Source organism: Akebia trifoliata, chromosome 1, assembly GCF_017979445.1.
Source record: "Akebia trifoliata isolate Shusen 1 chromosome 1, ASM1797944v1, whole genome shotgun sequence".
NCBI lineage: Eukaryota > Viridiplantae > Streptophyta > Magnoliopsida > Ranunculales > Lardizabalaceae > Akebia > Akebia trifoliata.
Window position 1 is genome coordinate 27,049,357 of NC_141375.1, and position 115,874 is coordinate 27,165,230.

At 33.5% G+C, this 115,874-nt stretch overlaps 6 protein-coding genes and 1 pseudogene across 12 annotated transcripts; 5 read left to right on the top strand and 2 right to left on the bottom strand.

Annotated features, from left to right (window-relative positions):
- The first annotated feature begins 1,514 nt into the window (after nt 1-1,514).
- LOC147411341 (uncharacterized) lies at nt 1,515-9,741 on the top strand. Of its 4 annotated transcripts, none has more exons than XM_086447574.1 (10): nt 1,515-1,809; nt 2,728-2,830; nt 4,123-4,235; nt 4,584-4,655; nt 6,016-6,131; nt 7,856-7,910; nt 8,039-8,159; nt 9,172-9,219; nt 9,328-9,422; nt 9,501-9,741. In XM_086447574.1, exons 3-10 carry the CDS (start codon nt 4,131-4,133, stop codon nt 9,600-9,602), a joined length of 714 nt encoding a protein of 237 aa, XP_086303700.1. In that variant the 5' UTR covers nt 1,515-1,809; nt 2,728-2,830; nt 4,123-4,130; the 3' UTR covers nt 9,603-9,741. The 4 variants fall into 4 exon arrangements, with proteins under 4 accessions (XP_086303700.1, XP_086303690.1, XP_086303674.1 ...); XM_086447564.1 differs by having other exon boundaries at nt 1,515-1,805; XM_086447548.1 differs by lacking the exon at nt 1,515-1,809 and adding an exon at nt 2,072-2,269.
- A 9,870-nt stretch (nt 9,742-19,611) lies between these two features.
- On the top strand, nt 19,612-21,203 carry LOC147411342 (NAC domain-containing protein JA2L-like). The gene is made up of 3 exons (XM_086447587.1): nt 19,612-19,927; nt 20,019-20,287; nt 20,399-21,203. The coding sequence occupies exons 1-3, from the start codon at nt 19,750-19,752 to the stop codon at nt 20,972-20,974; spliced, it is 1,023 nt and encodes a 340-aa protein (XP_086303713.1). The 5' UTR covers nt 19,612-19,749; the 3' UTR covers nt 20,975-21,203.
- Nucleotides 21,204-31,759: 10,556 nt separating this feature from the next.
- On the top strand, nt 31,760-33,926 carry LOC147411343 (NAC transcription factor 56-like). 2 transcript variants are annotated; one of them, XM_086447601.1, is made up of 3 exons: nt 31,760-32,051; nt 32,170-32,324; nt 33,010-33,926. In XM_086447601.1, exons 1-3 carry the CDS (start codon nt 31,868-31,870, stop codon nt 33,481-33,483), a joined length of 813 nt encoding a protein of 270 aa, XP_086303727.1. In that variant the 5' UTR covers nt 31,760-31,867; the 3' UTR covers nt 33,484-33,926. The 2 variants fall into 2 exon arrangements, with proteins under 2 accessions (XP_086303727.1, XP_086303719.1); XM_086447593.1 differs by having other exon boundaries at nt 31,764-32,051; nt 32,170-32,477.
- Nucleotides 33,927-44,778: 10,852 nt separating this feature from the next.
- On the top strand, nt 44,779-51,436 carry LOC147411344 (putative protein phosphatase 2C 52). 3 transcript variants are annotated; one of them, XM_086447628.1, is made up of 7 exons: nt 44,779-45,049; nt 46,172-46,206; nt 46,291-46,643; nt 46,739-47,077; nt 47,188-47,305; nt 47,383-47,606; nt 50,716-51,436. In XM_086447628.1, exons 3-7 carry the CDS (start codon nt 46,377-46,379, stop codon nt 51,187-51,189), a joined length of 1,422 nt encoding a protein of 473 aa, XP_086303754.1. In that variant the 5' UTR covers nt 44,779-45,049; nt 46,172-46,206; nt 46,291-46,376; the 3' UTR covers nt 51,190-51,436. The 3 variants fall into 3 exon arrangements, with proteins under 3 accessions (XP_086303754.1, XP_086303738.1, XP_086303746.1); XM_086447612.1 differs by having other exon boundaries at nt 46,172-46,643; XM_086447620.1 differs by lacking the exon at nt 46,172-46,206.
- Nucleotides 51,437-55,523: 4,087 nt separating this feature from the next.
- LOC147411345 (pentatricopeptide repeat-containing protein At1g08070, chloroplastic pseudogene) lies at nt 55,524-57,930 on the top strand (annotated as a pseudogene).
- A 5,477-nt stretch (nt 57,931-63,407) lies between these two features.
- On the bottom strand, nt 63,408-78,101 carry LOC147411346 (S-linalool synthase-like). Its single transcript, XM_086447642.1, has 12 exons — nt 77,752-78,101; nt 77,474-77,666; nt 75,375-75,598; nt 75,151-75,274; nt 74,269-74,384; nt 73,944-74,173; nt 65,400-65,515; nt 64,858-64,956; nt 64,551-64,766; nt 64,339-64,468; nt 63,958-64,200; nt 63,408-63,872 (listed from the first exon to the last, which is right to left on the bottom strand). Exons 1-12 carry the CDS (start codon nt 78,074-78,076, stop codon nt 63,408-63,410), a joined length of 2,481 nt encoding a protein of 826 aa, XP_086303768.1. The 5' UTR covers nt 78,077-78,101.
- Nucleotides 78,102-96,369: 18,268 nt separating this feature from the next.
- Nucleotides 96,370-103,593, bottom strand: LOC147411347 (S-linalool synthase-like). The gene is made up of 12 exons (XM_086451148.1): nt 103,239-103,593; nt 102,956-103,148; nt 100,048-100,271; nt 99,827-99,950; nt 99,131-99,246; nt 98,804-99,036; nt 98,597-98,712; nt 98,076-98,174; nt 97,763-97,978; nt 97,527-97,656; nt 97,135-97,377; nt 96,370-97,049 (listed from the first exon to the last, which is right to left on the bottom strand). Exons 1-12 carry the CDS (start codon nt 103,555-103,557, stop codon nt 96,585-96,587), a joined length of 2,478 nt encoding a protein of 825 aa, XP_086307274.1. The 5' UTR covers nt 103,558-103,593; the 3' UTR covers nt 96,370-96,584.
- Between the last annotated feature and the right edge of the window lie 12,281 nt (nt 103,594-115,874).

A 115,874-nucleotide genomic window follows, 5' to 3' on the forward strand; every position in this document is an offset into this window, starting at 1 on the left:
TGAGGGCCCATTCAAATTTGGGTGTTTACAATGTCCCCATCACAATATCGTAGATCAATTGCATTAGGATACACAAGAAAAAGATTTATGATTATACATATCTCGAGGCAAATGATCTACAAACTCTGTGATGGGGCGTCGGGGGCTTGTGTCAAAATGGGCATTAGAAAATCATTACATTTTTAATTATTGTTTTAAAATTTATTTTTTCTTATAAAAATAACATAAATAAGATGGTAAAATAGTAAAATAACGCCGAAATTTTAACCCTATCACTGGAAAGGGATGTAAGTATTATCAAAATGTTAGGGAGTCAAAATGAAATTATGCCAAGCTATAGGGGGTCAAAGTGTAATTTAACCTATTTGATACTACCTCGTGTTTTGAAATTGATGACATACCACCATTGATTTTAATCTAATTTGGAAAACTTATTGAAAGGAGCCTCGACGCCTTTATCTTCAACATGTAGTCAAAATAATTATTTATTTTCAAAGATATTCACCTTTTAACTTCTAAGCTAATATTTTTTTTTCTTTGTCTTCAATCTAAGGGTTCTCTCACCTTCAACATTTAATTGTCCAAAATAAGATAGGTTTTTTGAATATGAAAGATGATGGATTTTTTATGGAACAATTCAGGATTTTAATTAGAAAAGGTTTAAGACGTCGAACAAAGATGAATTGAATATGTTAAAAATAATATCATCAAAACGTTCAAGAACTTGAAGACGACATATTTTTAAAGATAACGGTTGGAGATGATGAAGGCATTTAACATTTTTTATGTTACATTAACAATGTAGACCAAGGTCAAGGGATGTATTTTGTTATTAGTTTGGAACGCAAAGTACCTCAAATATCCATCACAATTAGTTTACAAATGGTAAAAATTGTTGGCTAACAGTTTCTAAACTTGTAAACTACTTTTTATTAAAATGGGCTGTTTTATTTGGAGAGTGACTATTGTCACACCAGCTTTTTTACTAACACCACACCAACTGCATGCAATATTTTGATGATTTACATAAGAATTGGTGTGGCCTTAGTAAAAGTTGGTGTGACATTACCAGCTCTCTCTCTCTTTATTTTTTATTTTTTCATCCTCTCCACCGTAGATCTCATCTTTACGAAAAAAAAAAAAAATCAATTATTCCAAAAACTGTAGCCTATATAGAGGAGGATGGTCGATAGTTGTCTAGTTTGTCAAAACAAGATTGCCGCCTCATCGGGATGCACATCTCGATGTGCTTTGAAGAGTGTGCCAAGTGGCGTCTGAAAGGACATGAAGTAAAAGTAGCTATCGAACTGCAATGTACACGATCGAAACTATTTCAAAGTTCATGAAACCTCATGTCGCACTTACCTTATTGATGTGAAAGAAGTGCGATATGAGGTCACTTACCTTGCAATTGGCCTCTCAGCCGGGATTAAGGAATTTTTTTTTGGCTCACAAATCAATCAGGAGTCAGAGCCAAGGAGACAAAAGAGCAAAACTTTGCTATCTCCGAGAAAGATCGGTTGAACGTGTCATTATAATCGAGCTCGAAACACGGGTGGATACAGTTGACAACTAAGCGTGTTTTTGGCTTTTATTTAGCGGTCCAAAGAGCGTGACGTCCTCCTCTTCCGACACATCCGATTCTCTCTCTCTCTCTCTCTGTCTCTCTCTCCATTGTTGAAGAGAGCTCAGATGCTCCATCACCATCTTCTCTTTCACAGCACACGCCAAGGGGACCCTCCTTGAATCATATCAACCCCGATTTCTCGTATCGGATCCAATCTAAATCTCAATCTCAATCACAAGTAGGTCGTGTCGTGTCCCCACATTCATAATTGTTTTCTTTTGTTTTTTTCGATCTCTCTGTTTGTTTATCTTTTTATATTTTGTCTTATATTGTTTTTTTTTTTTTTTTTAACTCCCTTTGATTGCGGATGGGTCTTAATTTTATAGTTGCTTTTGATCTACTTTTATCTGACTTTCTTCATGTCGGGAATTTTAGGTACTGAAGATTTACATATATTTTTTTATTAATTAATTAATTCTATTTGTAGAAATATATAAAGAGAGAAAGAATTGGAATGATGGGCGAGGTTGAATTAGGAGCAAAGCATGAGTTGCTGTAATCATTTATGTTGTTTTACTATTTCTTTTTCTCTTTTATGTTAGAGAAATGTAGATTAAGGAATCTCATCTCGAACTTCTTTGCCTTGAGATGAGATTTAGGCGTCGTCGTCGATGCATTCCTTCTTGTTCTTCTATAAACACGGTAGAATCACCCTTTCGAAACATGACTAAATTAATTGATTTTAATCGAATTAGAAATTAAGTGATTCTTTCTTGGCCTAGAAATTATTACTTTTCATTTCAAGTTTCTTGTTTGTTAATTTAATCTTACTGTTTATAGAACCTTGTTTCGAGGATTTTCGATTTCTATCTTTAATGATTTCAAGTTCATTGTCTACTTGGTGAACCCAATTAAACATTTTGATTCTAAGAACCAATGCCCAAAGCTTGGATTCAGCTCTGTGTCAAAAGTCTTGTTATTTCTTAGATTTTCGCATTGGTTGAAGAAACTTGTTGAATTTTGGTTATAAAATTGAGACCTTTATTTTTATTTTTGGGGAATTTTTTCCCCTTATTTTGATTTTGCCATTTCGCCTCAAGTTCTTAGTTGGGCATTCCGTATTGATGATCTTCAGTACTTAACAAAGCTTCTAAATACAGATCGATGAAGATGATGGTTATTGGAAGCGAAAGAGCAGACATGAAGATCTGGCATGGGCACATAATCTTGCTCATGTAATATCGCAGTCAGCTCAATGTTTTAGTGAGTCATCCTTTTCTCACACTTCTTTACTTCAATTTTCTTTCAAGTCTAAATATGAAACATTTGTTTAAGTGTCATGTTTTTTTATTTTTTTTTTCGTTCGAGGTTTGAAATTTATTTGTTTTTTGGGTGACATCCGATGAATAAGATTTTCCCTAGCATCATTGTTTTGGTGTCATGTTCTTTTGGGATCTCAACTTCTAGAATGCCCTGGCCTTATTCACTTCTCGTTCTCTTCTCAAGCTTTTTTGGCAACATTTAATGTCGGGTGTGTATACATGCCACTTGAGATAAAGGATATTATATGGGAGTCGGCCAAAAATATATTGAACCCTTTTAAATAGCGCTCTCAATACTCATTACTAGAAAAGATAAATCCTGGCATTTCAATTCCGATCAGGTTGATGTACACAACATCTAAAAATATTTAGTGTCTTAACGTGTACAATTTGTGAATATCTAGGCTACATTCACTAGTAGCTTGTGTACTTAAGTTGTTTTGATATGAAAATTTCACGGAAGGTTTTCCTTTTAGCAGTTATAGTTCCCTTTTATCTCCATTTCCTTACTTGGAAGACCGAAGGCCAATAAAGACTGATCTAAGCATATCTTTTCTCAAGCTTGGTAAAATGGGTGCCCCTCATAAACCCAAACCGTGAAAAAACAATCTCTTCTGATTCTTATTCATATGAGGAAGGGATAAGGCCCTAAAGATGGAAGAAGAGCAGGTAAAGGCATGAATAAGAGGGATGGGACACTTTCCGCTTTCAAGACTGTTCACTCGTGATTTTTAATTGGGATCCATTAGGATGTGGCATCAAGAACGGCAGGATATGCGACATTTGATGGATTTGATCCACATGGTAAATAGGCCCAGGAAATGTTTCTTAATACTGCAAAATAATAATAATAATAATAATAATAATAATAAAAGTAGCATCCATCGTTAGTTGACAAGGAGCTAGCTAGGAGATCCTGGCCCGTGAGGGGCCCTTTTAAAGATCTCAGCCATGAATACCAAGAATATTTGGGTCACGGAAGGTTTTTTGTAACTAAGAGACAGAACTGTTGTATTTGTGAGCTCCCATCTTATGTCTAATGATGTAGTAGTGGAAAACAATTATAAATTTGTAAACCAGAGACGTTGTACCCACAATACTTATGGGTGTAACAATGTGCCTACTTTCTTATAGAATATAACTCTCAATTGCCTACTATCATGGATAATTACTGAATTGTTCGGTTTTGGAAATATCTTCTCTCAAATCACTTATTAATATTTGTGGTTGCAGCTAATGCTATGGTTGGGTCACGATCATGGATAGGAGGATTTCTATATCGCTCAGGCAATAAACGCCATGGACACAGTGAAAAATTTCTGGACTATTCTTTGAGCTCTCTTCAGGTAAATTTGAAATATTAATCAATTGGTTTTTCTTAGGGTTCAATAAAATATCAATTTTTTTGTGTGTGCTTTAAGCTTTCTTAACCTAATTGTACTGATTCTGGGACTTGACATGCATGGCAACCTCTATTACTCTTTTATAATCCTTAAATGTTCTTTTCTCCATAGTGGATTTAGTAGCCCTTGATTAAGATTTTATCTAGTTTAAGAAGTTTCAGGGAAATTCTTTGCACTTGTGAAATGTTATTCATAGTTTAACTAGGAGTGACTGTTTCTATGTTGCGGTCATACATTATCTATCATACAATTTTTATGCTAAGACTTTATGACATTGTTTTTTTATCTTAGCAGGAACGTAGATTGCAAAGGCTTCAAGAACGACTACAAGTACCTTTTGATGAGACACGACCCGACCATCAGGTATTCTCTCTCTCTCTTCTTTCCTATTATTTTCGGCTCTATAGAATTGAAATTCAAATACCTTTTTATGATCATTCGATATATGACTTTCTATTCTCCTCAGTTGATCAATGTGTCTTCAAACTTTATTCTATTGTCATTTTCTTTTCTGTCATAACAAAATCAGGGATCATATAACCGCGACTCATTTCGTGTGCTTTTTGTAAAAATTATAACTACTAGCATCTTCACCTTCATTGATGTTTTGGTTTGTTTAGTTAATGTTATTATTTCCAGATGTGAAAATGAACATAACCATAGTCAGTAATAAAATCCTTCCGTAACTGATTGACATTTGTTTACAAGGTTTACCTCTTATAAAGATATATACCACCATTGGGTTGATTTTCCTGATAGGTATAAAAATTCCATTGAAAGTGTCCAAAAAAAAAAAAAAACTGATGCAAGGAGGTTGAGAAGATCATCCTAGACAGCTTAAAGCACGACACAAACAAGTAAGAGCAACAAGGCAACACTGACTACATTTCCTCATTGATCACAATCCCACCTAAAAAAAAATCTTCATAAAAGTACATATACCAATAAAACAACAGGTTGATAAATCAAGTAATGACTTCCCTTACCTCACACTTATTACCTTTAAAGACTCATGTTCCTCTTCTTTTAAATGCTTCATCTATAATATTAAATTTAACCAATGTATAAAGTGTACCAGAATGCTCAACAAGGTACTTTTATTAAGATTAACTTGCCCCCGTTTGGTAGATACTGTGTTGTTCAATCATTTTGATCCCTAGCTCCCATGTCAATTTTAACGTATACCCTGCTCCAAGAGGTAGATAGGTTTTATTTGAACAAAATTTGTAATCTAGATATTATTCTGTGTGTGATGATGACTCCAGGTTATGTTGTACGAGTTACTTTGGTCAATCAATTACCCAGTTTATTATTATGTCGATTGGGATACCATCTTTTCTTCCTTCAGTCTCCAAGTCATTTAATATCTTATTCACTTTCCGATATCTCATGGACAGTCTGGGCACATGCCTCATGGTCAATTTGATGAATGCCATGTGTAAGGTCCAGTTTGCGAGACAAACTTAGGTACCCATCAACCATGGGCTTTGAATCTCTTTTTAATGGGAGGTATATATGTATTAAGAAAATTGTTGTTTACACAGTAATGTATATATCATTTCTTTTATTATGAGGTTTCTCCAATCAATATGTCATTTTGTTTTTCCTTTGAGCTATTTTTCTAATCAATTAATCTTCACTTGCCAGCCTTCCAAAAATAAAAGGAATTTTTTTACCCACAATATATCAATACCTTATTTGAGTTATTTATCTTATTTAACAGGAAGCTCTGAGAGCATTATGGCATGCTGCTTTTCCAGACACTGATCTGAAGGGTCTGATCTCCGATCAATGGAAAGATATGGGATGGCAAGGTCCTAATCCGTCAACTGACTTTAGGTTTGATTCTTTCATTCTGAGTGATAGAATATAACTTGATTCTAAGCTATCATTTGACTTGCTTAAAGTTAGACCAGATGTAGAAATGAGTGACCATTATAAAAGTCATATTTTCTGGTACCTTTGTTGGGGTACTGATTTCAGTTGGCAAGAGAGGCAACTGGTATGGTTTGACTGCTTTAGCAAACTATTGCTGATAAGCATCATTGGACCAATTGGAGAAATTGATGTGTCCTATTTCGCCATTTTGCATATTATACGCATATTATATGAATTTGGAGGTTTTTTGGAAAATATGTTTCACACACCCAAATCATTAAAGAGGTCATTTGGAACTTATGCTCTTCCAAACCAAAAGATGTTTTTTATTTCACATTGCTGAACACCTAATACTAGAAAATGATAAACCCTTTATACATGTATTTTTTATCATAAATTTTTAAATCAAAACCGTATTTAATAAAAATGCATCCCTCACCAACTTTTTAGTGTTCCATTTTCTATCGACCAAATTTTGACTTTTGTTGTGTGTGGCAAAAGAAAACTATAGTCAACATTTTCCCTTTTCTTTTGTTGTGTGCCAAATTGCTAACTTTGGTACCTGCAGGGGATTGGCTCAATGGTAAAACTAGCGACAGGGGTTTCCTTCCTATAGTTGTGTGTTTGAAACTGGGTGGCTCCCTGATTTACCCTGTTGCACGTTGGAAAACTTTCATTTGGAGAACTAGCGACATGGGTTTGCTCCCTCTGGTCATGTGTACGAAATTGGGTGATTTCCTAATTTACCCTGTTGCACGTTGGGAGACTTCTATGGGTTGGGACATGCAACCATAGGGACTAGTCCCATCCCAAAAGGGACGTGGGATACCACATTATTTTAAAAAAATGCTAACTTTGGTCGACCTGTGTACTTCGTGGATGAATCTTGTTTTGTTTGAGTTCTGGGCCTTGTGCCCATGGATGCAATCTTGAGTATGTACAACCATAGCATAGCTAACTTCAGCCATTTATGGAGGATTGATCAACTGGAAAGTCTTATGCATTAACGATGGGTTTACTCCATATATACAGGACTTGACTATCAAGTGGCATTTCTCAATTCAATTCAATGAGAGAAGCTTGTCAAGGAGGCTATAGGGAATTTTAGAATTTGAAGTTTCAACAAGTTGTAATCTAGTCACTTATACATCTTATGCATTGACGACAGGTTTACTCCAGATATAGAGGACTTGACTATCAAGTGGCATTTCTCAATTCAGTGAGAGAAGCTTGTCAAAAAGGTTATAGGGCCTTCTAGAATTTAAAGTTTCAACAAGTTGTAATCTAGTCACTTATAGAATCATATTAAAAAAAAAAGTTGTAATCTGGTCTGAGCTCATTTAAAACAGAAGAATCATTCATTTAATGGACTCAAGGAACTGAAGGGTTTTTACTAAGATGACTTTGGGTTCGGCTGGAAATTTATGTAAACTGAGATTAGGGTAAGGATTTTAAGGGACTTCCTAAATACCTTGCTTTGGAAGGAGATGGCTGGGATATTATTTGAATGAAGCTGGCACTACATGTGAATAATTAATAAATGAACTGTGGCAATGGACAACTACAAGCTATTTGCATGAACAACTAAAAAAAAAAATCAAATGGTTAATCTATTGATATTTTATTTTCAGTTAATTTTGCATAAATTTTTTTTTTGCGACATCATGAAGTCTTCTCTTCTGTAGGGGTTGTGGATTTGTTTCGTTGGAGAATTTGCTGTTTTTCGCCAGGACTTATCCAGTATGACTCCAATTTCATCATTTGCTTGGCTTTTGCAGAGTATTATTTGTTTGGTTTTCGCAGAGTATCACTCTAGGGTGGTCATTTCATTCTGATTTATTACTAATTTTACTCAAATTCAAATGAAGGCTTCATTCCATAGGTTACTGTTCAAGCAAGATGGGAAGCGAGCCACGTGGGAATACCCATTTGCTGTCGCAGGCATTAACGTGTCGTTTATGTTGATTCAGATGTTGGATCTATATTCTGGTCAGTTAAGCAAGAAGTATCTTTATCATATTATGCAAAATGTGCTTATTTATATAATCTTATTATTATCATCATTCTCATTAATGAAAATTGATTAAGTCCAATAACTTTAGAGCATCTTTTTTTTTTCGTCAATGAAGAAAATCAATATTGCATATTTAGAAGATAATTGACTTGGTAGAGTTCAATGTACTTGGGAGTTTTATCCCCCTATCACTCGTGTGACTACTTAGGTGGCAAAGAGAATAAGACAAAATATTTTCTTGTCGTAACTAGAAATACAGGAAGATCTCTTCCTATTGTATTTGATTTTTAAAGTATGCTTGATAAGAGATAATGACATAATTTTTAGTAAACCTCTTATTTTGAGCTCCACCGACTCCAAGGAACTCTCCTTGTTGATGAAAATATGATAATTTAAGTGATGCATCAAGTTATAAGCCACGAATGCCTCCTGTAGAAAATTGTTTGCAAGAACTGACAATAGCAATAAAAATAAAGTAAATATCAAAATAGAAAGAGCACAACAAAGAATTTACATGGTTTGGCAAGATAACCTAAAACGGTTTGGCTGTGAATATATAAACCATACAAGATGAAATTTCCCCCATGTCAATAGTTACAAAATTGAATAAAAGCCGCCCCAAATAAGTTCTAATCAGTAACTCTGCCTTCGAAACCCCAACCTTCGGGCATGGGGCATACTGCCCCACGGTATCCATAGCTTGGCATACTGTCACTTCTGCCAATAAAAAGCTACCACCAATAGATACAGCACAGACATAACCCCTCTAATTTCATTTCTTTTATTTCCTTCTATACCTATATTGAATTGCAGAACAGGATTCACATAGCCAATCTTAAATGGTTGGATTATACCTTTCTTTATTGAAATCGATTGATTGGTTCCATCGTATAATTACAATTGCTTTGATTTACTGGGAATGAGACACGTCTTTTTATTAATGTTTATTGCATTTTCCTGATCTTTTGTTTCTCCAATTCATTGCAGAAAAACCAAAATGTCTGCCTGGAATAAATTTCATAAAAATCTTATCAGGTAAAAGTACCAAATCTCCATCATACATTAGATTCAACTTTGCATTTGGTTTTCTATTCGTCACGATGCCAAATTACTGTCTTTACAAATATATTTACCTTATTACAGAAGATGAAGAAGCATTTGATGTATTATATTGCATAGCATTCGAAATGATGGACGCTCAGTGGCTTGCCATGCGTGCTTCCTACATGGAATTCAATGTACTCTCTCCCTCCTTCCCTCATGCATCCAATATCCTAATATTATTGTTTTGATCATTCATTATTGCTTGCCTTCAGGAGGTCTTACAAGTGACACGGAACCAATTAGAACGAGAACTGTCCTTGGAGGATGTTCATCGAATTCAAGACCTACCGGCTTACAACCTCTTGTACCAGTAGTTTAGCTCTTATCTAACCTGTTTAAATCTGTAGAATCTTAACTGAGTCTCACGTTCCATTTTTGCGATGAATGTGTATAGTTCCAATGCTGATGCTATTTGGAGGATCAATTCGAACCGAGGAACATTTAAAGCTTGCACGCTTATAAATGAAAGTATTTTAACACATCAAATAAGGATAGAACACAGCAAAAAACAAAAGAAAAAAAAAAAGAGTTTTAAGACAGCATTTTAGCATTCTCCTGCCCTCATAATCAGTTCTTTGAGTTTGAAGAGCTTGTAAAGAAATGATGGCAAGAAATAACAATATAAATAATAATAATAATAATGACCCCACCATAGAGCGATACACTAAACATTTATGATTAATGATTTAATACATGACATATGCATCAGGTCAAGTAGGCTTGTCTTACAGTTTGGAAATATGGGGATATCTCAAAATAACGCTTTCTGAGCCAACAGAGGAAGGCTTTCTAAAGAGAAAAAAGATTCATTACATTTTGAATTTGAAGCAAAGGAAGCTAGGGAGTCTGCCAAATAGAGGAAGGCTTTCTAAAGAGAAAAAAGATTCATTACATTTTGAATTTGAAGCAAAGGAAGCTAGGGAGTCTGCCAAATAGGTTTTTTTTTTTTTTTTTTTTTAATAACTGGGTATCCCTGTAGACAGCGGACCGTGCTCGTATCTGGGCTTTTTCCAGTCCATAGACCATGGTCTGATCTATGGACAAATCCCGGGGCATGTCCAATGCCCACCAATCACATGCACCAGGTAATTGAGGGTGCACCCTCGAGGGTGGCTCCTAAGGAATTAATGCTAATATTGGGTATCGAACTCATGGCCTAAAGGTATCATGATTTTAAAACTTGTTTTGACGTCTTGAATCATCTATGAATGAGACTGAGTCATCTTGGACTAGTTTTCCAATTTATTCGAGTAGTCTTGTTCAAGAATGATGCAATCCACTGACTTTAAAGAGAAGCGTCAGATTTGAGATAACTTGTTAATCCATCTCGTTGGTGGGCGATACCGAGACAAATCTGACAAGTCATCTCTGTCTTGGATGAGTTTTAAAAGCATGACGGGCATTAATCGCTTATTGGGCCGAAATTGCCATTGAGTCAACTCGTCAGGGTTTAGCCTGGCAAATCGTTAGTTTCTCTGAATACATGCCTAATCTCCTATTGCACATTCCTCAGCATATGAAGATTTTGAATAACTAGGTTTTCCAAACGCCAAGTTTCCACCCTTTAGAGCTTTAGCCAACATGGTTAGATTCCATTTCTTATTATGATTTTCTTCCCCGTCAAAATGTGGAAAAAAAATAAAAAATTGGGAAGTCGCATTGGTTGGTTGAAGAAAAGAGACCTGTAATCCAAAAGAGAGAGTTTTACAAAAATTTTGAATCTGCTTCAAAGTTTATTCCAAAGAAAAAAATATTTCAAAAGCAGAGAGTTCTACCGAAATTTTGAACCCTGCTTCAAAGTTTTTATTTCCAAAGAAAAAAAAAATTCTGGAAATTGAAAAGTCATCATATTGATTGCAGAAATTTTTTGGGAGAATGAAGTGCAAACTTGTTTTTTTGAATATAATTACCAAGAAGTCCCATGATAAAGAATTAGGATCATTTAGACCATACCTTTTAAAAAATACATTTAGAATATTTTTTTTTATTCTGTTTTATATAAAATACCTTAAATGATTCTTCAATCATGCCTTAAAGAAAGAATCGTGATAATTTGATGCCCCCCTCTGACATACGCCATCATCACAGAATCGTAGATCAGTTGCCTCGGGATACACAAGAAAAAGATTTATAATTCTGCATATCCCGAGGCAAATGATATACCACTTTGTGATGGGGGAGTATGTTAGAGGAAGGTGTTAGAAAATCATTATTCTTAAAGAAATCATCTCCCCAAAACTCCATTTCTTTCAAAAAAATAATTATGAAATGTCCCTCCAATTTTGATGAATATATGAGATATCCGAATGTTTTAAAACTAATAAAATGCCCCTTGATCTTGGTCTTATCTTAGAGACCAATAAAAATGTCTTAGATAATCTGAAAATCCATGATTTTTCCCCAAAACCAATCATCTTCAATGATGATAATGACGATAAGATGGTGGTTATCGTGATCACCATCACTTCCACCATAATCACATCATCTAAGAGGATCGAAGACAACTAGTTTTGAAAATAAAAAATAAAGGTTTTTTAGTCATTTAGGTCATTTTTCATTAATCCATCAGAGAAGACTAAGGTCAAGGGGCATGCTGTCAATTTTAAAACATGGGGATGACTCAAATATTCACCAAAATGTGGGAGACCACTTCTCAAAATAAAGGACGTTTTTTTCACAAATCTTAAGAATTGTTAGAATAATAGAATGCGACTGATGTGGCAAGGGCATAGAACCGCACATCATTTTCCTATGTATCCCGATGAAAATGATCTATGGTTCTATGCCCTTGCCATGTTAGCCATGTGCATTCTTCATGACTCTTGTTGAAAAGGGATTTTAAAGAGCCGTGATGAATGCACACAACACACTGTTTTTGTACACGGTTGAGTATGCGGTTGACGTGACAATGACACATAACCATAGATAGTTTTCATCAAGATACACAGGAAAAATGTGTGATTATGTGCCCTTGCCACATCAGTTGTGTGCATTCATCACAACTCATTTTGAAATTAAATTTCAATTAATTTCAAAATGTCGTCATTGGGTTTATATTTTGTAGTCGTGATGAATGCACAAGATCTTGGTACGCAGCTGACATGGCAAGGGCACAGAACCATAGATTGTTTTCATCAGGATACACAAGAAAAAGATGTGTGATTTTGTGCCCTTGCTATGTTAGTCGCGTACAAGGACAACGTGCATTCATCATTATTCTATTTTAAAATTTATCTTAAAGGGTCAGTATTTTGTGTGAGGAAACTTTTTGGTAAATATGTCAAAAAAAAAAAAAAAAAAAAAAAAACTGATCATTAATGTCATTTTCCCATTTTTGATTTGGAAGATGAAAATTAAAGATAGAGATACTTTTGTAAAATCACTCTTGGGTCTAAGTCTATAAAAGGGTAAATGTGGTATGGTTGTTATAAGACTTGAGAAAAGCTCTCCTAAGTCTTTTGTAAAGGGAAGAGTCTAGTTTTTAATTTCTCTTTCTATCTAAAGGACAATTTTTATTTCTCACCATTTTCTTTCCAATTTTTGCTCCCCCCCCTCCCCCCCCCAGCCCTAAATTTTTTTGTTGATGACATATACTAATAAAAAATGACTTAAATATCATTTTCTTCAACTTCTAACCAAAAACCTCCGAATTTCTCCCTAATATCATTCATCTTCAAATTCTTCAACCATACAACAAACCATAGTTTGCCCTCACTACAAGAAAATCCTGGCTCCCCCCCTTGCCACCTTCAGACATCATCCCTATAATAAATTGCCAATCACTTGGTAGTATTTAATTTGCTTTACAAATAATAATCATGAAAAAAATTGAATAAAAATCCATTGTTGCATTATTTATTCAGACAGATGCTTGTTATGCATTTTATATTACAGATTATCCATTATTATTTACGGAAGATTTAATTTATGTAGGACTGGGATGTAATGATTCATGATAAAAGGAAAAATTGAAAATTAATAAAGATAAATTTCAACTGTGTGGATAAAATATGTATGGCGATGACGTATCTTTTATACAATATTTAATATACAATTAGTATTTATATTAATATGATCAAGTCCTTTTATTTATTTTTTTGCTAAGCAAGTTATTCATTAGAAAATACATGGGACACACAGAAAAATTAAAATTGTTGGTGGTTGGAACTTGGAAGATCCAAAAGTCCTTTTATGATTTCCAAAATAACTTGAATATAAACATTTAACAATGATGTATATAAAGTAATTAATTATTTTTACTTAAGAAACTTTTTATTATATAAAATAATGATATTAATCATAAAAGGTAAGCAATATACAATGTTTCCCACCTTCACCTATCCATGGAAAAAACTTTGATGCACCTTTGGTGACTCAAGGGCGGAGCTAGGATTTTCTTGTAATGGGGGCAAATTACTTAGGTTTTCTTGTTAGAAGTTGAAGAAAATTATATTTTCGTCTATGAGAGGAGTCCCGGTCAAGATACTTCAAAATTTTGATGTGGTTTCCCAAAAGTTGGAGGGAGGTGAGGTAGGGGCAAATGGGGATGGAGGTGAGGGAGTGGGGGAAATGAGGCATGTACTTAGTTAAAAATAGAAGGGTATCCCAAAAGTTTTGTGGGGGCAAAAATTTGAGGGAGGTGAGAATGTGGGAGCAACAAGGGAGGGAGGTGAGGGAGTGGGGGAAAATGGGATGTGTAATTAGTGAAAAATACAGGGGTTATCTCAAAGTTTTTTGGTGGCAATTGTCCCCACTAACTCCTTACTAACTCCACCCCTAATTTGTGTGATAGTCTAGTTACACCCAATATTTATGCTCAGTGCACCCACTTTCCCTTGTGCATCTCACCACAAAATGTGTTTTAAGTGAGTGCACAATAGCATAAATGATGGATGCATTATAGTTTGTACCGTGCGAAAGTTTTTTATTTAGCCCATTTTCAAGAAACGTGAATGGAATGATGAGATTGATCCGTCTTCTTTGAGGAGAGAGGTGGATTCTGGTTGTGTTGCATACCTAATAGCGGATTTAGAGTGGGGGGCACTTGTCCCAATAAGAGTTTTTAAATTCTATGGATTAATGTGCTATTGCAACAGATTTTAACGACAGATAAAAAAATTTGACACTATTGCCCCCACAAAAAAAAATTCATTCTTAATCATTCCAACAACTATTTTTTTCACTCTTAACTGTCCCTACAATTTTTTTTCTACTTTGGTTGCCCCCACATGAGAAAAATACTGGCTCCACCCCAGCCTATAGATCTAACGATCAAATTATAATAGGCCAACAAAGCATGAGAGAGAAAGAGAGAACTTTTGCTTTAGTTCTCAAACTTCCATCTCTTTTGGATGGAGGATCACTCTCCTTTCATAGACTTTTTGATTGATAAGCTGGGATGGAAGGGACCGGACCGATAACAAAGATCTAATCTTGAGTGTTGTAATTATGTGAGATCATGTTTTTAAATTTTCACCAACTCCAAGGAAATACAATTTTCATCAATGATGATCGAAAATTTGTCATGAATTGTACCCAAACAAGCGAGGGAATCAACTAACCTATTCGCTTATCTCCAATTGAAGCTGTGCTGCGACCAGAAGGAGAAGGAATTTTTTATGAGACTGGATTAGTGCTTGATTTGGTGATGATTAGCCACACTTCCGGAGGAAGAGAAAGGACCTGAGGTTGAATGGAAGAAGATATTAGATGAAGGAGGTTTCCCTCGCTATAAAGTCATCCAAATCCCAACTCTCCATGCCATCATTGAAGCCTACACAGGCTGAAATATTGGTAGTATTTTGCTTAAAAGTCATCATTAAATAAATATGGATTTTATCTTCATTGCTACATTATTGATTGACAATTGGTTGGTATGCATTTTATATTTATAGATTGCTAAAGAATAAGATTGGATTTATAGAAGCCGATCCTTCAACAGTTCAATCCAATAGGATCAACAAGTGTTATAAAACCATAAAATGTTTTTGACCCAAAAACTTTGATGGATTTACCCACCAAATATCAGCTTTTGATCACATGATACATAAATGGACTATATCATACCCAAGCCTATTGGGCCCCCCAATATGTATTAGTTGTCCACTCTTATGTGCAAACTAGTTGGCCATGGGTCTGCCTTCGGCTAACTAGTTTGTTGGTTTGGCCTATACTAAGGTCGGATTCTAGAATTATAACCATTATATCCGAAAATGTGGAACCTGCATGTGTGAGAAACCTAATTTAATGTTTTTTTTATAATTATTATCAGGTATCCCTATACCCAATGGGACCATGGTCTTGTCCAAAGATTTGTCCCGAGGCACGGGCAACACTCTCGCATCAAGTAAGTGAAGGTGCATCCTTATTGGTGGCCTTGAGGAATTAATACTCATACTAGGTATCAAACTCACAACCTATGAGCATTAACAATTTATCAGTCCGAAATTGCCATTAGGCCAACTACTCGGGTTTACTACAATGGGTTTTACATGGTACATCGCATGTTAACATGCCAATAACAAGCATAATCCCTTTATCAGTCCGCTGTGCTAGAATCTTTTAAAACCTCAAATGAGGATATTAAAATAATTATAGAAACGAATAAGAAAAGTTTTCAATGTCAAATTGTCCTTTTTGATAAAAATGTGAAAAATGAGAGGATTTTTAGTAGGGACGCCAGCTGTTTGTGATTGTTTAACGAATATGGTATGATATTTCAGAAGGCACCTCACGTTATTCTTAAGATCTAGTCCTCAAGTCTATGCCAAACTCTTACAAAGTTGTCATGCCACGACTTTGAAAATCACGAGCCATCACTCCCCTATGACGACTGGGAAAAATGCTGTGGCTTGAAATTTCTGTAATCAACTAACACTTTGAGATCTCCAATCATGACCATTTCTTCATCATTGGAAATTGATAGTGTATCATTCAAATAGCCACCAATGCCTAAGTTGAATAATCAATTTGAACTTCTCCCTACTTTAACTTATCTTTCCCTTATTTTTTTTTTATATAGGGAGCGGTTCAATAGTCCTAAAGTTTGCCAAACATTTTTCAAAACATGGGTTAGAAGCTTTGGAATGAACTGATTTTTTGTGAGGATGATCTCTACGGTGAAGAGATCATCCTCTCCAAAAATCAGCTCATTTTGAAATTTCTAATCCTAATTTACAAATTGAAGAATCATGGACTATCGAATTTTTGTAAATCACTTTTGATGCGGTTAGAAGTTTTGGAATAGGCTGATTTTTGGTGAGGACGATCTCCTCATCATAGAGATCATCCTCACAAAAAATCACCTCATTCCAAAGCTTCTAACCCATGTTTTGAAAAATGTTTGGCAAACTTTAGGGCTGCTGAACCGCTCCCTTATTTATAGGTTAAATCTTGTTAAAACTTAACTTAAATTTTTTTTTTTTCTATATTTTATGATCGGTGTAGATGCATTTTTTTGTACTACCTTGAGATTCTCCTTAAAACTTCGGATCTGGATCTTTTTGCTTTTGGTTGTGCATGTAACAACACCCCTTTGACGTTCAAATCAAATCCAGTACAAAAAATTTCTAGAGTTTCAGTATAAAGTAATAACCTTTATATCTTTGCCTCCCCTATTTATTAAGGTCAAAACCCGAATCTTTCTAGTCGTTGGCTGACGTTATTTTCCTTTCTATTTCAACTTGAAATCTGAATTGAAATGTATCTCCTTTCGGATTATGTCTAAGTTCATTTAACTAATTTTGCAATGGATCCTCTATATCTAGGACAATCCCATGGGTTGCTTTTGACTCGAAGAATGTTGTTCTTTATGGGGTTCAGATTTTTTTGTGCCACATGTTGCTATCTAGTGCGTTAAAAAATAATCATCCACAATTGGTAAGCATGCACTATGTTGTTCTCACCATTTAGTAAAATAATCATCAAAAATCGAGAATATGAAATAGTACAAATTAAGATAAACTTTAAAAAAATATTACTCATTGACAAGCTGATGTGAATTCAATCGAAGCACATACAAAACATGCCATGGTGGCCCATCTTTGAAAAGGAATCAATAGCTAGTTAGCTTCTCACCAAGCAACGCTCAAATCAAATTGTTCTAAATAATCTAGAATCTCTTTTTATCTGTCTCTCCAATTGAATGTATTTCCATCATTTCCTGTATTTCTTTTGACGTAATTTAGGATTCAAACAACATCTTACCTTTTCTCATATGATTCTTGTGGAAGATATTTCTCGAACAAGCAACACATGGCAATTGTCCAAGTTACCAGAGAAGCCGACTTACCAAGCTTCAATGGTGTGGAGTTCATACATTTCTTGTGAAGTATGGAATATGTGGTGTAACTACTTTCATGGAAATTAAGGCAAATCTCTAAACGGGTATAACTACTTGAACGAGAATCATGGAGGAAATTCGGAAAAATCTAAGGGAAAAAATCCTCATAAATACAAAGGTGCAACACGCCAAAAAGGCATGAAAAATCCTCTCTAAAAATACTCTATTCTACTTGTACTAGCAATTTTGATTTAGGCGTCGAAGTGGTATTATTGCAGACCCTCCCAGAACCACAGGAAAATGAGAAATCTTTTGTTAGAGAGGATAACAAGGTAGAGCTAATTTTTGCCTCTACAACTCTCAATTTCAATATAAAGAGCATGATAAGTAGTTTGTAATTCAACCATATTTATATATGTTGTGTTAATTAGTATCGTACGCACTATAAATGAACACCTTTTTCGTCTTTAGCTATCCATTCATACCCGATCGTGTCATCATTCTTTACTCTGTCCATGTTTACTAAAATAAAATTGTACATATGCAATTTTTTATAGAGGAATTGTTATTGTATGTTAATATACACTAAGTTGATATATATATATATATATATATATATGTTTCTTCAAACTAAAAATTAGGACAATCACAACGTAAAATTATGTTTCATTGTTGATTTTTTTATATATGTCAAAATCATCAAATTTATGGACGATGAGAGAAATTCAATAACTCTAAACCATTGAATCTAGGGAAGGTAAAAAAAAAAAAAATTCAATACCTTAACCATCAAAAATCAATTTCTAAAATTTGTGGGACCTTAGCTCATCTAATTTTTCTTTTGAATTATCTAGTTTTCACGTAGTGAATATTTGCAAATGAATTGGTAGAATAGGTACATCCATCAAATCAAAGGGAAAATAAACATTCAAATAAAATCAAAGATATACTAAATCAAAACTCACTAAAATAATTACTAGTATATAAATTAGATTGAAAATAAATTAAAATTAAGAGTCTTATCAACATTTGCCTTAAGGGTACACGTTAAACTATAATAAATACACTTTGGGAATAAGTATCATGTGGTATTTTTATAAAAAAATATTTATTTGAGTGCATTTTAAATACAAAATATTAATTTCTCAGATGTATCTAGTGAACAAAATCAGTTAAAATGTGACATAAAAAAACATTCACCAAAAGATCCACATGAAAATCTATAAATAGAAAGGCGTGCAATCTACACTATCAATCCTAATTATATATATTATTGTGTTGTTACCGACTTGGAAGTAGTGACATGAATCCTCTAGTATCTCAGAATTTCGTGGAATGAATCTTGACGTGTGTGCAGTAATTTTTCTTATATTTAAATATTTTGTGCATAGTCCAAAGTGTAGAACGTGATGATGAACTCTAGTTTTCCTTTCTAATCCTTACACTTTGACTCACCAAATAATTCAATCGAAATGCAAAAATCTAAGACTTGCTCATTCCCTCAAGCAATAAAACAACACTCAAGACCCAAGACTTTGACCCCACCATCATACCGTGTCAAGTAGACCTTTCTATAAACGTCTACATAACATTAGATATCATCGATGAGTGAAAGAAACCCTAAATTCTCACACAACGTGTCACCACTCCGTTACACGGTTACAATACCTCCTTTTGGAAGTGTGTGGTTTTTTCTCTCTTTCACTTTCGAACCGGAGTTTCTCCATCTTTTTCCGAAACGAACTTCAGAATAAAAGTCGACACGTGTCTATCATATCTCGACACGTGTTAACCAATGATCAAATCTTCAAACCTTAGCCGACGTGTTTTAACCACGTGTGAAAACTCCCGCATACGCATTGAAAAGCTTACGCGACGGTTCATGAACCGAGAAGATTAGTCCACGAGATTCGGATAAGGTCGGCAACGTCAGAACCTAAGTAAATACGTACGTGGCAGTTTAATAACAGTGAGTAACACGTGTGGGACCAGTGAAATTTGGTGGATGACCGTACTTATCACCATTATATAAACAAGTTTCAGGCGTGAACTTGAAAAAAGAAAAAGAGAAATAAACTAAAAATTATTTTCTCACTTCTTCTGTTCCTCAGCCGTCGTCTCTCGCTCTAAAGATCGCAAAATAGAACAGAAGATCGCCGATTAATTTCAAAAACTTACTGATGGGAATTGTAGAAACAAATCCCGTTTCGCAGCTATCGTTGCCACCGGGATTCCGATTTTATCCAACCGATGAAGAGCTCTTAGTTCAATATTTGTGCCGGAAAGTGGCCGGACATCACTTCTTACAGATCATCGGTGACGTAGATCTTTACAAGCACGATCCATGGGTTCTTCCAAGTAAGAATTCTGATTTGGATCTTTCCATCTTTGTAGATCTCTGTTTTTTTTTTTTGTTAAAATTTGTTCTAAATCTGTGTTTAATTTACAGGTAAAGCTGTATTTGGGGAAAAAGAGTGGTATTTCTTCAGTCCTAGAGATCGAAAGTATCCGAATGGTTCAAGACCTAATAGAGTTGCTGGATCTGGTTATTGGAAAGCTACTGGAACTGATAAGATTATAACAAGCGAAGGTCGAAAGCTTGGAATTAAGAAAGCTTTAGTTTTTTATATTGGAAAAGCTCCTAAAGGAACTAAAACGAATTGGATCATGCACGAGTATCGTCTATCAGAGTCCACAAGGAAGAGTGGGAGCTCTCGAGTAAGTAAATTATTTAATTTTTTGAATTTAGTTCTGTTTCTATTTATAAAATTTAATCTTTTTTTTTTTTCTTTAATTTGTATTAAAATTTTCATTTTTTGGATAATTCAGTTGGATGAATGGGTTCTGTGCCGGATTTACAAGAAGAACTCGGGAGCTCAAAAGCCTATATTGAGTATTTCAACCAAAGAACACAGCAGCAATGGTTCCTCTTCTTCAACTTCTTCCCAATTTGACGATGTTCTCCACTCGTTTCCAGAGATTGAAGATCGATCTTTCGCTCTACCTCGATTGAATTCGGTCAAAACTTTACCAGATGAGAAATTGAACTTTCAAAATCTAGGTTTTGTTGGATCCGGTAGATTCGATCGGGAAAGTCATGCTGGTATGAGTTCTTTGCCGGAAATCAGATCAAACAGTCAGATTCCGATGCAACACCCGGTAAATGACGTGTATATTCCGTCAGTTCAACCGATGTATCAAATGGACTCTCCGTCGGAGAAATTTGGGAGCTCAATTGAAGAAGAAGTCGAGAGTGGAATTGGGACTCAACGAGTTGAAAATAACTCAGGTTTCTATCAACAGAACTCGAACGGGTTCGCTCGGACCTTTTCGGACTCACTTGACCCGTTTGGGTTTAGATTCCTTACTGATCCAGTTTCAGGGAAGTTCTTGTTTGGGCAGTGAAGAAACGGGAGTAGGTTTACTTGTAAATATATGCAATTCTTTGGGGTGTTTTGGATAGTTGGATTTTGAAGGGAAAAAACGTGCCCTACGTTTTCTAGTTAGGTGTAGATATTTGAAGTAAACCTTCGGATATGGAAATGAAATCTGTGCCGTTGATCTTGTTGTGATTACAATATTTCTTAAGTGGATACTTGGTAACGTGTCCGCCATTGTTGCATTTGGTTCTGAAGTGACGAATTATTAGGTTGAAAATTAGGAAATTGATTTTTGATTAGAAATCTTAATCCATCTCTTTTTTTTTTTTTTTTTTTTTGTTGTTGTTGTAATAGAACGCTTTGGGACGAAATAAAATAATTATTAAATTATAATATTTTCAAACAAAAAATCAATGTGTGGAATTTTAATAAAATTTTTATCAATTTGAACTGTTTAGACGGTAAGATTTAGCAGCAATGGTGATAAATAAAAAGGGTATTTTTTAAAAGAGAGTTCCTATTGTCACACCAATTTTTGCTAACGCCACACCAATAGATTGGTGTGTCGGCTCTGTTTTGTAAAACCAACTTTCCAATCTAAAGTTTCTACGAGTATTCCTTCAACCTTAGCAACATCCCCCTGGTCAAATATACAAACAAGCATGTGATTTTTCAAGTTTTAAAGCCCCTTGGGCTAAACTTGGTCAAAATAAAATGGAACACCAAGGATTTGAATAATTGATTTAAGATTAAGTTGGACTCCAAAATTTTAAAATAAATATGATCAGAATTTAATATGTGGAGTGCAATTATAATTGCAATGCCCTTAAAAAAAATGTTCAGTAAAAATTACCGATAAGAAATTAATATGAAATCACCACTTTTGTTGTCCCAATCATTTTGTACACATATATAGATGATAAGATCGAGAAAGATGTTACCAATAAATTAGAGTCAAAATCTAGTCAGGGTTAACTGAGATGGTAAGAACGATTGGATTTTATTCTCAAGCCGTGTCTTTGAATCTCTATATGCCACTCAATTGAAATTGACGTGCAAGGCTTATAGGAGGTCAATGCACATCCTTAAGGAATAGTCCTACTTCGTAAGGTGTGAGGACGTCCTAAGCCACCTTAAAAAAAAAAAAATAGCATCAAAGATATGCTATGTGTCAGTGCGTTCCAATCACCAAATTATCAAAAATAGTAAGATGACTATGCTTTATGAAAACGCTAATGATTTTGTTGGGAGATGGATATTTATTTTTTTTTTAAAGTGAAAGATGATTTTTAAAATCGTTAATGAATTTTTGACTTGAAAATTTTCACTTGATTTGTACTTAATTGATATGGCAAAGGTACAAAATTGTTGACCATTTTCTTGTGCATCCCAAAGTAAAAGATCTATCGTTCTGTGTCTCTGCTATGTCAATCAAGTATAGATTGAGTGAAAATTTTTGAATAAAAAAATCATGACTGTTATGAAAATAAATATTAGAAGATTAAGAACAAAATGTTATTAGTGAAAAGATAAATAATTTATATATATAAATTTAATGTATACCATGAAAAATATAAATGTATCCCAAAATATAATAAACTTCAATTGCAGGATGGTCTATTATTATATTTTGAACTGTTGAAATTACAATTACAAACATTTTACAAGTTAAATGGTTTTAAAGGCAAAGAAGATAATACAAAAATTTGTAGATTGATATAGTTAGAGATAATGTGAATCTAAATATGATTGAGAAGAACTAAATTTCAAGATTACGATGATGAGAATGATAATCGTTAATTATTTACGAACAACCAATTAACTTTGATGAGTAAGGGAATCATGGATGGAATATTCTGCCCATGTGTACATAATCCATAACCAAACTATCTAGATATTTTGGCAGGAATCTTCTAAATTGTAAGGCCACCACCATCCACCGTTCACATCTAAATCTTTGACAGGTCTTCGTCCAATCCATTTGCACGTTTGGACGTTTTGAAAAAGCTCAATAACCTGATCATGGGCTTGGCCCACTTGTACTAGAGATAAGTTCCAAGCCTCCAAAGCAGTCCACTTCGGTTCACATTGCTTTACGTGGCATCGACATGGATGCTTAGCCGTCACATATGCTTTTGCGGCGCAACTAACGACAAAATTTGTTGACGTTTGCAATGACGTAATTGAATGATGAGCTGGCAACTATGATGTGATGTGATGTGATGTTGATGCCGCATTTTCAAGAATAAACCTCGTTAAACAAACACAATAGAATTTTAAAAGTGACAGGTGAAGCTTCCACGTAATGACGTAAATGAAGGTTCTTAGAACGAAAACGACAATCAAACATTGGTCTTCTTTCAAATCTTTGTCTTTTGTGGTACGTGGCAGCCAAGTACCAAATATTTGAACTTTGGTTTCTAAGACAATCGAACACTCGACCAGATTTGACTCGGTGGAATAAATGGATTATTCATCTCGGAAATTAGTGTAGTTAAGGATGTACATTTTAATTTACCGATTTTTGAAACCGAAATAATCTGAAAATAGATCTGATTCAACCCGAACCGATTCATTTTAGTTTGGGCTCAGTTTCACCTCTTAGAAACCAAATCAAACTGAACCCAAACTGAAACTTAAAACAAAAATCAAACCAAACCCAACTCAAACTCAGAATGTTTAAATAGAATAAATTCCCTCCCCAATTCTCTCTACAATTCATAAAGTTGATGATGAAGAAGAAGAAGAAAAATGAGCGTTCAAAAACATTATTGAATGTGACAAGGAGGTTGATCATACAATTTTAAGAATTTTAAAAATAAAATTTAAAAAAAAGATAACTTTACATCATTTGATTCTATTTTTAACTTTGTGAGTTTGTGACTTTTATTTTTAAAACCTTTGATCATGGAAAATATATATTTAATCTAATCTACGTCATGAAATCTAGAGGGTAAGCTAGGGTCTAGTTAGGCCAACATCACAATCCATGTCGACCCAACAACCTTTTTAACAAACTTCTACTTCAACTAACACTTCGATTTGTTATTATTTTTTCAAAGAGTTCAAACAAAATCACGAAAATCACTTGGTTTAATAGGATTTTTTTTTTAAAATAAAAAGTTAAATTAGTTTTTATATAAATTTGGACATGCATTGAAAAAATCTGAAAATTTTGGATTTGGTTTCATTTTTGGTCGGGGTTCAACACAATGTGAGAAAAGCCCATACTTGACTACCCAAGGCCATTGAATTTTTCAATGTGAAATCTTTTTTTCAATGGATTGAAATTGTCAAATTAATGGAGGATGGGAGAAATTCAATGGTTGTATAAGTTGTCGAATTTGAGATCATCAAAATTTTCATTAGCTCTGGGCCATTGAAATTCAATTTCTAAAATTCATGCCTTGACCCATTAAATTTTCAAGTTTTCACGTAGTGAAATGTTCAATCTAAACCCATAAAAACTAGGGGTGCAACTTGGTTCGGGTTAGAGCAAAATCAGAACCGAACTGACCAAGGTCGGTTCCATGATATAAGAACCAGAACCGAACCGATTTGATCTAAGACCGAACCAACCAAAATCGACCTTAATTCGGTTTGGTTCGGTTCGGTTCCATGGGTTGAAAAAAAAACACAATTAATCAGTAAAATAATGGAAAATGCCTTCGTTAGCAATTGCAGATGGAGATAGTCAATTGAAGAAAGGGAAAAAATAATGGAAAAAATTCTGCCTCTTGTACCCTAAACCGTAAATCACAGCTAGAAATCTCAAATTGGTTGACTCGATTGAACTAAACCGATTCAAAACTAAGTAAAAAGTTAAAACTCGATATTTAAAGAGTCAACTCACAAAGCAATCGTCATCGATGGTGAAAAACTGAAAATATACTTTTTCTTCGAAATAAGAAATTTGAAGCTACGACAAGTCGAATCCTTGAAGGAGATGCAAATGGCATTAGGTCCTAAGATCCGATTCACATCGTCTCAACTGTACAACTCATAATCAAACCCGTCAGGGACTCGGATCGTTCTGGTTGGATCTCCATCTTGAACGATGATCAGGTGGTACGGTTGGAAGAAAGGCCTCCACTACTTCAAGAATTCGAGGCTTCTGATGGTTGGAATGATGATGTCGAATTCATTTGTTAGAGGAGGAGAGATCTGGCTCGAAGGTTGGGCCATGGTTGAGAGAGAGAGAGAAATGAAGAGGCGACCTGTTGGCCATCGGAGTTGAGAGAGTTCACAGCCGCTAGCCCTAGCCACACGCCCACAGTTGCGAGAGAGAGAGAGAGAGAGCGACCGCTCGCCCGCCCGCCGGAGTTGAGTGCAGCTAGCAAAAGGCAGCTTGTAGCTCGCAGCCCGCAGTTGTGAGAGACGACTAAGAGAGAGAGAAGGTAGTGAGGGTAGGGTAGTTCGGGTTTTTTAAATGAAAAAAAAAACTTATATTATATTTAAAAATATTAATGATTCGGTTTTCGGGTTGGTTCGGTTTTTTATTAAGTCTAAACCGAGAATCGAACCGAACCTATCGGTTTTTCATTTTTAAAACCCAAAACTGAACCGTACTCAATAAAAATCGAACCAAACCAATCCAAAACATACGGTTTGGTTCGGTTCTTGGTTTGAACCAAATTAACTTGCACCCCCAATAAAAACAACTAAAATTTCAATTTAGGCAACCCAGATATAAACGCCTAAGTTCTTGTTATTTAATGCCTTAAAAATAGAAACAAAAAGAGGGCTTGTAATATGATTCCATGGAATTCTTTTCTAGGGAATATGAATTTCTTGGTGGTGAGATTAAATAGCATTACAAGGTAGGAAAATCATTTTTTTGTGGGTGAAAAATTATATTCTCACCTAGGGAAAAAATTACTTTTGATAAATAAAGAATTTTCGGAAAAATGTGTAATCATACACCTAAAAATTATAATTTCCAAGGTAAAATATTTTCTCGCTCATTTTGATTTGTAATCACACGGATCCTAAGTATTTTTCACTTAATGCTAATCCTCTTATTTATCGTCATAACCATCATAAATATTTTATTTAAATACATCAATATCCTTATAATTTGAATTTTATAAATATAATTGTCACAAAATAATATAGTTAATTCACTAACCTAGTCACCTTTTTCATGACTTGTTTATTTTTAATGTGCTATTTAAATAATCAAAGTCATTAATATTATTCAACTTATGATAAATCTATTATTTAGAATAAGACCTCATTCAATATAGTATTTAAATATAAATCCTATAAGACTATTATTATTACTTTGAATTTTTTACATATTTTAATTTATTACTTCACCTACCCACTTATCTGTCAGCTAATTTATTATTAATTACTTCATCTACAATCACTATTATAAAGGAAACATAGAGTACTATATCCTTCCATTTAGTAAGAGAAAACATGAAAAACATATTATGAGAATGTGACAGTTTGCTAACTAATTCGTTTCAAGAGAGAGAGAGAGAGAATATTATAATAGAATAGGATTCACGTTTATTAACCCCAGCAATTGAGATAAGGTGTAGATGAGGATTCTACAAAAAAAAAAAAAAAAAATTCTACTTGTCATAAAAGTTAGCAATATGATAAATGTGATAATTAATTGAATATTAACCTATGTATTTATTATAGAGATAATCGATAATGTTGACTTAATTGGAACTTTACATTGATCTAGTGGTCTTTGCCTCTATTTTAGGTACTTTCATAAATTTAATCTTGAACAATGTTTTAAAAATCGAACCAATGGTTGAAGAGGAAAATTTTCAAGCGATTGGACCACATGGTCTTTCATAAGTTTAATATCGAACAATATTTTAAAAATTGAACCAATGATCAAAGAGGAAATTTATCAAATTGATTGGACCAATTTACATAATTATTAAATGAATTAAAAACATCTATACCTTTTTTTTTCTTCTTTAACTTATCTTCCTTTATTTGCATACAATAGTAAAATTCATAAAAGCAAGAGTTCACTAATTGAACTAATTTTGTTAAAAACAAGTCGAATCTGATTTTACTATTGGTTCTGTATGAATTTTAAAATACTGATCTTGAAAACAATTGACTTGGCCATCAAAATATTACCCAAATGTTGGAAATCAACCAAATCACCTTTATGGACTCTTAACTAAGGAAAATTTTGTACAAATGATTACGATAGAAGTTCTCTCAATTTTTTGCTAGACGTTTTTTTTTTTAGGGGTTTTGGATTTTATATGACCCCAATCATAATTGTAAACAAGTTCTAAATTTTATTGAATGAATGTTATAATGTTTTGTATTGTTAAGACCATAATTGAGCAAAACCTTTGTAATGTTTGAAGAGTGTGTTTTAATATTTAATTAGAGTATGATAAATAATTTAAAGAATTGGGATGTAATAAGTAAAAATTAGAGTGCCAATAACAGTTCTTTAGATAGTCATACTGCAATTTCTTCAATTTTTTTTTATACCATATTAAATTTAAATGTAAAAGTGAGGGCATTTATGACCATTCAAATTTTAGCAATGAACCCCATACATCCTCTCATTATAATAATAAAGATAATTGGTGCCAAGCATAGTGGTTGTACCTAAATAAAGATTCTGCATAAGACAGTGAATCCTTGGAGCTAAGATCAAATGTTCTTATCCTTAGTCCCACAAAGTACTTATTTAGAAAGGCAAGCCTAGTGCCGTGATGGCTACAATTCTATTGATGGGTCAATATGGAGATATGGAATTGAAGATTATGTACTCTTTTTATTTCCCTACATCTACATGTGCGTAACATGTATCGTGTACAACGTAAGACCTCAATTATATTGCGATTGATGGTAGTCTCCAGTGACTTTTTTTCGTTTTCCCTTTCCCATTGTGAGCAGTTCCGTTGTGACGAATCTCTCTTGTGGTTCTTACTTTACAATCCATAGAAAATCACATTGAAGAAAAATAACAATACACTCCTCTTGAATTCATGGTTTAAATTTGATTTGAAAAAAAAATATATATATCTTTACTTTAATCAAGTGTTTGAAAATGGACAGTTACTAAACTCTTAAATAATTAGATGTAACTGTCTTGATGACACGTCACACCCTCGATCGTTGATAAGAACTACAAGAGAAACACACTACAAAAGATCTGTTTCCTTGTCTATACCCCTTTTAAGTGGGATAAAGATTTAGTTATGTGAGTTGAAATTCCCCACCTAAACCAAGTTGATAATTGGTCTATAGTTTTTTTTTTTTAAACTCGAAAGAAATGATGAGAGGAGTAAGGACATCTGATCGAGATGGGAGAAATGTTGGACTGGTAGTAGAATACTTGTATGAGATCATAACAGTTGTGTATCCCAAGGAAAATCAATGGTTTTAACCCACGCCACATCAGGGGGCATGTGTCAGAAGGGGTGCCAAAAAATCACGACTCAAATATTAAAGGCCATGATTGAATAGTTAACATCATCGAGAAATATCTACCATATTGATAATAATCATCATCCATATATAAAGTCCATTACTGTGGCATCCCATTTATATATTGGAGGGTGTCACATTGGCATGGAGTTGTACTTTAGAAAAGCATCGTCAAAGACATACCTACTCAATTCCCATTACCCATTAATTGAAAGAGATAGTAAGATCACTTGGTGATGATTATTGAAATTTTAAAAAAGTGATTCGCAAAAAAAGGGATTATTGATGATGAATGAGACATAGGTTTGCTCCTAAAAGTAAGAAATAATAACTTGATTAGACAAATAGAATCTGAGAGGAGTTTTTTAAAAATTAAACAGTTAAAATAAGATGGAAATTAGAACACCTGAAGCAAATCAGGTTCCAACCATAAATGGATTGTTTGGTATTCAAGTAGGATCTTGCTTGGATGCCCAAGTCTGGGCCAATTTATTAGTTGGGCTAGGCCGATGAGTGTAGGCCAGGTCCATTGTGGTCCGAGCCTAGGTTAATTGAATCCTATAGATTAACCTTATTTATATCAACAATTTCACTAAAATACCCTTTTAAAAATGGATGGGCCCCCAAGTTCGTTTTAGAGCACAATTGATGTATTAATGTATCAAACTAACGATACTTTGTCAAGTATTGAAAATAACGTCTAACAAACTAGCGAGCCTCCGTCAAGTGTGAAAGGGTCACGCATTTTGTGATTATGCCAAACCCGTTAAAAGGAAGTAAGCTTTACGTGTGTGTCGTATTTTTCGTTTATTTGTCTCTCAAGTTTTAAAAAGAGATTAGATCTAAAAAACAAAAGTTGTGATAAGTTGATGAGTTAATGACATAACGCCATGTGTATTAAAATTAGAATGATTGGTTAAGGAAAGAGCAAATTGTGGACAACATGATTAAACACGTACACGTGGTATCATGCCATTCATTCAAATTTGATGTCGAAAGAAATAAAGTTTAAAGGCTTATTAAAGCATATATAGTTTTAAAGTTAGTTCAGTCAACATGAAAACCTGATCGAGTTGACTCAATCAGATTCCGAGGTGACTCTGCCCTATAACTCGATAGAGCCAACTTGGCAAGTTAACTTAGAAAATTGACCGAGTCAACTTTAAATGCACAGAATCAAATATAAAAAAAAAAAACTCTATCCTGTTATTTTACTATAAAGATAATATATTTGTGGAGATCAAAAAACTAATTATTTTATTTCTTTTAAAATATTAAAAATTAATTTTTAAATATTTATGAATTAATAAATTTTATTCGGCTCATTCAAGTCAACTTATGAGCGTCTAGCCAAGTTTTAAAATTATGACTTATAGAGGGGTCACGAGTGACAAAGAACAGAAAAATATCTGAGAAGATTTTATCAAAAGAAAAATATCTGAGAAGGTTCTATCTAAAGGAAATGGAGCTCTCATAGTCAAAGGAAGTGTAGGATAAAATACCTGCATTTCCTTATCCATTTGGTAAAAACCGTGGCATAGGTAATTTTAGAGAGATTCTATTCCCACACCAATTTTTGCTAACCTATCCTAATTCCTATATGTAAATCACCAAAGAATTAACACACATCTTGGGGTAACATTAGTAAAAGTTGGTATGACAATAGAATCTCTCTAATTTTATCCAGTTTTTAAAGTGGGATTTGTTGACGCAAATTGATCTTCGCAATCCTTAGGATTAGTCGCATCTTTACTATTATAATGAGAGAAGGTGTTGTGGAATTAAGTGGTTTGGCACCAAAATTTGGGTGGTCATAAATGCCCTCACTTTTATATTCAAATTTAATATAATCGAGGTCCTTTCAATAAAAACCCAAGGAAATAAGACCTAGGTATGACCGTATAATCATGTTGCATAGTTTTCAAAATTAAAAAAAAAAAAAAAAAAAAAACCTTTTTTAACTATCTAATCTTAAAAATCCTTTGATTAATATTTTAAATTCATTACAAATAAACCTTTCTGATACATGTGTGTTTGCACATCGCACCTTCTAGTAAAATATAATTTGAGAATAACACTTCGAAATATCACTCCATTAATCTTCTCAAACTACCTAAAAAAGCAAGGGAACTCATTTTCTTGTTCTGGATATTGTGCCAATTGGAGATTCCGAATGAGACTAATACCTTTTCATCCTCAATTTATCCTTCTTAGGCCTTAATTACATATTTATGGATCTTATTTTGATGTGATTCAAATGCAATATCTCATTCTTCTAACCCTTGAGAACAAGCCATTCCTTTAACCTCACACTTGGATTGTTCCAACGATTATGAACGGTCGAGTACTATAACTACATACTATTATTATTATTATTATTATCATTATTATTATTATTATTATTATTATTATTATTTTATGACGGGGTATCTGAACTTATGTTCGACTAGTGGGACCGGGCGAGCCATAGGTTGGGCCAAGGCAAGTGGGTCTCTTTCGCGGGTACGTGCAATGCCCACACATCACACGCATCAAGTAAGCGAGGGTGTGCCCTTCTGGTGGCCCCGACAAATTATTACTCATACTAGGTATCGAACTCACGATCTACAAATATTCACCGCTTATCGATTTGAAATTACCATTGAGCCAACCCCTCGGGATTAACTACATACTATTATTAAACAAAGGAGTTAGCTAGTCTTTACTGTCATATATATACCATCTATGCATACTTCCACTTGTGAGTTAATATAGATATTTATATATCATGTCAGGTGATTCAATCATATAGTGAATTAGTTTTACCCAGCCGACACATCATTAGTGCAAAGAATTAGTAAATCACAAATAAAAACTTGACACGTCCAATGAAAACCCAATTACTCTTAATAAGATATTTGGAGTGTAGCAATGAGAACACATATATCCTTTTAGTAGACTTTGTTATTGGCTTTCATGTCAAGTAACCTTGAAGAATGCATATATGAACAAGAAATATATGAGGTGGGAGGAGGTTTTCTCATTTCAGTTGGGAAGCACAAATTGGAATCATGATGCCATGAAACTTCTGTTTTTGGAATGATTCTATCCACAATCATGGAATTCGTATTGGATGGTCAAAGTGCAATGGCATAGATGCTACGAATAACCAATGTATTTGTTCCTTCATTTGACTTGAGTCATCAAGTTGATTCGACTCGATAAGCGCCCGAGTGATCGAGTCTAGCCGAGTTTTGTGTTTTGTATTTTGTCGTTTTAAAACAGGATTATAAACCTTCCATGTACCACTGGTCCACAACTTTTAACTAATCAATTTAGAGTCTTTTGACACACGCACACACAGTTAAAAAGCAATGTCACTACCTAACCCCTTTAAAAGAAAGCCTGGGCACCTCTCTGAAACATTTTAATCATCAATTCTAATTCTCACAAAAGCAAAGGTTAGAGAGTTTGAAAAAAGAAAAAAGATACAATATCGGAGTAGTACATCATGGATATCACAGATTCGTCGTCATGCTCGAAACAGCCACAACTACCACCGGGCTTCCGATTCCACCCAACAGATGAAGAGCTCATCATTCACTACCTCAAGAAAAAAGCATCTTCAGATCCCCTACCCCTTAAGATCATCACCGAAATTGATCTATACAAGTTTGATCCATGGGAACTCCCAGGTTGGTAGTTTTATCTAATTAATTAGTCCTTAATTATTCTTTCAAAATTGCAAAATCAGTACTCTCTCAATACATGTATTAAAGATTTATGTTATTCTTGAATTGTGATAATTTTTAGGCAAGGCGAGTTTCGGGGACCAAGAATGGTATTTCTTTAGTCCTAGAGACCGAAAATACCCAAACGGTGCACGGCCTAACCGAGCTTCAACATCTGGGTATTGGAAAGCAACAGGAACTGATAAGCCTATCTTAAGTTCTGGTGGAACTCAAAAGGTAGGGGTGAAGAAAGCGCTCGTCTTCTACCGTGGAAAGCCCCCTAAAGGAATCAAAACAAATTGGATTATGCACGAGTATCGTCTCATCGATAACAATAGTAGCAAGAAGCTTCATGGCAGCAATATAGCAAACAAGAAGAACTCCTTAAGAGTAATTAAATTTTATTTTATATCTTAATTTACAAGATGATCTAATTACTAGACAACTTCAAAATCTCAAGACTCATCCATGTTTTTGAATTGAAACTGTGAGAATTATGATTAATTCTACAGGAAAAACTTCAAAATCTCATGACACACCCATGTTTTTTTAATTTATAGAGAAAATTCCGAAAATGTGCGCAACTTTTGCAAAAATTCCAATTATGACACACTGTTCATTTTAATTCCCAAAACATATTTTCCGACGAGATCGCAGGTAGTTATTCTAATTTAATATGACGATCTCGTTAATAAATTACCAGCGAGATCACAAGTATTTTTTCAGCAAGATCGTTGATTATAAAAGTGACAATCTCGCTGGAAAACATGTTTTGGAATTAAAATGGACAGTGTATCAGAATCAGAATTTTGCTTTCTTCAGCGGACGAAGTGGTAATTTACCCTAATTTAAACATTGTGATTAATGATTAATCAAATAAATTTGATTTAATGATTTTTTTTTTTATATATATTATTCGCAGCTCGATGACTGGGTTTTATGCCGGATTTACAAGAAGAACAATTCCCATATACCAATGGAGATCGACAAGGAAGATTCCATCGGCGATATGCTTTCACCATTGCCAACCACAACAATTAAAGGTGAACAGAATCTGCAAGAGAAGAAGCCGAAGGCTATAAATTATGGTGGGCCACTTGAAAACAACAATGAGAATCCATTTGAAGGGCTCTTAACAGACACTCTCAACTGCACCTCAGTGTCTCCTTATTGGAATGACATAAGGAGCGACACACCTCGATCAGAAAAGAGAATGTTACAGGCCAACCACAACATCAGCAATGGCGACGAAACCAACGGAAACAATTCAATTGCGAATTTTCTTAATCAGATCCCTCAAACATCTCCTTTCCACCACCAGATCCTTCATGGGTCTATGGGTGACGGGTTTTTTCGGTACCCATACCAAATTCCAGATATGAATTGGAATACTTAGTATTGTTTCCAGTGTTGAGAAATTGGTTATAAAATACAACAATGATGAATCAAGACAATCCAAGCCAAAAACTCCCCCTAGTCTGCCACTTGTCAGGATCAGAAACAAATCATATGAGGATCATCAGTAGAAGAAACCATTCTATTTGTCAGATTAACAAGAAAAAGGAAAGGGTAGGCTCCATTATTTTCTCTGTTAATTATATATTTTAAATACAGAAAACAAGGGGATAATACTATGATCTAGAGTCTCCAATCAATTCTGGTATATAAATACCTATTTTAGAATTTTTAAGCTTTTATTGATTTTATGTAAATAAATTGATGCTGAGGGTTATGTCCAAGCTACTAAATATGTTCATGACTTGTTGTTGAGGGGATAATTCTTTTGATTTGTCCATGAAGAAACCCTAGATGATGAAGACATCTTGCTTCTTGATTTCATCCTTTCTTCTTCTTATGAAATAATAAGAAGTCAAGAAGCTAGAAATAATATAATTAGTTGTGTGAAAGAAACCATTCTGAGTGCATTTTCTAATAGAATAATAATATATATGATTCATATGTAAGGTAGTACATCTTATAGATCGAAAAATGGAAAATCGGATTGCGAATGTAAGCATGGTGAGACATGGGTTCCAATCCAAAGCACTTGAATGGTTCATATTGAGATTGATCGCATTAAGTGTTTTTCCACCATTGGCTTTGACAAACAATCACCTTCTCATAATTGGTCTCGATCGAAAGTGTGTTGTTCTATTATTCGTTATGTGTGTTGTTCTATTATTCGTTGTGAGAAATAGTTAACCATAGGCGTCACTTCTTATGTATCTCTATTTTTGGTACTGATTCCATTGTTATGGCCCCCGCCACCGTATTTCTTACAAACAAAATAAATTTGTAATAAGGATAAACTTAAGGATAAAGAAAAGGTGAAAATACATAAATGGATAGAAGTATTCATATTTTCTTATATACGACTTTAAAGTACATACACAAAAGTTAAGATTTAATTATTTAAAAATTATGTAAATGGATAATTGTATCGACCTCAATGTAATTTTACCTTGAGATATTTACAAAAGCATGATCAACTTTTAACCAATTACCGTTCCATTTGCAAAATTTTCACTTCAAACGTGCGAAATAGTCACTTTAAAACCCTCTCAATTTGTTGCCCATTCATGTTTTGGTAATTCAAATGAATAATGAGCCCAAATGGTAGATTGGTCAAAAGTTGATCACGGAATAGTAATTTACCCTTCTACCTCATATACCCCCAAAACAATAAATAAAATTTTCATTTGTAAAGAGTCATGATATTCTAACTTGGTCAGTACTCGGTCGATGTGGCAAGTGCCCAAAACCATAGATCTTTTCCTTTGGGACACACAAGGAAAAAGATCTACAGTTCTATGTACTTGCCATGTCAACTGAGTGAAAATTTTCAAGTCAAATTATCATTAGTCTTTTGTAAAATCAAAAGAGTAATGATCATATTTTCGTTAAAAAAATCAGAACGGTAATGAATTCGATGGTTTTAAAGTGCCTATTTCACGGGTTTTACGTGAAAATTTTGCAGGTTTAAAGTGACTACTTCCAATTAGTCACTTTAAAATCCTCTGAATTCGTTATTGTTCATGTTTTGATAATTAAAAAGAATAGTGAGCAGGAATTGCAAATTCGTTAAAAGTTGATCACTTTTTCATAAATATCCCTAAATGCAAAATTACATTGAGGACAATACAAATTAAGCTTTTGCATAGTTGTACCATTTACATAAATATCTTAAAATGGTATCTAATTACATGATTAAAAAAAAACTTTTCTCCATTATGTAAAACACCCTTAAGAAATTGCAAGAAACTTGCTTTTCCTATTTCATTTTTAGAGTCCTTCAATTGTTGATGCCAGAGGTGAGATACTTGCAGAGAAATCTCATGGGGGTTTTAATTGCAAGTTGTTATTTCCTTACCTGTCATGACAAGAGCCTTGATTTTATCCCCAAATTTTAGATATTTGTTAGTGATGTCGTTCTCAATCTACGACTGATAGGAACTTGCAAGTATATTCCACGATGCAGGTCACACGTGTTGATAGCATGGGCTGCCGCACGTATTAGTGTTGACAATTAATGGGCCCCATCTCTCCAACAAGAGGAATCCCATCTTAAACTATAAAATTTAATCACTTCCCATTTTTGAGAAAGAGAACAAAATTAATTTGCATGATGTCATTTGGGATAGATATCTAAAGGGTCCACTCGCTTGCTTGGCTTGTGCATAGAGCCCTAGATTATTTATTGGGATACACAAGAAAAAAAGATATATGATTCTATAATACATCTACGTCAACGAGTGAATTTTGAGTTAATTTATTATTAGTTACATTGAAAAACTGACACCACCCACGACTATTCCAATCTCATGTGAGGAGTGATTTTTTGTGTAGGGCTCACAAACTCTCCAATGCCTATCACATCAAGCATAACAAGGGCACTTTTGTAACTAACATGGGTAGTTTTGTAAATTGAGGATACCATTCAATACATGTGATTCCTGGATCAAGGATTCTGTGAGCAAAAAACTATTTCCTCGTGCAGGAGATATTTTGTATTTTATTTATATATCCAATGTGTTTTGTAAATTTGAGGGTGGGTGTTAAAAGATTGGAATGGGCCGATTTTTTGTGAGGATGAACTCTATAATAAAGAGATCATCCTCACAAAAAAAAAAAATAGCTCATTCCGAAACTTTTACCACCATTTTACAAAACATGTTTATATATATCGATAAATAAGATTTGGAATGGGCTGATTTTTTGTGAGGATAATCTTTATGATTAGAAGATCATTCTTACAAAAAAAAAAAAAACTCATTCTGAAACTTCTAATCCCATTTTACAAAACATGTTAATAGGTCTTGTTCAGGTGCCAACGTTTTAGCCTACATGGGTTAGAAGTTTCAAAATGCGTTGATTTTTGGTAAGGATAATCTTTTTGTTAGCCTTATGTCTATGAGTTGAGGAATTGTGGATCGTTCATTTTTTGTAAATCACTTTTAATGGGGTTAAAAGTTTTAGAATGGATTGATTTTTTGTGAAGATAATCTTCTCATCATAAAGAACATTTTCACAAAAAATCAGCCTATTCAAAAACTTTTAACCCATGTAAGATAAAACGTTGGTCAAATAGTTCGCACTCAAAGAACTTCTATTAGAGAGACTCTAGCCCACGTTTCTATTCAATGTGGTTTGTAAACTAGGATTAGAAGTTTTGGAATGGGCAGAAAGGATGATCTCTATGAGGGTTTAATTTTTAAAATTTTGAATAAATACAATAATATAATACAAATTAAGGTCAGATTATACAAATTCTAAAGCTTTATTTAATTTATGAAAATTTACTTGTAATGGACTTTTGCATCACTAATCAATTGAAGTTTAAAGTTTATTTCTTAAAATATTTTTTTCTCCAATTTGTCTTATAAATTAAAGGATTTATTATAAGGAAGAAGACGATGATCTTCCTTTCGTTCATTGATCACCTACATGAGAGAGAGAGAGAGAGAGAGAGAGTCAAATCTCATAAACGTATAATCCCATATTACAACTGAAATAAATACGGAAGCAAGTGGAAATTTAAAATGCCCATGTCAACCCAAATTTCATTTCCCATACATTAACAAAATTTCATAAATCTTAATAAATTTTAGGAAATGTACACAATTGATTCTCTATAAAGTTCAAAAGGCAACATTCAAATTGAAACTTTACTGAACTGGTTGACAGACCAGAGATTATTAAAATCAATGGTATCGAAATACCCCTTTGTCATTTGTTTTCAATTTAATCGTGAAGTTTGTGATTGAATCACAAAGTTTGAAAAAGTCACAACTTATTTAAAAAATCATGTGAAGGAAAAAAAAACACAATTTAATGTGATTATCCAGTAATTCGCTGAATTTGTTGACTATGAATGTAATCTATTATTCAAAGCTACAGAGAATGGTAATAGACTATCAGATAGTATTTTATACACCAGATTATTTTCTCATGAAGTTTAAGATAATGATCCGACGAGGATCTACTTTGATAGAAATTAATAATGTTTGCTTCCAGCTAGGATTTATTTCCATAATTTTCATGTGAATCTTATTAGGATTCTCATTAGTTATTTATTATTTTTTATTTTGCTTCGACGGATTACACGTAACATCTCACTCTGTACACGTACATCAATTAAATAATCACCTTTTTAGTGGAGAGGCATATAGAGATTTGAAGTCATGACCTGTAGAGCAAACCCAATTAATCTTGGCATCTCAATTAACCCCTGGTGGATAGATTCTCATAATTGACCTCTCCTAATATTGACAATTTTAATTGCCACCATAGAAAAAGTGTGCTTTAGACATTTCGATCTTCCTAGTCAATGGGCCAGGCTTAGGCGTGATCCAGCTCACATCATAGCCAAAGCTGGGTTTGAATTTGGGAGATAGACCCCTCGGGCAGTCTGGCTCCGGTGACTCATGAAGAATGATTCATGAGAAAACACATGCTCTTAACCATGTGAACATGAAATCCAACGGTTAGGATTTATATGCATCCAGATAACACAAATCTTGATGATACTTATTTCAAGGATAAGTTTCAATCCCACGGATTTTATGTTTACACGGTTGGGATCATATGTTTATTCCATGAGTCATTCTTCATGAGTCAACGGATCTCAACCTTATATATATATATACACATGCGAAGTCTAAAAAATATACTTGGTGCAGTGCTGAGGCTTTGCGTCTAGAAGATTGTGATTTCAAATCGTTAGTTTCCCAACATTGAGAACGAATTTTGACAGGCCGGGCCCGATTTGGATTATGTGTCTAGTTAGTTGGCTTGAGAAAGTTAGAAAGGGCAGAGATTAGTTATGAATTTTTAGGCCGGGCCAAACTTTCATGGGTCAGTGGGTCAAAAGAATGTGCTGGGTTCAATGAAACTTTCTGGCCCATGGTCACCACATCAGTGTTTGCAAGCCATAATTTTCTTTTTCCCAATTATTTGAAGCTTGCACGCCCATGGTCGATCTCTGGGATCATTATATGTGATGTTACTATCAATATGGGCTTTTTCTTTTAAATTATTAACTTTATAAAAGTTCAAGCCATCATTGTATTACTTCAGTTCAATGTACATGTACTTGGAGTACATTAGACTTCTTCTTTAAGTAAGCGTGAAGATCCGGCTATGAGTGTTAGGGTTCCCATGTGGCCCACTAGACTTTCAAGACCATATTTTATTGGTTTGGTTTGGGCCTGATGGGTCATGCTTGTGATGATATTCGGTTGGATTTGTATTTTTTTTAAGGGACTTGGCTTGTCGATGAAGCGGATCAGACTGAAAATCTGATTCATTTTGATCCAATCAACTTTAGATCTAGATCAAGGATTTGGGTTTTTGATAAGGATCCTATTTAATAACTTACTGCATCAATTTTAAATCAATGAAGTAGGAGAAATTATGAAAATTGTATTATATATTTTGTCCAAGTATGAAATTTATTTATATATTGAATTTCAAATCGGATTTCATCTAATTCAGACCTTATTTGATTGTTATTGAATCGGATTTCGATGTTCATATTGAGATTTGATATAATATCCCAATCCAACAATGGTACCAATCTGATTCTTATTGAATTGATTCCATATTCAATCCGACCCTTCTTGGATTGGTCCCAGACCAATCTCGATTACATCTGGACCCGTTCCAGGCCGAGCTTGAACCATTGTCTATTCTTGAGTTGGGCTCATTAGCATGGCTAGGCCTAGGAACTCATGTTTTGGGCGAGACTTATAACTAACTTTAGCTCGAGTCTTCTACTCAAATACTCGTTAAACCCAACTTGATTTGATTGGGAATTAAGTATTTTTTAGACCGAATCCACATTTTTTATGAATCTTTTTGACTCATACATGCTGTAATATTTTTAATATTTAGTCCTTATATTAGAAGTTATTTAGTTATTTATTTTTTTACTCGACTCAACCTTTCTATTTTTAATTTTTTGGCTTTTAAAAGCAATAAATTTGTAAATGGCAATGGGGTTTGCAAGGTACCTTCGTGAAGAATTTTTGATTTATGTGATCAAAATGTCTTTAAAAATCACAAGTAATAGGTAGTGTATTTCAACCTACAACTCATGGAAGGAGTCTTTGCGATCTTCTTTAAGTTCATCATTCTTTGTTGTTATTCTATCGAATAACATTCAAAGGCCTTTTCTCTCAGTGTCGTATTGGATAGAAGAAGAAGATGATGAGTGCTGTTTTTTTGTTTATTTTTATTTTCAATTTTAGCACAGACATGGATGAAAAAGCACAAGGAAGATTTTATGCAATGAAATGCAATTGATATGCAAGTAGTCGGTCTTTTATTAAGATTGTCATTATTGGCTAAAAAATTAAACTTCTCTTCAAAAGCTTACAAAAATATTTCATTTTTGAGCCAATAATGCACAATCATAATAAAAGTTGGCTCTCCAAGTTTTACTTATTGCACTCCAATTAAAAATTAAGTAAATAAATGAATGATTAAGAATAAGTAAAAGTGTGTACCAATAGAAGTTCTCTTCTTTTTTTTTTTTTTTTTCTAAATTTATAATTTTTAGGTTAAAGATTTTATGAGCCATTTATAATTGTAAATAACTATTGAAATTGTTTGAATTGGGCATTATAATGTTTTGTAATGTTGAGATTATAATTTGAGCCAAACCTCGATAATGTTTGAAGAGTGTGTTTTCATCTTTAAGAAATTGAGATGTAATAAGTAAAATTTGGGATGCCAATAGTAACTCTTTAAAAAAATAAAGGAAACTCCAAAGCTAAGAGGCTCGCACTTTGAAGTTAAATTAGTATTTTTTGGAGTTGGAATTAGTAATTGATATCATATTTGAGAAGAACTTCTTGCCAGACACAAAAACTATGGAGAAAAATGAAAAGCTTTTCAAAATAATTTTCTTGCTTCTAGCGTTTTGCATGAAGTCCCCTCAAGTCCCACTTAATAAAACATTAACCTATTAAAGATCTTTTGAATATCGTTTTAAGAAAAATACCTTAAATACCCTTTTAAAAAGTTTAGAAAGTGATTTGATCTAAAAACATGTCAGCCAAATAAAAAAGCTTGAGTAATTTATTTGGTCATTAATATTTCTGTGAAAAATAATAAATAATCTTTTTTTAAATTAAAAACTATTCATAAATTCAGCATAATTTTATTTGACTCATTTAAAGTTGACGGAGCTTCAAAAGTTACTGGATGGTTGAATGATACGTGCTTATTTTATTTATTAACTAAAATAACCTCCATGAGGTTTCTTAGGTATTAAATCAATTAACAACCAATAAAGCTAATATTTGATACAAATATCAAAATCTCCAGGGAAATTGTTTCTCCAAAATCATTTCCTAAACACTCTTAGCAAATGTATCAATCGTGCATAACTTCCACTAAAAGTAGGTCCAATGACAGTGCTAGTATAAAAGCACTTCCCAAGAGCACACCGTCTTCCAAACGAGGCCTTAATATTATGCAACTAAAGAAGCTTAGATTGGAGAAATTTGACAAAAATCAGAATTTTTATATACTTTTAAGTCAGATATCAATTAAGTTTCTGCATTAAAGCATCTGGTATTAGCATTAAATCTTAAAACTATTAAAAAAAAACTTGAAATTACATAAAGGCAGATGAAAATTAAATTATTTATCATCTCTGAATCTGTGATTTACACTTGCTATCATTTAAAGAAAAATCCTGGGGTGACATTGGGATTTACTGCCATTCTCGCATTTTTGAAGTGGAGGTGCACACATGACCATAGACATGTTTCCTCGAGATACAAGTAAAAAACATCTGTCCACCTCCACGTTGGAAATGTGAGAATCACAGTAAATCCCAATGTCAATTCAGCATTAGTCATCGTTAAAACATTTGAAATCGCACTATATAAATGGAGCCGTGCTGGGGTGACACAAAGGTGACAAAAACTCGTGGTAGCGCAAACATTATCATAGATGCTTTTCTGCGAGATACGAGTAAAAAGCATCTACGGTCACCACATCATTTTTGTCACCTTTGTGTCTCCCTTTTGTGTCATTCCAACATTTTTCCATAGAGATTAAAGAAAAATAGAAAGTGAAAATTTTAATTTATTTTTGAAAAAAAAAATTGGTGTGGTAATAGAAGTTTTCTACTTACTTTTTAAATTGATGATTTCCATTCACTTTAGGTGTGAACTTAAGTTGGAGCAAAATGATGGTCTAACGTCAAAAGCTTTTAAAAGTTTTTTCAAATTCAAAATGTAAAGTTATTAAATGGTGAAGTCGAAAGTCAGTCCTTAATTCCCTATAATTAAATGATCTTAGAAGATAGCATAAGTACGATCCAAAGCATGTTTAATATTTATTTATACTTATTCAAGAACATCCTCTAACAACGTACATTATGTGGTCCTAATTCTTGACTTTAATAAATTTTTACTCAATATCCCTTCTCTGATTTTATCGAAGGAAAGTGCCGACGAAACATTGAAAGTGACATCGTTTCACACATTTCTGATGTGAATGTGTGTACAGAAACAGAACCATAGATGTGATTCATTCAGCTACTGAGTGAGAAATATTTATGGTTCTCTGTGTGAAACGATGTCAATTTCAATGTTACACGAAGATGACTTTTTATTAAATTAAGGGACAATGACTGTAAATGACTATTTATTAAGAATATGTACCTAATAGACTCATAATAAACAATAGAGACATTTAAGTCCCACTTAATAAAATATTAACCATCTTTTGAAGATTCTTTTTTGAAATAAAATACCTTAAATACCTTTTTAAAAACTCTAGAAAGTAGTTTGATCTAAAAATAGTTCAAGTCAAATAAAAAACTTGACCAATTTATTTGATCATTAATAATTATGTGAAAAATAATAAATAATTTTATTTTTATTAAAAGTTATTCATAAATCCATTATAATTTTTTTTTGACTCATTTAAGTCGACTTGCTAATTTGTTGAGGTTGAATCAATTCAATGAACATTCAAGTCGAGTTTTAAAATTATGTTTTAATTATTAAAAATTATTTATATAATTAAATAAATCTATACATAGATCAAATCGGTTTGATGGTGATGATGACGTTGCTCATCTCCATCATCATCTATGTGAGTTAAAAATTACTAATTTTGGGAAGAGAAAACAAGAATTTTTTTTCATTTATATCTCATTTTTCATTGTTCCGTAAGAGAAAACCATAATCAGGGGGCATGTCATTAATTTTAAAACATAGGAGTACCAAAAATATTCTCAAATAAACACATTTATTTAAACCTCTAAAATCATTGAAATGGTAGTTACAATATTTTTGCTTCAAAAATCCTTTTTAGACTAATATTTTATAAAAGGAGTACATATTTTTTAGAAGGGATTTTTTGGTACATATTTTCAAAAAATAAGTCCCTATGGTCATAGTCCCTTAAATTAATGGGTGGATGTGTATTTTTCAAATAAGTTAAAAAAATAATATGTATGTAAGTTTATAACTTTCTTTATAGTTAATATGGAAAATTATTTAAAACTTTTAATAAAATGATCAATATACAATGTGTACACTGTCATGAACATGATGAAACATATTTTTATAATTTAAAATTTGACTAATGTGAATTTGGATCAACAATACAAATTCTTCTAGTTATAATAAGCATGTAAGGATATTATCGTTGTGGGCACTTGATCTTCTTTGATTCCTGTTGGGTGACTTTCCTCCCTGTTGGTAATAATAGAAATGTTGGATCATGTGCTTATGTCTACTTTGAATGTATTCTGATGATCAAATCAATCTCAAAATTATTAGGGTATAGGGATAACTTTAATCAAGATTAATGTGTACATTTCGCCTTCTCTTGTTACTTATTTATAAATTCTCAAATCCATGACTTAATTGTATGACATTCTAGTGATAGAACCCTTAAGAATATTGATATGTGTCAACCTTCGAATTTCATGCATCACGCATTCTACATGGTCGCGTGTTAGCATGATGTCATAGTCGACCTATCGATCGAGTCAGCCTATTCAATATCAAGTTGGATGTGCACTCATAATCATTCTGCACGTGAGATTTTGTTTGCTTGAAAGATGTGACAATTACTTTTAAGATCCTATCTTTGCCCTGTGATCACAGACTGACATCTCCGGGACTCATTCCCATTTAAATCTAACCTCAAAGTTGTTTTGCAACGTGTCAAACCAACAAATTAATTGAGTTACAAGTCTTAGCCCAACTTCAATCTTAATTAGAGCGTAATTATTTTATTCAGGTGTTTATTTCAATATTATTATATATGTATTTTTTTTTTTATATATTTAACGAAGATCTATGCTGTATTGTGCTCACTATTCTTATTAGAGAAGAATAAGGATTGATTGAATCTCTTGGACAAACTACATTGAACCCTATTAAGGTAATAGAAAATTAGAGAATAATCTTAATTATCAACAAACTCTAAATAGGAAAATCTAATCTAATCTAATAAATTCATCATTAGCTTATCATAATCTAAATAAAATTGATATGATGTATCATAATACACCTTATTATAATGTTTTATAACCCCATACTTCAACAACATTAAACTATTTATCTAATATGTGCGTTTTATGATGCCTTAATCTTTGTGAGCTCTGCATACTATAAAAGGTTCTTTTGCTCAAATGGTTCACCAGATCAGCAAATCCAACACGACAGCTTCTAAATTTCATCCAAAAATTTATATTAAGAAAAAAAAAAAACCACTTCAAAAAGAAATTCAAAATTTTAAATTTAAAATTGTAAAATATTTTTTCAAAGTTCATAGAATTTTATCCTCTACAACCCTAAACGCCAGAGGTTGGTCCCAAGTAATCTTAATAAGGGTAAATCAGACTCTTGCTGAAAAAATTTCGTGTGAACAGCGACGAGGCAAAATCAAACTGCCCGCAAAAGAAGGAAGACGTTAAAAAGTGGATCATGGATATGAGTAGTCTCTATCCCCCCCAAATCAATCATTTCCGCTTTTTTAGTTCACTCAGGTCCGGGTTATATATATATTTTTCAGTCAAATTTCGTACTATCCGTTACGTATCTCGAAGATATATTGCTAGATAACGCAAAATAACCTAATTTCTAAAATTACATGTGTGTATTTTAGGTCAAATAAATAAATAAATAAATCGAGCAGACGGCTAATTTATTGTTTCTTTTTATTTTATGGCAGAGAGCATGAGTCCTCTCTCTCTCTGTCTCTCTGAAAGTTCTTGCATGTGCAATGGCACGTGACTCAACTCCCTGCTGTCATTCGAATCAGATTTCTAATCTTCAGAGAAAGAGCTTCGTATGAAAGCTAGGAGCAGATTCATGGAGTTTCTGAAGAAAGAGATGGTCATCTTGTACTGAAATCTCATCTGCTTTTACTCTTTTTCTTGCAGTTCTCCTTGTTCCGTACATATTGGAGTTTCTGCAGATCATCTGGTTCTCATTCTCAATCTCTCCCTAAAAAAAAATTGCTGAAATTTTCTCATTTTGTTGTTCAGTTTTTTCCCTTCTCTAAGATGATTTGTAGTTGTCACTAATCTCTGTTTTTTTTTACTGTTGGAGATTGCTAGATTTGTATCCGTAATCTAAATTTTAATGCTCTAATTTTTCATTTTTTTTTTCCAAGTGAAACTTCTCTGTTACTTGTTTTGGTGGAGAACATAAAGTTAGTCACTGTGGAAGATATTTAGCAAGAACAGATTCGGATTCCTTCTGTCTAAGTCATTTCTAATTCACTTTTTTTTGCTTTTGTTTTTGTTTAAGTTTTTTACTAGAACAAAATTTTGTAGATTTTTCGGTTTCTGTGATCGAAGATCGGCAAAATCATTGCATTGTTTCGTCATTTTCTACTATTCTTCTATTTGATTCTCTGATGAAAGAGAGATCCAAGCCTCAGTAGATCCGAATTTTCGGTGCCGATTCGTCTTCCTTTCTCGTTTACTTTGTTTTTCTTCAAAAAATCACTTTAAATACTAAAGCTTTTTCTGATTTTTTTTTTTTTTAAATTTTTTGTCGAGATGCGTTAAGGATCCTGAAAATTGATTCGGTTTTCGTTGCTGATTATTTGATGATTTTTAGAGATCAAATATTAACTTTTTGATTTTTCGTCAATTTCATTGCTACTTTGGGAACTGTTTTTTTTGTTATTATTTTTTAACTTGTACTTTTCGACTTTAAGACTTTGCTTTGCCTCTTGTTCTTTGATCTTGATGCATCATTTTGAGTTTTCATGGCCATCTGTTTTGGAATCAAAGACAGATGTTTCAATTTACTTTTGTATTTCGGATCTTTGAATATATTTCATTGTTTCTCTAATCATCTCATGTTTTTGGAAGATATGCATTAGATTCTCCTGTTCTATTGTATATATAAATTTCCTCATCATTTAATTCACGATGAACAATGAAAGCGAATCAGGACATTTTTCTGAATTTTCTATTCTGTCAACTTATTTGTTGTTAGAGAACCTCAATCCCTTCCATTTGTTTTTCTTTAATTGCTGCTATTTCTATTTTATTCGATATTACTGATTAATTAATTCAATTTCGTTTTATTCAGCTCATTTTGTTGTCGGTGTTCGCGTTTGATGTTCTGTATCCACATTTTACTAAAATAATCAAACCTAGTTGATAAGTTGGATTATCTTTCGACTTGTTGACTATTTGACAAATTTCCAGAATTTCGAGTGCATTCTGCCCTGGTAAAGAAGGAAATTCAGCTTCACTTTTCTTTTGGATGCCTCCATTTTGAGGCTTTTGAGCAGATGGGGAGCTGTGTTTCGGTCAGTAGTGATCAGATTAGTAGGAACAAAAGCAATGGACAGATTATTTCTTCTGCATTTTTTGGGTCCAAAGCACATAGTCAAAAGAGTGGGAGAGATAAGAGGTCATTCTCCGAATATGTCAATACCTTGCAACACTTACCTTACATACCCAATCGGATTTTCACAAATGGAAAGAGCAGAACTTCGTGTATTTTCACCCAACAAGGACGGAAGGGAATAAATCAGGACTCCATGATTGTGTGGGAAGTAAGATCTTTTCATCCAATTCCTACCAAGACTGTATTACCCATTTGTAGACGTTTATTTTTTGTTGAACTTGTGTATATCTCTGTTCAATGTAGGATTTTGACTCGGAAGATGCGATATTTTGCGGTGTCTTTGATGGGCATGGCCCACAAGGCCATCTCGTCTCAAGGAAAGTGAGGGATTTCCTCCCATTGAAATTGCTTTCATACCTGCAATCTTACGAGTCAGGAGGGAATGTATCGAGTGGTAAATGTTTTTGTAAGAAAAATACCCTAGATGCCTTGGAGAAAGGTGGTTCACCTGAGCATCAGCTGAGGTCTTTGTGGAGAGAAGCTTTTCGTAAGTCATACAAGGCTATGGACAAGGAGCTTAGGTCCCATTCTACCTTGGACTGCTTCTGCAGTGGTAGCACTGCTGTCACTATAGTGAAACAGGTGAGCCACAAAACCACCACCACCACCGCCACCACCACCCAGATTTTCCTTTGTATTATTATGATTTTTTTTCTTTTGATTCTTATTATCTGTTAGTTCATGGTTTTTAGGGGTTGAATCTTTTCATGGGAAACATTGGAGATTCTCGGGCGATTTTGGGATCTAAAGACAGCAGCGATGCCATGATTGCAGTACAATTGACAGTTGATCTGAAACCTGACTTGCCGAGTATGTCTTAATATTATATACTTTCATTGTTATAGACATGTTGAAGCTTACACCCTTTTCATCTTGATCAATTGTAGGGGAAGCTGAACGGATTAAAAGCTGTAAAGGAAGGGTCTTTGCACTCCAAGATGAACCTGAAGTGCATAGGGTTTGGTTGCCGTTTGATAATGCACCTGGGTTGGCAATGGCTAGGGCGTTTGGAGATTTCTGTTTGAAGGATTATGGAGTGATATCTATACCTGAGTTTTCTCATAGGGTACTCACAGAAAGGGATCAATTCATTGTGCTTGCATCAGATGGGGTAAGTGTCCTATATATGCTCATGGAATTTAGCCTTTATTTCTCTGCTGCACCTAAATTCGTGGGCCACTAAAACATAGAAACTGTAAACTTTTGGGTTTTTGGCTATGAAAGATGGCTAGTTAGTTACTTTTCTCAGAAGCATCGATGGATTAAACAAATTTATGTACCAAATAGTTTTTTGTTCTGTAAGATATGGTAGAAAAGATGAGTTGAAAATTGGAATCAATAAAAATAAAATTTTACTTTCTTAAATCCGACGTCTATGGCATGTGGATCACTTTATCTAAACTTGTTTCACCAACTTATATGTATAACTATTGATTTGCAATATTGAGTAACTTAGAATTTGTAATAAAATTCTTCTTTTTCCACTGTTGGATTTCAAAGTGTTTGAAAGAACTCTGATACATTGGTTGATCTCAAACATGGCAACCACCCAAGAGTGATGTAGTGTTCTTGATTGTTGTTTGTGCTATATCTGATGCCTCATTGTGGTGGTTTAAGTTTTCTGAAATTCAAGCTTGAAGTATTAGTCGGTGTCAACTTTTGATATTTGTTTCACACCACATGACCAAGACAAGGATACATTGATTTTGGAAAGATATAATTCCTTATAGTTTTTTTGTAATATTAAGTGTAATGACTTCACCTAATAGTTGGTCTATAAGTACTAACAATGGAAGACAGGAACAAAACAAAAGACTGAAGTTAAGTTTTTTATCTTTATATTGACAAACATCTGAATTGTGTATCCCATACTCTTGTAACAAATAGTTTCCTCTCTGTATTTGCCTTTCATGGAGAGGTGTAAGAGTGCATCTCTAAATCCTCATACAGAATATGGATCTAAGAATCTCCGCGATACTCCTTTCCAGCCTTCATAATCTTGTTGGGGGGGGGGGGGGGGGGGATAGGATCCCATACGGTCTGCATACTTCCTGTAGAATCATCCTAGTCGATTACCTGTCAAAGTGAAGATCTATTGGCACAACAGGTAATCATCTTCTTATCCATTCTAAGTTAGCTTTGGGAATTTCAGCTCATTTTTTAACCTTTTCGACATTTATTGGACTGTCTCATTCCATCAGACACCTGCTTTTCCTATGAGTGGAAGGATTTTGTATGGGTTCATATCTATGTTACCTGATTCGTGGGTTTGCTTAGTTTGAATTCGGGTTCACGGTTCATGATTTGCCACTCAAGAATGAACTCGGTTCGCAAGGGTAGACAGAGATGAAGGCATTTGAAACTTCAAGTAATGAGTAGGGTAAAATACACATTGAACATAGCAGATTTTGGGGAAGAAAAAATCAACCTTTTCTTATTTATTTGCTGAAAATGAGGGTATTTAGTCATTTTTCATTATTCTATTAAAAACGACAAAGGTCAAAGGGGAATACTAGTTCAAAGATTTCGGGGGATAGCTCAAATATTATGAAGATGTGGAGGATGATGTAAAAAAGTTAAAAATAAAATGAAATTCAAGTTGGTTTGCTACATTTCATGAACCTACAGCGAACTGGTTCGGTACCAAACTTACGAATTGAGTATCCCTGGTTCATATTGTTCGTGATTTTCTTGGAATCGTTTGACAGAGAGTAGGAGTGTTTTTTATGGAAACAAGAATATAGTGCAGAGCCTAACCGTTGGTGTGAAAGCACTGCAATTTCTATGGTTCAAACTTTAAGGAGTTCCGGGGTCTGTTTTTTGAGGATTTAAGTGTGCATGGGAAGTTATTACTTCATGAGAGCAGCTAGTTTTGCACTTTACTTCTTACCCTTCTGTAGTAAGAGCCTGCTACTCTTAAATAAAGTGTAATACAATTTAACTTGCTTGACTTGCCAGAAAAAAAAAAAAAAACTTGCTTTTTTATAATTATGGTGGAAACCAGAACCCTTATGTTTGGCAGGTTTACTTGTTTCCCCTCTTTTCTTGAAATTAAACTTTTATACTCGTATCAAAATATAATATTTGCCCCTGGTTGTTGCAAATATAATCATTGTGCTTGCTTAGGAACATTTAATGGGGAGAAAACAAATATTTTATGCTTTTCTTGTCCATGATTTATATCCTACATTTTTTTGATAAGCATGTATATCCTACATTGATCCCATCTGGTTTGGATTATCCTAGAAATTCTAGGGATTGATTCCTATTTTAGATGTAAAAAAAACACTAACTAGGGTTCTATGAGTAGTTCTTTGTAAATCTGAATGCTAGGTCTTAAGTGTAATTTAGATCCTTGTCCATGAAAATAATGTGGATTGAGGTAGTGATGGAACACTTGATCAAACATGCCTTGACTGAAGATTAGGCTCTTGGTAGAGTTGGGTGGTGAAATAAACTTCACTTTCCGTCTCAACATTTAGAATATGACAATAGATGATGAATGATGGATCTATACACAAAATATATGAAGGAATCTTGAATATTTTTTTTTTGATAAATATAACTTGTATTAATTAAAAGAAGATAGGGAGGCTGAGATAGCCCCCAAACAACAAGAAAGGAGAAACAACAAAGCGAAGAAAAAGAAAGCAAAAAAACACAAAAACAACAGGGGGCTAAACGCCACACATGATTTCCCAATTAAAAACAAAATCTTCGAAGCTAACTCCCTCGAAATCTTTCTTCAACTTGGACCAAAGAAAGAGTAATCCCAAAATCTCTAAGATCACTGAATGAGACGAGCTCTAGGAATCTTGAATATTTACTAAACTGTAAATGCCCCACCCCCCCACCACGCACACCCCTCCCACCAAACTGGAGAAGCAGTTGGGTCCCACCTCAGAAGATCTACATGGCTGAAGTATTATTGGATGATTTCAACCATTCAATCCTCTTTATTCCTCTAGATGCTGAAAAAATCCCTCTATAAAGGAAAAAACTCTTCCCATCAGTAATTGATCGTGCTCAAGGATGGACACTTTCTTGGTGCTCAGATGCTCTCCATGCACCAAACTATGTATAGATAGTAAAAGGGTAGTATAATTTTTATTCCCTGGTGGCTATCTTACTATTGATGGCTGAGAATCACATTTCATTTACATTAAAGAGTGCCTTCTTTGTGTGTATGAATTTAGTTAAGGTACACTATCATGTTGCAGGTTTGGGACGTATTAAGCAATGAAGACGTGGTTGAGATTGTGGCCTCAGCTCCCACTCGTTCATCAGCTGCACGTATTGTAGTTAAATCTGCTGCTCGTGAGTGGAATCGCAAGTACCCAACTTCGAAAATGGATGATTGTGCTGTAGTTTGCTTGTTCTTGGATGGAAACATAGATTCTGAATCTGAGCCAGAGGAGCAAGGCATCTTTTCAGCCACCAATAACAGCCATCATTCTTGCACCGCAACTGAATCGGATGAAGGCCAGAATCCAGAAGAACCATGTTTGCAGAGGAACTTTACAGTCAGGTCTGCTGTGGACAGTGATCCAAACAGAATGCAAGTTGAAGATGAAGAAAATGGGGTGAAGGTAGTAACAGGTGATGATCAGAACTGGTCAGGTTTGGAAGGTGTAATCCGAGTCAACTCGTTTGTTCAACTTCCTAGATTTTCTGGTGAGAAGCTCCACTCCTGACTTTATTTTTTCTTTCTACTTGAACCTCATAAATCCAACTTGTAGAGGTTTAAGGTTTAGATTTTACACAGTACAGTCAGTCCCACTGATTATGATTGCTTTGAGCCGGGCCAAAACTGAGTCTTACTCGGTCAAGGTCAATATTTTTATCTCATCATGCTTATGAAGGGAATGGTCCCTGTCTGTTTCTCCTTTATGATTCACTGGCAATTTTCTTTATCCAAATACAATGTTGTTTTTAGCTGTACATTTTCTCTCTGATCATCTGATTTTGGGATGAAGCGTGTTTTTACACATCATTCAGTTGGATCGTTCAACATGATACCCTTGTGAGTGCTACGGACGGATTACAAATTGGGAGTAACTATATCTATGAGTTAAGCCTTACTCCTTATTTGTATTCGAGAATCCAATTGGACGGATATAGTTATTGGCCTGATGATTAACATTGCCAATAACGTTACCACCCCCAAAAGATATGAGCTTAACTTTCCACACAACTAACACGTGGGTAGTTTGGTGTGTTGGTCAAGTTCGCATCGTTTGGTACTAGAGCTAACATCAGAAATTTTAGCTTCAAACGTCGGTAGGAGTGAGTTGGGGAAAAATCTTAGCTGAGACTAAAAAAACGGGTGATAAGGTTATAAATGTGAAAATGATGTGTTATGACCCCAAAGAGATGTGGGCTTAAATTCCTGTGCCACTTACACAGGTATTTTTTATGCATTCGTTGGGTTTGTATCAAATAATTTGTCCACCATTCGTATTGGTCTTGATCTGCGTAGAAGTTAGATTATTTTCAATTCAAAGTCAAATTTTCACGAGTTCAAAAAGTCATGATTTGTGTGTGTGTGTGCGTTCACTGGTCAATTCCTACTATACCAAGTCATTCTTCATATATTTTCCTAAAACAATCTGTGATTTTCCAGAAAGGATAATCCAATGGCTTTGATTGAAAACTAAGCAGTCTCCTTAGGAGGTCAAGTAAGCTTTCATTATCACATTCATCCTCAAAACTTTTATCCCATAGCTTTGGGGTTGGTTAAACAAACCCTGATACATCATTGATCTATTCTACCATGTCTAGAACCATGTATTATGCTATTGAAACAAAGTTCATTATTGTGACCAACCTCAAAATGACTTTACAAATCGATAACTCCAATACCTTCTAGAATGTAGAACAATCGTCATCTGAGTACTTTGTAACAACTGAAGAAGATCAATGATCATGGTTAAAGCAGAGTGCCTAATCAGGGGCAGCGATTCCTTTGTTGACACCGCGATCTTGCTTTCATCAATGAAATTTTGCACTTTATGCCTCAAATTATTACACCACTTCCCGTAGGAACTTGTGGATAGAGAAATGTTGGCTCTGCGATCGACACGTGGACTTACAAGGAATTCTTTTCAGAGAAACCCTGATTTGCAATGATGTCTTCTTATTATTGTGCATGATGTCTTCTTATTATTGTGCATGAAACCTTTGGAAAGATACGTGATTTATTCTTTTTTGAACAAATCCTTTCAAGCCTATCTGGACCTTTTAAAAAAAAAAAAAAAAATACAAGCAAAGATTCGCAAAATTCTTAATTGTTCCAATAAATATCCAACCACCCTGCCCCACAACTGGTTCTTGCTCAAAAAGTAACTCTAATTTTATTCAATCACAAAGCCCCAACTTTTGTGATTATGAATAAATCTAGAGAAACTTGATGTTGAATTATGAAAATATATCATTAATTCCACAAAATATGAGTCAAAACTGAATAACAATATTATCTAAGGTTATCTCTTTTAATTTAAAAATAATAATTTGTGGCATGGATCCATTTCAGAAGGATATCAACTGAAAGAAAATCAATCCAAACATACGTGCAACAACAATTCAATCAACATCAAATCCACATTGTCAAAATAGGAAGAGATACAATCACCCATTAGCAGACTTGCAGTAGATCGATACAAATCTCTCTCTCTCTCTCTCTCCCCCTCTCATTTTCTCAAATCCAATCCAATCTCACCATCTTCAATATGAAGAAACAGAGGAATCCGAAGAAGCTGAGAAGGAACAAATAATCAACGAGAAGGAAGAACATCGTGGATCCATGGTTCCTCTTCTTTCGATCCTCTATCGTTTGCAGCTTTGCCATTGACGATTAAACAATCGATTTCAGAGTCGAAGATTTGCAGATCTAGGGTTTTTTCGACCGTTAATTTAGTTTCTTAATTTTTCTAACGGTGAGTGAAATTGTGGTTGGAATTGGATCTTCATTTTCCTTTTCACTTGCTCGAGGACTTTTAACTTGCGTCCCTCAATAATTTAAAATATTTATTTTCCATCCTCTCTCAAAATCTGACAAAAACAGACATGCCCCTCCACCATTTTTGGTGATTATTTGAGATACACTCTTGTATTTTCAAAATGATGACAAAGGCCCCCTTAGTTATAACTCACTCTCCAGTTCAAAAAAAAAAAAAAAAAAACAAAAACAAAAACAAAAAACTAGAATGATTCAAATGCCCTCATCTTCAATCTTTAATAATAAAAAATCCTTAATTTATATTCCCAAAAATTGCAAAATCAGCCTTATTTAAGCTCATAAAGATCAATTCAAGAATTTCAGTTTTAACTTATTTTTTTCCCAAATTTCATCATTTTCTATTTTTTCAAAAAATTTATTTGATTTTTCTCTACCTTGCTCAACCTATCTTTTAACCCTTAGATTTTTTTTTTTTTATAACGCCAAATCCCATCAATTTGTATTTCTCCCAAAATCTTATCTTTTCTCAAGGTTTGAAGATTGAATACAAGAGTAGGGAGTTCCATCCAAAATGGTGAAGATGATCAGTTTTGAAAATAAAAAAATCATGGATTTTTTGCTATGGATTGAAGATAAGGGTACTTGAATTATTTATATTAGTTTAGAGCCCGATAAACTGACATGGTTGATGTGGTAGCATACAAAATCATATATCTTTTTCTTCAAGATACACAAGAAAAAAGATTTATGGTTATGTGCACATGCAAGGTCAACCGCATGCTCACTATGTCCCGTTTTAGCAGGTCAATTTATCACTAGTCATTAATTTATTTATGAAGATTTCGATCAATGGGATATGTCATTTATTGCTCCCCTCACCCACTTAAAGTGGGTAAAAAGCAATAACTTTAATTTTATCGTTTTCACCCATTTCGTTTCCTCCTCCTTCTGATCTCACTTATTCACATTATCCTTTTTATCATTCTTCTTCTTCTGCTTTGAATCTACATAAGTTTCAACTAGAATTATGTGGTACAAGAACAATACCATTAGAGCTTATAAGATAAGTTAGCAATGATCAAGCAAACTTCAACTCCTAATCTAGTAGTTAGCATCTCAATAGTGAAATAAATTCAAACTAAAGCTTCTTTCGATAAGTCAAAATTAAATTTGCCAGCATAGATTCAATAGGAACCTATCAAATCTATCTAAAATGATTCAATAGATATCTATAATGTTCCAATCAAATTCTTTCAGGTGGATTCGATAGGATCCTACCGAGTCACAATGTAAATTTTCAATAACTTCCTATCGAACAAATCTTCCTGTCAAACAAAAAATTAGTCTTATTTTTAAGTGAGTGTGATAAGTAATTTCGCTATTTATTAGAAAATAGTGTTTAGGTGGGTGAACAAGCAAAAAAGCGATTTCATATAGCGTCCCCAAAGAAATATTAAAAAACTTGACTTTTACAAGGGCAATTTTATCATTTTAGTTTAAGTTTTCCATTGAGGAAAGAGAACAACGAGTATCACCTCTATTTTTAAGGAATCATGATAATCTGACTACCCTTCGTGGCAAACTCAATCGACCATCCTGACGTGACAAGTTCAGGAATCGTAGATCTGCACTTCTCAGGATACATAACTACACTTCCCAAAAAAAAGTGTATCTCGAGGACTGTAGATTTATGATTCCTGAACTTGTCATGTCAAGTAGTTGATTGAGTATGCCACGTGAGGTAGTCAGATCATCACGACTCATTTTTAAGTGTAATGATTTTCTAACTCAATCCCTGACATAGTAACTCAAAAACTCACTGACATGGCATGTGTAAAAAACATAGATTTTTTTACCTCTGCATACACAATCGAACACTTCTGATATGCTATATTGGTGAGAGGGTTAATTATATGAGTCGTGATAATTTGATTATTCTACATGGCAAACTCAATCGATTACTTAATGTGACAAGTTCGAGAATCATAGATCTGCATTTCTTGGGATACATGGTTCCCTTTAGATACACTTTTTTTTTTTAAAATGAGAAAGTGCAGCCGTGTATCCCAAGGAGCGCAGATCTACAGATCCTGAACTTGTCACGTTAGGATAATTGATTTAGTTTGCCACGTGGGTTAGTAAGATTAGCACGATTCTAATTATAAAGCACCAATATTTAACATTTTACCTTGCTTGAGTTGAGTTTAGTTCCTTCTTTGAAATCTAGATCAACTGTTTTATGATTTTTCCCGCCATAGCATCCCATGTTTCTCATCTCTAACAACCTCAGTATCCTACGCCACCCAACCCCCACTCCCTCTTTCTTTTATGCCTCTAACCTAAGCCCAACAAGTCTCAGTAATGGCATCCATTCCGCTTCTTCATTTCTTCTCAAAGTTCGATCAAAGCGATACACCATTGAAGAAGCCAAACAACTCCATTCCTATCTCGTTAAATTGGGTTCTGTTTCAAACATCTATTTTTTAAATTCTCTTGTTCATATTTATGCTGTTAATGGTAATTTACATACTGCCCGTAAATTGTTCGACACAATGCCTCATCATGATGTGGTTTCTTGGACCACCTTGGTTGATGGTTACTCTAAATTTGGAAAAATGGTTGATGCTCAAGAGTTGTTTGATTCAATGCCGGAGAGAAATATCGTTTCTTGGAATGTTTTAATATCTGGGTACGGTAAATACGGTGATGTTGAAGCTGCCCGAAGGATTTTTGATAAGATGCCAGAACGCGACATTGTCTCTTGGAATTCCTTGATTTCTTCCTACACACGTAATGGGTTTATGGAGGAAGCATTTGAGGTATTTCGGGATTCATTAATTGAAGGTGTAATAACAGTAAACAAGGTAACTCTTTTGAGCGTTCTTCCCGCAATTGCCGAATCGGGTTGTGCCTTCTGGGGTAGATCTGCCCATTCCTTCGTTCTTAGAGCAGGAATTGAAGTAGATAGTTTGCTATGTTCTGCTCTTATAGATATGTATACTAAGTGTGATTGCATCGATATGGCTTTTCAAGTGTTCGAAAGAAACCCGTTTCGACGGAATGTAGCTTCTTGGAATCCTATGTTAGCCGGATTAGTCCGAAACAATTGTTTCGAAAAGGCCTTGAATTTATTTCGAGCATTGCAATTGGAAAACGTTGAGCCTGACTGTGTTACCATGGTTACTATTCTTCCCGTAATTGCACATTTGGGAGCTCTGAGTCTTGGAAAATGGGTCCATTCATACATACAAAAAAAGAATGTTAGATTGAACGCCACACTTGGATCTGCACTTGTTGATATGTACTCTAAATGTGGGTGCATAGATCTTGCTCTACACGTCTTTGCTGCGGTTGAAGATAAAACTACAGAGCTATGGAATGCTATGATCACAGGGTTGGCGATCCATGGAAGGGGAAGAGATGCCCTCACGTTGTTCTCTCAAATGCAAGAAGAGAATATAGATATTGATGATGTGACATTGTCTGCCGTCCTCAATGCTTGTAGCCATTCAGGCCTAGTTAACGATGGCCTCAGCTTGTTTGTTTCTATAAAAGAAGTATACAAAATGAAACCCAAGATTCAACACTACGGGTGCATGGTTGATCTTCTTGGCCGTGCCGGACGGCTAGAGGAAGCGAAGGAGTTGATATGCAATAACATGTTGACCAAGCCGGATGTTGTAATTTGGAAATCACTACTTGGGGCATGCAAAATACATGGAAATGTAGAGATTGGTGAGTTTGCAGCCAAGCAGCTAATTGAGCGTCAACCAAGTGATAGTAGCTCATATGTGCTCATGTCAAGTTTATATGATGCAGCGGGCCGATCAGATGATGCAGTTGTGATGAGGAAGAAAATGATTGATGGGGGAGTAAGGAAGGGACCCGGTTTCAGTTTGATTGAATCAGGTGGTGTGGTTCATAAGTTCCTTGTTGGAGATAGATCACATTCGAGGTCAGAAGAGATCTATAAGAAGATGGATGAAATGGGAGATAAGTTAAAATCAATTGGGTATGTTCCCAACAAGAAGCTAGTGTTATTTGACATCGATGATGATGAAAAGGAAGATGCGATTTTTCATCACAGTGAGAAGTTGGCCATTGCATTTGGTCTCATTGATAGCGTTCACGGGGCTTCCCTTCGTATAGTTAAGAACCTTCGAATGTGCTGTGATTGTCATGTTTTTATGAAAATGGTTTCGGAAATTTATGAGCGTGACATAGTTGTCAGAGATCATAACCGATTTCATCATTTTAGGAATGGAAAATGCTCGTGCATGGATTATTGGTGATGGATTAATCCTCCCAAAATGCTCGTGCATGGATTATTGGTGATGGATTAATCCTCCCATTGATTTTGAATTTATTCACATCATCCAAGAATGCTGTTTTACAGTCACATTTAAGCTTTTTTTTTTGTGAGAGAAGATTTCACTCTTGGCAGCTGAAGTGACCAAAGGGTGGGGAATGGTGATAGAAGAAAGGTTTAAAATCTAGTCTCGAGGCAATGTTTCAATCAAAAGAAAAACTGGTTCTATCTCAATTGAAACTGTGACGCCCCAAAATTTGGGTCCACGACCCGACTCATAACCCATGAGTTAGGATGTAGATCCGAATATTAAAGGTTAGAAAATTCAAAATTATTTAAGATATATAAAAAATATATATGATTTTGATAAAAGGGATTTCATGGTTAACAATTAAAAACTTTTCATAACAGTCAATACTATAAGTAACCATTAGTAATCCAAAATGTATGATTTTATTTGATTATCGAGACATCTCGATATGGTGTATTTTCTAAACCGTTAAATTTTCAACTTAATTTATTTTTCATAAAAAATACAATAGTTACAAGTTATAGAAGAAAATATGAAAGTAAATTTCAAAAAAAATTAACAAATGTGTGATATTTCATTGTGAGCAAAACAAATCCATTTTAAAGAAATTGTCGCTTCGGATTTCACATTTACTATTTTCGCGAACCGTCGGTGGGGTTAGAAAGTTAACACATAGACTTAAAAGTTTCGTGTTTTCATTATTTTCATAAAAGAATATTTCTTAGAGAAAAATTGGCCGAAACAAAATCTATTTGCAAATATAACATAAATTCAGATTCCCGTGATTTATTTAAAAAAAACATATAAAATTTTATACTTATCGGATTTTAATGATTTAACTCATTTTGAACAGATCTTTTTGTCCCTTATTTAATCACTATGATAGCATGTTCTAAAAATAATATTTTATTAGGTAAAATACAAATAAGATTTTATCTACTCAATTTTTAGAACAAAAGCATAATCAATTATCACTTTAATTCATTATTCAAAGAAATTAATAAAACAAGCCAAACATTCTTCGGAGATAATCCATCACATAGGGTCCAGAAAATAAAAACAAAATAAAAATAAATAAATCTCCACATGACTTATTATTTCGCATAATTTATTTCGAGACAAATTAAGATTGAAATAAGAAAAACATAAAAATGATTTTTTTTTTTTTTAATTCGACGAAGATGCCTGATGCCTCATCGGGATGAGCATCTAAAAATTTCAATAAACATTGTGAGAAAAATCTCCATAAGTACTACTATACTCACATGATTTAATCGAAATAATAATCATATCGAGTAAATGAAGAATATTGTAAATCTTTTATTGTGTAATTGATATAAAAATTAAATAAAAAATTTGCAATAGTAATTTATGCAAATGTCTCACCCACATAACACAGGGTATAGATGTACTAGGTCATACACCTACATAACATGGGCTTTCCGCGAGAAGTTTGGGGCTTTTCACCCTAGAGTACTTTACCTCCTCTTTGTTTAATCAGGATTTTTACCAATCCGTTATGTCAATGCAAATAATATCATTTTTCAAACATCATTATCATTATCCATGCATTATTTATGAATTATTCTACCATATAACTTTTCTTACATAAAAAAAAAGATGCACAAAAAACTTCAGTAAAACAAGATAACGTTATTATAATGAAAATATCAAGAAAAAGTATATGGTTGCACATACTTTATGTTTTGGTCTTGAAATTAAGTTTGTTTTAGAACTTTATTAGATAAAGAACTTTCGTGTTTCATCCGAAAAAAAACAACTTTAGAAGATAGAAGTTCCCAGGGTTTCTCAGATATAGTTTTTCTAATAAATAATGATGTTTCTCTAAAGATCTTGGAATGAAGTGAGATGAGCACGAATTTGAGGCGACCTTTAGGATTTTTAAAACTTCAAAAATTTATTTTTCTCATCCTCCAATAGTAACTGGTTTCCAACAAATTTGTGGCCTTGATCGTATAGTTTGTACCCATTTAGGTTAAACTATTCTTTACCTCATCATGACCATTGATTTTTGAGTTATATAGAAACATCTTGGAATTCAATGTAATCAAACAATAAGCTTAAAACACATGCAACATTTTGGATAAAAAGAAATAGGGTTATGTGCAATAGGACAACTATAAGTGGCATGAAAGAGTTTTACTAATTCAAAATTCTCATATTTATAGGATAAATATAAATTAACTACCCTATTTTTTCTCCCATGATTTAACAACAATTTAAAATTTGAAAAGAATATGTTGAGGCACTCTTTGACTTTTGAAAATTTCAAAAAAACCCTCCTCGTTGGACTTCACATAAAAAACACCAAAATACTTTTTTTTTTTCAAAAATTCCTCAACTTTTAATTAACAAGACCATTAATATCATCATATTGTTTTTAAAATTTTATTATATAATATATCATGATAAAATATAAGATTATCATTAAATAAATTATTTATAAAAAAACATAGAAGTCATGAAAAATATGTGAAGGGTAAAATAGTCCAAAAATCTTTTGTTCTTAAAATTTAGGAAATCTGATATATTTTGTAAAATTATATTTTATGTATATTTTATGTGTTAGTCAAATTTATATTTTGACATTTGGGTGTCCCAAAATACAAATTACTCGAATAAAAATGATGATTACGCTCCTAACATATAGAAATTCTTATTTTTTCATTAAGTTATGATCTTTTGGATTTAAGGGTTTATCAAACTCACGTAAAAGGATAAATTTTTTTTTGATAATGATATTTTTAAATTAATTAAAGTATGATGAGGAGAAATTACCTTTTTACCCCTAAAAAGTAAAATATTACAAGTGCAAAAAATAGTAGAATAAAATTTATATCTATATGTTATTAACTATTTTTTATCAAACATACATTTATACGTATAATATTATATTTATACCCTTAATTATTTATCAGGGTATTACATAAACCTTCCGAAACATTTGATATTTTAGGGTCAATATTTTGTATCTGTATCAATCAATACGGTAAGATATTTCGAACCATAGAAGGATAAGTTTGACAAGGGAAAAATTCACATGGCTTATCTAGATGTCCTATGTCCATGGTCCAAATTCTCTACATCACAAGCAATCCCCACCCTACAACAATGTGAGTCTATTATGACATAAGGTACATTATTCCTCCTTTTTTTTTTTTTTTTTTTTGAGAACATTTAATCAATGAATCTTTGAGAGAGCTGCCATTGGCACCTCAACTTTTACTTATTCTTAATCATTCATGTATTTTCTTTATTATTAATTGGAGTGGAATAAGTAAATGTTGGGGTGCCAATACCAGCTCTCAAGATGAGTTAAACGAGCACCACATTTGTTTTTGGGTGAACAAGGTTTAGTTGTGGAGCAAGGTGGGCTCCATGTTAGATATGTATTGGAAGAACTAAAGCTTCTTGTGACTCCTAGCTTGCTTTCTTTCTTGATTGATTTGGGTCCTGTGTCATTCTTTGCTATGGGGTGCTGCAGCTGTTTATGAAAAAGGTCCAGCTAGACTTGAAAGGCTTTGTTCGAAGATGTGTCTGCACATGTCTTTCCAAAGATTCCATGCCAGGGTCACATAGAAGAATAATAAGTCTTCAATACAGTTCAGGATTTCTCTGGCGAGCAATCAGTCTTGCTGCTTTTTTTGGTAGGTGAATTGGACTTGAACCCACAATCTCAAAGTTGTTTTCAATTATGTCAATCAACTGAGCTATAGATCCTACGCAGTACCCCCAATCGGTCATGTCTCATGTTCCTCAGGAAGAACTAAGCCACAATCTTAGAGCAATTGTGCACTAATAGGTCTTCCAAGGTTTCCACTTCATTGTTACACATGAAACATAGCACATATGATGAATCCATTTGCTTAGCCTATTTTTCCTTATATTAGCATTACATAATGAAAGCATTTCCAATGAAAAAAAATGGATTCTTGGATTCCATTTCAAGCATATGGAAGTTCTCTGTTGTCATGCGCAAACCCATTCATCTTCCCAAATTGTAATCTTATCCTCATTACCAACTCTTCATATCCCAAACTCATTGATGACTTTAGAGCCATAATTATGCTTTTTCAGCACCAAGAGCCTTCCTTGGCTTTCTGGAGCTGATTCTAGTGTATTTGTGTTTTTTTTTTTAACCTCTTCTCAGCAAGGAAGGGTTAGTAGTCAGCAGAGTTGAAGACAGGTTCAAGGGGTCTTGAACCCAGGTTGTGGTATCAACACTTCACAAGCCATCATTGGGGCTGGATCAAATTACAGTTGGAAAAGTGCTCTGTTCTGAGGATCTGGAGCCATTATGACTCAGTCATGGTAAGAGCCACTACTCATCTTCAATATAAGAGCTAGACTTAATTGATGTGCTCTATGCATCTCTCGGCCCCCTATCTCCTTAGGCTTACATTTCATGTTCCAGCTAATTGTCGTTGTCCCCTTGTTAAAGTTGCTCCGCCAAAAATATAAAAAAAAAATGGTATGAATTTGATTTAAAAAAAAGACCCTATTTGGTACAGAACTTAAATTTCCATAACTTGTAAAATAAATATATGCAGGCATCTCAATACTTTATTGATCATTACCGACAAGTTTTTGTTGTTGCCACATGTTCCAGTAAGAAATCCCTAGTAACTTTGCTGAGCTAAGAAAATCAATGCAAATGGCTTATGCCACTTCAATAGAATACCTTGTATGAAATAAACCCCACAATAGTTGTCCTCAACCATGTTGGATTTTGATGGATCAAAACCATAGAGTTTATCTTGAGGCTAGAGATGTCTTCAATTCAAGCACTATTAAAAGTTATGGTTTGAGGAAGAGAATTTTTACTCAATGGGGTCTGGTTGGTGATAACCACAAAAGGAAATTTGCATTGAATGAGTTTTATCTAGAGCTTTCATTTGGGATGAGCAGATTGATGGCTGGAGTTCAAGAGTTATGATGAGATTGGAAACGTCCGTCACTTCATAAAGGCTATTGTTGCCCTGCAAGTGTTGCAGGGATGGTTCTTCTCCAGTCACTGAAATCTTTGTTGATTTTTGTTGTAGTGGATGGGCGATGGTGGCGACTGTGGTAGTGAGAGGTTGGTGATTGAGGGATTTGAATTTTGAGATTGTATAGAGATCTCAAAATGAGTGTTTGAAGAAAGGCCCAAACGAGTAAGGGAAGCCGTGATTTGCTAGCCAGATGAACAGTGACAACACCGTGGGAAATGATTTTGTCCTATACACCTTATAACAGTGCATCAATCAAATACTCCATTATTAAGCATGGTCACTCACCCAACCACAATCAAAATCCCAAATTGAACCCTTCTTTTTAATATTACCACTCATGAAAACTAAACAGCTTGACAACCACGCAACTTTACCATGATTATGCTAAAAACTTATTAGATGTATTACAATCTAAAGTGGTTTACATAGGAAATAAAGGAAGAATAAATTCTAACTAATCGCATCCTAATCAACTATTTATTTTCATCTTCATGAAAAGATGATCTGATGTACATCTTTATAACACAACACTAGGGGAGAGAGATAGATTGGCATGTATGGGAAATACGAGGGTGTGATTTGGATATAAGAATATTCCTTTTTCAAACAAAGAACTTTGGTGCAATAAACTTTGTACGACCACAGAAACCTTTAGAACTAGTCCGAGAAATCCCTCTTGTTTGGAAGCTCGGCCAAGTATGGCACTTGGAGTTTTTAGCAAGACTTGCATAAGGTGTTGATGGAGGCTTTTGAAGCAACCGTTCTTTAATCTTTACCTCTAGGGGATGATAAATCGCCTTGTTTATGCTACTAAGCATCTCAGTATCGGAGTCAAACCCATTGGTAGAATTAAAGAACATTTGAAACACTTTCAAACTGCATAAGTGCAGTTGTCTGCATGATTTGGGTAATTCAGATAAGCCATCCACTAAAATGTGTTCAAGTAATTCTTTTTTCTTGAAGTCTAGTATCTTTCTTATACAAGCGATTGAATCTTCAATGTCTTCATGTGGATTTTCTTTCAGGTATAGTAGAACAAGGTTTATTTTCCCATCCTTCTCTTCTTTCTGAAAGTGTAAATAAATCATTAGAATATGAAGGAGAATAAGATGACACAAATGTACCTAAACATGACTGAAAATGTTTATAAACCTGGTAGCTTTGAATATCATTGAGCAAACGAGATGAAACCATGAGCAACTTAGTAATTGTTTCATATTGAGAGAGCCTCATATACTTTGGTATGCTTGGAGCCATCAAACATGCAGCTGGAAGAAATATGGTATGTACAGCTATAGAGATCATCGCAGTTCCAAGGTATTCATCAATGGATGGAATGTATCCACTTCTGCTCCATTCGGCTTCGGTCAACCATGCCTGAAATGATTGGTACCACTACATACAACACCACAACAATTTTTCAGACCAGAATAATTTTATGTTTCTTGTATAATCTTGATGATTTTTATTTTTCCTACACAAATTTATTTGGTAGTCCAAATACGACCTAATGGGCAAAAGTTGGAAGTTTACTATATCATGAAGAATTTTCGTGATGTTACGCCCTTGTCGATGGAAGTATTTCGTTGCAATATCACCAACAAAATCATCAAGGACATCAAAGATAACTTTACTCTGCCCACTCAAACCATGCCCATCCCATCTATTTTCATCGAAACAACCAATGGAATTAAACATGTTGAAGAATAAAAAGACAACACATTCAATAGTTTATCAACAGATACCTTTTAACTGCTTCAGTGAGGATTTTTAACTCTTCCAATGAACCTTCCTCATCGAAGAAATCATCGGTTACTGTAACAATTATTGCACTCTTTGCAACTAACATTCGAATATCCGAATCATAGGGTAGGGAGGAACTGGAAGCAACAGCAAAGTAACAGTACGTAGTTTTCTCCCTACCAAAGCCCATATCACTGAGACCTGAGTCCTTAGCCCACCTAGTTATATGAGCCAAAAAAATAATTAATCACCCATCGATCAATATTTGAATTTGAATTTGAATGATGAAGATAAAATAAATTTTCATACCTTTTTAATTCGTCCAACTCTTCTTTATAGATTGATTGCCTAAATGTAAAGTTCTCCAAAGCAAGTTGCATAAGCGCGTCGTTACAATGAGATGGTAATCTGATTTTATAGGTATATTTTAAGGTAAAGAAAAAATTACATAAACTTAATGAAGGCTTTTTTACAGGACCTCTGCTTTCAATATAAGTGCTTCTATAGAATAACTTCTCTATAATTCACAACTGTTGTCTTGTTTGGTGAGTATTTTTGGTCTAAAACCTTCTAGAGCTGTGGGTAATTTAGTGAAAATATTATAGAAATTGTGTCCAAAAAGCTCAGTTTTTTTATGCTCCAGATTTCCATAGAAACCTGAATCCAAAATCTCGTGCTAGTCAATTTTGGCTTGTGACCAGTTTTTGGAATCTGGCTTCTGTAGGAATTCCAAATTCGCATTCTTAATAAACCCGATTCTTCTTTCCAAAAGCACTTTGTCGGGGATGGAAGCTAAAATCCACCACCCAAAGCTGTGCAAAATGGTAGCTAAATTCCTTAGATTTCCATACCCATAAAAGGAGGCCTTCCCCAACCATGGACCATCTATTTCATTTTCTTCGATGCACTTCCTGTGCTCTAGATGATCCAATCGACTAAGCCATGGAAGCGCCAACTCATGCTCAATCTATGCAAGCACAAATGTAAACGTCAGTGCATGCCTTATGTTGGAATTTAGAGGGTTGAATTAGAAAACCCTTTAATATTCATTTAATTGCAACCATATGGTAAATCAATCTATTAACCATAGGGTATTTAAATCCCATGTTTGCTTTATGCTTTTTACTTTATGCTTTATGCTTTTTTACTTTATTGCTTTATGTTTAGTTGAATGTTTTGATTTTGCCTTGAATAATTTTAGTCCCACATCGACTAGGAGAAGAATTGATTTGCAATTCTTAAGTAGTTGTGCTTCTAGTAACTTTAAAGTGGATAGAAGTAGTGGGCGGGCTCACGCGCGCACACGGGGGTCCAAGAGGGAAACCCATGGTTCTAATTGGAATTTGGATCCACCGGTCCGAAAACCTTAATGCGTGTGCGCACGTACGACGTGCGCGCAGGGGGGGGTGCAAATTCTCGGATTTACACCTCACGTGGGTGCGTGCAAAGGCCTGTTCGGAACCAGTTTGTGACTGTTCTAAACAGTCACTTTCTCTTTTATTTATATCAATTGTTTAATCGATTTTAACAACTTAATTTTCTCTGCTATTTCATATTCTCGAATTATCAGTAATTTATTCGTTGTGAGAGCACACAACATCGTCGAGTTCGAAGTTACGTTCCAATTTAGAGTACCCTTTTGGATACGTGGGTTGTTGAATCCTGCAGAACGAACGCCTACAGACTGTGGTACCGTAGCAGGGGCGAATTTCGTTTTAGGACAGTGCTTAGTGCACGCCTCAACCATTTTCTTTTTAGGTAATATTTTTCTTTACATTCTATTTCGAAATTAAGATTTGTTTAAAACTTCTTCTCTCTTTGCCATAAGAATTCAGTATTCAGAAACAACAATCTAAAACGAAATTCCTTTTATTTTCTTATACTGATTTCTATGGAGACAGTCTCTAATTCCGTGCACAGTGAAAAACCTGATAAATTCGATGGAAAGAATTTTAAATTCTGGCAACAGAAAATGTTGTTTTATCTAACAACATTACATTTGGCTCATATCATCACTCAAGAACCAGTTTCTTTAGATGATGATGAGGAGGACCAAATCAAAAGAACAGAATATCGGAAATGGGAACATTCCAATTTCATGTGCCGGAATTATATCCTGAATGGATTAAGTACTGTTCTTTATAAGGTGTATTCCTCTATTGAGTCTGCCAAAACTTTGTGGGAAATTCTTGAAAAGAAATATACTTTAGAAGATGCCGGCACAAAGAAATTTGTTGTTGGGCGTTTTCTAGATTTTAAGATGGTAGACTCTAAGTCAGTTGTATCACAATCCGAAGAGCTCCAAATCCTTATTCATGAGATCCATGCTGAAGGCATGAGTATAAGTGAAGGATTCCAAGTTGGATCGATAATTGAAAAATTACCACCATCTTGGAAAGACTTCAAAAATAATTTGAAGCATAAGAGAAAGGAAATGGGACTCGAGGATCTAGTGATAAGACTTAGAATTGAAGAGGATAACCGAAAGAATGAGAAGAAGAGTGAAACAAACTCTATGATTTCTAAAGCGAATGTAGTGGAAGAAGAACCTTCCAAATTCACTAGAAAGTTCAAACCCGGATTCCAGAAAAAATATGTAAAGAAAAATTTTCATGGTCCAAAAGCCAATATCCAGAAGATCAAGGGAAATTGCTATTTTTGCAATAAACCTGGACATCGGGCTAAGGATTGTCGCAAAAGGAAAAATCAGCAACACCATCAGAAACATGAACAAGCTGTAAGTTCCATGTTTTGTCAATCCCGAGACACATGTTGAGTGTCGGATCGATTTGCCATTGAAGACATATGAAGACTCCGTTAAAGCTGCTCAACCGTACATGCCTCGACAAAAAGCTTCCATGTGTGTGCACAAAGCCTAAGAGGTAATGAGACTACCTAATACCATTTTCCAACACTTAGATGATTGATAGGTCGACCCGTTGTAATTAGGAAAACTCTTTCCTCGACCCGTTCGCTCATCGGACCTTTTGGGAATCGAATATGGACATAGAGGGGACATTAAAGATTTGACCACCCTAAAACCATTTTCAGTCATTGGTGTTTTATAGGTGTCATTATATAGGTAAAATCTAGCACACCTTCGAACCGTTTCGACGTCGGACTTCCCGAAAGCTCGTTTTGACCAAAAATGATAAAAAGGGTATTTTGGTCATTTTATCCATTTTATCATGGCCCACCCCTTGGTGGCAATTTGGGGATATTCTAAATAGTGATATCTATCAGCTCCCCGAACGGTATACAAATCGGAGCTACCATTTGAAAGTTATGGTCAAAACACTCTACGGGGGCATTTTGGTAATTTACTGATGTGCCTTACTTGTGGCTGACGGTGCCACCGACAGTCCTGACGGTGCCACCGACAGCAAGCTCTCAAACGGTCATATTTATGACCGTTGAGCCTTGAATTTGCTCTCTTCTCATATATAACAACTCCAACTCTTTCATTTGGGTTGGTTGAAGCTTGAGAGAAGTAAACCCTCCATTTCTACATACTTTTAACCCTCTCTCTAGCCATGGAAGGGCTCAAACTTCATTGAAAATCCTTTTGACCCTTAGCCCTTCCTTTGGATCAATCCTAGAGAAGATTGCCTCTCCTCTCTCCACATTTTGAGAGTCTTCTCTACTTTCATGAGAGTTTAACTTAGGTGAACCCTTCAACATTCCTAGACTTCTCATTTGATCCCTCTCCGCCCATCAAACGTCACCTTGCACACACATTGGTACATTCATGGAGCAAGGAGCAAAAAGGAGATGATGGTAGGAGTAATTACAAGTAGCCGACGAACTCGAAAGCTTGATTGGAAGATCCAACCGTCGAGACGTACTTGTAAGCTCAAGGACTCCAAGAACTCAAGATCTCCATTGACAAATCTTATGAAGTTGAGTGAGTCTTTGACTTTGTTTTTAATTTTAAAAATATATGTATGTGGTTACTTGGTTCAGCCCTCAAAAACCAAGCTCTTGATTAGAATCGAGGATTCATGACAAGAGTAGAGGTTTGTGAGTTTCCGAGGAACAAAACTCACAATTTCGAGAGAATGCGTTCTCTCGATCTTAAGGTTTTAGAATTTAGCCTATGTATAAAAATTCTATGTAAAAGGTTTGAGGTGAACCATAAACCCCTTTGATAGTGAACACCAAGTTCCTAGGTAGGAATCTTGGGAGTGGATGTAGGCACGTTGCCGAACCACTATAAAATGCTTGTCTCGTGTTTGTGAAAATACTTCTATTAATTTATACTTAGATGAATGTATGCTATGAATGAATACTATGCTAAGTATGTCATACGATGAATGTTTATATTCTAAGAAAATTTCAATTGCATTACAAACTAGAGACTTGCCATAAGAATGGATGTAAGCACATTGTCGATCCATTAGATGACGTATGTTTTGTGCATGTGTTTATAATTCCGCAATTTACACTTGAATGTTTTGAATGTCATGCGATGCCATAAAATGCCGAATAGGTAAATCGTATATGAATGTGTCATTGAATGACATGATTAAATGAATGATTAAATTTCAAGTGTATCTTCATTAAATGCATCTTAGAGACATAAGTGCCAAATCGAGGCTAGGTGAATGACTTAGAACACATAGTCAAATTATCAATCTAAGTTAAAATTGGATAAATCGAAAGAAATTTTAATTATCCTATTCACCCCCCCTCTAGGACTAGATATGGTACGAAGCACGTATTTTCACAAGCCAATGTGACTGAAACACAGAACCTATCAGCGGTTGTTTCAGAAGTGAATCTGGTAGGAAATACCAATGATTGGTGGTTGGATACGGGAGCCACCAAGCACATATGCTCTGAGAGAGGCATGTTTTCCTCTTACAACAACGTTGGAGATGAAAAGTTATTCATGGGAAATTCTTCCACATCCGCTGTGATCGGAAAAGGAAAAGTGAATGTGAATTTCACATCTGGCAAAGTTCTGACTCTGAATGACGTGCTACATGTTCCAGAAATTCGAAGAAATCTGGTTTCAGGATCTCTTTTAAGTAAGAGAGGCTTCAAAATGGTGTTTGAGTCTGATAAATGTATAATTACAAAGAATGGAATGTTTGTGGGCAAGGGCTATCTATGTGATGGGTTATTTAAACTCAATGTAATTTCTAATTCTATTAATAATATTAATTCTTTTGCTTATGTTTCTGAGTATTCTAATATTTGGCATGCTAGATTAGGCCATGTTAATAATAAATCAGTTATCAAATTAATGAATAGTGGTATGATTCCTAAAATGCATATTGATGTATCTAAAAAATGTGAAATTTGTGTTGAATCCAAATTTTCTAAAAAACCTTTTAAAAATATTGAAAGATGTACAAAACCTTTAGAACTAATACATTCTGATTTATGTGATCTCAAATACATTCAATCTAGAGGCGGTAAAAAATATTTCATAACTTTTATTGACGATTGCACTAGATTTTGTATGATATATCTTTTAAGTAGTAAAGATGAAGCATTGGAAATGTTTAAAATTTATAAATTAGAAGTTGAAAATCAACTTGAAAATAAAATTAAAATTTTAAGATCTGACCGAGGAGGAGAATATGAATCTAATTCTCTAACTATGTTTTGTCAAGATAATGGAATAATACACCAAACTACTGCTCCTTATTCTCCCCAACAAAATGGTATAGCAGAGAGAAAAAATAGAACTTTAAAAGACATGGTAAACTCTTTACTTGTTAGTTCAGGTGTACCTTTAAATTTATGGGCAGAAGCCCTTTTAACATCTTGTTATATTTTAAATAAAATTCCATTAAAGAATTCTGAAAAATCACCCTATGAACTTTGGAAAGGTAGAACACCTACTTTTAAATACATGAAAGTGTGGGGGTGTTTAGCTAAAGTGGCTGTTCCTTTACCTAAAAGAACAAAATTAGGTCCTAAAACTATAGATTGTATTTTTATTGGATATGCCATTAATAGTAGTGCATACAGATTTCTTGTTTATAAATCTGATATAAATGATATTAATCCTAACACTATAATTGAATCTAGAGATGCTGAATTTTTTGAGGATGTGTATCCTTGTAAGGATAAAATTGAAAAACCATTAAAAAGATCTCACATTGAATTATCAAATAATGAACCTAGAGAACAAGAGTCTGATATAGAACCTAGGAGAAGCAAGAGATCTAGAACAGCAACTTCCTTTGGACCTGATTTTATTAGTTTTCTCTTAGAAGGAGATCCTCAGACTTTTAAAGATGCAATTTCTACACCTGAGGCTCCATTTTGGAAAGAAGCTATAAATAGTGAAATGGATTCAATTATGAGTAATAACACTTGGGAATTAGTTAATCTACCTCCTGGTAATAAAACAATTGGTTGTAAATGGATTTTTAAAAGAAAATTAAAATCTGATGGAACTATAGATAAGTATAAAGCCAGATTAGTGGCTAAAGGGTACAAGCAAAAGGAAGGCATTGACTTTTTTGACACTTATTCTCCTGTTACGAGGATCACTTCCATTAGAATTCTTATTGCTATAGCTTCCATTTATAAATTAGAAATTCATCAAATGGATGTAAAAACTGCATTTTTAAATGGAGAACTTGATGAAGAAATATATATGGATCAACCGGAAGGATTTGTAATTAAAGGACATGAAAATAAAGTTTGTAGATTAATTAAATCCTTATATGGTTTAAAACAAGCTCCAAAACAGTGGCATGAAAAATTTGATACTATAATGATATCAAATGGATTTAGAATCAATGAAGCTGATAAGTGTGTTTATTATAAAACTATCTTTGATTCTTATGTGATTATTTGTCTATATGTAGATGACATGCTAATTTTTGGATCTAATATAAATGTTATAAATCAAACTAAGAAATTATTGTCTAGAAATTTTGACATGAAAGACTTAGGTCCTGCTGATGTAATTCTTGGAATAAAAATTTTTAGAAATAATAATGGATTTGGTTTATCACAATCTCACTATATTGAAAATGTTCTAAAACGTTTTAATCAGTTTGATTGTATTCCTGCAAAAACACCTTTTGATTCGAATTGTAAGTTGATGAAAAATATTGGTAAAGGTGTTTCTCAATTAGAATATTCTCAAGTTATTGGTTGTTTAATGTATATTATGAACTGTACTAGGCCTGATATTGCATATTCAGTAAATAGATTAAGCAGATACACTAGCAACCCAGGACATGATCACTGGGAAGCTTTGGTGAGGATCATGAGATACTTAAAGTATACCATGAGTTACAGGCTGCATTATAATAGGTATCCTGCCGTATTAGAAGGATACAGTGATGCCAATTGGATATCAGACTCGGAAGAGTCGAAATCCACTAGTGGCTATATCTTTACACTTGGAGGTGCAGCAATCTCATGGAAATCCACCAAGCAAACGTGCATAGCTCGTTCCACCATGGAATCTGAGTTTATTGCCATGGACAAGACTGGTGAAGAAGCTGAGTGGCTAAGGAATTTTCTTGTTAACATTCCTATTTGGCCTAAACCAGTATCTGCAATATCTATTCACTATGACAACCAAGCTGCCATTGCAAGAGCAAAAAATAATGTATATAATGGCAAGTCAAGGCATATTAAACGGAGACACAACTCTGTAAAACAACTACTCTCTAATGGAATTATTTTCATTGACTTTGTAAAGTCTAAGGAAAATTTGGCGGATCCTTTAACAAAAGGATTATCTAGAGAGTTAGTTGCATCAACTTCGAGGGGAATGGGCCTAAAACCTACTGATTAAAAATTATTTCAATGGAAACCCAACCTAATTGATTGGAGATCCCAAAAAATAGGTTCAATGGGAAAACCAGTTGAATGTAATTTAAAAAGAAAACACTAATGGAACAGAGTGTTCCAAGTCCATTCCTATGAAGTGTTTAGTGTTGCCTGTAAAACAGAAAGGTTGAATTATAATTCTTAATGTTGCCTATACTTGTAAAAGTGGAGTATATCAGGGTACTTCTCATAGGCACACCTAAATGAGTGTAGAATTGGGCCGATTCTATGAGAGTTAAGGCTAAACTCTCTAAAGCACTCATGATACCAGGATATGTTCAGGGCCAAAATGAACACCATCGATAGAACTTGATAGTTGATTGAGTAACCTGTGTGTATAGTCTATTGTTTAGGTTTACACTAAAGGTTGACAGTTCAAGGCTTAAAGTCCACTGATCGACTTGTAAATCCGATAGACTTATACTAGGTAAGGTTCAAGTCCAAAAGACACCTATACTGAAACATGGTTATTCAAAGTGCTCTCTCTTTATATGTATTTTATATATATTTTATTTTGAGTTTTCTGCATTCATGTGGGGGATTGTTGGAATTTAGAGGGTTGAATTAGAAAACCCTTTAATATTCATTTAATTGCAACCATATGGTAAATCAATCTATTAACCATAGGGTATTTAAATCCCATGTTTGCTTTATGCTTTTTACTTTATGCTTTATGCTTTTTACTTTATTGCTTTATGTTTAGTTGAATGTTTTGATTTTGCCTTGAATAATTTTAGTCCCACATCGACTAGGAGAAGAATTGATTTGCAATTCTTAAGTAGTTGTGCTTCTAGTAACTTTAAAGTGGATAGAAGTAGTGGGCGGGCTCACGCGCGCACACGGGGGTCCAAGAGGGAAACCCATGGTTCTAATTGGAATTTGGATCCACCGGTCCGAAAACCTTAATGCGTGTGCGCACGTCGTCCGAAAACCTTAATGCGTGTGCGCACGTACGACGTGCGCGCAGGGGGGGGTGCAAATTCTCGGATTTACACCTCACGTGGGTGCGTGCAAAGGCCCGTTTTTGCTTTAATTTTCAAGGTCCGTTTTTATTAAAAATTCTAGACGTTTTTTAAATTTAAATTGAACCAGTGTGTCTATTCTGAACCAGCACAATGTGCCTGTTCGGAACCAGTTTGTGACTGTTCTAAACAGTCACTTTCTCTTTTATTTATATCAATTGTTTAATCGATTTTAACAACTTAATTTTCTCTGCTATTTCATATTCTCGAATTATCAGTAATTTATTCGTTGTGAGAGCACACAACATCGTCGAGTTCGAAGTTACGTTCCAATTTAGAGTACCCTTTTGGATACGTGGGTTGTTGAATCCTGCAGAACGAACGCCTACAGACTGTGGTACCGTAGCAGGGGTGAATTTCGTTTTAGGACAGTGCTTAGTGCACGCCTCAACCATTTTCTTTTTAGGTAATATTTTTCTTTACATTCTATTTCGAAATTAAGATTTGTTTAAAACTTCTTCTCTCTTTGCCATAAGAAATCAGTATTCAGAAACAACACCTTAATCATTATAGAATTATATTATCTAGATCTTTATTTTATTCTTTTAATAAAATTTTTAGTACCAGGTTTTGAAACTTTGGTGATATAATAGCATTATTCTCCTTACTTCCCAATGATATTACTTTCTCTAGTAGTTTTCTTGAGAAAGACCTGGCTTCCTCAAGTTCATCTTCTCCTAAAAACATTAGATTTGTTGCTCTGTAAACATTAAACATTGCAGTAATGAAGTATTCATAGTTCTCTTCTATGTGTTGGCGAATATCGTTATGACGTAGAATCCAACAAAACCTCCCTGCATATACCATGAACCTTTATGATTAGTAAACGGTGCTTTAGTTAGTTTTGTGTAGATTTATAAACATATTTTCAAATAGAAGAACCCCTTACAAGAAGATACATGGTACCCATGAATCCTTAGGAGTCGAAATGCTAAAGAATCCTTGTATATCTGTAGTGGTACCATATCAACACCCATGGGTTGTGATTCTCGATTCATGTGATTCCTGCGATCATTAACGACAAATAATAAGTCGTCTTGAAACATATGGGGCACTTGAAATGCATGGTAAATAGAAGCGTCCAAGAATACATATTTCATTTGATAGTGTTTGGAGTGCGGTTTTAAGCTCACCCCACCAAAAATACTTTTTTTTTGGAGTTAAAAGCATGTTTCATGGGTATTTTTTTTTTTTGATAAGTAGTATTGTATTCAAGAAAACAAAACCAAATCGGTCGAGTTGACCAACCTGGACAGACCTTACATTACAGTACTACTCACGTACAGATCTACAAAACCCATCCCACTTATACAGCAAATCCTCAAAAAACAGACCCCTAAACTCCTTAAACACTTTGGACCAACAAAAGATAAAACCCAAGATAGACATAATCGTGTCCGGACAGTCCTTTTGTTTCCCTAAAATCTTGCAAAAGCCAAAGGCCAGAGTTGCTCGGATCCTGTTTTTGCAAGAAGTTGGACAGGATGGAACTATTATATTTTGGATCGAAAATATCCCTACTTCTTTTGTTAATGACGAAAACACCCTCAGATTGTTTCTGGGAATGTATATGTATCTTCTCGTCTTAATTTACCAAATTCCCCCAAAGCTTCTAGACCCCCAAAAGTGCTTTCTCAAAAGTCACCAAACAATTGATGTCATAGTTATAATTCTTATAAAAGTGATTCCTTTGAAGTCCTTGGCCTTTTTGAAATCTCTTATTTCAAATAAATAAATAAAATTTTATACCGAATCTGAATTAGTGAAATACCTATAAACATTTGCCAAAATATATTGGATCTCTTGAAGGAAATGATCAGCCAATCCCAAACTCTCTAATCGATCGATCATGCATAGCCTTACAAGTTCTTCATCCATGGGATACATAGGAGGGACTGTGTAAAAACAGGCCAGTTAATTTATAATGTCCTTGATGACAACAACATCACATAATTAAATCATTCGGTATCTTAAAAAGTAGAAATGCCGACTCACCTCCATTGCAACATCTTTGAACCACAGATTCTAAATACAACCTACAACCTTCATTTCCTGTAGCCATGAATGCCTGTGCAGTTGCCGATGGTGATTGGAATAATGAGCCATCATCACTTAGGTGTTTAAGTATCTCATGTTGACCAATATCACATGATGGAGGCAAGGCTTCAAGATAGAAGATTAATGGAGGATAATTATGTTGATTAATACCAAGTTCTTCCCTGCAAATACATTCAAGTTCGTACCATCAAAATTTTTTTTTCTAGGCCAAATTTTTATCATCAAATTACTAGAGAAACAGGTTTTGCTCACATACTCCATCTACGATAATGGCTATACCCCCTAGCCAAAGTCCTCTTCCTTATAATAAAGGGTTCCAGATAAGCCAAGGTCGAAACCTATTTTAGCTTATTTTTCTTGACCATGCTAGGCCCCATCTTGGCTTGGCCTTCAAGCCATCCAGACGTATTGACAACCCTAGTCACGATGGCTAGCTCACAAGATAGTGATAGTGATTTCAATGGTTTGAATCAAAAGTTGATTTAGTTGGCTAAATTTGATAAATTAGAAATTACCTAGTGAAGAATCTAGATCGAGAATTTGGGATTTTACAAGGACTCGGTAATTATTCTATCAAATTGGTTTTGGATTAACCAAGGCACTGGGATCCGATGAGATAATATTTAAGAAAATACACAATTGTATTATATATTGGGAAATTAATTAACTTCCAAAACTTTGAGGTACATTAGCAACCTCCATAATGATCATTCTATAAAGAGAGATTTATCAGGCAAACCTATCCATTGCATTTTTATTACCAAAACTCCCTTTATCAAGTTGTTTTCTTTTGAAAATCAAGGTATCCGGGCCTCTTGGAGCACCCGACTAATCCTCGAGGCATGTGTCAATCCCCTCCCCTTACACGGACTAGGTGATTTCTAGGATAAATCCCCAACGGTGTCCTTAAGGGTTATACTCAACAAATCTTATTTTATGAACCAAGCTAGCCTGACTTAGTAAGATTTCAAATATTACTAAGGGCAGTTGAGTCCACATGGATTATAACATTAGCAATCCAACACAATAGACTTCTAGATTTCATGAAAAAATTCATATACATGAAAGAAAAAAAAAAAACTTTTTGGAACTCGATCTAAGGTGTTGAAAATAGATGGATGGCAAACTTTCAAATTTCAAAATAAAACTCAACAATGAAAATTAACTCTTTTTAATTTTATTTTTCAAAGTTCTTTGAACTTTGTCCTCTACAACCTTGTAGCATCCGATCATGATTTTGGATGTGATTGGGGAACTTTCCTTACTTAACATACCTTAGAATGGGATCTACATCATTGTAAATGATTAAATACTTACAAGACCTTGAGTTATTTTGATAAAAAACTCATTATATCCTCTCCATGTTTTTTGGGAGTATAGATGTGGAAAGGAGTGAGGATATAATAGGTATTACTTTAAAGAACTGAGGGTATAAGACAGCCCTTCAATATTAAAAAAAAAAAAAAGGGGGTTCCACTTTAATGTTTGTTGAGTAACCAACTGATAAAGAAAGAGAGTTTTCTTAAGAATAATGATATTCTAATTAGAAAGTCTTCACTCGGTCAATACTTGGCTGATGTGTTACCATAGATCTGTTTCATCGGGATACACAAATGAAAATCCCCATAAAAAGTACATTTGTGTGTTTTCGAGAAAACAGATCTGTCGTTCTATGTTCGTAACACATCAGCCGAGTATTTACCGAGTAAAGACTTTCTAGTTAGAATATAAGCACCCTTTTCTTAATAAAAATGCAACGGATGCGTGAGTCAGGTCTTCTATAAATGCAACTGATCTATGATTCTGTGATGGGGGCGTGGGGGGCATGCGTCAAGGGGAGCGTCATATTATCATGACTCTTTTATTATAGTCTTGGTGTGTCTCTCATCGACTTCAGTGCCAATCCAATCGATTGACAGCCCTAGCATACATCGGAGATGGAGAACCCACTTCCCTAGCAAATGTGACCCATCCCATATGCAGACACATCAAATTAGTGAACAAATTTACAAAGACACAATAGCAGGTAAAGAAACCTTTCAAGAATTCTTTGTTTCTCATTAAAAATATCTTCCACCACGTCTACCAAACCTTCAGGAAATAAAACCTCTAAACCAACAGCACGTGCGAGTTCAACCATGGCTGGAAAAACAATAGCAAACCAACGAGGATAACAACCATGCTGCTTCATAAGTAGTTTCTCTGCATTTGTATGAATAAACTTCAACCCTGAAATTAAAAAAAAAGAAAAATACAATCTAATTTAGCCTTTCATGTAATTATTTGATGTATCACACAGTGGAATATTAATTACCTTCGTCTACATTGATAGCCCCTATATTCCACATTTTAAGTGAAACCATGGAAGCAAGTGTTGCAGGCAAGCAATCTAAAGTGGGTATTTTGCCACGTGCAAGCCTTGATGATCCCCAACACCCATCTTCTTGTTGATTGTTAAGTACCCAATCCAAGCATCCTTGGAACATGGGACGATTGGGTTGATGAGAATCAGGAATCATGGCTAGCCATGCAGTGTCATAAGACGAAGCCGACACAAGAGAGTAGAGATCAACTGTGGAGAAAATCTCTTCCTTGATCTTCTTTACTTGTTCTTCAATTGATGAGTGTGCCATTTTCATGGAAAGCTTAATCAGTGTTGCAAGATTTTTTTTTTTTCGTGTGTGTGTGTGATAGAAATGATGAGGTAATTTATAAGGATTTTGTTAACATGTGCCAGTAGGGCACACGTTAAGCTGCAATATATACAGTTTGAAAATTGGATTTTGTATTGAAAATGACATTTAAAAAAGAAAATTATAAAATACCCTCAGATTCAAAGTGTAGGCACACGTTTTGCTGACTTCAGCCAAAACAAATTAGATTTTTCTTCGTGCATTTTTTCGTGGAAATGAAATAAGAGTCGTCATAATCTGACTACCCCACATGTTTGAGAGCGATAAATCTGTGCTTCTCGGGATATACAATTCCCTCGAGATACATTTTTTTAATGGAAAAGTGCAGTTGTGTATCCTGAGGATCACAAACTAGGGTTCTCAAAGTTGTCATGTTAGGGTAGTTGATTGAGTTTGTCATGTGGAATAGTCCGATTATCACGATTCATGAAACAAATGAACATACTTGAGTGGGACTTTAGACGTGTGGGAAGTTCAAAATTTTGAAGTAACCTTGTCCATTAGATTAATGTGATGTACATCACGAGGATTTTTAATGGGAAAATTACTTAAAGGACCCTCGTGGAAGCGTTTCTTTCTAAATAGTCCCTAAGTTTTGCACGTTAGCTTAATTGAACATTTAGTAAACTTTTTCTATCTTAATGGTCCTTCGTATTGTCAAGCTCATAATTTTTATTGTCGAACTCAATACTTTTTTATTTAGTGATCGATTTTATAAACTTGATGTGGATTGCAAAGAAATAGATGAAAACTTCGGTAAGTCGAATTCATTCCACAGGGACAATGAAGATTGAAATGTTCATTCGGATTAAAAACCAAAATAAAGTTGTAAAACATATTGGTTTTAAAAAAATAAAACAGAATTGTAGCAAAATAGAAAATGAAAATTAACAATAGAAAAGAGAGATTGAAACTAGTGAAAAAGGACTTAGAGAGTTCAAGTCTACCATTGCAAGTCATCCATAATGTTGAATCGTTCTAATTATGACTCAATCCACGTAGCAAGTCATTGCTCGTGGATCGGAAGATGATTCGATGTAACATTTGATTGTAACCCAAGAGTATCCATGAAGATCTTTGACTTAGACAAGATTATCCAATTTATATTTTCATTCATCATAGAGCATGAGTGTTCTTGAACTTATTTAAGTAACACTCATCAAAGTTTGAATTAGAAGTATGAGTTAGATGATCTTATTATAAAGAGATTTATAGAATTAACATGTAAAATAAAAATAAAGAATTAAAACAGTATTGGTAGGATGAACTTGCTTCGGCATCCTTGATCTTTCTAAGGAGGATCTAGCCACTCATTGCAAGGGTCATAATTGCAGCAAAAACAAAAAGAAGAAGATGATGTAAGATAAAGCTGCATTTTCAATTCCTTCTTTGAATAGTTCTCCAAAAGAGTTACAATAAGAATAAGAAGAAGAACTAATAGAGTACTCCTGATGCTCTCACTACAATCAGGAATCTCTCCAAAAACTAAAGAAATTACAGAGAATTATAGAGAGAAAATGAGAAAATTTAAGATCAAGAAAGGGACCCAAGAGGGACCCCTTCTTTGAAATCAACCCTCTAATTTATAATATTCGTAATCGGGTTATTGGGTCAACTTTTCGGATGATTTGATTCGAAATAACCATTTAGTTATAACGACCGAAGTATCTGGAACATTTTGTGCAAATCTCGAGGTAAGATGACTCTAGATCACCGCGGAGCAGTGACGTGGCAACTTTTGTTGCTCATCTTCGATGAAGTTTCTCCTTTTTGCTCGCACATTGTAACCAACTTTGTTACATCATTTAGTAACTTCCACGTGCGCTTTATTTATCTACAATTAGCAATAATATCTCATTAGCTTCATTAATTGGAGAAACAATTTAATTTTGTAATTATTTACAAGGACTAATATTTAAAATGTGATAGAATTTGTGAAATTACGGTCCCAAAATCACATTATTGTGACCTTATCATTTAGTGTCAAGTTCACATTTTTTTACTATCGAACTCACCACTATTAACTATTGAGTTTACCATTTTTTAAAATAAAAATGGTGAACTCGACATTGGTAAAATCCATCCATTTTTAATTTTGGAGTTTTTCTCACTAAAATACATGGAAAGATCAATTAAAAATTTGAGATAATGATTTGTTTAAATGATTTCAACCCAAAATAACAGTTATTGATGGATTTTCATAAAAAAACTAAGTAAAAAAAGTGAAAAATCTCAAATTTTTTTACATACATCTTCAAAATATTTAAAAAAATCCTTGATTTTTTTTTCTTTCTTAAATCCTTTATGAAGGAATGGAGTCTCCGAAATTCGATTGAACTATCAAAAATCCAATTTTTGAATGAAAACAAGTAGGATATTTAATTGTGAGAAATGTGGGAGATGAGACACATGAACTATTTAAAAAAAAATTTACTAAATGTCCTATCAAGCAATTGCTGAAAACTTTGGGATTATTTAGAAAGAAGTCCCTCCACGAGGGTCTTTTAAGTAATTTTCTCATTTTTAATTGTATTCTAGATCCCACCAAAGATTGTGTGCAATTAAAGTTAGGCTAGCCTGACTAACTTAGTAAGATTTACTAAGGGCCCACATGGATTATTACCACATTGGCAATCCAACGCCACAACCCTCAGATATCATGAAAAAAATCAGATTAAAATAATCATAATAATAATAAAAAAAATCCTTTTTTATACTGGATAGAAAGTGGTGAAAATGTACATTCACCCAAAATTTAAATTAAAATTAGTGAAAAAGATTTTAGTTTTCTTAAAATTTTGAGTTTACTCCTCGTGATAATGTTTTTGATTCCAATAGGGGAAAAAACTGAAGTAACATTGAAATTGAAATTGTTTCACACATTGCTAATGTCAATGTGTACAAAACCATAGATACTTTTCATTGAGATACGAGTGAGAGGCATCTGTGGTTCTCTGCACACCAATGTGTGAAACAATGTCAATTTCAATGTTACACCAGTAAGACTCCTCTAATCAGGTGGTCGAGTCATGAAACTTTCTTAGAAAATGTTGAAGTAACATTGAAATTGAAATTGAAATTGTTTTACACATTGCTGATGTCAATTTGTACAAAATCATAGATGCTTTTCATTGAGATACGAGTGAGAGGCATTTGTGAGTCTCTACCGACTAATGTGTGAAACGATGTCAATTTCAATGTTACACCAGTACAAATCCAATCAGGTGATCCAGTCATAGAACTTTTTTAGAAAATGTCGAAGTAACATTGAAATTGACATCGTTTGACAAATTCCGGACGTGAATGTGTGTTTAAAATCATAAATACTATTCAACTAGACACGAACGCTGGGTCCCACAATTTGACGTGAATGTGTGTTTAAAACCATAAATACTATTCAACGAGACAAGAATGAGAAACATCTATGGTTATGTGTGACGCTGGCTCCCACACAAATGGTGAGAGACTCCACGTTCACGTTCTCTTGTGCTGTGTGTTTGTAGACTGAGATACATTCGGCTGTGTCTGAGACTGGGACTCCACTTCTGTAATAATGTGCTCTTCAACGTGTGAAACGATTTCATATTTCAAGGTTGCTCCAGTACGATTCAATGTTTTCGGCACATATGTCACTATTGTTCCACCTATTTAGGTGATGGTACATCTGAGAAAGTCAGAGAAAACCGCTTCCCATAGAATCTTTTTTACTTGACCTATTTTGAGTTGATTTATAGGTAGGTAGGTTGACTCTTACTTGATGGATATTTAATCAAAGTTTGAATAGTATGATTTTTTTATTTTCGAATTAGGGTAGCTGCTAGGATGAGAATCCATTTTCTTTCTTAGAGAGAGAAATCGTCCAAGATGAAAATTGAATTTCAAGGAAAATATTTAAAAAGAGTCGTCATATTGCCCCCTTAACAAATGCTCCCATCACAGAATTGTAAATCATTTTCCTTGGGATGCATAAGAAAAGACCATTTGCCTCGGGATACGTAAAACAACATATCTTTTTCTTGTGTATCCCAAGGCAAATGATCTACGGTTTTGTGATGAGGGCATGGGAGGGTGGTTTGTCCAAGGAGAGCGTCATATTATCCCAGTTCATAAAAGAATTTGTATTTTCAAGAAAAAATAATTTTCTTAAATTGATCTAGTCGATTATTTTCAAAGTGTGGAGGGTATGGGGATCAATTTTAAAACTAAGTTGAAAGATGTTGAACTCATATTGCATGGAATATCAAATTACCGAATTTGATTTATTATTTACTAAGTGATTGAGAGTTAGTTTTGGAAACAAAAATAATGTGTGGGAAAGAGAAATTGTGAGAATTAGAGTGCCACGTGGGCTAATGGGGGAGTGGGGATCTCAACAATGCGGGTCTCCAAAATCACACTTTATAAATAATACTAATGATAATCTGATGCTCTATGTACGCTCCCTGATAATACAATAAATCTTTTTCCTTGTGCGTCTCGATCGAAGAAAAAAGATCTATGATTCTATCATTGCCACGTCAGAGAGGGTATAAAGAACGTCTGGTTTTAGAACATTAGGTTATGTGACTCAAAAAAGAAAGGATGTTTACCATGTGGTAGAATATGAGTTCATTTATAATTTAATTTAAAAATAACAAATTGAAAGTCTATTATCCATGGGAAAATATCATTATACCAAATTCAATCTATTGAAAGTAATAATTTGAAAAAGTTCATGTATCTATAAAGAAAAATTTGCTCCACCACAAGATTTCAGAGCTTTGTTAGAACTTTTTGGCTTGTATTCCTCAAGTTCTTAACAAAAAAAAAAAAAAAAAGTAAAAAAAAAAAAAAGAGAGAAAAAGAAAAAGAAGAGAGAACACTAAAGATTTTACATGGTTTGACAAAAATTTCTACATCCACGAACTTCATGGGAGTTATTCCACTATATCTCATATCTCCACACATGAATTTTCATGTTACATGATAACTTTATGCTTCTTTTTCCCCAAAATTCATCATCTTATTCTTCTTTTTTTTTCTCTCCATTGTAATAGTTTTCTCCTCCTCTAAATAGATAGAAAATCCCACCCCAAAATAGAAATCTTGATCCTAATTAAATTGTGATTATAAAATTCATCCTTATCTAAATATGATAATTATTCATAGGGAAAGAATTTTGCTTGTTTCATTCTTTTTTTTTTTTTTTTTTTTTCAAATTATATAGGATCTAACCATGATAATGCCACTTGTATGCCTTGAGATACATACTGATTGGTGCGACACCAACGGATTAAATAAGAATGGATTCTATCTGATCAGGGCCTATAAAGTGGTTTCTAGGACCCTATTTATAGAGACTTTAATGTTAAATAATGCATAAAATACCTTAAATAGATATAATACGTTGATAGTCCATATTTATTATTGTTTTTTATAAATTGTGAATTTTTGGACTAATTGTAGTTATTTATTTGTAATAGGTTAAAGTCGTGAGATTTAAAAGGATGAACCAAGATAATTAAAGACATACATTACAATTCAAGACTCAAAACAAAATCACAGACCGAAGACCAAAGTCAATGGGCTCACAAGCATCGTGGCGCAATGAACACCTTAGATGACGTGATGATGTTGACAAGATTTTTCTTGAAATTTATGCAATGTTGAGACGATGTGATTTGTAACGTAACACATTAGGTTTTAGAGTTCTTGTAAAATACGAAAGTGTTCTTAATTATGAAGAACCTTAATTTGGTCTCTATAAATAAGATATCAAACCTGAGCCAAATCATCTCATTTCTTTTGTGATTATCTTCTTTAGTTCTCTTTTATTTTTTAGTTTTTAATTTTTTAGGTTTACTTTCTGTTGGAACTTTGTAAATAGAATGAGTATTTGGCCAGATTCAATTCAAGATTAATAAAGGATTATCATTCTCTCTCTTAATCTTTTCTTTTTTATTTTTATTATCCTTACTATGATTTGTGGCTAGACTTTTGTTAGAGAGGTCGATGAAGCCCAAACAAGATCATCTTAGATAATTATTTATTTCAATTATGTTTGAATGCTTTATAATGATACAAACTTCTTAAGTAGTGATAATTGAATAGAATGATTAGTCTCATAATTTTAATAATTTAATCTTAGATAAGTTTAAGATAAACTGTGCTTTATTAGAGATTTAATGTTTTATTTTTTATTTCGTCTTATTAAATATTATCATAGAAGTTAGGATTACCAGTCGATCCAATAACATTAGTTTTGTTAATTGGATCGAGATAAAAAATAAACAAATAAATTGATAAGGTGACTTCTTTTAATGGATTTGACTGATTTAATTCTTAATAATGTGATTCACATTTCTGTTTATTTTAGAGTAGTTTTAATTCAGTTTCATTTAATATTTTGAAAATTGTGATTGATTGTTTTAAGCAAAAAAAAAAAAAAAAAAAAAATATATATACTGGATCGACGTTATCTCTGTGAATCAACTTTTGCTTGTCACAGTTTTTATATATTTTTATTCTTTTATTTCTATTGATAATCTGCACCGAACACTATCACTCTACATTATTCCTACACAACATTATCAAAAATAATTTGAGCAAGGATCGGTGCCTCAACTTTAATGTTGACAATACCCAAATCTGATCCATTATGATTTGATAATGTAGCTGTAAAATTGGTCAGTTGGGATGATTTCAAGATTCTAATTTCGAGCAGCAAAAGTTGGAGTATTGTTAAAAGAAGTTGAAAAGTGTTATTAGGCTAGATTGGCATTTGGTAACCTTGCTGGACAAGTGTTGTTGCGTATGAATTATTGTCAGGTAATTTTTAATAAGATAATTAGATTTTTTTTATATTTAAAATAAATTAAGAATTGATTTTTTTAGTCCACCAAAAGAAAATACTGTCCAAAACTATATTTTGTGGAATAACTAATAGAGTAACATTAAAAATTATGATTGTTCATACAAATTAAATAAAATATAATAAATAAATTAAACATCCAAATTAAACTTAAAAAAATTTCAAATGATCAATACCAGTACCAGCTGGAAAATCAATAAAAAATTATCAATGATTATATATTTTAGAGTATTTTTAATTTATCAGGCAAACCTCAAACCCAATTACTATTTACAGATACTGCCATAAAATTGATACAACTCCTCATAAATCTTGGTTTTTCAATTTTCTTACAAATTCTCCCTTCACAAAACATTTATTGCCAAATGACAAGATTATCCCTCCTACAATGTATAAATTGGAGGAAGACAACGTATTGCCCAATTATGTTGGATATAAAATGTCGCAACACCATTAAAATATTGAAATATCTTTTATTTTTAAAGAGGTCATGAAGATTGCATTATTTGTATATTGCTAACCATCAAGGTAGGCTCCCCTGTTTCTTTTTGTATTTTTCTTTAATTGTTTTTCACCATCACACTCTAAAATGGCATAAAAGACACCAACATGATTGCATTCCGAATTGAACTATGTATGAATATATATTTTCATAAATGTATTACTGAAAGTTAAAAAATAATTTTAGTGATTTTTTGGGGGTATTTTGTGTTATTTGAGAACCTGATTTCTTGTATTTAAAGGTAAGGGTGTTCTTATCATGATTTTGGACTTTAAAAGACAAATGGCACAATCTTTACGGTGATAGGCATTTTTTGTGTATAACATTGTTGGACATTGTTAACCAACCAACTGCCCCAAAAGATCGATCTATTGGAAAAGGGGAGAACTATAAATACTAAAGGGTCACATTACTTAATTAGGGTATGATGACACACCCGAGAGTGAAGGAAAATATACACTCAACACTCCTCCTTACCCATAAGGGTGGAAAGAATCGAACATGTACCCTACACAAAACTAGCGCTTTGATACCATGTTACGCAACCAACTATTCTAAAAGATCAATCTATTGGAAAAGGGAGAGAATTATGAATACCAAAGGGCCATGGGGCTTAACTAGAATATAACACCTCCGAGAGTGAAGGAAAATATTCACTCAACAAACACTAATTATCCTTTGTATGTGTTGATAGAAAAATTGTACCAATGTGGTAAAGGGTATTGTTGTCTTTTGAATTATATTTAATATTTTAATGGTGTCAGATATTTGTATTTAAAATTGTAGGATAATATAATTATCTTTTTATAATTTATGATCAATCATCGTAAATGAGTAATAATCTTGTCATTTAAAACTAAATATTTTAGTGAAGGGAGAATTTGTAACAAAGTTGAAAAAGATAGGTCTGTGGGGGAGTTGTTTCAACCTTAGGGGAGTATTTGTAAATAGTAATCGGGTTTGAAGTTTGCCCATTGGAAGATGTTGACTTTATTATGTTATTTACAAAGCATACTGATCAATCATCATTTGGTTTCAATGATTACATATTTTAGTTTTATTATATTGAAAAAAATCAAAGATTGATTAATGATCACAAATTACTTATCAATGATCAATTATCATTTGGTAACAGTCAATTATCAATGATCACTGAAAAAATAAAATGTTAAGAGCTAAACGAGAATAAAACATTTGACGAGGATTTAAAAAAATAAAAATCAAGCTAAAAACGTTACTTAAAACTAAAGTTCAACCGCAATTAATTTCTCGCAGTAGTTGGAATCCGGCCTTAGGCTGTTGTTCTTCAAACAAGTACTTCTAACTTTTCTTAGAAGCGAAAAGCAGAAGCTAGATCTATATCTGAACAACTTAAAATTAGTCATAAACACTTTCAACCTCTACAACAATGTTTCAATAACCACTAATTGATCCAAGAAAGATAAACCTGTTCGCTCAATTGTTCCTTTATTAGGCAACGTATATCTGACAAACAGATCACAGATAGCAACCTCAGGCTTTTGGACTCTCCCTCTGTACACTTTGGTGACTCTTGTGCTGAAGTGACATTTAAATTCACTATGTTTCACATTTTGCTGATGTGGAGACGCATATAAAACGATATGCCATGCAATCATGAAAAATATTTATGATTTTGTGCACACATCCACATCAGTCAAATGTGGAACGGTTTAAATTTTAAATTCACTCCAGTATTTTTCACACTTACCTCAAAGTTAGTTGAGGACAAGCCGTGTTGAGATTTTAAAATTCACTTTGCTGTTTCATATTTTGCTGGCATGGAGGGCACAAAACCATATGCCTTTCAATTGTATCCAAATGAAAAACATCTATCGTTTCGTACAGACATCCATGTCACCAAAGTATGAAATTGTGTAAATTTTAGAGTCACTCCAATATCTTTCACAATGTATCCCAAACTTGGCTGAGAGCAAATTATGTTGGAGTAACTTTAAAAATCACTCTGTTTCACACTTTGCTAAAGTGGAGGTGGGCACAAAAAAGTGTGAAAGTTGTAGATTTTTAAGTCTCTTCAACGTTTTCCACACTGTAGCCAAAACTTGGCCTAGGATGAGTAGTGTTGGAGTGACTGTAAAATTCATGATGAAACATCCACATTAGCAAAGTGTGAAACAATGTAAATTGTAAAGTCAGTATTTTCCACTCTCTATCCCAAACCTGGCCGAGGACACATCGCAATTAAATTTTGAGTTGACTCAATGGCAATAAAATATTTGAATTAAGGAAAAATTACTTGATAAACCCTTATGGGAGGGATTTTTTTTTTAATGATTTTTTATAATAATTCCCAGCTTTTGGACCCTAACTTAGATAGTCTAGTTAGTAAATTATATTTTTGCCTTCTTAATTTCCCCTAACCCGTTTCTCTTATATTTTTCAATGATAGGCAAAATATCAATTTTTCCATCTATTTTAATTTATCGAAATATTTTAATGGTAATCGAGATCCATCCTGACAATTTGCTACGATGAATGACGAATGCAGAATGTTATAAATGTTTGTTTTGTTCGGCATTAGTAGCTTTTAATAATAAGGGTGGGGTTATATATATATATAACAGAATGTTATAAATATAATTTTTAAAATTTAGACATAAATTCAATCTATTTGATGATTTGTGACAATAAATGACAAATGTTTTATCAATTTAAACAACAAACAATGAGGATTTTAATGGCATTTTAAAACAGCCTCCAAATGCGAAGTAACTACCTTTAATTCTATTAACGACGGTTTTAGTAGATGCCTCCAACAGTGGCGTCTGCAATTCTTTTAGCGACCAAGTCATGGTGGTTCTAAAATTGCCTCTACTGTCCTCATTTTTCAGGTGGTTTTCAGCGAATTAACACCATTTTTGAACCACGAGTAAAGTGGTACAGAATTTTTAAAACCTCTATAATGATGAATTTTTCCCCCACTAAAAACATATAATTTTAAAATAATAATATAGCGGCATCTAGAGAATCAACAGGATGTTTTTGCTACTACAGACCTGTATATAGCTCATTTTCGCCTCGATCAATACCGAGAGATCAAGAGACCGCATGGAAGAAGGATTTGGTGGAAGGGAACAACCACAAGACCCATGGGCTTTGTCAAGAGGGCCGTACCCAACTCTTAAACTCCAATACATGTAGAAATTGAATCCTAAAGTCCAGATCCAACTCCTAAATCTTCAAAAGCCCATGTGCACCAAGGTGGATACTTGTCACCACCATAACCTACTTCCCAAAATCAATCTACCTAACCCAATCATCACCCTCAAAAGCTATACAACCCATACCTCAACTCACACCACATGTCATCATCAATCTCCGTCATTTTCTTCAAACTTTCATCACAAACCATCCCCACACCCCTTTTCTTTAATCAACTCACTTAACCATTCAAAAGACTACAAATGTCTACCATGTTGAACGCATGCCACAATATCCTTCACCCTCATAAGTCATTCTTCTAACCAAACACCCATATCTCTCAACTTAATCAACACTAAACCCAAGTATGGGTTGCTTAACGAATCTAATTGGATTCTATCCATGGGTTTGGGTAAAAAACAACCCACTTTACACTTTTTCCATAAACACCTTCCTTAACCTCAAATTTCAAAGTCTTTTATGCCTAAAACCCATGTCATTTCCCCTCAATTTTTATCTTTGTCCCATCCTACTCCTAAAAGTAATATCAAAAGCTTATAAAAGCCCATTCTCTCACAAAATCTCTCATGCCATCAAGCTCATTTTCAACCTAAAACTCTACCAAATTTTCTTCATATCTTTATTTCTGTTTGTCTCCTCTCTTCTCCAAAAAAGTCTAACAGAAATATATCATCAAGAATAAGAAGATCAAGAACTCAAGAAGAGGAAAAGAAGAAAAAAATAGACGAATATAAGCTCCAAGGTAGGGTCTAGCAGGACCATGTAATAATCCTCATTCTCCTTCTTTCTCTTTCCTCTTCTTCAAAACTATACACATTTTTCTTAAAAACCTGTAATTTTAAGGCAAGATTTAAGGGTCTCCATTCCTCAATGAGGAGACCCCATGATCTAGGTCAAAAGTAATGTCCATCCATTTAAGGTTACACAAAGAAAATGTTGTTTTGTTTCCAAGTTTGTTTATTCTTCCTAAAATAGGCATATTTCTAAAATTACCACCTAAGGTGGAAATGGAGGGGTGCCTAACACCTTCTCCAACCTCTAATCGGATCACTTACTTAGATGTCTAGGTATATCGGTTTCCTTATTCAATCGTAGAGTCACTAAATGCTTTAAAATGAATTTTTTTCAAGATACTTAATTGGGTGATCATTCACACCCTTTTCTAAAAAAAATGGTGACGACTCCAAACTAGGCATTGAGTTTCACTCGGTGAATTTCTCATGTCTATAGACCTTTATTTAAAAAATATAATTAATACACTTCTTGCACCTTGTATGTATATATATATATATATATATAATATATATATATATATATATATATATATATATATATATATATATATATATATACATTCGTTACAATGCGACTTCACTGACTCATTTTTCAAAAATTGAACAGAATATTAATTTGGAACACCTTTTCTATGATGATCAATTTAAATTATGCAAGAGTTATATGAAGTGGTGACTTGTTTTCAAAGTGATTGACATTCAAAGTTTAGAATGTGATGACATGTTTTCAAAGTGATTGCATTCAAAGTTCTAATCAAAATAAGGTGTGTCAAAATCTTAAGTTGCAACTGAAGTATGCTTATTTGAAAAAATAAAGAAAGATTACTTTAACTCCATGATGTGAGCACACTTTAAATTTTTGTTGTCCGATGAGAAGTTAGACCTAAAAGTTGAAATTATGTATGACTAGTTTAATGAATTTTGCTATACTTTATAGTTTCTACAACTCTCAAACCTCCTCCTTTCACATAGACGGCATCACACATCTATATTAATAATAACAACACCATCTATATTAACGAGAAGAAGAAGATTGCAATGCAACTTTGAGCTCATGGGTTCAAGTCCATGAAAGTTTAAAATATATATATATATATATATATATATATATATATCTAAGAGGACTTACATTTTGCCAGACTCACTTACACCCATGAGCACAACAACAAAAGCAACAGCCATTCCTGATGAAATTCAGACAACAATGCTTGAATGAACAATAAAACCAAAAAAAACTAAAAACTAAAAACTAAAAACAAAGGAAACTGATAGAACAACATGATTTAATGCTAACTAACTTAAAAACATGATTTAATGTATCCCATACACAAATTTAAAAAATTGGAAGCTTTCTAGATATCAACAACGATCATAAGGTTCACCTCAAATCTACTAGAAATATAGTTCAAAACCAATAAATTCATGCTTGCCACTGTTACTGAAATGGAAAGACATTTTGGATTCTCTAGAAGAGGTAAAACGCACATTGGTAACATCAGTTCCCATGAAAAGAAATTTAATTTATGCGCATCATATAATTCATATGAATTCATTAAGTTTGGCCCTTTCCTTGCATTCAATTTTGCACAACTGAAAATTACATGCACCTGATATATGAAAAGAAATTCAATAAACAAAAGAAGTATTGCATACAATACAAGATTGGATACTAGGCAATCAAACAACAAAACACAATCACAAATAAGATAGTGCATGAACTCACAAGAATTAACAAGAATAGGTATACATTCCAACAACAAAAGCTATTTCATAAATTAGAACAAGTTTCATAAAATACAAGAAACAATTGATTTTCAAGTTTTTCTACAACCTGGGGAGAATGAACAACAGTTAGGACAAGTTGGCCCACCACTCCATTGGGATTCAACCATTGTAATTGAAGATTCAACACCAATAATTTTGAGAAGATTTGTTAGAGAAATGAGACATGCTATTTCTGATGATTATGTGGTGTATCTTCGTGAATTTGATTATAATATTAGGATAAATAAAGATTTTGCTATGTTTTCACAAGAAATGAAAAGTAATAATTCTTTTAGTGGATGTATCTCATGAAAGCAGTTTCAATAAAAGACTTACTAAATTTATGATTTGGAATTACACTAAATAGATATGAAAATGACCTTAAATGAGATTTTAAATGAAGAAATCTACATGAAGCAATCTGAAGAGTTCATAAAAAGAAGAAAATAAAATTTATCTTGTAGACTTAATAAATCTATTTATAGACTTAAACAAACTTTAATAAAATTGTATGTAAAGTTCAATGTTGCCATTACTTACTTTAAATTTAAGGAAAACACTGTTGATCAATGTATATATCTGAAGGTCAATGGGAGCATATTTATTATGTTGGTCTTATATGTGGGTGATATTTTGTTAGTTAATAGTGATCTTGGTTTGTTCCACGAAACAAAAAAGTATCTCACTAAGAATTTCACGATGGTTGATATGGATGAGGTAACATATGTCATTGACATAAAAATTCTTAAAAATTGATCTCAAAGATTGCTTGGTTGTCTTAGAAAAGATATATCAATTGAGTCTCAGAGAGATAAAATAAGTAATTTTATTCAATCGATGATGCGTTTATCAAAAAATGAGATAAGTTCAACTTAATGCAATGTTCACATGATTATTTAGAAAGGAAGTATATGAAAGATATTTTATAAGCTTCTATTGTTGGGAACTTGATATACACTCATACCTGTATTAGATCGAATATCAATTTTACAATTGGGATGTCGAATTCATATTAGACTAACCCAAGAACGAATCATTGAAAAACTGCAAAGAAGGTTATGAGATATCTACAAGGGACAATTGATTATATATTTACTTACAAGAGATTAGATCATTTAGAGGTGATTGACTACTAAGATTTATATTTTTTCAAATGCTCTAATAGTAAAAAGTTAACATCAAATTTTGTATTTCTACTAACAAATGGAGTTATCTAATGAAGTAGTGTATTACTACTTCATCCACTATGGAAATCGAGTTCGTTGCATCTTTTGAGGCTATGAGTTACACTTTGATGTTACAAAATTTTATCTTAAGACTTGGGGTTGATGACTCTATAATTAGATCATTGAAGATAGATTGTGATAATATCGTAACTGTGTTCTTTTCTAAAAATAGAGATTACTTGAACAATACAAAACACAAAAAGGTGAAGTACTTGGTGGTTAGAGAGAGTCTAAAAATAATTAGTGCCAATTGAGAACATCAATACAACTCACATGATAGTTGACCTATTAACAAAGGGATTATCACCAAAGGCTTACAAAGAACATGTTATTATGATGGGTCTTTTGGAGAAATTTCTTATATATTTGAAAAAAATTATTTAGAAATAACTATGTAATTAGCATTAATTTTAGTATTAAATACAATTTTGTTTCTTCCATTTATGTTATGATCATGTTTTGTTATTAGATTTAAGTATATAGGAAATGTCTCGACAAGATAAAATAGGAGTATAATTAAATACTATTAGAAAAATGTATTAATGGTGTGGTACATAGAAGGAAATATGACATAAATGATATACAATCTCTATGACTCACATTAGTATCTAATTGAAATATAATATTATTGTACCTAATTAAATACTGGGATTTTTTTACAAGTTTTCAAAATTCGTGATTACTTATAAAACTAATTTTTGTCTAGAATCCCAAAATTGAGTTTTTTTTTTCAAAAACAATATTGTTTCATAAAATAAAAATACACTTTAACACAATCAATTTAATGGGCTAAGTGAGAGAATGTTAGAATTAAATTTTGTGTGGCCCATTGACCTACCCGTATTTTAATTTTTTGATTTGCATAATAGTTTAATAATCAAGGGATATCCCAAATATAATTGAAAATAGAAATAACTCTTTAAATCTTAGAAAGAAACCTTGATGCATAGGAATCCTACTTAAAGAGTAACTCTAGGTCCTCTATCCTTATCTATTTAAGTAGAATGACATCCCCATTAAGGTTAATAAAAAATAATGATTGAAAAAGGTTTTGTATTTAGGTGATCTCCATTAACCACCAAAACCTTGAGGTCGAACCAATATAGAGAGGGAAGAGAATGTGAGTTTGAAAATTGGAGAAGTGATCTAAAGGTTCAAATGTTTGAGGATTAGCACACATTGGAGCGTTAGCACGTAGATAACGAAAGGCACACTGACAAGAATCAGTTCATTTATCTACTTATGGAACAAGCTAGGTGCCTTTAACTTTTAATCTCTAGGAATATGTTAGGGTTGGTTCTTGAGATATATGTGATTCTTGATCTTTGAAATTTTATAGAATTATTGTTATGTGGAAAAGATTTAGAATGGGTTAAATCTCACAGGCTTCCCTTTGTATAGTTAAGAACCTTTGTATGTGCAATGATTGTCATGCTTCTATGAAATTGGTGCTTGAGATTTGTGATTGTGAGATAGTTGTTAAAGTTCATAGCTGATTTTATCATTTTGGGAATGGAAAATGTTCCTGCATGGATTATTGGTGATTGATAAATCCTCCCATCGATTTCCTCTAATTTATTCACATCATCTGCCAATGCCGTTTTACAGTCACATTTAAGCTTTTGGTCCATTTTCGAGTAGATTTCACTCTTGGCAGCTTAGGTTGTGGGACCAAAGGGTGGGAAATGATGATAGAAGAAAGATTTAAAATCTAGTCTTGAGGCAATGTTTCAATCAAAAGAAAAATGGGTACTATCTCGACTGAAACATTCCGTAAAATTCAATGTTTCGTATTGGTATCAACCAATACATTTCAATGTTTTGAACCATGTAAAAGGATAAATTTGACACGGGCACAATTCACATGGACCCCAAGTTTTACATTTTAAAACACACCCTTCAAACATTACAAAGGTTTGGCTCAAATGATTATTATTGCCTTCATACAAAATCCTAAACCCAAAATAGAAATCTAGCCAAAAAAAAAACACAAAACAAAACAAGAGAGCTTCTATTGGTACCCCAACTTTTACTTATTCTAATCATTCATTTATTTTCTTTATTATTAATTGGGGTGTAATAAGTAAAAGTTGGGTTGGCAATAGAAGCTTTAATCTTTTAAGGAGCCCCACATTTTTGTGTGTGAACAAGGTCCAGTTGCGGAGCAAGGTGCGCTCCATGTTGAATATTTATTGGAAAAACAATTGTGCTCCTTGCTTGCTTTCTTTCTTGATTTGGGTACTGTGTGATTTCTTGCTGTAAGTTGCTGCAACTATTTATGGAAAAGGTCCAGCCAGACTTGAAAAACTTTGTTTGAAAATTAAGTCTGCACTTGTGTTTCCAAAGATTCCATGCCATAGTCACACGTACACAAGAATAACAAGTCTTCATTATAGTTCAGGATTTCTCTGGCAAGCAATCACTCCTGCTGCTTTTTTTTGGAGGTAAGTTGGATTTGAACCCACGATCTCAAAGTTGTATTCCTATATGTCAACCAAAAACTGAGATATAGATCCTACCCCAATCAGTCATATCTCATGTTTATGCTTTTTCGGTACCAAGAGCCTTCCTTGGATTTCTAGACCTGATTCTAGTTTTTCTGTTCTGTTTTTTTTTGTTTTTTTTCTTAAAACCTCTCGACAAGCAAGGGTTAGTGATCCTCAGAAGTGAAGCTAGGTTTAATGGGTTTTGAACCCAGGTCGTGATATCAACACTCCACAAGCCTTACCAACTTTGCCAAGTTGGCACCTTCGTTGAGGTGGTTCTAGTTATAGTTGGAATAGTACTGTGTTAGGAGGATTTGTAGCATTATGATTAAGTCATTGTAATTTAGATTAAATTGGAGTAAGGATTCCCCTCGAAGAAAATTGGCAACATAGGATTCAAGAACCCTATCACTCTCATCCCCCTATCTCCTTAGGCTTACATTTCGTGTCAAAGCTAATTGTGGGTAAAGTTGCTCTACTACAACAAGAAAAAAAAATGGTTTAATTTGATTAAAAAAAAAACCATATTTGATGCAAAACATAAATTGGCATAACTCAGTGTAAATTAAAAATATGCAGGCATCTCAATACTTGGTTGATCGTTGCTGACAAATGTTTGACGCCACCACATGTTCCAGTAAGAAATCCCAAGTAACTTTGCTGAGCTAAAAAATCAATGCAACTGGCTTGGGTTTATGCTACTATTATAGAATTCCTTGAATGAAATAAACCCCAAAATAGCTGTCCTCAATCATGTTGGATTTTGATGTACCTAGATTTCATCTTGAGGTTAGTGATCTCTTCAATTCAAGCACTAATAAAAGTTATGGTTTGAGGAAGAGAACTTTTACTCAAGGAGTCCCTTTTAATGAGGCATGGTTGGAGATCACTCCGTACAAGGACATTCACATGGAGTGAGTTTTATCTAGACCTTTCATTTTGGGATGAGCAGATCGATGATGGAGTTCAAGAGTTGTGATGAGATTGGAAACATCTGGCAGTTCATAAAGGCTGTTATTGTTGCTTTACAAGTATTGCAGGGAGTCACAAATCATTGTTGATTTTTGCTGCAGTTGATGGGTGATGGTGGCGATAGTGTAGTGAGAGGTTGGTGATTGAGGGATTTGAATTTTGAGAGGGTATAGAGATGTCAAAATGAGTGTTTGAAGAAAGGCTGAACGAACAAAAGAAGCCGTGATTTGGTAGCCAGATGAGCAGTGACAATGCCTTATGACAATGTTGTGTCACGATACACCTTATTACAATGCATCATAATCAAATATTATATTATTTAGCTTGGTCATTTACCAAAACACATTCAAAATATCCTATTGAACCCTACCTTGTAATATCACCACTCACGAAAACTTTAACAGCTTAACAACCGCACACCATTACCATGATTGGGCTCAATAACTTTTCTGAATATTGGATGTATTACAATCCAAAGGGGTTTACATAGGGAATAAAGGAACAATAAAATTCTAACTAATCGAGTGCTAATCAAATATTTTTTTTAATCCATGAAAAGATGATCTGATGTATATCTTATATAAGACAATACTAGGGGAGGGAGATAAACTGATATGTAGGGAAAAGCAAGGGTGTGATTTGATACAAGAAACCTTCTTTCAAACAATGAACTTTGGTGCAATAAACTTTGTTCCACCGCAGAAACCTTTAGAACTAATCCAAGAAATCCCATTTGTTCGGAAGCTCGGCCAAGTGTAGCGCTTGGAGTTTTTAGCAAGATATGCATAAGGTGTTGATGCATGCTTTAGGAGCAATTGTTCTTTAATCTTTACCTCTAGAGGACGATAAATTGCCTTGTTTATACTACTAAGCATCTCAGTATTGGAGTCGAACCCATTGGTAGAATTGTAGAACATTTGAAACACTTTTAAACAGCATAAATGCAGTTGTCTGCATGATTTGGGCAATTCAGATATTCCATCCACTAAAATATGTTCAAGTAATTCTTTCTTCTTGGTGTCTAGTATCTGTCTTATATAAGCGATCGAATCTTCAATGTCTTCATGTGGATTTTCTTTCAAGTATAATAGAACAAGATTTGTCTTCCCATCCTTCTTTTCTTTCTGAAAGTGTAAATAGATCATTAGAATATGAAGGAGAAGAAAATGACACAAATGTACCTAAACATGACTGAAAATGTTTATATACCTGGTAGCTTTGAATGTCATTGAGCAAGCGAGATGAAATCATGAGCAACTTTGTAATTGTTTCATATTGAGAGATCCTCGTATACTTTGGTATGCTTGGAGTCATCAAACATGCAGCTGGTAGAATTATAGAGTGTACAGCTACAGAGATCATCCCAGTTTCAAGGTATTCATCAATGGATGGAATGTTTCCGCTTCTGCTCCATTTGGCTTCAGTCAACCATGCCTCAAATGTTTGGTACCACTACATACAACAACTCAAGAAATTTTCATACCAAAATAATTTTATGTTTCTTGTGTAATCTTGATTCAACAAATAGTAATAAAATCCTTTATAAATATATATTTGGTAGTACCAAATAAGGTTTAATGGGCAAAAATTTGAAAGTTTACCATATCTTGAAGAATTTTCGTGATGTTATGCCCTTGTTGATGGAAGTATTTCGTCACAATATCACCAACGACATCATCAAGTACATCAAAGATAACTTTACTCACCCCACTCAAACCGTTCCCATCCCATCTATTATCATTGAAACAACCAATGGACTTAAACAGGGACAATAGAAGAATAAAAATTAAACAATAACACATCCAATAATTTTCACAAGATTAGTATCAACAGATACCTTTTTACTGCCTCTGTGAGGATTTTTAACTCTTCCAATGAACCTTCCTCATCAAAGAAATCATCGGTTACTATAACGATTATTGCACTCTTTGCAACTAACATTCGAATATCTGAATCATAGGGTAGGGAGGTGCTAGAAGCAACAGCAAAGTAACAGTAGGTAGTTTTCTCCCTACCAAAGCCCATATCACTGAGACCCGAGTCCTTAGCCCACCTTAGTTATTAGGAACCAAAAAATAATTTGTGAACAAATAATTAATCACACATTGATCTGTATTTAATTTGAATGAGAATAAAATAAATTTTCATACCTTTTTAATTCCTCCAACTCAACTTTATAGATTGACTGCTTAAATGTATAGTTCTCCAAAGCAAGTTGCAGTAGCGCATCATTGCAATGAGATGGTAATCTGATTTAATAGGAATGGTTTACATAAACTTAAGGCTTGTTTACAACCGCTCTGCTTTTTAATAAAAATGCTTCTATAAAACAACTTGATAGTTTGGTTAGTAACTTAAGTTTAGACATTTCAGTCATTAACTTTGATCAAGCCTAGAGATAGTTTTGGTATTTTAGTCATACAGAATTTTTGTTTCCAAAAAGGTCATTTGTTTAGGCTCTGGATTTTCATTGAAACCCAAATCCACAAGCTGGCTCAAGGTAGTTTCGGCTTGTGACCAGCTTTTGGAATCTAGCTTCTGTAGGAATTCGATATTAATGTTCCTTATAAACCCGATTCTTCTTCCCAAAAGCACCTTGCGGGGGATGGAATCTAATATTCACCCCCTGAAGCTGCACAAAATGGTAGCTAAATTTCTAAGATCTCCATACCTATAAAAGGATGCCTTCCCCAACCATGGACCATCTGTTTCATTTTCTTCGATGCACATCCTATGCTCTAGATGATCTAATCGAGCAAGCCATGGAAGTGCCAACTGATGCTCAATCTATGCAAACACAAATGTAAACGTCAATGCGTGCCTTAATCGTCATAGAATTTTATGATCTAGATATTTTTTTTAATAAAAATTTTAGTACCAGTTTTTGAAAGTTTTGTGATATAGTAGCATTATCCTCCTTACTACTTCCCAGTGATATTGCTTTCTCTAGTAATTTTCTTGAGAATGATCTGGCTTCCTCGAGTTCATCTTCTCCTAAAAACATTAGATTTGTCGCTTTGTAAACATTAAACATTGCAGTAATGAAGTATTCGTAGTTCTCTTCTATGTGTTGGCGAATATCATTATGACGTAGAATCCAACAAAACCTCCCTGCATACACAATGAACATTTATAATTAGTAAAAAGTGTTTTAGTTAGTTTTGGGTAGATTTATGAACATATTTTCAAACAGAACAACCCTTACAAGAAGATACATGGTACCCATGACTTCTTAGGAGTCGAAATGCTAAAGAATCCTTGTATATCTGTATTGGTACAACATTGAAACCCATGGTTTGTGATTCTCGATTCATGTAATTCCTGTAATCATTAATCACAACTAATAAGATGTCATGAATTAAATATATGGTGCACTTGAAATACATGGTGAAGTAGAAGCCTCCAAGAATCCATATTTCATTTGGTAGTGTTTGGAGTGTGGGTTTTAGGTCACCCCACCACAAATACTTTCTGGAGTTAAAAGCATGTTTAGTGGGTATTCAGCTTCTTGATTCTTGCAAAAGCCAAAGGCCAGAGCTGGTTGGATCCTGTTTTGCAAGAAGTTGGACAGGATGGAACTATGATATTTTGGATAAAAAATATCCCTATTTTTTTGTTAATGACAAAAACTCCCCCAGATTGTTTTGGGGGATGTATATATCTTCTGGTTTTAATTTGCCAAATGCTCCCAAAGCTTCTAGACCCCCAAAAGTGCTTCCTCAAAAGTCACCAAACAATTGATGTCATTGTCGTAATTCTTATACGAGTGGTTCCTTTTAAGTCCTTCGGTTGAAAGCAGCTAGACCTCCAGCTTTTGATTATCTTTCTTTTTGCCTTATTGAAATCTCTTATTTCAAAAATAAAAATAAAAGTGTATACCATATCTGAATTAGTGAAATACCTATAAACATTTTCCAAAATGTATTCAATCTCTTGAAGGAAATGGTCAGCCAACCCCAAACTCTCTAATCGATCGATCATGCAGAGCCTCACAAGTTCTTCATCCATGGGATACATAGGAGGGACTGTGTAAAAAGGCCAGTTAATTTATAATGTCCTTGATGACAACAATATCACATAATTAAATCATTTGGTATCTTACAAGAAAAAATGCTCACTCACCTCCATTGCAACATCTTTGAACCACAGATTCTAAATACAATCGACAACCTTCATTTCCTGTAGCCATGAATGCCCGTGCAGTCGCTGAGGGTGATTGGAATAATGAGCCATCATCACTTAGATGTCTAAGTATTTCATGTTGATCAATATCATATGATGGAGGCAACGCTTCAAGATAGAAGATTAATGGAGGATAATTATGTTGATTAATACCAAGTTCTTCCCTGCAAATACATTTAAGTTAGTACCATCATTTTTATTTTGCTAAGCCATTATCATCAAATTACAAGAGAAGAAGGTTTTGCTCAAATACTCCATCACCAATAATGGCACGACATGGATATACCACCTAGCCGAAGTTCAATTCCCATCCCTTAAATAAATGGTTCAAGATAGGCCATGGTCGAAACCTATTTGAGCTTACTTTTCTTGACCAAGCTTGGCCCCATTTTGGCTTGGCCTTCAAGCCATCCAGACGTATTGACACCCTTAGTCATGATGGCTAGCTCACAAGATAGTCATAGTGATTTAAATGGTTTGATTCAAAAGTTAGTAAGGGCTTGGTATACTATTCTATCAAATCGGTTTCGTATCAACCATGACACTAAGATCCGATGACATAATATTTAAGAAAATAAATAGTTATATTATATATTGGGAAACTAATTAACTTCCAAAACTTTGAGGGACATTCACAACCTCCATAGCTATCATTTTATAAAGAGAGATTTATCATACAGACCTATCTATTGCATTTTTATTACCATGACTCACTTACTTAATCAAGGTTTTTTTTTTTTTGGAAATCGAGATATTTGTGCCAGTTAGAGCACCCAACTAATCCTCAGGGCACATGCCATTCCCCTCCCCCCACACGCACCAGGTAATTTATGGGATAAATCCTTGAGGATGGCCCCTAAGGGTTACTCTACACAAGGGTGGAGCCAGGATTTTCTTGTAGTGGGGGCAAACTATGATTAGTCGTATAGTTGAAGAACTTGAAGATGAATGATTTTAGGGAGAAATTCAGAGATTTTTTATTAGAAGTTGAAGAAAATGATATTTAGGTAATTTGCAATTAGTATATGAGAAGACCCAGTCAAGAGGCAATATGATCAACAAAAAAAATGAAGGGGGGGGGGGGGGGGGCAAATGGGGAGAGAGGTGAGGGAGTGGGGGACAAATGGAGCATGTAATTAGTTGAAAATATAGGGGTATCTCAAAGTTTTGTGGGGGCTATTGCCCCCACCATCCTCCTTACTAGCTTTGCCCTTGACTTTACAAACCTCACTTTTTGAACCCAATTGACTTAGTAAAATTTTTAAATATTACTAAGGGTTGTTGGTCCGCATGGATTATCACATTGGCAATCGAACATACATACTTCTAGATTTCACGAAAAAAATTCAAGATAAAAATTAATAATAAAATAGATATTCTTTGAGCTTGATCCATGGTGTTGATAATGGATAGATACCGAACTCTCAAAATTAAAAATTAAAATTCACCTGTGAAAATTAACTTTTTTTTTGAATTTTTTTTTAAAAATTCTTAGAACTTTGTACTCTACAACCCTGTGACAAAAGATCATCTTTTTGGATATCACAAATTGATGTGGCCAATGAATCCTTCCTTACTTAATCAACTTTGAAGTGGGATCCACATCTTGTAAATGTTAAATACTTATGCCACAAATTGATGTAGTTAGAGATCTTTTCTAAACAAACTTTGGAGTGGAACCCACATCATTATGAAAGATTAAATATTTATAATACTCTCAGTTATTTTTATTAAACACCCATTATGTCCTTTCCATGTTTTTGGAGAGAATAGGTGTTGAATGGAGAAATGATATAATAAGTATTAATTTAAAGAACTGAGGTGTATGACAAGCATTTAATCTTCTTTAAAAGAATCGTGATAATCTGACTCGGGCGCGTAGCATACTCAATCAACTTACTTGACGTGACAGGCTCGAAAACCGTAAATGTGCTCTCCTCGAGATACAAAATTGCACCTTTTTATGGGGAACCGTAGTCCTGTTTCTCGAGGAGAGCACATCTACGGTTCCCAATCCTATCATGTCAGGTAAATCGATTGAGTTACCATGTGACTTAGTTAGATTATCATTACTCTTTTTAAAAATGTGGGTCTCATTCCAAAGTTTGTTGAGTAACAAACTTGATAACGTAAGAGAGCTTTTGCAATAAAAGTACAATAAATATGTCAATTGACTAATAAACTTAATAAAGTAAAGAGTTTTGGTAATAAAAATGCATTCACAGGCGAGTCAAGTAAGTCTCTCTTCTATAAATGCTATTAAAAAAATGATTTATTTTATTCGTCTTTTAATATAAAAGATAGTAAAAATCTTCTTGTCATTATGAAATGACAACCATACTCTATTTTCTTGTCACTATGGTTGACAAGAATTTGAACTAGATTTGATGTGACTCTTATCGACTTTGGATGGTGCCAATCCAATCAATTGACAGCCCTACACAACATGAAAAAAGCTCATATTTGACGGGCCTAAGGGTATTGAATTTCATGAAATTTGACAGACCAAAGTGTCAAATTTTTCATTGTCAATTTTTTTTTTCGATGATGAAAACCGTCAAATTAATGGAGGATGGGAGAAATTTGATGGCTCTAAGTCGTAGAATTGAGGAACATCAAAAATTTCAATGACTGTTGACCATCGAAATTCGATTTCTAAAATTTGTGGGCTTTGGCCCATCAAATTTTCTTGTCAAAATTTTCAGTTTTCACATAGTGCTAGCATACATTGGGAGAAGGATAACTTCGTTAGAACCCAGCTCGCATGCAAATGTGATCCACCACCTTATCCAAACACACACCAAATTAGCTAACAAATTAACAAAGAAACAATAACATATAAAACAACCTTTCGAGAATTCTTTGTCTCTCATTAAAAATATCTTCCACCACGTCTACCAAACCTTCAGGAAATAAAACCTCTAAACCAAGAGCACGTGCGAGTTCAACCATGGCTGGAAAAACAATAGCGAACCAACGAGGATAACAACCATGCTGCTTCATAAGTAGATTCTCTGCATTTGTATGAATAAACTTCAACCCTGAAATTAAAAAGAAAAAAGAAAAATACAATCTAATTTAGCCTTTCTTGCAATGTTATTTGATGTATCACACAGTGGAATATTAATTACCTTTGTCTACATTGATAGCCCCTATATTCCACATTTTAAGTGAAACCATGCAAGCAAGTGTTGCAGGCAAGCAATCTAAGGTGGGTATTTCGCCACGTGCAAGCCTTGATGATCCCCAAGACCCATCTTGTTGTTGGTTGTTAAGTATCCAATCCAAGCATCCTTGGAACATGGGATGATTGGGTTGATAGGAATCAGGAATCATGGCTAGCCATGCAGTGTCGTAAGTCGAAGCCGACACAAGAGAGTAGAGATCAACGGTAGAGAACATCTCTTCCTTAATTTTCTTTACTTGTTCTTCAATTGACGAGTGTGGCATTTTCTTGGAAAGCTCAATCAGTGTTGCAAGATTTTTGTGTGTAAGTGAGTGTGTGTGATTGAAAGAAATGATGAGGTATTTATAGACATAAATAAAAGATGGTATCGTTTCTCACGTTTGCTTATTTGCTGATTTCTGCGAAAACAAATTAGACTTAGATTTCCCTTTCCTTCGTGCGTTTTTTCGTGGAAATGACCTTAGGGCACGTACTTGAGTGGGACTTGGGAGTTCGGGACACGCGTGTCCCTCCATTCCACACAAGTAGGGACCCTATCCTCTGTGGTGCAGTTTTCCTTTAGTTCTCTGTAGCATACTTGAAATAGCGAAGATTTCATATTGAAAAATACAAACTAACAGATCAGTCATATTAGATCATGATTTAGATCAGTTTTGGAAAAAAAAATTATTTTTAAACCTAATCCGAACCATTGAAAGTGAACGGTCATTGTAAATCCCAAATTTCAACAGTGGGATTTTGATGTCTCTTGCACGTGACGGACTTTCTACCATTGAACCGCACTACAGGAAACTATAGGAAAATTGTACTACAGAATCCGTTCCTGGTCAGGTGGCACCTCATTTTTATGTCATATGGCATTTTTTGGGACTGATAGACCATATGGATATGTGGTCTATCACTTGGTTAACCTACATACTGAAAATCATAGTGTTTGATAACTTGTATCTATTAAATCTATTCTCTTGGAAAATAATTTAAATCCAACGATTAGAAAACATTCTTAAGACAATGTCATATCATTGGGTGCACATCACCAATCAAACTGATTTTTTGTGTGTATCCATACCGATTTCTTTTTTTTAATGTCTATGACCATTTAAGATTAACATTTGATGTGATACACATCACGAGGATTTTAAATTGATCCAGTATTCTAGATTTCATCAAAGAAGGTGTGACTAGAGTTCTACATGGATTATATTACATTGGCAAAGTCCTCAAGATATCATGGAAAAATTTAGATTATATATATATATATATATACACCGGACTTTAAATTATAATTCAACGGTGAAAAAGATTTTAATTTTCTGTAAATTCTGAAAAAAAATTTGCTCTATATTGTACCTGGTAACGTGTCATCTGATCATGCTTTTGAATCCTACAAGGTGGTACAGTCAAGAAACTTTATTTTTGTGAGGTAAGTATTTCTCAACCGACTATATGTCGCTGTTGTTCCACCTAGTTATGGTGGTAGTTACAGTACATTTGACAAAGTCCCAAGAAAATAGCTTGCTAAATAAAGAAGAGAGATACAGACCTATATGTTGCAATTTTAGTAAAAAAATTCGTTTGCTTCGTAAAGTTTGTTAGCCGTGCAAACTTTACTTTATTAATTAGGTTACTATGAGTAAATTAGCAAGATTTCAAATCTTACCCAGTGTCATTGGCCCACAAGGATTATCAAATTGAAAATCCAACACCAATCTTATAGAGTTCATGGAAAAACTAGATCTAAAATAATAATAAATAATTAAAAAAGAATTCTTTTTGAGTTTCATCAAAGTTTTTGAAAATGAATGACTACTAAACTCTTAAATTTAAAAGTAAAATTCAACGATGAAAATTAACTTATTTCCAAAGTTCTTAGAATTTTATCATTTATGATCCTGTGGCATCATATCATTTTTTTTTATGCCACAAATTGATTTGTTTAGGATCCACTCCAATTTATTTTAAGTAACAAATTAATTCCATCAATTTGAATTTTATGATGTGGATCCCCGCTACAAGGTTTATTGGGTAACAAATTTGATAAAGTATGGTTTCTTTGGAGTTGTCAAAACTCCAAGGGAGTTTTTGTAATAAAAATGCAACAATTAAGTCTGTTGAGTAAATCTCTCAATAAAAAAAGGATGTATGTAACTCAATGGGACAATGACATGTGGCAGAGTATGACTTCATTTATAATTTTATTTAAAAATAATAAATTGAAAGTCTATCATTCATGGGAAAAAATCATTATAGCAAATTCAATCAATTGATGACAATAATTTGGGAAAGTTACTATTATTTGTAGAGGCAAAACTTGCCCTACCATAAGGTTTCAGAGCTTTGTTAGAATTACTTAGCTCTCATGCTCCTCAAAAAGAAAAAAAAAAAAATCATAAGAAAAAGAGAAGAGAGATCATCGAAAGATTTTATATAGTTTGGCAAAGATGTCTATATCCACAGATAGCCCTTACGCTTCCCTTTCCCCCAAATCCCCCCTCTTCTTTTTCTGCTCTCCTTTATAATGACTCTCTCTCCCTTTAAATAGATAGAAAACACTAATCTTGAAAAGAATTTTGATCTTATTTAAATTGTAACTTTCAAATTCATTCTTATTATTCAAAAATGATAATTCTCGATAGGGAAAGAACTTTTTCCAATTTGGAGTTTTCTCTAAGTAGATAGGATATGATCCTGATAGTGTCACGTGCATGTCTTGAGATACGTACTGACTAGTGCGACAGGAACAGATTAGATGGGAATGGATTCTTTCCCTATGCATTATCTCTACACGCCACTATCAAAATAATTTGGGCATTGATGGGTGCCTCAACTTTAAGGTTGATAATCTAATTTGAGTGTTATAAATAGATTGGATCATACCCACAATCTGATCCATTATGAATTAATTACGTAGGTGTCTATTAAATTGGTTATTCGGGATAGTATGAAGATTTTAATTTGGAGGATCGAAAATTGGAGTGTCGTTGAAAGAAGTTGAGAAGTGCTATTAGGCTAGAATAACGCTTGGTAACCATGCCAGAGAAGTGTTATTGAGTGTGCATGTTTGGTAAAAATAATTTTCAATTGTTGAATTCTAATAAAATAATTAGATGTTTTATATATTTAAAATAAAGGAACAATTGATATTTTTAATCCTGCAAAAGAAAATATTGTCCCAAACTACATTTAATTTTTTGAATCTACTAATAGAGCAACATTAAAAAAATGTGATTGTACATACAAATTAAGAAAAAAAATAAAAAAATCAAACCTCCAAATTAAACTTAAAAAAAAAATGCAAATGATCAGTAGCAGAAACAATTATAGAAAAGCATTACTCTACATCAAATTCTCAATGATCATTTGATAAATAATGATAAAAAAATTCAACAATAAATGATCAATGATTGTATATTTTAGAGTCTTTTATCAAGCAAACCTTAAACCCAGTTACTATTTACAGATACTCCCCTAAAATTGAAACAAATCTCAACAAGTATTGATTTTTCAACTTTCTTAAAAATTCTTCCTTCACAAAGCATTTATTGCCAAAGGCCAATATTATCCCCCCTACAATGTAGGAATTGGAGAAAGATAACGTACTGTCCAACACCATTAAATTATTATTTATTTTAAAATATTAAAATATCCTTTATTCTTAGAAGGATGATAAAGATTGCATTATTTATATATTGCAAACCTAATACTTAAGGTAGGCTCCCTTGATTCTTTGTATACTTTTCCTTATTCATTTTTTTCTTTCACCGTCACACGCTAAAATAATACAAAAGAAACCAATGGGGTGTCGGGTATTGTTGTCTTTTAATTATATTTAATATTTTAATGGTGTCGGATATTTTGCATCCAACATTGTAGGATAATTATCTTTTCATAATTTATTATCAATTTGGTAAAGTAGGGATAATCTTTTTGTTTAAAATAAATGCTTTTATGGAGGGAGAATTTGTAATAAAGTTTAAAAATATAGGTTTGTGGAGGAGTTGTTTCAATTTTAAGGGAGTATTTGTAAATAGTACTTAGTTTGGACTTCTACCTAATAAAGGATGTTGTTATTTACAAAGTATCAAATACTGACCAATCATCATATGGTAAAAATAGATCAACAATGAGTGATCGATATTGATCACAAATTACTTATCAATGATCAATTATCGCTTGGTAGCATTCAATTATCAATGATTATTGAAAAAAAAAATGTTAAGGAGCTAAATGAGAATAAAATATTTGATTAGGTTACAAATATGGAGAAAAAAATTTGATGTTAAAAGCATTTTTTTTTTCTTCTTATTGGGGGGGGGGATGATAGGGATTTTCATAGAGGTAAGGTGGATAATGAGATTTTAAAAAAAATCAAGTTAAAAACATTAGTTAAAACTAAAGTTCAATGATAACAAACTTCTCGTAGTACCTAGAAAGCAACCTTGGGCGCTGCTACTCTTCCAAAAAGTACTTCTAGCTTTGGCAAGAAGTGAGAAGAGGAAGCTACATCTTTATCCAAACCGCTTAAAATTAGTCATAAACACTTTCAACCTCTACAAAAATAGGGGAAATTTGGATGTGTTCTCAAACGATTACAGCAATATTTTTCATCAATGATGGAAGAAGTAGATAATTTAATGTACTTAAAGGATTCGAAGTGGGAAAAAGTTATTTCTTGAAATTAAAAAAATACTCATCTTCAACAATCAAAATTTAGAGGGTTGAATAGATTGATGGCCTCAAAGTTAGTTATATAACGAAGAACGGGAGATCGAATAAAAAAGTGAGAAATACATAAATGCTTGTCTTGAAAAAAAATTTAGATATATGAGCTTTTTGTGATGTTAAGGTGTGAAGTCATTTTAATTATAGTAGGCATCGGAAAAGGCACTTTTATAATTTATAAAATCGATTAATACGACATAACCATGTAGGTAGATAACTGATAGTCATCCTTTTCTCATTTAAATGGTAAAGATGATGACTTAATAATTAATAAACAAAACCAACCAAATTTTTTTATTGGATCAATCATATTCTGATTTTAATTATATAGGTTCGATCTGATAATAAAATGTGATAAAATATGTTATAAGTTTTATTTGGATCTATGATGTATTTGGTAAATCCAGGAAAGATACGTCTGGTCCCCACACCACTACTTGAACCGAATATTCCTGCCGCAATTGCCATGATTCGTTTGATAATTGATGGTCTTATTAGGTTATTTTTCACGTGGAGTGAGATAAAGTGATAAGCTCGTTGGCTCTATTATTTTATTTGACTGTATCTTTAGCAGGCCAGCTGATAATTTGACACACTTTTGGCCCCTTACACACCTGACAAACCCTGATGTGAAAGTATTTAATTTATTAAAATAAAAATAAAAATATATTATTTTTTCTCGCTCTGCTCATGACGAAAAGAAAAAACTTTCATATCTGATTATTTTGAAACATTCAAAATCATGATCCGATAAAATAGAGGTGTAAAGGATAAATTTATATGAATTTAAAAAAAAAAATTATTTTTCAATGTTAAATTTTATTTTTAAATTTGGGTACTTGATAGCCGTCTATTTTAAATAACCTAAAGATCAAATTTGAAAAATAATTTTCAATTTTTTTAATATGAATATTTTCATGAAATGTAGATGGCAATGTTGTTGAATTGTCAATGTGATAATGAATATGGGCTCAATGATCCTTTTTAAAATTTGAAATTAAAAAAATAAATATATGAGAAGAGAACGAGTAAGAGAGAAACTTGCTTTTATTTTTTTTTTAGAATCGTGATAATGTGACTATCTCATGTGGCATATTCAATTGACTACCTGACGTGACAAGTTCGGGAACAGTAGATATGCATTCCTCGAGACACACGCCTCCCTCTAGATACAATTTTGTATTGGGAAGTGTAGTTGTGTATCCAGAGGAGTGCATATATACGATTTTAAACTTGTCACACCAAGGTAGTCGATTGAGTTTGTCATGTAGGGTAGTCAGATTATCACTATTCTTTTTTTTAATAAGTTATGTGCTTCCACATCTACGTACTTACGTCAAAAGTACGTCAATTTATCAACACACTCTTAGTAGGCAACGCACATCTAACAAATAAACAAAGATCGACCTCAGCCAATTTTAACTCTTCTTCCATGTTCTCTTTAAGTATTGGTTGAGAAGTTGAGAGACATAGACATTAACATTCACTCCGTTTCACTAATTTGGTAAGGTTGGTTAGACTCTTAAAAAAGAAAATTCTTATTGGTACCCAAGTTTTACTTATTACATTCTAATTTCTGAAATTTTTTATCACACCCGATTAAAGATATCAAGACACCATTAAAATACTCATCATATTTCCTGCACGAAATGGAGATTCAGCCTTAAAATATATCATTCAAGTTTATAAGATAAGTAAAAGTTGGCGGGTGCCAATAGAAACCCTCCCTCTTTGAATGGTGTGTTTTAATCCTTAATTGGAGTGTGATAAATATTTTAGGAAATTGTTGATTAAAACAGAAAAAGTAAGGGTGCCAATAGCAGCACACTATCTTGATCTATAGATTTTGACGATTTTCTTTTTTAAATGTGGAAGAGAGGGAATCAATTTAGTTGTGCTCCATGTTTTTTTTTCTTAATTAATCCGTATACGGTTATTTTGGGGAAGAGTGATGATAGTATAACTCACCCAGATGTGAACAAGTGTGCTAGAACCATTGACTTTAGGCCTAGGGATACACAATCACACATCCTTATAAATCTGTGTCATTGTGTATCCCAACAAAATAAAATCTATGATTTTGGCACATCCCATGCCAAGGGAGTCGATTGAGTATACCACATGGGAGAGTCAGATTATCATGACTCTTTGGAGAATAATTATCCTTATTCTTTCTAAGTCGTGATGAATGCATGTGGTTTTGGGTACATGGATGACATGGTAAGTGCACATAATCATAGATTTTTTTCTTCGGATACACATGAAAAATACAATTTATTAATTGGATTACTAATTTATAAAGGAGTTCCTCTTGCAATGTGCACAAAATAATTTTTCTTTGAAATAACTTGTAAAGTCGTCTCACTTGATGGGTCAATATAAATTTTGAAGAAACCCTCGTCATTGGATTACAGCGGCATTTTTTAGGAGGTATTTCAAAATTTGAGAAAATATAAGGGTGTAAACTAAATTCAATTAAAACACCTAGTGTCTTATAACGAGGAGGTATTCTAAAATTTTCATGAAAATGTTTAAATGAGGTGCTTAAAATTTTGGAAGAAATTTCTCTCTTAAATTACACGTGGCAGTTTAAAGGAGGTGTTTAAAATTTAGACAGAAATGTAACAACGTGAAATAAATTCAAAATGCCACATGTCATTTAACGAAGAGGATTCCGTCAAAATTTGAAGCGGCTTTCGGTTTCAAATGTTGGACTCATTATCATTTGAAGGCATTTTTGGTAAAAAAATATTATTTTAAGGGTATTTTCGGTACAAAACCCAATTTTCAAAGTGTACGTGTATTTATCATTTATTGCACTTTGAAGGGCACATGTTAGCAAATTTGATTTGCTTTGCTCACTATCTTGAAGAAGTCACATACAATGAATCATATAAGACATTCATCTGCATTTACATTTAATACAAACATTTCGGCATATCAGCACACGTGAATCTTATTTCATCAGTCAGTCAATCATCATCATCTTGGCACCTAAGCCGAAATATTTCGAGACTTTAGTGATGATAAAAGCATTTCCAAGGATAAAAAAGTTTTGTTAACATGTACCCTAATGGCACACGTTGAGGTGCATTAAATACACTTTGAAAATAATCTTTTGATGGTCTTTTTGAGTTTAAAAAAATAAAAATCTTTTAAAGGTATTTTTGGTACGAAATTCAATTTTCAAGGTATTTTTGGATTTCATTTCAAGTTTAAGAAGGTTCTCTCCACTTCAATATGGAACCAATTTATTTTCCCAAAAATTCAAGTCTCATAATTATGCTTTTTTAGCACCATAAGCCTTCCGTGATTTTCTAGACCTAGTTCTAATGCTCCCTCTGCCTAGAGGATCATGACACAAGATGAAACTGGTTTGTAAGAGCCACTATCCATCTTCAATATAAGAGTTACACTTATCTGAAGTGTTTTATTCATCCCTGATGTAGACACCCTATTTCGGATATGCCCGACTTGTCAATTTTTCCTCCAATCATGATAAGTGACATGTAAAAGAATTTAATGTTTATAATTATTTTTCTTAAACATGTGTTTCAAAAATTTATATACATAAAATTATAAGTAAATTTAAAGAGAGAATAAAAATAATAAGATTAAGTAAAATAATCATTTTTTTGATAATCATACATTTGTTTTGATATATAGATAATAAAAAAAAGGCATACATATTAAAATATGAATTATGAGTGTGAAAGGAATCAAGATAAAAAATATTTTTAAATTGTAATCAAAGTAAATTTAGGTTCAGGCAAATCAGTCGGTTGGTTGATACCAATGCTGACTCTCAATCCGATATGAGCAAGACATTTTTTTTTTTTTTGCCTGTACCTGAGGCCGAACCCAAACTAACTATGCCTAGACATGACCTATGGTTGGGTTTAACTCAGTGGGTTCGGGTTTTGCCCACCTAAGTTGTAGCCCTAATAATACTACTTTAAAAAATCTAATAAATTTTATACAACTTTGGAAATACCCTTGCATGGGCCTAAGATAAGAATTGCATTCCTAGATTCTCATTTATAACTTGGTTAGTTATTCCAAGGAAATATTCTACAATTGAAAATCAGAACAAGAGAGATTTCCAATGAGTGTTGCGTTGCCATTTGTGTTTTATGAGTAAAAAAATGAACGATCACTTGTGCTTTGGTTGTTTTTTTATGAGTTGGATATGTAATCAATAGTCAAGGAGGTACGGTATTCTTAGGGAGGGATCTGGATCAGTTATTGAAGAGGTTTTAGTGATTAATAACATTCATCTTTTGAATAAACACTTCACTCAGATGTTGTTTATAATGTTTTACGTTGTCATTTATTTCAACTCAGATGTTGTTTCACTAAGACTATTTGAGAAGATTATGTCACCAAAGGAAGTTGTGCTGAAATAAGTGGGAGAGGTTATTAAAAATCTCTTCAATGACATCGATATATTAATGCCAAAATTCTTTAGAATTGGAGTTGCTGTTTTTTCCTTTGTAAACCAACCAATTAAACATTTTTTTTTTGGAAAACTCCGGAAGAGAATGTGGTTAAGATCAACATGGATGGCTCGAAGTCTTCGAATAGGACGGGTTTCAACTTTATAAGGAGAAATAATTGTGGTACTACTCTATTTGTAGGATGGACTAACTCTATGGAAGATGACATTATCATGATTGAACTTCAATTCAAGCAATAATGGAGACTATGAAATGCAAAAATGAGAAATATTTCGAATATCCTGATTTCGTCAAATTCTCTCTATTCAATAAAAAACATTATGAACGAGATAGAACTAGCGTCGAAATATCTAGAGATTTTGTATGAGATTACCATCCTATGGGATACTTTCGCAATATGTACTTTTGAGTTCTTTTAGAGAGAAATAAATCGGGCTGCAGATTTTTTAGCACGATTGGGTTCTTATGCGGAGTTTTTTGGCGATTGAATACCATTCATAATAAATTATTTTTAGTATTTTTTGTAAACATGGAATGTCTCCGAAACCCTAATTTTCATAGGAAACCCTAATCAGGTTTCTCTATAAATAGAAGACCAGACCAAAAGTTAGAGAAGCTACATTTTTGGAGAATTAGTTTAGTTTTTATTTTTTTTTCTTTCTTAGTTTTATGAAGATGTAAGGAAGTTCTGTCGGTTTCAAGTTAAACAATAAAGATAATTTCTTTTTCTCATCTATTTTCCTTTCCATGCTTTCTTTATTTTATTTTTACTTTATTGTTCTTACGATGACTATTGGCTAAACCTCGGTTAGGCCAGTTGAGGAAGCCTAAGCAAGATTTGTCACTGTGTTACTATTCTCTTAATGATTTAATAATTTTATTGTGATAGCGTAGGTATTTATTATTAAGTTGAATATTAATTGTTTTCAAAGTTTTGATGGTCTCTTTCTTTAATAAATTCAAAAAGAACCATACTCTACAAAGAATAATTAATGTTTACCTAATAATCTCGACCTAAATTATTGCATATTTTTGATCCCGTTTATATTATAACTGTTTGATTTTCTGATCCACAAACATTAGCTTTATTTAGTGGATTGAGATAAAAAAAAATCAGAATTCACTAATAAAGCTTGTGAAGGTGGATCCAATTGATTTACACCTCTCTTGTAACTGTTTTTTTATTACTTGTTAAAATCGAATTGGATTAGAAGTAAAAATTCTTTAGATTAACGTTGTCTCTATGGTTCAACCCTTTCTTGCTAAGGTTTTCTTTTGTTCTTTATTTTATCATCATATACAGTTCGAATATTTAAAAGTGATCGATGCTATGTAGATTGAACAAATATTAGATTAAAACTTGGGTAAGTAGGATTCGTTCCATAGGGACAATCGTGATTCAACTTTCCTTTCGAATTTAAAATCAAAACGAAATTTGAAAATAGATTTTTAAAACAAAATTGAAAATTGTAGCTAAGAAATAAAATTAAAACTAGAATATAAATTTAAAACAATGTAAAAGAGTTTGGAGAGCTTAAATCAACCTTTGCAAGTCATCCTATTGATGAATAATTCTCATTTTAATTCAATCCACATAACAAATTATCATTCGTGAATTGGAAGATAAATCGAATAACACTAGAAGGTAACTAAAAAATATCAATTATGAATTCTAAACTTAAATGAGATTATCCAACTTATATCTCAAATTTATCACAAAGCATGATTAAGCTTGAACTCATCTAAGCAATAATCATCAAAGTTAGAATTGGAAATACAAAGTGGATGATCTCACCTTAAAAGGTTTCACAAGAACACAATTAAAACAGAAATAATGAAATTAAAATAATAATAATAAGATGAACTCGCTCCAGCGTCATTAACCTCTCTAAGGAGAGTCTAGTCGATCATCGCAAGGAGTAAGTTGCAGCAATAGTAAAACAAATAAAATGTGGAAGAGAAGAAGATGAAGAACTATATTGCACTTTGATTCCTCTTTGATAATCTCACAATAAAACTACAAATAGAACTAAAGAAGAAAGATAAAAGAAACACTCTTGATGCTTTCACTACAATCAAGAACTCTTTCTCACTCTCTGAAAGAAAAAACTAAAAAATTACAAAGAATTTAGAAAAAGAATAGGGACAAGAGAGACAAAATGGACCCCTTCTCTAGAAATTGAGGCTCTATTTCTAAAGAAAAAAAGTATGTAAAAAAGTTCCAAAATAGCCTCCACTTTTCTTTGCATAAGAGGACAAAAAAGGAAATCATGAGTTAAGGATTATGGTATTCCAAAGGATTATGACATTCTAAAGTAGGTCCAAATGCTTTTACCTTGAGATTTGGACTCCAAAATGCTGATTTTAGCTTTTATCTTAAGGCATGATTCCTGGAGAAGGCCGAGACACGGTAGGGTGATGCCGCGGTGTAATGACGTGGCGGATTTTACTACTCAGTTTTGGCTGGTTGCTCCCTTTTTACTCGTATGTTGTAACAAAAATTGTTAGCTTCCAAATATGTCCTTTTTACCTATAAATAGTAAGGAATCCCTAGTAGCTTCATTAATTCGTTAGTTTAATATAATTCACTATTATTTAAAAAGAACTAACACTTATACGTTGATAATCTTTGTGAAATTATGGTCCAAAAATTAGTTTATTGGGACCTTATCAAAAAGTATTGTAGAGGAAGATCTAATTTGTAATTACACCTGGTAGTAGTGTGTTCAAGGTGGAATCCCTTCAACTCCAGCTTATCAATCAAAAAAAAAAAAGATAAGAAGGTAAAAAAGAAAAAAAGAAAAAGGTGAGAAGTAGGAAAAATCAAAGGAGAAGCAAGCTATAGAAAAAAAATATTGGTAGAACAAGACTTCACACATGCACAATAAGTTTTTACAAGCGTACCAAGAAAGACCAAAGAAATGTCGATGTGTTTGAGGGAAAGGAGATATCAAGTAAAAGATAATGGCCGAGGTCAAAGATAAGATTATGATCAACATAAATATCATAACCGGGAGAAGAACTTAAACTTTAAATCTTTTAACAAGATATACATTCAATCGAAAATCTTTACCGTGAATCCTACACCAATGAATGCCCATTGTAAACAGTTTCTTTTCTAAGTGATGAATGCAGACATTGAACCTTCACAAACTTTACCAACTTACCAATCAAGCACCATCAACATAATTATAATCATTAAATGTTATTAGAATAACTCACACATCATTTGATGATTGCATTAGGGAATGGGTACCTTCGAATGATCCCAACTCCAGGGTCCATGATTTCTACTATTGCGTTTACGCCTTCTGTTACTTGGACTTTTAGCAATCCAAGCATACTTCATGAAATCTTCTGCCATTTTTCCTACATCAACCAAACTAACTGCTTTGGGGACC

Bases quoted from the DNA above. Each gene is read 5' to 3' on its own strand.
- LOC147411342 (XM_086447587.1), top strand. From the start codon at position 19,750: ATGGGAATTGTAGAAACAAATCCCGTTTCGCAGCTATCGTTGCCACCG. The intron at 19,928-20,018 runs GTAAGAATTCTG...TTTAATTTACAG, and splicing joins CGATCCATGGGTTCTTCCAA to GTAAAGCTGTATTTGGGGAA. The intron at 20,288-20,398 runs GTAAGTAAATTA...TGGATAATTCAG, and splicing joins GGAAGAGTGGGAGCTCTCGA to TTGGATGAATGGGTTCTGTG.
- LOC147411347 (XM_086451148.1), bottom strand. From the start codon at position 103,557: ATGCCACACTCGTCAATTGAAGAACAAGTAAAGAAAATTAAGGAAGAG. The intron at 99,951-100,047 runs GTGAGTGAGCAT...CTTTTTACACAG, and splicing joins TCAAAGATGTTGCAATGGAG to TCCCTCCTATGTATCCCATG. The intron at 99,037-99,130 runs GTAAGGGTTGTT...TTGTGTATGCAG, and splicing joins TGGGTACCATGTATCTTCTT to GGAGGTTTTGTTGGATTCTA.
- LOC147411344 (XM_086447612.1), top strand. From the start codon at position 46,377: ATGGGGAGCTGTGTTTCGGTCAGTAGTGATCAGATTAGTAGGAACAAA. The intron at 46,644-46,738 runs GTAAGATCTTTT...TGTTCAATGTAG, and splicing joins ACTCCATGATTGTGTGGGAA to GATTTTGACTCGGAAGATGC. The intron at 47,078-47,187 runs GTGAGCCACAAA...CATGGTTTTTAG, and splicing joins CTGTCACTATAGTGAAACAG to GGGTTGAATCTTTTCATGGG.
- LOC147411341 (XM_086447548.1), top strand. From the start codon at position 2,216: ATGAGATTTAGGCGTCGTCGTCGATGCATTCCTTCTTGTTCTTCTATA. The intron at 2,270-2,727 runs GTAGAATCACCC...TTCTAAATACAG, and splicing joins CTTGTTCTTCTATAAACACG to ATCGATGAAGATGATGGTTA. The intron at 9,423-9,500 runs GTACTCTCTCCC...GCTTGCCTTCAG, and splicing joins CTTCCTACATGGAATTCAAT to GAGGTCTTACAAGTGACACG.
- LOC147411346 (XM_086447642.1), bottom strand. From the start codon at position 78,076: ATGAAAATGGCACACTCATCAATTGAAGAACAAGTAAAGAAGATCAAG. The intron at 74,174-74,268 runs GTAAGGGGTTCT...TGGTATATGCAG, and splicing joins TGGGTACCATGTATCTTCTT to GGAGGTTTTGTTGGATTCTA. The intron at 64,767-64,857 runs GTATGAAAATTT...TCATATAACTAG, and splicing joins GAGTTGGACGAATTAAAAAG to GTGGGCTAAGGACTCAGGTC.
- LOC147411343 (XM_086447593.1), top strand. From the start codon at position 31,868: ATGGATATCACAGATTCGTCGTCATGCTCGAAACAGCCACAACTACCA. The intron at 32,052-32,169 runs GTTGGTAGTTTT...GATAATTTTTAG, and splicing joins TGATCCATGGGAACTCCCAG to GCAAGGCGAGTTTCGGGGAC. The intron at 32,478-33,009 runs GTAATTAAATTT...TATTATTCGCAG, and splicing joins ACAAGAAGAACTCCTTAAGA to CTCGATGACTGGGTTTTATG.